This window comes from Canis lupus, chromosome 33 (assembly GCF_003254725.2).
Source record: "Canis lupus dingo isolate Sandy chromosome 33, ASM325472v2, whole genome shotgun sequence".
Taxonomy (NCBI): domain Eukaryota; kingdom Metazoa; phylum Chordata; class Mammalia; order Carnivora; family Canidae; genus Canis; species Canis lupus.
The window spans coordinates 29348844-29490729 of NC_064275.1; the positions used below are offsets into that span (position 1 = coordinate 29348844).

General features: G+C 48.8%; 3 protein-coding genes, 1 long non-coding RNA gene and 1 pseudogene across 25 annotated transcripts in view; 2 read left to right on the top strand and 3 right to left on the bottom strand.

Moving 5' to 3' along the window:
• Positions 1-5492: 5492 nt before the first annotated feature.
• Positions 5493-48037, bottom strand: TNK2 (tyrosine kinase non receptor 2). 22 transcript variants are annotated; one of them, XM_049105281.1, is made up of 16 exons: positions 47797-48037; positions 23615-23795; positions 22479-22549; positions 20320-20541; positions 19442-19594; positions 18686-18963; positions 17112-17238; positions 16578-16724; positions 16399-16493; positions 11301-11495; positions 9963-10054; positions 9222-9347; positions 7215-8569; positions 7018-7113; positions 6718-6845; positions 5493-6306 (listed from the first exon to the last, which is right to left on the bottom strand). In XM_049105281.1, the coding sequence occupies exons 2-16, from the start codon at positions 23775-23777 to the stop codon at positions 6300-6302; spliced, it is 3255 nt and encodes a 1084-aa protein (XP_048961238.1). In that variant the 5' UTR covers positions 23778-23795; positions 47797-48037; the 3' UTR covers positions 5493-6299. The 22 variants fall into 22 exon arrangements, with proteins under 22 accessions (XP_048961238.1, XP_048961240.1, XP_048961233.1 ...); XM_049105283.1 differs by lacking the exon at positions 47797-48037 and adding an exon at positions 36479-36526; XM_049105276.1 differs by lacking the exon at positions 47797-48037 and adding an exon at positions 32460-32589.
• Positions 29994-33570, top strand: LOC125754238 (uncharacterized). The gene is made up of 3 exons (XR_007407903.1): positions 29994-30275; positions 31536-31643; positions 32474-33570. It is a non-coding gene; the product is annotated as an uncharacterized LOC125754238 (long non-coding RNA).
• Positions 48038-59303: 11266 nt separating the features above from the next.
• TFRC (transferrin receptor) lies at positions 59304-90502 on the bottom strand. Its single transcript, XM_035709901.2, has 19 exons — positions 90363-90502; positions 83822-83880; positions 82655-82865; positions 81074-81287; positions 79446-79595; positions 79165-79270; positions 76944-77057; positions 76200-76298; positions 75491-75630; positions 73846-74003; positions 72960-73079; positions 71764-71849; positions 70384-70447; positions 69455-69522; positions 67515-67573; positions 67222-67303; positions 65463-65684; positions 63293-63433; positions 59304-62351 (listed from the first exon to the last, which is right to left on the bottom strand). Exons 2-19 carry the CDS (start codon positions 83855-83857, stop codon positions 62109-62111), a joined length of 2313 nt encoding a protein of 770 aa, XP_035565794.1. The 5' UTR covers positions 83858-83880; positions 90363-90502; the 3' UTR covers positions 59304-62108.
• A 35072-nt stretch (positions 90503-125574) lies between these two features.
• On the top strand, positions 125575-126308 carry LOC112641144 (S-adenosylmethionine decarboxylase proenzyme-like; annotated as a pseudogene).
• A 10962-nt stretch (positions 126309-137270) lies between these two features.
• Positions 137271-141886, bottom strand: part of LOC125754261 (proline-rich protein 2-like) — an 8297-nt gene continuing 3681 nt past the window's right edge. Inside the window, exons 4-5 of the mRNA XM_049105489.1 lie at positions 140390-140512; positions 137271-138112 (exon numbers count right to left, since the gene is read on the bottom strand). The gene's annotated coding sequence lies outside the window, so the exon portion shown is untranslated. The remainder of the gene's footprint in view (positions 138113-140389; positions 140513-141886) is intronic.

Here is a 141886-nt window from a genome sequence, read left to right on the forward strand (position 1 = left end):
AGAGAGAGAGGCAGAGACCCAGGCAGAGGGAGACACAGGCACCCTGCAGGGAGCCTGATGTGGGACTCGACCCCAGGACCCCGGGATCACGCCCTGGGCCGAAGGCAGACGCTCACCCACGGAGTCCCCCAGGGGCCCCTCTGGATAACCACACAGCAGTATTTGTTAAGATAATTTCTCATAAAATAGGAGCACCAAGGTGGCTCAGACGATTGAGTGACTGACTTGATGTCAGCTCAGGTGGTGACCTGAGGGTCATGGAATAGGCTCCACGTGGGATCCACGCTCAGAAGGGAGCCTGCTTGAGATTCTCTCCTCTGCCCATCTCCCAGCTCTTTCTCTCTCAAATAAATAAATAAAACTTAAACAATAATTTGTTACAAAATAAATATATTAACATTGTATTAAATAAAATCTCTGCATTTCATTTTCAGTGAAAACCATGCAGTGTTTTAAATTTTGACACTTAATGACATTTGAGAAAATGAATTTGGGTCACCTGGGTGGCTCAGTCGGTTAAGCATCTGTCTGGCTCAGGTCATGACCTCAGGGTCCTGGGATGAAGCCCCATGTCAGGTTCCCTGCTCAGTGCAGAGCCCGCTTCTCCCTCTCCTTCTGCCACTCCCCCTGCTTGTGCTCTCTCTGTGTCAAATAAATAAAACCTTTAAAAAAAAAAAAAAAAGAAAATGAATTTTAAGATATAAAAAACTGCCTGTGGTATAAAATATTAAGTAAAAAAGAGTGACACAGGACACTTGGGTGGCTCAGCAGTTGGGCATCTGCCTTCGCCCAGGGCGTGATCCTGGAGACCTGGGATCGAGACTCAAGTCCTGCATCGGGCTTCTGCAGGGAGCCTGCCTCTCCCTCTCTGTGTCTCTCATGAATAAATAAATAAAATCTTAAAAAAGTAAAAAAATAAAAAATATAAAGGGTTACAGAATAGTAGAAGCAGGATGACCTTAATTTTATAAAACTACAATACACACAATATATATGTGCACGGGAAAGAAAGTGGAAGAAAATATATAAAAGTTCCAGGTAGCTTTCTGGGTAATTTTTTTTCCAAGATTTTATTTATTTATTCATGAGAGATGGGGGGGGGGGGAGACACAGGCAGAGGGAGAAGCAGGCCCCACGCAGGGAGCCCGACGGACTTAATCCCGGGTCCCCAGGATCACGCCCTGGGCTGAAGGCAGCACAAAACCGCTGAGCCCACCAGGCTGCCCTTTCTGGGTAATTTTAATTTTCTCATTGTGTTTTTCTGAATGTTCAATGAATAAGCATGTATGGCAATCCTAAATGTTAAAAAACATAAAAAAAAAAAAAAAATACAGTAGTGGCTGGGGCTTCCCAAAGGGCCTGGTGTCATCCTAGGGCTTGTCACTGGTGCGTGACTGCCTGCGCTCCCTGAGCCCGCAGCATCCCAGGCGCCCAGGTACTTTCCTGGATTTGGGGGTGGCCTTCACAGCCGCTGCCCAGTCCCCTTTCCCCGCATTGGATCCTAGCTGCCTGCCATTTGGCTCCAGATGGTGGGCAAACCGGTTCCCTCCCCTCCCAGATTCCCGGGGACGAGTCCCCTGAAGCACCCATGGGCTTGGGCCAGCAGCCTTTGGATTTAAGGGATTTATTGGGCAATGGCTTTACACAATCTTCTCTCTGCACCATCGGAAACGCAGCCCGCCTGCAAGGTCCTACTTGGCCGACAGGCGGTGCTGCGGACACAGGCGCCCTCGGCCCCAAGGACCCTAGATTTCAGGGACCCTAACAGTAACTGCCTTGCACGGCTGCATGAGGGCATGGGGACAAATCGACCACCCGCCACCACCACGGCCATCACCACTCAGGAATAGCCGTTTCAATACCAAAAAGGTAGGAAGACAAAATCTCCGAATAAAGGCAGTCCTCGGACCTGATTACATTTTAAGAAAAACTCCTCTGTATTATTCTTATTCTTGTCATTTCAACTCAGACCCATGAAAACTTGTCCCCAGACCAGCACTGGCCTTTGGGAATCCCAGCTCTAGCCAGGGGTTCTAGGGGTTGGTGATCCCTCCATCCTCCAAGGTCAAATTTCCATAAAGATTAATTTGCTTCTAATTAAGAACACCTTTCGGTTCCCAGCGTGCAGCGAGACACACTTACTCCATCGCTCCTCACTCGAGGCTAAAGTGGAGCCGCTTGCCACGGTCACGCAGGGCTCTCGCTCGCTCTAAAAACACACACGGGCCGTGTCAGTCCCCTGCCCACCCTCCGCGGCCTCCCTTTGTCCACACACTCAAAAGGACTCAGGATGTCACACCTGCCACTTCATGACACAGGCCTGCCCCACTCGCCGGGATCAGGATCGCACTCGGCCCCAAAACACAGCAAAAGGATGGCTTCCAGCCTTAGCGAACTTCAGGCCTTCCACCAAGTCTGTTCCCTCCACCTGCAGTGTTTGATGCCCCTCACCTTCCTGACACACGCCTCTTCGTCCCCAACCAGTCGGCACAATGTCACCTACTCCAGGAAGCCACCTCCTTTGCCCCCAAGGCTCCTGGCACATAAGGATCTTAGAGTACTTGGCCCCACGTTCTGCTGTCAGTCCTCTGGGCAGACTGTCCCTTCAGCTTGTGTTCCCTCTTCAGGACTTGACTGAGGTCCCCAGTGAATCCTTGATTGATTTTTAAAGATTTTATTTATTTATTCATGAGAGACGCAGAGACACAGGCAGAGGGAGAAGCAGGCTCCACGCAGGGAGCCTGACGTGGGACCCCGGACCCCAGGACCAGGCCCCGGGCCGAAGGCAGGTGCTCAACCGCTGAGCCACCCAGGGATCCCTGAATCCTTGATTTATTGATTGGCCTTGTTGGCAAACAAGCCCGGACCAGCTTTTTCAAAATCCTCCCTTAAGATCTTTTCAATAAACCCCGGAGATGCTGGCAGGCTGGTTAGAGTGAAACAAATAGCAGGAAGCCCTCGGACTTAGGGAACTGAGTATCTGGCAAAACTACACTGGGTTTCCTGATACTCTGAGGAGCCCCTGCTCCTTTGCGGTCACTCTTGCAAAAGCTCCTTCTGAGATGTACTAGCTCCGCCACCGTTTACCAACAAACATTTTTAAAAAATGGACTTGAACATGTCCATGACCTATAAAAAGGAATGACTCTGTTACCAAAGAAGACATTATTTCAAAAAAAAAAAAAAGTGAAATTAAGGGGAAATGGAAAGAGAAGGCAAGTGTGCACAGAGCTGTGGTCGGTGAGTAATGCAAGCTGATTGATACAAACAGCAGGGACGTGAAAAAATGTACAATGATTACGCTTTATTGGGCACTTGTCATGGGCTGTGTACCAAGCAGGATACTTGGCCTACACAAGCTCATTTAATCCACACAACCGCCCTAAAAAGCAGGGATGACTAGCCTCCCAGTTTATAGGCTCAGAAAGGCTAAGTAACTTTTCCAAGACCCATACAGCTGAGAACAGAATCCAGGTCTAACCGCAAAGCCCCAAATTAGCTTTATTTATTTATTCATGAGAGACACAGGGAGAGAGACAGAGACAGAGAGAGGCAGAGACCCAGGCAGAGGGAGGAGCAGGCTCCATGCAGGGAGCCCGATGCAGGACTCGATCCCAGGAGCCCAGGGTCACACCCTGGGCCAAAGGCAGACGTCCAACCCGAGCCACCCAGACGTCCCTGGTGATATGTTGTGATTATACTTTCTAGGGGCGCCTGGGTGGCTCAGTCAGCCAGGCCTCCGACTTGGGGTCAGTTCCCCACCTGGGGTTCCTGGGATGGAGCCCTGAATCAGGGCTGAGCAGGGAGTCTGCTTCTTCCTCTGCACCCCCTGCCCCCCCACCCACCCCACCCGTGTTCTCAAGCACACACACGCTCTTCTAATAAGTAAAAACTTTAAAAATATTTATTTTTAATAATAGTATTTTTTTTTTTTAGATTTTATTTATTCATGAGAGGCAGAGACCCAGGCAGAGGGAGAAGCAGGCTCCATGCAGGGAGCCCGACGTGGGACTCATCCCAGGACTCCAGGGTCACACCCTGGGCCGAAGGCGGCCCTAAACCGCTGGGCCCCCGGGGCTGCCCAGTAATATTTTAACTAGAATTGAGCTCTTGACTTGGCACACAGGGTGCACAGAACAGGCCTGGATCTGAAGGCTCCAGATCTCCCAGGCCGGAGGGCCCCGGCGGGCTGGCCTGGAGCAGAGACACACGGGCCGCGCCCAGCTCCGTCCTAAATGGCCTTGGTGTTGCTTTTAGCAAACCTAAACCGTCAGCTTCGTCTCTCAGGATCTGAGGAGGAGGGCAGCCCCCTCCAGGGCAGACCCTCTGGCTCTCCAGACACCGTCCTGCTCAGACGTGGTGAAGCTCCAAGGGCTAATTCCTTTGCTCTGGTCGTTTCCCAAGAACCAGTGACAGACTAATAATTTGCCTTTTTTTTTTTTTTATGATAGTCACAGAGAGAGAGAGAGAGAGAGAGGCAGAGACACAGGCAGAGGGAGAAGCAGGCTCCATGCACCAGGAGCCCGACGTGGGATTCGATCCCGGGTCTCCAGGATCGCGCCCTGGGCCAAAGGCAGGCGCCAAACCGCTGCGCCACCCAGGGATCCCAATAATTTGCCTTTTAAACGGGCCAAGGGTATTACCAGGCAGCTCGCAGAAAAGGAAATGTAAACGGCCCGTGTCATTTTTTAGGTTTATTCACTCATTAGAGAAATGCAACTTCAAGCCAGGGAGACCTGTCTCGCGGGCGAACCCCAGAGGCTCTGTGAGCCGTGGGAGGTCCCGGTCGCTGCGGCTGCCCGAGACCGTGCTCCACGGAGGGGCCCAGCGAGCCCCGTGGTTGCTGCACGCGCTGCGACTCGGGGCTCCGCTCCCGGGAACCCGTCACCCGTCCTCCAGGCTGGCTTCGGTGGGGAAGACAGCCACCTGCCATCTGCTGCAGCAAAGGACTGGGCAAGACTCAACGCCCTCGGTCCACGGGGTGACGAGGTACGTCCACGCGGCCCCAAACGAGAACGGGACGCTCGTTCAGTGCGACTATGAACTCTGCCGAACAGTCTAAGCGAAAAACCCAAGACACCGATGGTGCAGGCGGTCCCTGGGGAGGGGAGGTGGCTTCACTGCGGCCCCAACCCCCTCTGAATTCTGACCCATACGAAATACTCAGCAAAACAAAACTAAGACACGCACTGAAGCTCTCCTTGTTCGGACGTTGCCTTAGCTCCAGCTAAGTGAGCTGCTCCACCCGCTCCGGCAGCGCGTCCTGCCCTCTGGAGCTCGGAGCAAGAACTCGGGGGGCTGGGGGTGAACCCCGAAGGGGAGAGCACCCTGAGGGTCACCCAGGCCGCACTTCCCCCCTCTGTCCACAGGGGGCGCCCCGAGGCCTGCTGCCGACTGATACTGTCCCCCCACCCCCCCCACCCCCCGCCGGGGGACCTCGGGGACCTCAGGCTGTTGCCCGAGAGGCAAAGACACAGGCAGGGACAAGGAAGTAACATAAAATAGAAACTAGCTTTATTTCTCTGGAAGAAGCAGGGATCCATAGCCGGGGCAGCAACTTTGGTGGCAGACGCTGGCAGGAAAACACGGAACAGCACAGGGGAGGAGCTGGGTCAAAGAGGAAGCACTGGTGTCCCTCCAGGGCAGCTGCCCCCTTGGTCTCCTTCCAACCCTGGGGCCTTGGGCCCTGGTCCCTGCCAAAGAACAATCTGGCACCCTTGCTCTGCTTCCTCAGCCACCTAGGGCTATTTCCAGGCACAAGATCCTAAGACCTGCCAAGTCCCATAATGTATCCATGGTGTGGCCACAAGTCACATTCTCTCCGACATCCCAATGCCCACCAGGAGATCCCTGGAGAAGGGCGCTGCCCTGAGGGCCTGCTGGGTGCTGGCCCCCTTCTGTGGGGCCAGCACATCCTCCCGGCATGGGTCAAGCCTGGCTTCCCCGGCGGCGGCAGAGCCTGGGGACACTCTCCCGCCCCAGGCCCCCACCAGGGGCTGGCGCAGAGGCAGCTCGGCTGCAGGGCCCGCGGAGGCCGCCCCCAGGCCCGCCTTCACAGGGCTCCTTCCTACCCCTTGGCCAGGGGCACCAAGAGCTGATCCAAAGTTGCAGGGACAGCACTGGGTGAGGGGGGACGGCAAGGCGGGGCTCCCAGTCTCCTGCTGCCTTGGCCTTGCTCCGCCACTAGGAGCAGCAAGTGGCAGCAGGTCCTCCGGGCTGGGGGGGGACCTCCCCACCCTTGTCAGATGGACAGACTCAAGTGATTCCTTCAGGACAGACCCTCTGGCTCTCCAGACACCTCAGCGCCTACAGGAGGGGAAACAACCAGAAAGCCCCTCTGTCAAGGGTACAGAACGGCTAGTGCGGGTGGGCACGAGCGGGCCTCCTAGTACCAGGCGAATCTAGCTGAAGAGTCAGCAATAATTTTGGAATTTACCACCCTGGGATGTGTTCTAGCTTCAAAAAAAAAAAAAAAAAAAAAAGACAGCAGTGCTGCTGCTGAGACGGCCAGAGGGCGGCGGGCACCGTAAAGCCTGAGGAAGCCCCCACGGGGCAGGGGCTCCTCGGACCCCCAAGTTCATCCAGACCAGGTGCTGAAACATCTAAGCGGGCTTAGAAGAAACTTCTTTCACCCGGAACTGCCTGCCCCGCAGCATGGGCCGCCATCCCCCCCCAAGCTGGGGGACCCCGGGGCCGAGTGGGGGGGCGCTCACTCACTTGTGGTGGGCAGGGCCGCAGGAGCCCAGCAGGTGGCAGCCAGCCTGCTCCAAGTTCCAGTCGCACATCTCCAGCACTTTGTGGCACTCGCTTCGCGGCCGCAGACCCAACCCAAAGAGCTGCTCCACCTGAGGAGCAGAGGGTGGTGCCATGGGACACGCTGGGGCTGAAGGGCACCAGCCAGGGTGGGGGCAGAGGAGAGCCAGAGGCAGGATGGCAGGGAGGGGTCAGGGGAGGTGAGAGCGGCAGAGCCAGTCTTCAGGGTCCCTGAAAGCCAGAGTGGGCGGGAGGTGGGGGTACCTTCAGATACTGTGCAGCCCTCTGCACGCTCCAGCTGTGGCTCTGCAGGGCCGCCTGGCACTCCTCTGTGGTCACCCCATGCACCATGGCCTGCAGCTGGGCACACCCACCCACCTACCCGTCAGCACCGCCTGGGCCCATTCCTCTGGGGCCCTCAGGCCCCGCCCCTCCGCCCAGCAGCCGGGCCTGGTGCTCACCATCTGGACCTTGTCTGCCGGCCGTCCAGCCTCCGGCCCGTCCCCAGGGCAGCCCCTCTGTGGCAGCCGAGCAGCGGCCCGCAGGGCTGGTGGCCGGGGCCCTGGATTACTGTTGTTGGTGGAGAAGTTGGCCTTGGGATCGGGGGCGGCCTGGGGCATCGGTCGAACGGTGGCAGTGGGGGCAGCAGGAGCCGGGGTGCTGGGCGGGGGCAGCAGCAGGGGCACGGGCAGGGGGGCCGGCTCTTCAGGGCTCTGAGCCTCACGCAGGAAGCGCTGATAGCGTTCCAGGTAGGGTGGGCGCTCGGGCAGCAGGTAGTAGTGGGTGCTGCTGACCTTCTTGCCGTCGCGGACAATGGGCAGGATGCAGGGACCAGCCCGCGGGCCGGGTGCCTGGATCACTTGGGGTGTGGCGTACTTGGGGTCTGAGGCAAAGCTCTGGGTGGTGGGCATGGTCTTCCCAGGTGAGCTGGAGAGCCGAGGTGGCAGCGGGGAGCCGCCGGGTGGAACCAGGGGGCTAGGGGTCCGTGAGCCTTGAGGGGACAGGGGCTCCCGGGGAGGCACCCGGGGAGGGGAGGCGGGTCCAGGCCACCGCCCTATCTCCTCCTCGCCTGAGGGGGCTGGAGACAGCTCGCCCCGTGGGCGGGTGGGCCTCGGGGGGATGGGCACGCGGGGGGGCACCTGGGGCTTGTCCTCACCCGCTGGGGCCGGGCCAGGAGGAGGGCTCAGGGAGCCAGCCGGGACCTGCAGCTGCCGCATGCACTCCTGCTGCAGCGCCTGGAAGATCTCTGCGGTCTGGGCCGAGTTGGGCGGCTTGCTCCCACCCTGGGGTGGGAGGAACAGATTGTCCTCCAGGGGAGGGAGCAGCTGTGCCTGCTCAGGCACAAAGGCGTAATTGGTTTCGCCCTGGCTGGGCCCAGTGCGGACCCCTGCACCCACCAGGGTGCTGTTGATGGAGCAGACCTCGAAGTCATCCTCGTCCTGGGCCACATCGTCGTAGGCAGGAGGCGGGGGCAGCGGGCGGGCGTCCCAGTCCACCACGGGCGTGGGGTGCAGGGGCCGGGGCAGGGCCCGCGTGGGGCTCTGCGGCGGGGTCTTGTCCAGTAAGGAACAGGCATCCATGGCCAGCTGCGCCAGTGAGGGCGCGCAGGGCCGGGGGGTGGGGACGACGGGCTCCTCGCCAAAGTCAATGAGCGTGACCTCGCCCCCACCGCCACGACCCGCCTTGGTGCCGGGCACCCGAGCGGAGGGCTTCGCGAGCCACAGCCCACGGGTCAGGGCTGGTTTCCGGAGGCCCAGCCTCTTGAAGTCGCTGGACAGGGGGTCCTGGTCCTCACTCACAGGGTCATAGGTTGGCTCTAGGAGAGGGAGGGAGACCCCACCGGGAAGGCAGTGTCAGGCAGGGGGACGGGGAAGAGAGACAAGTACCCTCCCCCGCCCCCCACTCCCAACGCCCCCAGAGATTAGCCCCTCGGCTGCCAAATTCCTCCACGCACACCAACCCTGTTCCAACAGGAGGACAGAACCTGCTCCGGACACTCAGTTCTCCACATGGGCTCATGGACCCCTGCCTCCATCTCAGCTAGAGCAAGCGGTACCTCACAGCCATATGATACCCCGACACACAAGGCCCCGAACGCCCCAGACTCCTGGGCCCCGGCTGGTAACCCCATATCCCCACCCCATTACGCACACCATTAGTGCAGGCGGGGGCCACGGACAATCCCCCACCATCAAGGGCAACAGGAGCTGTCCTCGGAGAGCACAGAGCTCCTGACCAAGCACCGTGAAGCCCCGACACGGCATCTGCGGGTCCCAGAGGGAGCGGGACCAGGCCGCGTGACGGTGGAGAGGCGGGCGCCGGGACCACACACTTGCTCCAGAAGCCTGGGCTTTGGGGGGTCGGGGGAGAGGCAGGCATGCTGGGCCAGGTCAGCAGCCAAAGCTCACAGCACACACGGCATGCCCCCCGCCCCCCCGCCACCCCGCCAGCCCACCAGGGCGCTGTACCTTCCAGGAGAGGAGGAATGAGAGGAGAGAGGGGGCAGGGGCAGGGGCAGGGGCCAAGGCTTCGAGAGCGGCCCCACTTACTCTGAGCGAAGATGGCAGGCTGAGGTGGGCGAGGTGGAGGCTCCCCTGCAAGAAAGGCCATGCGGAGAGCAGAAGGGACAGAGCGGGCGAGACAGGGGAGAGAAGACAGACAGACAGACAGGAGGGCAGCGTGGAGAGAGACAGAGAGAGGGTGGTGAACAGGGGCCGAGCCAACAGTACAAACCCAACAGCAATGGGAAGCAGTGGGGCGGCAGGATGGGGGGAGCCCGCGTTCCAGAACGACAGGCACAGGATCCGGGAGGTGGATGAGGCTCCTGGTCAGCGTGAAGCCTGCGGGGTGGTTTTGGCTCGGGAGAGGACAGCAGGCTTAGGGGGAGTGAGGAAAGGCAGGATCTGAGTGCGTGGGGAGGAGAGAGGGGGACGCTGCGGCGGGCAGGCCAACACGGCCAGCCGGGGATGCCCACCTCAGCGGATGCAGCGGCCTCTCGTCTTGCACCCACGGCCAGCCGGAGCCAGGGCACAGCTGTCCCCCTGCAGCCCTGACCCCACTGTCCCGGAGCCAGGGCAGCCTGCTACTGGGCAGCGGACGCACAAGGGGGCGCCGGGAGGGAGGCCGGACTCTTACTTTTCAGCCTTCCTAGATGCTGGGTGGGCCGGGGGACGCACAAGGGGGCGCCGGGAGGGAGGCCGGGCTCTTACTTTTCAGCCTTCCTAGATGCTGGGTGGGCCGGGGGGTGCTCAGTTCCACGCTCAGCAGGTCAGGAGGATCCATGGGGTTTCCCAGATACAGTCTGTGGGAGGACGACCGGGTCAGATGGTGGGGCTGGGGGAGGCACGTGGAGCGGCCCCAGGGGGAGGAGATGCCCGGGGCCAGGCCGAGACCAGAACCCTGAGTGCACGCAGAGAACCACCTGAGCCAAGCCCCGCCAAGAACCTGGGTCGGGAGCCCAGGACCCCCAACTCACGGCAGCTCCCCGAAGACTACACGGGCCGGGAGCTGTGGGGAGGGCAGAGACGGAGCTCCTGACCCCGACCCCTGCAACTGCCGCGGCGCCCCAACCCACGCCTGGCCGTCACCTGCCCACACGTGCTCTTCTGACCCACCGGGCCCAGAGGCATCGGGCCGCACCACGCCGTCGGGGGCGCAGGAGGCCCCTCTCTCCCCCACCAGGCAGAAGGGGGGCTGGGCCACCTGGCTTGCTCCCCGGTCACCCTCCCAGCCCCCGTGCGGACTGTCAGGCCCTGGCACTTAGGCCCGGGGCTGAGGAAAGCCTGGAGGACCGGGCTGGGCTGGCCGCAGCACGCCAGGAGCGGGCCAGAGGGCCTCTACACAGCTCGCCCCTTCCCTCAGGCTCGTGCTGGCTCCTGGGACGTAGGAGGCAGCGGTTGCTCTCCCAGGCTCCGCGTTGGGGGGCGAGGGCGAGGGCGAGGGGGACGGCCTGCCTCCCTGTGCCCCAGAAGCCAGAGCAGGAAGGGCTGCCGGGAGCCCCCGCTGCCAGCAAGGAGGCATGAAGCGGGCGCTCGCTCAGGAGCTGCCGGGAGGCTCGCTGGGGCAGGGTACCCGGGAAGGGACTACTTCTCTTCCTGTGTCCTCCGGATGCCCCCCCAGGGACCTCCTCCTTTCACTTAAAGGACACTGAGCCCCCCCGGGGCCCCCCAAGTGCAGAGTGAGCAGGCAAGCAGGGCAGCTGCCAAACCTTCCCTCTGGAGTCTCCCCACAGGGAGCTCTTTGTCTACGCCCCCCTCCCCAGGACACAGCGGCGTGTCTCCTGGGCCTGTGTGCACCCCCAGGGCTTGACCCAGGAGGCTGGGTCTCCAGGACCGTGCGGGGTAAGCAGGGCCACTACCGCCCCAACACCAGGGAGCGTGACACAGGCGTTCCTGCTGAAGCCCTTCCAAAGGTGGTTCCGAGACAGGTGGGGTGGCACCAACCATCCTTGGGCTCCCGACACCGCCCCCCCCTTGAGCCTGCAGGGACGGCTTCTGGGGGCTGCAGACTCTGGCGCCACAGGCCACAGCCCACCCCGGCGCACTCACTCGTCAATCTTGTCGGGGAAGCCCCAGCAGTGGCGGGGGTCGCTGTCGCCATGTCCCGTGTGGATGAAGCTGTTCTGCAGCGGCTGACTGATGTCCTGGGCCGACAGGCCAGCCACGGAGGTCACCACGTTGCGAGGGAAGGGCCCCACACACAGCGTCCGCGTGTTCTGGCCGCGCCACCAGTAGTTCTCCGCCCTGCCCAACAGAGACCACGCGGTGAGCACCAGTGCACTGGGGCGGCCCCAGGGCGTGGGACCCTCTCCAAACCCAGCTGCCTCCAGCCTCGCTGCCGCCTGGCCACCTCGGCACAAGGGGACCGGAGGGCGTACGGCCCGACACCAGGGTGGTCTGAGTGCAGGGCCCGGCTGGCCGCACACACCTTACCCTCAGATACCGAGGGGGGTCCCACAGTTTTTTCTACAGTTTACAGATCAGGAAACGGGTTCCAACAAGCGACCAGGCTTGCCCGGAGTTCCCAGACACATCGCAGCAGACCCAGGATCAAATTCTGTCGTTAGTCTGCAAGCCGGCTCCCTTCCTACCGAGCCCCTCACCTCCCTCCTCCTGGCAAGGCCTGGACCCCCAGCCTCTGGCCACCGGGCCCTGCTCCTCAGCCCAGGATCCAGGCATCCCGAGCTGGAGACGCCAAAGCAGCACGACGGCCTTGCACTAGTGGCCTCGCAGCCAAGCCCTCCGGCCACACTCGCCGTGGGCACGCAGCCCCTGGTGCATTTGGGAGCGCTCGGAGCAAGCCACGCCTTCCCATCACTTCTGTGTGTCCAGGGCCCTTCACAACCTCCGGGCAGGGGTGTGGGACACCTGCCCTTATGCCTGTCCATCTCCCGGGGAACTCTTGTCTTAAATACGGGGTCTGGAAGCGGCCTAGCTTCCCAGTACAGCCGAACCACGGGAGCTCCTGCTCCTCACTCTGATCTCAGACACGAAAGCTCTGCTAATGTAGCCTAAGCCCGGGCCTGGGGTGGGGGCCGGGGCAGGAAGGGGCCCCCCGGACACTCCGAGTGGCAGGCTGCAGCTCCTGCATCTGCACTGGGGTCGCCCACAGCTGACCACACGGGCAGGGTCTGAGCCGAGGCAGAGGCGGTGCTGGCCTCACGCCGCCGTGGTGGGCGTGCACACACCCGGCCAACCCCCGGCCGCATGCCCCGAGCGCCGAGGGGCCCCTCCAAACTGCAGCCGGGCTGCAGGGGCCGAGGGGGGATGGAGGCTGAGCTCCTGGATCCTCGTCCGTGAGGGGACGAGGCCCCCGGGAGCGGCATGACCTCCCACTGCCTGCCGTGGAGACCGCAAGTGGAAGCCCACGAGCACAGCAGCGCTCGGGAAGCCAAGGGGGTGGGGGTGAGCCGGGAGCCCGGCCTCCCCATACAGAGCCGCTGACCAGCCCCCCGGGGTGGGAAGGGCGGGAGGCGAGGGAAGAAGGCAGGACGACACCCAGGGAGGGACGGCGCCCACCGCGAACATCAGGGCCACTCCGAGGCGAGACGTCGCGGGACACTGCGGCCCAGGGCTGGCTGCGGCTGCCGTGCTCCCCTGAAGCAGGACGAAGGCGGGCGCCCGCCGCCGGGGACCCCGCCCCTGCCGCCCCGCTGCCCCCCCCCCCGTCCCCACTGGCTCCCTGGGTTCTGCGTGGCCCTCCGGGGACCCTCTCGGACACCCCCGGGCCAGACGGCGGACTCTGCCCTCCACACCCCCTCCGACGTGCTCGCCAACCTGGCTGAGCGGCAGCGGAGGCGGCCGGCGGGTCCAGAGATCGGGCCCGCATCCAAGGCCGGGGCCGCCCCGTGACCACGTCCTCCCTGTGGACCCCGAGCAAGGCCACGCTGGCAGGTCACTGCCTCCACGCCTTCCCCGAGCACAGCCGCAGCGTCATGCTGGCTCCTCCGGACATGCTTCGGAGAGGACAGAGGCCAAGCCACCTCCCTTTACTACAGGTGCGGCCGAGGCAAGAGCCCCGGGACTGCCTGCGGGAGTCCCGACGTCATTTCCCACCAACACTTTGCTACTGGGGAGGGGGAGTTGGGGGTTCAGGGCACGTGTAAGGGGGAGACACTCATAGGGCGCCCAGGGGCTCCGCAGTGGAGCAGCTGCCTTCGGCCCAGGGTGTCACCCCAGGGTCCTGGGATCGAGTCCCGCGTCGGGGTCCCTGCAGGGAGCCTGCTTCTCCCTCGGCCTGGGTCTCTGCCTCTCTCTCTGCAGCTCTCATGAATAAATAAATAAAATCTTAAAAAAAAAAAAAAAAAAAAAGAGAGGGGGGACACTCTTGGGAATCACATCCCAAGCACACTCGGAAGCAGCATCCTCCCGACCAGGCTCAAACGTATCTCCTGAGACGGCCGATGCCGCCCTGCACCACCTGCCTAGCCCCCGAGGTGGGGGTGGGGGGACCAGGTGCCAGCGGCTCAGAAAGGCCTGAGGCTACCCTTGCCACCCGGCCTGCACTGGCCACACCCGCTCCCCCTCCACAAAAAGGCCAGAGTGTCCACAGCAAAGGGAGAGTCGGGCCCACCGAGGGCAGACACCACGACGCGGACAAGTCCCTGGGGGAAGAGAAAAGGACCCGCGTCTCCAGCACGGACTTTCTATTTCCTGCGGCCCCGTCAGTGGCCTGGGACAGGCAAGAGGTGGGCGGTACCTGGGAAACTGAGGTCTGGGCTGAGAATTGCCTAAGGCTGGCCCTGCTCTATCGGGGACCGGCTTCTGGAAATTTCAGCGCCCTGTCCCCGTCCCGGCCCACGGCGGTCCAGTCCAGAAGTGGCTGGTAAATGTTGCTTAGACATTCTGCTCAAGACACTGCCCCACTCACTTCTGAGTGACCCGGGCGGCCCCTGGTTTTAAGGGACAACACGGGCCCTTGCTTCCCCCCCACCTACCACTGGAAGCAGAGGCTCCGGGGATCAGGCCAGGCCAAGGCCCCGAGGAAGGATTTCAAATCCTCAGTCTCCTTTCTCTGGTTCTCTAAGAACAGAGCATGAAAATGCTGCCGGCTGCCCCAGCTTCCAAGTCAGACCCCCTGGAAAAGACCAGTTCGTCATCCATCCCTCCATCCAGACGCCGAGTCACAAGCCCCAGGCAACATCGAGCTGTCCTCTCTGCCCGGTGCCCGGTACCCTGAGAGGCACTGAGCCTCCAGAACCAGCCAGAGCCGGGGGCCAGGGGGTCCCAGACTCGACCTGGAAACAACGCCAGCACCTCTGAAGCAAGAGGAGCACAGGGCCAGTGGAGGAGCAGAAACAGAGCGGCGAGCCAGGCTGGGGAGACGGAGAAGCAGAGACGCACACGCAGGAGCCAGACCCAAGAGACCGTGAACAGAGCCCGTCCACCGGAGGCGGGGAGACCGTGAGCCAAACACACACAGAGACGTCTGGGTGCTGAGGAAACAGGGGCCCCGCACCCAGGCCCACCCCCAGGCCTCACCGGCCGCCGCGGCCTCTGGCCCCTCAGCTCCCCCCTCCGAGCAGCTCCAGGAACGCGAGCGGGCGCCGTGGCCCACGCCGGCCCTGGCCCCCGAGGAGGAGCCCAGCGAGCCCACACTGGCAAGGCGGCCGCGGAGCCAGCAGCTGGGGCCAACGGGAGCCCGGGACGCCGGGGCGGGGCATGGTGCCTCCAGAGGAGTGGCTCCCCCGGGGCCCCACCTGCACCCAGGCCACCAGCTCCAGACACACGCCCCCGAACCAGAAGCAACTGAGTCACTCCCTGGGGAACCCTGGGGCCCCACTGACAGCAAGGGACGGGCGGAGGTAAAAATCTGGGGCCATGGGGCATGAGCGGGGAGGCGCAGAGCTCGGGCTCCTGGCCGTGGGCACGGATACAGGCCCAGCCTCGGGCTTACGGGCCCACATGCGCCCCCCTCCAGGCGGGCCTCCGCTCTCATCTTCCTCTTTCCAGAAGGCTCCCGAGAGCCATGCCTACGGTCCCGTCTGGCGCCTCAGCCCCAGACCCACAGACTATCTTCCTCCCTGACCCCTGTGCCTCTCTCCTCCTGGAAGCTGTTGGCTTCTCTCCCCCACCACTAACTCCCCAAACCGCTACCCCCACACCCGACCGAGATGTCATTCGCGCTCCCAGATCCGGGGCCCAGAGTCTAGGGGGCCCCGTGTTGGGGCCACAGCGAGGGCAGGTCACGTGTCTGCAGGACCGCCGGGGCTCCGGGCCTCCCCCATCACCCTGACTCACCCAGAAGCTCCCCAACCGACGCCCGCGAGGCAGAGGATTTCACTAAAAGCCCCAGGCTCCTCGACCTGAGGTCTAAGCACAACGGGCTGTGTGGGAAGTGACCCCCAGCCCCAGCCCCCACCCCGCCCGGCTCTGAGTCACAGGAGCAGGGGCACCGGGGATTTCCTCCGCCTTGCGCCTCTTCCTGGTCCTCTGGGCTCACCCCTACCCCAAAGGCACCTCAAGCCTGCCCTGCCCCAACCAGTTCCTCAGCCGCCCTGGGGATCAGATAACAGAGGGTGGGGTGGGGGTGGTGGGCCTCCTCGGCAGAAGGCCCTGAGCAGGGGCCCCAGGTGGGAGCCATGAGTCAGGAGATGCCGCTGGAGGCAGAGACAGACACCCAGGTGTTGGCGGGGGGGAGGAGTCAGGAACAGAGGGCCCGGCATGGGGATGGGGCGGAGGAGCCCAGGGGGCACCCCAGCGGAGGAGGTCGGAGTGGGGAGGGGGCCCCGGGATGGGGACGGGGGCTCAAAGGGAGGGCAGAGGCTGCTTTGGGGGCTACTGCCAGGCACTGGGGGGCAGTCAGGGCCCCTGTCCTGGGAGGAGGCGGGAAGGGGAGGGGAGGGGACGGGACGGGGAGAGGAGGAGAGGAACGTTCAGGAGCTCCAGAGTCCCTGGTGGTGGCCCTGGGGCCAAGCTGAGCCACTTCCTACGCGTCACCCCAACGGCAGTTTGGCTCCGACCCACACAGCCAGAGCCGAGCCGAGTGGGAAAAGGGTGAAGGAGGTGGTGCTGTGCAGGGAAACTGAGCCCGACAGTGAGGCGAGGCCGGCCCGTCCTTCCCCGCCGCCCAGCGCTGTGAGCCGTGGCCCTCCACCTGCAGCCCGCACCCCTCAAGGCCCTGCAGGCCCGGCCCCGTGCTCCCTACCTTCCCTCGATGACGGTGATGACGTCGTTCATCTGGATGTGCAGCTTGTCTGGTTCCTCAAAGTCCTGAAGGGCACGCATGTCGGTGGGCTGGGCCTGGGGGCAGAGCGGGGTCAGTGCCCACCCTGGGACTGAGCCCCCGCATGGGCACCCCAGCCCCGGGCACAGACCTGCCCTCACCTCCAGCAGGAAGTCCCGCAGAGCCACGAACGTGGGTCTGTCCTCTGGCTTGTGGGCCCAGCACTGGACCATGACGTTGTAGACATCCTGGGGGCAGTCCTCCGGCCGCGGGAGACGCTCCCCCTCCTTGTCAATCTTATGCAGAATCTGGCGGTGGGGCGGTGCAGTTGGAGCACAAGCAGGGCACCCAGCCCGTCACTCCCCACCTTCCCTCAGGCCCATGGAACAATGGGAGCTGTGGGCCGCCGTGCCTGCACCCCGAAGAAAAGCTGTGTCGGGGAGCCCAGCCCCGGGCCTCCGGTGGGGGCCTCTGGAGAGGTGGCCGCGGCAAGGGAGCAGAGCGCGAGCGAGCCTCGGGCGGCCCCGGCCGGAGCACTGCGGGCCCCTCTCTTGGCTCAGCGGCTCGAGAGGTCATGAGACGCGGGGCATGGGGGACAGGGATTCCAGCCAACGGGAGCCAGTTCCAACGGGCCGGGTGGGAGCCAGGAAGCAAGTCAATCCCCGCCCGGCACGTCAGGAGCTCCGGCCCCTCACCTGACTGCCATTGAGGCCGATCCAGGGCTCCTGGCCGTAGGTGAACATCTCCCACAACGTCACTCCAAACATCCAGGTGTCACTGGCGTGGGAGAAGGTGCGCGTCTTCAGGCTCTCAGGGGCACACCTGGCAAAGGCAGGGGTCAAACAGAAGGCCTCTCAGAGCACAGCCACCCCCATCAGCCCGACGGACAGAGCAGCCGCTCAGCACGTCGCAGCCCTGTGCGCCAGGCTCAACGGTAGGTGTTGGTGACACACGTGAACAGGGACAGGACTTACTGACTATGGGATGCACAGACTCGGAGGACATCATCTACGCTCCTGTCTTTATTCCCATGGAGCCCAGGCGGGAGGAGGGTGACGTGTGCAGGTCAGGGAAGCAGTCGGGGGAGAGGTCAGAGGCTCCAGAAATTGGTGAGGGGGAGGAGAGGGGATAACATCTCAGGCTGTTTTCTAATTGTGGTGGGAGGATGACGATTTCCGGATTTGGGGCAGGATCCTGGGATTTGGGTCATTTCAGCAGGAAGGTGTGGGTGGGAGATTTGGACAGGGTTTGGGGAAGAACTGACATGGATGGAAACCGTTTACACTGGCTTCACCCAAATACCCCACACTCCCTGTGGGACCCCCTTTTGGGTGAGCCAGAGAAATGCCCCCAGTGCAGCGGAGCCGGCAAAGGGGTGTCCCTGGGTGGGCCAAGGTGCGGAGTGACGGGGAAGCTGACCTGACCGAGAACCAGACTCTCTCCTGGGACTGGAGAGCCGGCCTGGCCACTCAGGTGGGGGGCGAGGGGGAGACGCTGCCCAGGGACAGTCACTCAAGACCCGCAAGCCCGGTGTTCCTCATCTGGGAAACCTAACAACGATCTGCTGGCTTCATGCTGCCGTAAGGGGACTCTATGGTTTACCACTCAAACCAGGATGCTTGGGTATGAAGGGGGTGCTATCAATGACCCCAGAACAACACAATCCGGAACGTGTAGTCACCCTACGTAAACGATCGACTGTGAGCGGGGCTGTGTATCCTAGGTTAGGAGGATTTTCCGGCAAGAACACGACCTACTCGTCGTACCCCAGAGCGAGGAGACCACACACCCCCTCGGGTGCCTCCAGAACCAGTGGATCATGACGGTCTCACACCAGGGCCGGGGCCAGGGCAGGGCCAGGTACCACCCTGGTGAGGTGAATGTCCCTGGTCAGCCTACAGGCCCTGACGTGGTCTGGCCCTGCCCGCAGCTAGCTCTACCTGGAACATACTTACCCACCAGTGTGCCTGCCTAACTTCTGATAAAGTCTGGTATTTGGGGAGCTGACTATGACAGAGTCCTCCTGGGCAGTCTTTCTGGGCCCCCACGGCACTCATCCCTGTGCATCTCAGTACCTGGCACCCGGGCCCAGAGAATTCCCCCGGGCGGATGAGTGAATGGACTACACACAAGAAGGCTCCCCGGGCCCAGGAAAGACAGAGGCTACTATGGGAACCGAAGCCCCGGAAACTCTGAGGCTGGGTGTGCAGGGACCGGGGGGGGGGGGGGGGGGGGCAGGCCCCGTGAGCCAGCAGCACCTGTCCCTCACCAGGCAAAGGGCACCTTGCGATGCTCTTGCATGACATAGTGGTCGTCATTCTGGGGTAGCGCACGCATCAACCCGAAGTCCCCGATCTTGACCAGGTCACGGGTGGCCAACAGCAGATTTCGGGCAGCCAGGTCACGGTGAATAAAGCGCTTGGACTCCAGGTAGCCCATGCCCTCCGCCACCTGCACAGCGTAGCGGCTCAGAGTGCCCAGGAGGAAGTGGCCCTGGTGCTTGCGCAGCCGGTCCAACAACGATCCTAGCGGCGCCAGCTCCGTCACCTGGGGCCATGGAGGAGGCAGGAGGAGTAAGTGCCACCGAGCCCTGCCCCTCCCTCAGTGCCCCATGCTGGGCTCCCAGTCCCTCTCCTGAAGGCCTGAGCCTGCCCTCTGGGGACCTCTAGGACTTCTACAGCCTTCCCCAGCCTCTCCCCATCCAGGTCGCACGGGAACCCGAGGCTCAGAGAGAAGCAACCCACAGAGGCTCAGATTAGAAATTCTAAAAACGAAACTCTAGGGCCGGCCCCTCCTATGAGTGCAACCCTCTGCCAAGGAGCACAAACAAAACCCAAAGATGGACTTGGGCTCCGGAGGACAGAGCACCAGGTTAGGCCCCGAGGAGCCGCTTTGCCACAGCAGGTGGAGGACCAGGGCCCCCTTCACCTGGACGGAGCGCGAACACAGCACCGACAGGGGGACGGGCCCCTCTGGGGGCGCAGAGACCCCACCTGAGCACCCACCCGCTGCCCGCAGGGCTCACCATCTTCATGGGCGGCGTGAGCACCACCCCATAGAGGCGAATGAGGTTGCGATGGTCAAGCGAGTGCATGGCGTTGACCTCCCGGATGAAGTCGTCCATGGCCTCTGGCTGGCTCAGCACGTCAGGCTTCAGGCACTTCACAGCCACACTCATCTGCCCGCCGCAGGGATGGGGATGGGGATGGGGATGGGGGGGAGGAGTCAGGACAGACCTCAGGCCCCAACACTCTGAGCCCACCTGCTCCCCCTCCAACTCAGTCCTAATAGCCCTGCCCCGGGGCTGCTGGTCTGGGCGGGTGAACGTGCCCCGGGGGCCTGCGGCCTGGCCTGGGCCCCCCTTCCGGGCGGGTGGGGAACGCCCAGGTTAAACAGCAGCCATCACTGTGATGACAGACGTTCAAATGTCGTCGTAAAAGTGGAATACTGAAAATGTTGTAAATATAATGCCAAAAAACGAATGTACGGCGGCAGGCGGCAGAAATCCCCGTAGTGCTTCCCTCGGAGGAAGAGGAGACTAGGGGGAAGGGGCAAGAGCTCCCTCCTGGGGATGCGGGCGGGTCCTGCCTCCCATCCCTGCTTACACTGCTCCGCGCGGGTGTAAAAATGCACGAAGCCGAAATACTAACTGTGCTTCCTCTGAGTCGTGGGATTACAAACGCTTTTTCCTTATTTTTAAAAACAATTTCCAAACCTTTGTAATAATTATTTTTATAACTGAAGAGAGTCAGACCCGTCTAGTTAACCTGAGCGTGGCGTCCAGAGCAAGCCCCCCTCGAACTGCGTCCAGCCCCGTCCACATCCCGGCAGAGGGGGGCATCTGCCAGAGTACCTGAAGAGGCCTGTCCCTCTGCCACACCCCACAGGACCCAGAAAGCTCACCGTCTTCCCCGAGGGGGCATCCCACTCGCCCCGGCGCACCACGCCAAAGGAGCCATCTCCTAGCTTCTCGAATAGATGCAGGTCCTTTTCCCCAATGAGGCAGGTGAGGCTCTGTAGGGGCCCCTCCCCTGCTGGGCCCCCCGGGGTGGGTGAGGTCTTCCGGAAGGTGCTCTGAGAGTGATGAGGGGGGAACTCAGCCTCCAGTCGCTTTCCACTGAACACCTGTTTGAAGGCAGCCAGGGGCTAGATGGAAGCCGGAGGCCCCGGGGCCGGTCCTCAGTCCTGCCCCGCAGGGTCGTCCGCTAGGCCTCCAGAGAGCTCCTGGCGTGGCCAAACTGCCAGGGTGCAGACTGGCTGGAGGCCCACCCCTCCTCCAGACCACACCCTCAAATGGCAACCCCCAGTCTCAGTGTGGCCTCAGGGTGTGGGCCAGAAATGGCCTGACAGCCGTGCAGCTTGTGACGCCTGTGACCCCACGCCCAGCTGTGGGGCCAGGGGGAGCCCAAAGCCACTCTAGACCCATCCTCTGCACCACCTGTCCCCCCGTCCCCCTGCCCAGCACAGACTCTGGCCCCCAACCCAAGCAGATGGGCAGGAGCCCGAGGGGCCCTCCGCAAACACCTCCCTTTCCATATTTAGCCCTGGCCCCTTCTCTGGGTTGCCCATTTGGCGCTGTCCGTCTCCACCCTCCCTGGGGAGCTGACTGCCCTTCATCCTGCCAGGGGGAGAGGATAATTTGAGCCTGAGGTTGGACTGTGAATGTGTGTGCTGGCGGGGCTGGCGGGGGGGTTGGGGGGGTGGTGTGTGTGCAGATGAAGCAAGGCCTTGCTGGGCCAGGGCCTGGGAAGACAGCTGGGCGGCTGGAGGGGCGCCGAGAGCTGTGAAAGGAAGACTGGAGGGGACTCTGCAGCCCAGGCTGTGGAGGGAAGGGGCCCAAGGCCAGGGGACAGGAGGCCCTCAGGAGTGGAGGTGGCCCCATGGGTCGGACTCGGCCACCCCCACTGGGGCATCCGGGCCTTGGCCTCAGACTGCAGACTCCGTCCACTTGGGCCTCTGCCCCGCACAGGTTGGCAGAGCTGATCTGCCCAGGGCAGGGGGTGTCTCCAAGCCAAGGGCCCCTTCTAGCCACCGCTCTGCCCTCCTCTCCGTAACTGAGCTCCCTTATGTCTGCGAGCAGTGCTCGGCTGACAAGGCCCTCACAGCCTTTATCTTGAGGGACCCTCTCCACTGCCTGGTGAGGTGAGCTGGCCAAGTGCCCCCGGCCTTCTACCTGAAGACAGGCCTCAGGTCTGGAGAGGTTCACTGACTGACCCCAAGGCCTCCTGGGTGGTGGATCCGCGATCCCTGAATCCCAGTGCAACCCCTGAATCCCGGGGCGCTGCACGGCTCTTCCCTCCTGCCTTCACCCCCCCAACAAACCCATCCTTCCTAAAACCTGGGCAAGGGACCAGGACAGTGTCCCCAGAAAAGGCCACAGGCTCCCAAGAGACAGCCCCTTTGCCAGATCACAGCCAGGAAATCTCGGCTGCCCAATCCCAGTCCAGCTGTTCTGCCGTAACGCACCCCCCACCCCAGCCTTGAGGCCAGGAGTGGGGAGGGAAGGCCCTGGCTGGTTCACTTCCTCTTGCATTGTCTTCCAGACAATGGGCAAAGTTCCACTGAGTCAGACCAGGGACTCACCACTCCACGGACCCAAATTAGGGCAAAGGGGGGGTGGCGGGGCAGGCTTGGGGAAGGAAGCTGTCAGCAGGCCAGAGGTCCAGAGAAACCCCCTGAGGACCAGGGATTGGACGGGGCGGGGAGGGGGGGAGCGAGGCAAAGATGTCCTGGGTCCAGACAGTCCGCACCATGCTGCCCTGGACACTGGCCCCAACAGTCAGACAGGGCACGGGCTCAAGTTACGGTGCACTTGTCAAAGAGCGCCTGCACCGCAGGAGGGGACACGAAGCCATCGTGGCACACGGGCTACTCACGTGCCATCTCTGGTGGGTACAAGAACCAGGCGGTTCTACAAGCACCCTGCCCAGGGAGACCCCCGGAGGAGGGAGGTCTGTACCAGGTACAGATGACACCCGCCTGGGAATGGAGGAGTTTCCTAGGCCTGACCTCAGAGGGAGGCCTGTGAGGCTGCCCGCCCCACTTGCTCCTCGTCCACGCACCTTGCTCATCCAAGACTTGCGTTTGCACATGGCCTTTCTCCTCTTCACAGCCTCCCACAACCGCCGCTGACCTGCGGGGAAAGAAGGGGTTCCGATGTTGTTAAGGCAGCTCACGTCCCCCAGAGAAGCCACCTGCCTGCATGCTTCCTTGGTCCCCCGGGGTGGGTCCGGCACTAAATACTGCCCAGCACAATGACACCAAGGAAACACCATTCCAACCAACCAGGGGCCACAGCTAACGGTCACGGCATTCCACTTCCAGGCAGTGGTTCTTGAACTAGATGGAGGTGTTTAACCACCAAAACTGAACAGCAGTGATCTTTTTCCAACTCAAAAAAAAAAAAAAAAAAAAAAAAATCAAGGTAATGGATAGAATTTGCTCAGCTGTTTTTTTTTTTTTCTCCCATAAAATTCTATTACGTGCCTGGCATCAGATACCAACTATCCAAGCCCAACTAGCCTATGTCGATGTCTGATTTAGCAGGTTATTACTTATTTAGCTATTGTAAACTGACTGTGTGAACAAATTTCTAACGCTCTACATGGAATACCATGGCTTCTAGATGTTACGATCAGTACTTTTAGGATAAATACGTGGAAAAGAAAGGAGTTCAACTTCTACGGCAGACCTTGGTGCATGGGAAACAGAATGAGTTCAGTCTACGGCAGATCTTTGTGAGAAAGAGACAGATGAAGGGCAAATTGGCAAACCATCCGAGGGTGTTCATACAGATCTCTGGATGCTGACCCCCTGGTGTTGAGAATGGTGAACAGAGCAAACTCACTTCCAGTTTATGGCAGAGGAGAGATGGAGGAAACCCATCCTACAAATGTCTGAACAAACCAAAAAGGGGTGTATGTTTAATCCTGAGTATCCAGAGCTCGAAGACTTCACTCTCCTTAAACTCCAGTTCACCTTTACAACTGCCAGCTGTTCTCATGCACTCACTGTGTGCAGCATGTACTGATGCCCCTCCACCCCACCTTGGGGGTTCCTGGACAGGCAGCGAGAGTTCTCAGCTGTGCCACCCCATGGAATGAGGAGGAGGGCTCTTCTATGCGGTGGGCAATCCTGAGGATAGAGGAGGTAGATGGTCAGTGGGGAAGCAACAAGCACGGCCAACGTCCCCACCTACCAGGCCGGCCCATGCCAATCTTCTCCAGGTCCTCATTCTTGACATACTCAAAGTGGGACAGGCGGGTAACATTGAGGTCATCGCGGAGCCGCAGGAAGTACTGTTGCAGCTGCACCTCGGACAGCAGCTCCAGCAGCCAGCCTGTGCCCTCCTCCGGCTGCATGCTGCTGCTGCCCAGCCTCTGTGGGGAGGAAGAAAGGCTCAGGGACTAAGGGGTGCAGGCAGGTAGTGAGGGACTCTGCCCTGAGTGCCCTGGCCTCACCCACTTCCTACTAAGCTGCTTCAACGAACCCAAATCACTTTCTTGTTTCCCCCCAAACAGCCGTAGAGGATGGCCTGTACCCCTGTGCCCCTCTTCCCACCAGGAACGACGACAGAACTCGGGCAGTTGGAAATCAGCCCGGGCTCTGGAGTCGGGGTCTAAAGTCCACACTGTGGCCGACTGACCGGAGATCAACCTCTCTGTTCTCAGACAGTCAACAAGCCATTTGAGAAGCATCAAAACTATCGGTTGTGTCTCCAGGAAAATATACACATTCTTAAAGTTTTCATTTAAAAATTGGGGAGGGGCACCTGGCTGGTTCAGTAAGTAGAACTAGTGACTCTTGATCTCAGGGTTGTGAGTTCGAGCCCCACACTGGGCCTCATGTTGGCTGTGAAGCTTACTCAAAAAAAAAAAAAAAAAAATATATATATATATATATATATATACTACTTTACATATATGTATCGTTTTAAAGGTTTTATTTATTTATTCATAAGAGACACGGAGAGAGAGAGAGGCAGAGACACAGGCAGAGGGAGAAGCAGGCTCCATGCGGGGAGCCTGATGCGAGACTTGATCCCAGGACCCCAGGATCATGACCTGAGCCAAAGTCAGACACTCAACGACTGAGACCCAGGCGTCCCTATATATGTATATAATCTTAATTGGGGGGGAGGGTGCAGGGTCCCTTGAGACCCATCCATAGGTTCCGCAGACCTGATGGGCCCCAGAGAAAGCACTGTGGACCAGATGAGCTCTAAGTCCCACCCAACACCTGACATCACCAGAGCATCGCTCCCCAAATCCAAAGACCATCCCGCAGGAGACCACTCAAGTGCCGGGCTGTCAGGACCACAGTGAGTGGAAGACAAAAGAGGGGCAGAGGCTGGGGTGGGCTTTCCGATGCCGGCTCAAAGAGGCAGCACTACTTAGCTCCATCAACGGCTGTCACCAGACTGCTGCCCAGGGTTGTCAAAGCTTTTCATTTTTTCAAGAAATATTGGAAATCTGGGAATCCCTGGGTGGCTCAGCGGTTTAGCACCTGCCTTAGGCCCAGGGCGTGATCCTGGAGACCCGGGATCGAGTCCAGCATCAGGTTTCCTGCAGGGAGCCTGCTTCTCCCTCTGCCTGTGTCTCTGTGTCTCTCATGATTAAATAAATAAAATCTTTTAGAAAAATATTGGAAATCTGAATCTATATGTGAAATCTCACCATTTTTGAAAAGGTAATATATGCACATGGTAAAATATTCAAAAAGGCGTTCTTAAACAGAGATGGATGAATGAATGAAGTCTCATTCCCTGGGCTGCTGCACAGCAAGCCACCTACCCCCCGTCCCCAAAGCCACCTGCCATAAACGACTTCTACATATCCTTCCAGACTGTTTTGCCCCCACACAAATATTCACCCATCAACCACACCATTCTGTTCCTTGTTTTCATTTCACATTACATCTTTCTCCTGACCTTTTTTTAAAGATTTTATTTATTTATTCATGAAAGGCAGAGAAAAAGGCAGAGACACAGGCAGAAGGAGAAGCAGGCTCCATGCAGGGAGCCCGATGTGGGGCTCGATCCCGGGACCCCAGGATCATGCCCTGAGCCGAAGGCAGATGCTCAACCACTGAGCCACCCCGGGATCCTATCCCTGAGTTTTTAATTATGTCAACGAATTCAAGTTTGCGGTACACATGCACGTGTGCGCACACACATGTTCCGTGCTGGCCAAGCAAAACACATGTGCAGGCCAGAATCAGCCAACGGGGCCATGGGTGAGTGAACCCTGACCTACACACTCTGCAGCCCAGAGAAAGAGGACGGGGCACCCCTTGAAACGAAGCAGCCTGACCCACTGGACCCAAACCCATTCCTGTCCAAGTCATACACCTCAAAGCTGAGGGCTTGCCCAGGGCAGCCCCTGACCCACGTTCCGTCCCCAACCGAGGATGACCAGCTGCGCCTCAGCCTCCCACCGAGTCCGAGGTGGCCGTGGGCCCCAGCTCCCATCACAGGGCACGGTAAGGGAAGCAGACACTTGCAGCTCAGGCCTAGCGTGAGCCTCCTGCCTCCACAGTTCCCAGCGGTGCTGAGAGCCCAGTGCCAGGACTTCAGACCCTCCCAGGCAGCTCAGGGCAGTACAAAGAGCGACAAACGGGATGAGAAGCCTCAGTTCAAACCATGGCTTAAAAAAAAAAAAAAAAAAACCCTGGCTCCTCCACCAAGGCAGCTGGGCGATGGGGAGGGTTTTTTTTTTTCCAAACTTCAAGCAGTGACCCTTTACCCAGATGGTGCTCATGAGGGCTGTACGGCCCCCTAGGGGACATTCTTGGTTGTCATCATGTTGGGGGCCAGTAGTGGCATTTAGTGGGTGATCAAGGGACAAGAACACAAGTTATCCTACAACATGCAGGGCAATCTCACTGTCCCAAGTCCTGTACAATGTAATTCATGCAGGTGGGAAACTGGCTTATAAGCATGCGAACCTAGAACCAAATTCCATTTTACGTGCGAACAAAATCGGATTTTGCAGTTTCAATACGCACCGAGAATGAACACGTAAACGGTGGAGGGGGGGAGGGGGACTGGCCTTTGTTTTATCCAGAACTTACCAAAAGTTGTTTGCTACTTAGAAAAACATCACTGAAGGCAACCCAACTTTATTGTTTCAAAACTCCCCTGTGGGTCAGCACTTGTAGACGCTGCCTCCCCGGTGGTTCTACTGGAGGTCCTAGCGCTGACTACCTCATCAGGTCAGAGGGCCCTGACGTATCAGGAAATGCTATCATCACCGTCCTTTCACTTCTCCTTTCTTTTTTTTTTTTTTTAAAGATTTATTTATTTATTCAGAAAGAGAGAGAGAGAGGCAGAGGGAGAAGCAGGCTCCATGCAGGGAGCCCGACGTGGGACTCGATCCCGGGCCTCCAGGATCACACCCCGGGATGCAGGCAGCGCTAAACCGCTGCGCCACCGGGGCTGCCCTCACTTCTCCTTTCAACTACAGGTGACATCCCGGTGACTGACAATATACACACACGGCAAGAAGGTTATATTTCTATTAATTTTACTTGAGAAGAAAAACAATCGCCCTAAGGCTTCGACTGTATTTACCATATGCCAGGCAGTCTAAGCAGTTAGCTGTAGTCACTCACTTATCCTCAACGACAGTAGCTGTCACACACAAAGGAGTGTGGACAGGACGTCGCTGCTTTCCAGAAGGCGGCCCCAAAGGTGCACCGTGAAAATCACCGACCCAGGCTGCGCGTCTGCCGCCGCCACTCCCACCACCACGGCACCCCCTGCGTGCCCCAGGGCGCGGCCTGCCAGCAGGGCCAGCAGCCTAGAGACCCCCTCCTCTTCCTGCCCCGTGTCCAAGTCTCAGGGCGCCAGGCTCCTCACTCCCACCCCCGGGTGCTCCCAACAAGAGCCGAGGGCCATGCCCTGGGTGCGGGGACTGCGCGGACACCAGACCCGGAGCCCTTCCCCTGACGCCGCTCAGAAAGCACAGAGTGGCCTGGTTCTTTTCGCCAAGACACCGGGAACAGCCCTGCCTGCCCAGCTGGACACTCCCCCCAGCCCCAGGGACAGGGCTGCTCTGCGTGGGGGTGTGCGGGGAACTGGGAACACTGGGACCGCAGCGAAAAGCCACCAGGCCCTCAGTCCTGCCCCCCGCCAGTCCCAGGGTGACCCTGGACAAGCCCCCGCCCCCCCACTCCCCGTCCCCTCCTCACCAGGCCTCGCTGGCCCGGAAGCACAGGGCACGCACCGCATGCCCCTCCGCTCAGTCCCCGGCTGGGGGGCCCCGGCCGCGGTCCCCACCTGTGTCTGCCGCGGCGCCGGACGGCGTCCCGTCCCAACCAGGCTGCAGCAGTCCAGGGCAGAGGCCCGGAGCCCAGCGCCCCCCTCAAGCCCTCAGCCCCTCCCAGTCCCACACTCTGCCCCCCAGTGACCCGCTGGCTCCAGGGGCCGACCCCAGCCCCAGCCAGTCCTACCCGCACCCCGGCCTCACTCACTGTGTACAGGCGGCGCCGCAGTCTGGCCAGGAGAGGGAAGGAGAGCTCTAGGCCAGGGAACCGACGAGCTGCGGGCATCTCCACGGAGCTGGACCCCCGGCCCCGGCGCTGGGGCTCTGGCCCAAGGGGGGGGAGCAGGGGCTTTAGCTCCTGAGCTCAGGGTCCTGCCCAGAATGGAAGCTGACCAGAGGTCGGCCCCAGGAGTCCCCCAAATCCCACACAGGGGTGCGGAGTGGGGCAGGAAAACAGGGTGGGCCCCTTTTCCCGGCTGCACAGCTGTTTCCCCAGCTGGCTAGTCTGGCAGGGGCAGGTTAGCTCCCCTCGGGCTGGGGGCTGGGGGCTGGGGGCTGGCTGCGGCCGGTCCTCCGTCCTGCTGCTCCGACTGCTCTTCAGCGCAGTGGTCACAGCTCAGCCCTACTCCCTGGCTCCCCCGCCTGACCGCCCGCCCGCCCTCCTCCCTCCCTCCCCAGCTGAGCAGCTCTGACACTGGCTGAAAAAGGACCTTTCTGAATCACTGCCAAGAGGGTGGCGGGAATAGGGGGACTCTTCCTCCCAGCCACCCGCGCTGGCCCCCCTGTCTCCCCATACACAAGGCCCCCTGTCTCTGGCTTCCACCCCAGCCCCCATAGCTGCAGACAACTCCTGGGATTTTAGGGTGGGGGCTATGGGAATCGAGCAGCACCGTACAAAGAGGGGTACAGACTCCCATATGGGCTTGTCTGGGGCCGTGGGGGCCAGAACACAGCCTGAGTTGGGGGCCTCGGCCCCAGTCAGTCATTCCTGGGCCCCGGAGGCAGACCCTTCAGAGACCCTCCCCCATCTCCAAGTCCCAGCCTTGGCTGGGCGTCTCCTGGCTCAGGCCCTAATGTGGCCCTGTTACCCTGGTGCCCGACGGAAATAGGAGGCCGGCAGCCTGCCAGAGTGGGACAGTCCGGCCAAGAGCGAGGGGGGTTGGGGGGGTGAGGAATCTCCACCCCCTCCCCTGGGGTTGCCTCACACTGCCCGCAACATCCAGGGTGCCTCCTCCCCCAGACCAGCTGGCTAAGATCCAAAGCCCCCTCAAAACAAACAAATATGCCCCTACTCTCTGCTGGGATGCCCCCACCCCAAAACAATAGGGTTCCAGGCTATATAGGAGGTTTCTCATATAGCACCCCCACCCACAGACAACAGCCTCAGCTAAAGGAACTAGAGACACTCCATCAAGCCCCCATAAGCCCCCCATGTTCCTGCAGCTGACAAATGATCCCTCTGCCCCTCCTCAAGAGTGCCAGCTGCTCTTACACCCCCCTCACTGCGGCCCCCAGACACACCTGACAGCTGCAGGAAGTCCTCGCAGTCTCCCTCGGCAACCCCTCCCCCCTCCGCAGCCATGCCCGGGGAGCCCGCGTCTAGTACGTACACTGCTCTCTTGTCCCTATCCAGCTGGCTACTGGCTCCGGGAACCCCAGCTGGTGGGGGGGGGGAGGTGGGGGGCAGGCAGCTGGGTGAGAGTTTGGGGAGCCAGCATCTTAGGCTCTCTTTCCAGGACCTCTGTTAGTGCTCGAACATCCTAGCAGAGAGGTGGTCACCTGAAAGGTCAGCCATTTCCTGCTCTGACCCCACGGCCCCCTGGCAGGGGGATGACACTCCCAGCCCCATGTCATCCACCGCCCAAAGCCTGTGGCGCCCGCCAGGTACTGCCTCCTGTTGGTCCAGTGAATCACGGTCTGAGGCTGGGGTCAGAGCTAATGGACAAGATGAAGTCAGGCTGAGGTCACCCTGGAAGTGACTCTTCCCCCAAACGCTGCCAGACAATGCCCATGGCTCAGGGAAACCTACTGCCTATTTCCCACCAGACCCCACCCTCTAAGGAGCCCCAGGGACCCAACTCTAGGGAACAATTTAAGGAAAAATTACTTCCTCTGCTGTAAGACGGGGGCTGCTGGATCAGAACAGCCAGATTAAAATTTCTGGCTGCCCCCAAAAGACGAGCCCCAAGTCCATCAAAACCCTATGCCGGACTCTTCCCCTAAGACGTTGCATAGGAACAAGCCTCAGCTGCTTGCTCAGCAATCCAGGAAAAGCAAAGCCCGGTCAGAGGTGGGAGCTCAGGCCAGTTCTAGGACCCCTTCTGCTCGCCCTAGAAAACAGCCTCCACCTTTTCTGCCCCCCTTTGCCCTGTCAGCTGCCGCCCTCTGCTGACCAAGAGAGAAAGTGCTCGATCTCCAAGAAGGGAAGCGGCCCCATGAATGCAGGGATTTTTCTCTAAAGCAAACAAGGACATTTAGGTTAATGTGCACATTCTCAAGTGAGCAAGAGCGCCGGGAGGCCGAGGCCGCAGCGCCCCTAAAACACCGAAGCAAATCCTGGCGCCACTCCTGGGGGCTCCCGCGGAGGGCTGCAGTGTAAGTGGGTCCCAGGGAACCCAGGGACACCGAGGCAGGTGGCCCCGCTGACTGGCCGCGCACCCTGCACACGCACACACCCGCAGCCCTCCTCCCCCCAGATCCCCCCCCCGGGTCTGGCCGGGGCCCAGGGGCGGGCACCCCTCACCCCGGGAGGCCTGGGGCTCTGCGGGCTGGGCCCTGTGCTCCCGGGCAGGTGATGGGTGTGGGGCCCGGGCGCCTGCCTGCCCCCCCCCAGCTCCTCCCGTTACCTGCGGGCCCTCCTCACCCCCAGCAGGCGCTCCTGCGCGGATCTCGCCCCGGGGCACCCACCCGGGCCTCGGCCTGGCAGGGGCAGGGCCCTCCCGCGCCCCCTCCCGCGCCCCGCGGCGTCACCGCCCTGCGTCCTGGGAGGCCCGGCCTCCAGCATCCTGGGGGGGAGGGGGAGGCTGGGGCTGCTAGACGCCCCCCCAGGGTCAGCCCGGGGGTCCCCGGGGCCTGCACCGACGATGGGGTCCCCCGGGGCCGCCCCCCCGCCCGCTGAGCCCCGGGGAGGCCCGGGCCGCCGCACCTCCACGACCGCGGGGCCAGGGCTCCCCTCGGCCCCCGGGCCACCCCCCGGACCCCACTGCCCCCAGTCAGGCCCCCGGACTCAGCAGGCCCCCCCCCCACCCCCGTCCCGGCGGAGGTCCACGGAGACCGCCTAAGACGCACCGCATCCATCCCGCCTGGACCGAGACCCCTCCCCACCCCGCGGGGCCTGGCGCCTCGGCCCCCACCCGGCCCACCCGGCCCACCTGCCCGCACCTGGCCGCCTCCGCTCCGCTCCGCAGCGAGCCCGCGCCCCCCACCGGCCGCCCACCTGCCGGGCTCCCCGCGGCTCGCCCCGCCCTCCTCGGCCCGGGAACAGGCCCCGCCCCGCGCGGAAGCCCCGCCCCCACCGCCCCAGCCACGCCCCCGCCGCGGAAGCCACGCCCCCGCCGCCCCAGCCCGACCTCGACAGCGGCCTCCCCCGCATCCCCGGGCTGCCCGGGCTAGGTGCGGGGGGCTCAGGGCGGGGCTGCCCTCCGGCTCCCGGGGGAGGTGCCCCAACACGTGCCCACGCGGGGCCCTGCGCGCAGCTCCGGCCGAGGAAGCCCCACCGCAGGGGCTCCTCGTCTCCTCCAGCCCTGAGGGCCCCACGGGCCCCCCCACCCGCTCATTCTGCTGGCATCTGAAGCATCCTCGGACTCCTTAGTACCAGGTATTTAGGGCTGAGCTCAGGGAACCCTCCCCTTCCAGGGCTGAGGCAGAGGAGGACAGAGATGCTGCGGGGACACCTGCCCCCCCACCATCCCCCCCAAAAAACTCAACCTCAAGACGGAGGAAGGAGCCCCCAGGAGGCTATAGGTGAGTTTCTCTAAGGCTCACGCTCCTCACGGGCTCCTTCTCCATCCTGAAGCATGCTGTGGGGGGCTGACCCCCGGGGAGCAGGGGGGGCAGCTGACCCTGCCAGGCAGGGCAACTATTCCTGGCAGAAGTTCCTGGGCATCTTACCCCAGCTAGAGCAGAAACTAGTTTTGTGGGAGGCTGCAAGAACCCAAAGTCAGGAGGCTATACTAACCCAAAGTTAGAGGGGAAAAAAAGCTGAAAATATCAGGCCCATCCATTCTTCCCCTGGCTGGATGAAGGGTGTGATCCAAACCATTCCTCCCTCCGCTTTCTTCTTCCCTCCCCCACCTATAACCCCCCTGCTTCCTAATGCCATCCTGCTATAAGATAGCTGCAGGATCCAGACTGCCTCTGGGATTTGGAGGGAACCTGCCCTCCATGTGTACCCCTCTGGTCTAGAACCCCCATCTCTACAGGGAGCTGGGAGTGGCCAGGAACCAGCTCCTCTCGGCTGTCCACTCCCCTCCCCCAGCCTCTCCGGCAGCATCAGTGAAGTGACAAATCCACACTGAGAAGCAGACATGACATGTAATTTCCGGCCAAGAGATTTTTCCAAAACAATCTACCGTATTCTTGGGAGTATATGCCAACCTCACCTCCAAGCCTGCCCCCTCCATGCAGCCCCCTCCCATCCCTGCCGTCCCCTCTTCTGTAAGCCCTGGAGGGAAAACAACACACTGTGGAAGGGGGGGGGGCTTAAAGTTCCTCCCCCGGCCAGAGGATTATCTTGCCTCCACATGCCAGCCCTGCCAAGCCCACACAGCCTCAACTCACCCCTCTGTACGCAGGCCCCAAGCTTCTGGACAGAAGCCAGGCTGGTTCCCCTTGGGACCTCATCGCAGAGGGAACTGCACCAGGTAACCCCACGCCTTCAGGTCAGTCCAGATCTGACATCACACTGGTCTGGGGAGGAGGCTGGCCTGAGGCCAACAGAGACAGGAGTGATTCAGACGTGCAGCATGGCTGTCCACACCCTCTCCATCTCCAGGACACAGGGGCCCAACCCCTTCCAGGAGAGTTGGGCAAGCTGCAGTTCTGAGGAGAGGCAAAGCTGAGGCGGACTGGCTCAGTGGTGCCAGGCCCACAGGCCCCAAGTCCAGCCCTGCAGCCTCTTCTCCCTTCGCCGTAGCTGCGGATATTTTCCGAAGACTTCTAACTCTCCCTTCCTTCTCTTCCCAGTGGATGCTCTGCTGAGCGTCCCTTCCTCTCCTCGCAGGGCTCCAATTATCCCGTGCCGTCGGTCTCCATCTCTGACCTCCTGAAGCTCTAGGCCCATGTTTGCAGACATTTCCAGGACAGTTCCACCAGGAGGATGCATGGGTACCACAAATTCTGTTATATCCAAACTGAGCTTGTCATCATCCCCTTAAAGCTAGCTCACACAGGCTCCTAGATCCTGACCGAAAATATCACAAGCCAACATGGGCCACCCAGGCTAGAAACCTCACCCCAGGGCCTCCCCCCAACTGTAACTTCCTACCTTCCCCACTGGGCAGGCCACAAAATCTTGTTTCTGCCTCCTCATCATTCCTCCCATCAATACCAATGGGATCAAGAATCAGACGGATGTAAAGTCTTAAAAAAAAAAGAAGAAAAGAAAAGAGAAAGAAAAGAGAAAGAAAAGAGAAAAGAAAAAAAAGAAAAGAAAAGAAAAGAAAAGAAAAGAAAAGAAAAGAAAAGAAAAGAAAAGAAAAGAAAAGGGATGCCTGGGTGGCTCAGCAGTTGAGTCTCTGCCTTTAGCTCAGGGCATGACCCTGGGGTCCCGGGATCAAGTCCCACTTCGGGCTCCCCACAGGGAGGGAGACTGCTTCTCCCTCTCTGTGTCTCTGCCTCTCTCTGTGTCTCTCATGAGTAAATAAATATAATCTTAACAAAAAAAAAAGAATCAGACAGACCTGAGTTGAAATCTTGGCTTTGACACTTCCTAGTTGGGCAACTTTTGGGCAAATGACTTAACTTCTTTTTTTTTTGTTTTTTTGTTTGTTTTTTTTATGACTTAACTTCTATGACACAATTTCCTTATCTGTAAAATGGGAATAAACAGCACCTCCTTCACAGAGTGCAGATTCAATGAGATCATGAACGGCACACTTAGCACAGCACCCGGCCCACAGCCCCCTATTGCTATTATTGTATCCGAAGTCGCTCCCCTGCTTATATCCTTCTGTAACTCCTCAATAAGCCAAATACAAGGCCCTTCAGGACCCACTCCTTGCCTATTTGTCCACCTCCACACCTTATCATTTTCTTCAAATGACTCCATGTTCCAACCAAATCAGATACTTGCCCTTCCCTAAATATACTCCCTTCTTTAGTTTTAATGTCTCTGAGCGATCCCCTTTGTGATGGTCCTTCTTTTGTTCTACATGATGAAAACTCTACACATTCCTCAAGATCCATGTCATCTCCTCTGTAAACTGCCATTTCCTACCCCTAAATGGTTATTTTTGACATGCTTCCCATATTACTGTTAAAATAATATTTGAAAAGAGGAATGGTATAAAACATAATACAGCTAACTCTTGGGTTTGAATAGTACAGGTCCACTTATACATGGATTTTTTTCAGTAAACACTGTATGGTACTGGAAATGTATTTTCTTTTCTCCAGTTTAGAGTTGTAAGACTACAGTATATAATACATATAACATATAAAATATGTGCTAAGTGATTGCACATATTTATCTTAAGTTGTTTAAGTTTTCCGGTCAATAGAGGCCATCAGTAGTTAAGTTTTCGGGGAGTCAAAAGTTATATGCAGATTTTTCAACTGTGCGAGAAGGGTCAGCACCTATAACCCCAATGTTGTTCAAGAGTCAGCTACAGGGGTGCTGGGTGGCTCAGTCAGTTAAGCATCTGCCTTCGACTCAGGTCATGATCCCAGGGTCCTGCGATCGAGCATGTTGGGCTCTCTGCTCAGTGAGGAGCCTGCTTCTCCCTCTCCCTCTGCCCTTTCCCCCTGCTTGTTCTCTCTCAGATAAATAAATAAAATATTTTTTAAAAAGAGTCCACTATAGGGGCACCTGGTGGCTCAGTCAGTTAAGCATCAGCCTTCGGCTCAGGTCGATTGTATCCCAGGGTCTGGGGATCAAGCCCTGAATCAGGCTCCCTGCTCAGTGGCGAGCCTGCTACTCCCTCTCCCTCTGCCATTCCCCCTGCTTGTGCTCACTGGCTCTCACTATCTGTCAAATAAGTAAATAAAATCTTTAAAAAAAAAAAAAGTCAACTACAGTATAGTGTATGTGGAAAATAGCCAAATGAATTTAAAAATTAATAATCCATCACGATCTGATCCATAAAGGGTCACTATTCTTATAACAATCCGTATTAATATAGAATTCTACGGAGAGAGTTCTATAAGCAAACCTCTACTGTGGTTTGTATCTTGTAACTATCTGTTTTTATCTGCCAGTTTGAAGCCAGAAGCTGGCAAGGTAGTTGGTCAAGAGAGTTTGCTAACAGGACTTCAAACCCATCAGACGGACACTGGAGAAAGGAGGGTTGCCTACTCCCAGCGGACACCAGGAATAAGCTCACTGCCTCCCTGCCTCCACCCACCCGGGCTTTGCTCCCAGTATTTCTAATCCAGAAAGCAAGCACCTTTGTGGAAAGAGGGGCTGCCAATCTCATTACAGCCACTCCTGTCCCAGAGCCACTAAGCTACTTTGTCCCCACAAAGCCGTTTCAGCACCCGGGAGGACCCGGCCAGTCCCTGAGACCGACGGAGCCCTCGAGGGCGGCTTCTGCAGAGGCTGCGTCTCACCGGACCCCGCAGGGAGAGCTGGAGGACAGACACCACAGCTTTGAAGCGAAGGAAGTCCAGTTTTGTCAGGCATCCCAGCCTCACCAAGGGGCGTGAGGGAGGGACAGGGTGGGGAAGGCCGGGCACAGAAGCAGGGGACCAGGTCAGATATGGGACCTGCTACGCCTCATCTTCTTCGACTCCAGCGGGGGAGGTGTGACTTCAGAGAAGAGAGGCAAGAATCTTAACGAAACACCACTACACAGACCCACACTGAACTCCACACCGCCCCACATGCACCAAGCTGGTCCTGAATATACTCTGTTGCCGTTTCATGATCCCGCAGCTCAAGACTGGCATGCCAACCCTGACACCCAGAGACAGGACGCCGAGAGCCCCAACACATTCCCGGGCATTCCTCCCACCAACAAAACACCACTCGTGTGTGGCAGAGGATAAATTCCAGCAGCTGTCTGGGTTTTGTGCACACGCACACCAGGCATGCCTTGGTGCCAGGCCTGGGATGCAGGGCACTGCGGAGAGCTGCCTCTTGCCAATCCTCTGGCCCAGGCATCATCACAGCACTCAGTGATGCAGAGCCTCCCGGGAAGGGAGGAAGGAGGCAGCCCAGCTCCCCCACCAGCCACTCCCAGAGCTCTTCCAGGGCTGGGCAGGGGCTGCCCGGCTGGTCTCCTGCCTGCTGGCTCAGGCCTCACCCCACCCCCACCCCTTCAGCAAGAACCTAGAGCTGAAGGGGCCTATTGTTGAGGCTGGCGGTGGGGTGGGGAGAGAAGCCAGAGCTGTGACTGGTGGAGCACGGATTCTGCAAGAGGGACTGCTCATCCCCTCTAGACCATGTCTACACCAGACCCCAGGAGCTAGCAACTTCCGCGGCAGGACAGGCTGCAGGGCCCAGGAGAGGAAGGGTCTGAAACTGGAGTGAAAGAAATGTTGGACCACTCGCCACCCACTATATCCTGCCTATCCATTTTAGCAATAAAGAAACTGAAACCCTAAAAGGGGAAGGGACTTGCCTGGCGCAACACACTTACAGAGCGCCTGTCTGGAACTGGAGGAGATCGACGGCTCGGAGGGGCGGTGATCCTCTTCCAGCCAGAGCGGGGCAGCTGTGCCAAGGTCAGGGACGAGCAAAAGGTAAGGGGCCAGAGAGCAGGCACAGCACATGGGCGACAAGCAGAGACAGGAAGGACCCGGGGCTCTCACGCCCAGCCGCAGCCCTCGGCTCCGGGGCTCCCAGAAGGCCCCGCTGCTGAAGGAAGAGACCAGGCCAAAACTCTCGCGCCAACCCCGTCCCCAGTCGCTCACCACGTACCTACGATGTGCTCCCCCTGTGCTGCGGTTCTGGGGACATAGGAAGGAGAACTTATAGTCTGGGTCCTCAAGAAGACACTATGGGCAGGTTCTTTTTTTTTTTTTTTTTTTTTTTTTTTAGTAGAAAGCAACGGGTTTTTAAAAATTCATTCATTGATTCATTTTTAGTGAGCTCTACACCCAAAATGGGGCTCAGACTCAAGACCTCAAGATCAAGCATCACATGCTCTACTGACTGAGCCAGCCGGGTTCTTTAAAAGCTTTATTAGGGCTGGGAGGAGAGGGAGATGGGGGGGGGGAGGGGAGGGGGCTGGGCAGTTCAGTGGGTTAAGCATCAGACTCTTGATCTCAGCTCAGGTCTTGATCTCAGGGTCATGGGTTCAAGCCCTGAGATGGGCTCCACGCTAGGTGTGGAGCCTACTTCAAAAAAAAAAAAAGCTTGGGACGCCTGGGTGGCTCAGCGGTTGAGTGTCTGCCTTCGGCTCAGGTCCTGGAGTCCCCAGGAGTCCTCCGGTGATCCTGGAGTCCCGGGATCGAGTCCCACATTGGGCTCCCTGCATGGAGCCTGCTTCTCCCTTTGCCTACGTCTCTGTCTCTGTCTCTGTGTGTGTCTCTCATGAATAAATTTTTTAAAAATCTTTAAAAAAAATAAATAAATATAACAGCTTTATCTTCATTGACTGATTAAAAACCTCCCCTTACTATCCCGCATTATCCCCGTTTTACAGGTGAGAAAACTGAAGTTTGGAAAGGTGACCAGGGTCCTGCAGAGAGTAAGACAGAAAGCCAGGACTCAGCCCGTATACAACTGCACATTGAATTTCTTGGCTCATATATGCAGGTCCACGGAGGGCAGAGCTGGGGTCTTATCATTAAATACAAACTGAATGACTTCAGGGATTCTGTGAGGAAGTTTAAAGAAAGGATAAAGGTTCCCGGAAAAGACAGCAGATTGCACACACACATACACAGTTCCACTCCTTCCCGAAACTCCACCAAACTACAATATTAAAAAGAAAAAAAAAATTTTTTTTTTTAAGAAAAAAAAATTTTAAGAGAAATTTTTTGTTTTGTTTTTAAAAGATTTTTTCATTCATTCATTCATTCATTCATTCATTCATTCATTCATTCGAGACAGAACAAGTGAGCTGTAGAGGCCCAGGCAGAGGGAGAAGGAGGCTCCATGCAGGGAGCCCGATGTGGGACTCTGGGATCACACCCTGAGTCAAAGGCAAATGCTCACACGCTGAGCCACCCAGGCGTTCCTAAGAGAAATTTTTTGAATGGCAGAAGTCTCTAGGATGGGAAGAACTACAACAAAACTTTGGAAGTTGGAAAGCAGATGGGCCAGTGACAAGAGGGAGCAGACTTGAGAAAAATCATTAACTCCCAAGAGGAGAAGCAGCTGACTGACCCCAGAGAATCCTCAAATGGCCTGGGAAATGGAAGCCCCAAAAATCTATACAAGAAGTGGTGGCAGAGAAGTGCTAAAAATATAGAGTATTACTTAAAAGCTATTTAAGAAGCCATAAGACCCCCTTAGACTCCTTCCCTATTGGGTGGCTATCCCTCTACCACCCTGCAAAAGCCAGGGATTTCCCTAGAAGGGATAAATGGGACCTCTCAACTGGACTGTGGGTTTGGAGAATGGGGGGCAGGGAATGCTGGGGGAGGAGGGAGGTGTGTGCTCTATCCTAAACAAAGAAAGCACACCTAGATGTTGACATCCCAATTCCCTCCTCTACTTGCTCCTGGAACATGAAGCCAAGCTTCCACCTCTTGGTAGGAGATAAGACTATCTTGTCTGATGACTCTGACCAGGCCAAGAAAGATATAAAGATACCGACACCAGGAGTTCCCAACAAATGGCCCATCCCAGGTCACCACACAAAGAAGCTCCATCGACAAGTCTATCCAGTACTGTAGTTTCTTACCCTTTGGCTGCAAACAGATAACACAAAATTACCAGACACCCAAGGCAAGCCTCTAACATGGAAGAGAGAATGCAAAATACAAAGAAAAAAGCAACCAAGGGGAAACCAACTATGAGGGAAACTTAAGACAAAAAATACTCATTAATATATATTCAGAGAGATAAGATTTTGTATCCACAAAATAAGCACAAGACATTATTAGGGAGAAAGATCACAAACACAGTAGGTGACAGACAAAATTCAACAGATCCATCCCCACCCCACCCAGCAGAGTCTGGCCCACAGCAGGTCTCATTCATAAATATGTTAATGGATAGATGAGGTAGTGATTCTCAAGCTTTAATGCAAATACAGATCACCTGGGATCTTGTTAAAATGCAGATTCAGATTCCACGGACATGGGGTAGGGCCTAAGAGTCTCCATTTCTAACAAGCTCCCAAGTGACACGTGTTGGTCCAGTAGACCTTTATAAAGCAAGGACCTTCAGGAAGTGCTCTGTGCACTGGCGATGCATTAAAATCCTCGGAGCTAGGGGAGTGTCAACGTGTAGGCCCCACTCGCTGAGGTTCTAATCAACTTGGCCGAGGTGAGACTGACGCGTCGTATCTTTAAAGCCTCTTCAGATGAATCCAGACTGGAGTTGAGAACCACTGCTCTGGAGAAAGCCTGGAATCATGCCAATCACTTGACCTGGCCAAAACAGTCCTGTTCTCACATATTCTCTCCCATTGTTGACACTGACCACTTTGCAGAAGGCCCTTCTCATCATGAACATCAGTCTCTGGGACTACTTATACTCACGATGCCTCTCAATTCTAAGTCCCACTAATGTCAGTGGATGGAGAAATCATTCCAATGAATTCCCAAGCAATTCATTCTGAGAATATTCTCCTTATTAGATGCTCACACATATCTCAACCTTCCTAATTTCTTTTTTACTCCGGACCTTAAAACTATCAGGTTAAGCCCTTTTAGGGAGGAGTTTTTTTGGGGTTTTTTCGTTTGTTTTAGTGAAATGTGGGTATTTCCCTATCAAAAGTCCTAATTCATTTTCCCAATGTTTCTATTACTAAAGCTGAATTTAGGAGTTTTGTGTCTATTTCATCCTTGCCACACATGGGGTACAAAATCACATCAATAGAGAGGTGCCTGGGTGGCTCATTCGGCTAAGCATCTGCCTTTGGCTCAGGGTCATGATCTCAGAGTCCTGAGTTTGAGCCCCACATTTGGGTTCCCTGCTCAGCCAGAAGCCTGCTTCTCCCTCTCTTTCTCTCTCTCTCCTGCTCCACTCCCCCTGCTTGTGCTCTCTTTCTGTCAAATAAAGAAACAAAATCTTTAAAAATAAAATAATATCGGGCAGCCTGGGTGGCTCAGCGGTTTAGCGCCGCCTTCAGCCCAGGGCATGATCCTGGAGTCCCAAGATGGAGTCCCACATCAGGCTCCCTGCATGGAGCCTGCTTTTCCCTTTGTCTGTGTCTCTGCCTCTCTGCCCGTCCCCTTTGTGTCTCTCATGAATAAATTAAAATAATAATAATAATAATATTAGAAATTTACTGCTATCAAAATTGCTAAAATTACAATAGAAGGGATGGAGCATAAAGTCCAGGTCTTCCAAAATAAAGAGCAAAAGACAAAAGATGGCAAACAGGAGAAAAAAAAAAAAAAAGAAATCCAGATGATCAGTGTAAGAAGGTCCAATATCTAAACAAAAGGAGCTTGGGGGAGGGGGGAATGAGGGAGGAAAAAGACCAAAATAATACAAGAAAACTTCCCAGACCTGAACTACAAGTTTCCTAACTAAAAGGGTTCACTGAGCATACAGCACAATATAAAAACAGACCCACAGTGAGCCAAATAATTAGGAAATCACTAGGAAACAGAATACTGGCGAGAAAGAGAAGATCTTACACACTCCAGAGCAAGGTAGAGGGTACCGCACAGGTCCCACACAGGATATGGAGTGACTTCAGGCTTCAGTGTTAACTCTAGAACCTAAAAGCAATAGCTTCAAGATGCCAAAGGAAAGCAATTTCCAACCTAGATCTTTATATTCAGCTGACTGAGTATCAGGCTGGCAAGGTCTCCAAATAATCTCCCATCCATACGCCCTTCACTCTCAGGAAGCTACTAAAGGACAGACTCTACCAAAACCAAAGAGTAAACCAACAAAGGGGAAGACATGCACACAGGAGATCCAACACAGAAGAGCAGTGAAGGAGATGCTCAAAATGCTGAAAGGAGGTGCCGAGAGGACAGCTAAGCATCTGTGATAGAAAGCAACCAGACCATGTTGCTGCAGGGCACAAGGCTCTGAAGGAGACTTCTTCAGAAAAGTACGTTTGATAGAACACCTAATGGAATTGACATCTTGAGAAATGTAGACAGCTACTGGAATTTGGCTAATTAAAAGATGTGCAGAAAGCTAAGCAAACAAAAGCAACTCCAGGGAGAACAAAAAATTGTGCAGGACAAGAAAATTCATTACAGTTTACTACACCATAACAATATAAACATAGAGAGTAGACAGAAAGGAAAATGAGACACTTCTAGAGTGGACAGACTGAAAAATCAGAAGGGTGGCAATGAGGGAAATAAACTCAAATTCTCATCTTGGCCACGATGGAATAACGAGGATCAGATTTACTCTCCTGACTCCAAAAACAACAACAGAAGATGGACAAAATATACAAAATGGTTTTGAAGACACAAGATATCAGGGAACAAAAGACAGTGACACCTATCACAAGAAGTCAGCCCTATGGTTGAGTTTCCAAGCTACAGCACAGAAAAGGGAACCAGTCAGACCCAGAAGACTACACAAATTGAGGAAATAGAGCCGAGAGTCTGGGGAGTCTCAAGGGGGCAGAGTTCACAGAACAGAGCATCAGAGAAAAGAGTACCACAGTCTGTAAAGGGACTCCTCAAGTTTTGTTTTTTTTTTTTTTTTTCAAGTATTTAACTAAACAGTAATCATCAAGTGAATGTGCAGAAATTACCCAAGGCTGGGGAAAATAACTATCTGGATTAGCAATAATGCCTGATGCTCACAGGCCTGAGAAAAATGCCTGTTTCCACCAAATGGGAAAAGCTAGGCATTGGGTAGAATTCAGAGATGGGTCTTGCTTCGGCAGGAGAATTAGTAGCCCTACATTGAGCATAGTTCTGGTACTACCTAACAAGTCTTAAAAACAAAGCCTAAGATAATGAAACTGTTTCCAACTCACTGCATCCTAGAATAAAGCTCAGAAATAGTTACAGAAATACAAAAAGCACCTAGCAAAGAAATCAGGTAAAATTTACACTGTCTGGCATCCACTAAAAAATTATTAAGCATGCAAAAAAGCCAGAACTGTGACCCATAATGAGGAGATAAAGCAATTAATCAAAACCAACCTAGAGGGATCCCTGGGTGGCGCAGCAGTTTACTGCCTGCCTTTGGCCCAGGGCGGGATCCTGGAGACCCAGGATCGAATCCCACGTCGGGCTCCCGGTGCATGGAGCCTGCTTCTCCCTCTGCTTATGTCTCTGCCTCTCTCTCTCTCTCTCTGTGACTATCATAAATTAAAACAAACAAACAAACAAAAAAAAAAAAACAAAAACAAAACCAACCTAAACCTGACACAAATGTCAGAATCAGCAGACAAGGACATTAAAATAATTAAACATCTAAAAATCACTAAAATTATTACTATAAAACTGTATTACTATTAAAAAATAGGTGTGTTTGTATATGTTTTTTTTTTTTCTTTTTTAAAGTTGGCTCCATGCCCAGTGGGGAGCCCAGTGCAGGGCTTAAATTCATGACCCAGAGATCAAGACCTGAGCTGAGATCAAGAGTCCAATGCTTAACTGACTAAGCCACCCAGGCGCACCTAAAAATATACTTTTAAAAAGAGTGTAATTGGGACACCAGGGTGGCTCAGCAGTGGAGCATCTGCTTTTGGTTCAGGGTGTGATCCTAGTGATCCCAGAGTTCCAGCATCGAGTCCCACATGGGGCTCCCTGCGGGAAGCCTTCTTCTCCCTCTGCCTGTGTCTCTGCCTCTCTCTCTCTCTCTATCATGAATAAATAAAAAAAAAAAAAAGAAATGAAGCACTAGAAATAACTATATGGGTAAATAGTTAAGATTTTTTTTATTATTTAGATTTTTTTTTTTTAAGATTTTATTTATTTATGCATGAGAGGCACAGAGAGAGAGGCAGAGACACAGGCAGAGGGAGAAGCAGGCTCCATGTAGGGAGCCCAATGTGGGACACGATCCCGGGTCTCCAGGATCAGGCCCTGGGCTGAAGGCGGCGCTAAACCGCTGAGTCACCAGGCTGCCCTATTTAGATTATTTCAAAAGATAAATTGACTGTGTAAACAAAAAAAAGATCAGTATAGTGTAGGTTTACAACATGTATAAGAGTAATTTTTGACCAGAATAGCAAAAACAGTGAAGAGAAATAAAAATATAGGTTTTTATACCATTATCTATTTATACTACTATTATTATTAAAGGATAGGTATTTATATTTGAAGGCAGACTATAAGTTAAAGAAGTATATTATGAATCCTATAGACAGTATAAGAAAACTGTCCTCATAAACATAGATGCACTGTTAACTATGGAAACAAACTGGGAGTTGCTGGAGAGGCGGTGGGAGAGTGGACATTAAAGAGAGCGCAAGATATAAGGAGCACTGGGTGTTTTATGCAACTGATAAATTACTGAACTCTACACCTGAAACTAATGATTCATTATATGTTAACTAATTGAATTTAAATAAAATAAAATAAAATAAGTGCAAAATTCTTAAATTCTCTAGCAAAGAGAATCCAACAATGCATTTAAAGAATAATACATCATGACAAAGTGGAATTTGTAAAAGAAAATCCTAGAATCACAGAAAAAAAAAAAATTTTACAAAAGCAAAATAGGAATAGAGGGAGCTGCTTCAACCTGATAAAGATCACATATGAAAAATCTACAGGGACGCCTGGGTGGCTCAGTGGTTGAGCATCTGCCTTCGGCTCAGGCCGTGATCCCGGAGTTCCAGGATCGAGTCCCACATCAGGCTCCTCGCGGGGAGCCTGCTTCTCCCTCTGCCATGTCTCTGCCTGTCTCTCTGTGTCTCTCATGAATAAATAAAATCCTTAAAAAATTTTAATTAAAAACCTACAGCTAACATCACGCATAATGGTGAAAGACTAAATGTTTTCCCCTGAAGATCAGGAACAAGTAATCTTATCTTCTATTCAATCTTATACCAGAGGATATAGCCAGTGCAATTAGACAAGAAAAAGAAAGAATTATCAGGCATAAGGATCAGAAAGGAAGGGGGACCTGGGTGGCTCAGTGGTTGAGTGTCTGTCTTTGGCTCAGGTCATGATCCCAGAGTCCTGGGGTCTATTCCTGCATCCGGCTTCCTCTGGGGAGCCTGCTTCTCCCTCTGCCTATGACTCTGCCTCTGTGTCTCTCATGAATAAATAAATAAAATCTTTTTAAAAAAATCAGAAAGGAAGGAAGAAGTAAAACTGTCTTTATAGCAAATGACAAGGCAGTCTATGTATAAAATCCAATGGAAACTACAAAAAAGCTACTAGAATATATTTAGAAGGTGGTAGGATTCAAAGTCAATATACAAAAGTCGGTTGTGTTGGGCAGCCCCGGTGGCGCAGCGGTTTAGCGCCGCCTGCAGCCCAGGGCGTGATCCTGGAGACCCTGGATCGATTCCCACATCGGGCTCCCTGCATGGAGCCTACTTCTCCCTCTGCTTGTGTCTCTGCCTCTCTCTCTGTCTCTATGAATGAATAAATAAAATCTTTTTAAAAAAATCAGTTGTTTTTATATATATACTAACAGCAAACAACAGGAGATTGAAATTTTAAAAAAAGACCATTTTATAGCAGCATTACTGACAATAGCTAAAAGGTAAAAGCAACCACCACCAGATGAACAGAAAACAAAATGTGGTATATTAGTCTAAAATGGGTTTTACAACGGGTTATTAGCCTAAAAAAGAAGGAAATTCTAACACATGCTACAACATGGATGAAACTTGAATATATTATGTATGGTAAATGAAAAAAGCCAGTCACCAAAGGACAAATACTGTATGATTCTATTCCTATGAGGTATTTAGAATTCATAAAGTCAAATTCATAAAGACAAAATAGAGTGTGGTTCCAAGGGCTGGGGTGGAGGGGGAATGGAGAGCTACTGTTTAATAGGTACAGAGTTGGGACGCCTGGGTGGATCAGCGGTTGAGCATTTGCCTTTGGCTCAGGGCGTGATCCCGGCGTCCTGGGAAGGGGCTCCCTGCATGGAGCCTGCTTCTCCCCCTGCCTGTGTCTCTGCCTCTCTCTGTCTCTCATGAATAAATAAATAAAATCTTTAAAAATAAATAAAATTAAAGAGACTGATCATATCAAGTGTTTACAGAGTGGATGAACTAGAACTTTTTTAAAGAGTTTATTTATTTACTTATTTATTTATTTATTTATTTATTTATTTATTTATTTATTTATTTATTTAAGAGAGCGAGACAGCACAAGCAGGGGGAGCAGCAAAAGGAGAGGGAGAAGCAGGCCATTATGGAGCAGGGAGCCCGACTCAGGGTCCCAGCCCACGACTCTGGAATCATGACCTGACCTGAAGGCAGACGGAGCTTAACCAACTGAGCCACCCAGGCGCCCCTGAACTAGAGCTTACTTTCTTTTTTTAAAAAGATTTTATTTATTTGACAGAGAGAGAGAGTGAGGGAGCACAAAGAGGAGGAGTGGCAGAAGGAGAGAAAGAAGCAGGTTCTCCTCTGAGCAGGGAGCCCAATGGGCACCCAATCCCAGGACCCCGCGATCATGACCTGAGCCAAGGGCAGATGCTTAACCAACTGAGCCACCCAGGTGCCCCCCTGAACTAGAACTTTCATACACAACTGGCAGGTATGGTAAAACAGTACAACCACCTTGGAAAACAGCCTGGCAATTTCTTTAAAAGTTAAATGTATCCCTACTGCATGACTCACAATTCCAGTCCTAAGGATTTACCTAAGAGAAGTTAAACATGTCCATAGAAAAACTTACACATAGGTTCACAGTAATAATCCTTTGTTCGCAATAATTCTTTGTAATAACCAAACACTTAAAACAACCCATCAACAGGAAAATGGACCGACTGCGGTATATACATATAATGGAATGTTACTCAGCAATAAAGAAGAATGAGCTGTTGAAATACATAACACGAATGAATCTCAAAATGACTATGCTGAGTGAAAAAAAGCAAGGCAGAAAAAGAGCCACACGCTGTCTGATTCCATTTACATAAAATTCCAGGTAATCTGAACTAATGTAGAGTGACAGAAAGCAGACCAGTCTGTTGTCTGGGGAAAAGGGACAGCAAAGGAAAGACACAAAAAACTCGGGGTGGGGGTGGGGGGATAATAGGTATATTCATTATGTTGATTGTGGTGGTGGTTTCCCAGATATGTACATCGATTAAAACTTATTAAACATTTTCTAATCACTGCATGTCGCCTCAATAAAGCTGTTATTAAAAACAGAAAGAATAAACACTTCGTTTTCCAGAATAAAGCACAAGGCAGAGGATACTCATGGACTCGGGGAGCAGAGGGCAAGGTCTGGGAGCACGGACACCTCCTCCCTGACGTGTGCGGCCACCAGATGCCCCAAGGGATCTGAGCCCTCTGCACTCAGGGCACCGCAGGAAAGACCAGGAGTCACTGCACAGAAACTGAAGCCCAGAGTCATTCTCTTGCCCCAGGAGGTTACACGCTAGCAAGTGGTTTAAACCCGGATCTTTGCTTCTCTTCCTCCACCACAAATTCAAAAAAGCTGATCTGCAATAGGATCAAGATGTACGCCGCGGGTTTAGAACAGGCCACTCTCTCGGCTGGAGCCAGAGAGCCAGAACCTGTCTGGCCGTCCCAGAGGAGCCAGGCATCGCGGACACAGCAGCTGAACTTCCGGCAGGAGTGTTTGGGGTGGCAGTGTGACAGGCAGGCGTGGGACGACGCTGACAGTCGGTCTGGGGTTTGCATGAAGGAGCGGACTAACCGGCTCCTCCAGCACAGCCCAGCAGCTGAGGGCCTAGGGCTCCCGACAGGAGGGGGCTATTTCCACGACACAGGCTCAGACAGGGGTCCGGGGGCCAGGGACTCAGGGACCACTCCTGCAGCTGAGTCAAAGACAGGACCCAGCGGAGGCTGAGGCGGGCACCCGCCCGGTGCCAGGGAAGGGCTGAGCGCCCCTAGGAGGATGGGGTGACCGGGCCAAGCAAGCCCTCCGGGCCAAGCACGAGCAGGCCTGGCGCCCAGGCCTCGGGGGAGTCAGCAAGAAGCCAGGTCGTCCCCAGCCCTGCACCCCCCACCTCTAGGCTGGGCTGGGGCTGGCCCGCACTGGCACAGAAGCCACGGCACTGCCCAGCCGTGGGCCCACCTCCTCCGGGCCACGCAGGATGCCCAGAGCTCAGCAGCACAGACACCCCATGCTCAGCCGCCACTTTCGGGGTGGGGGCCCTGAGAGCCGCAGCAGCGGGAGGCGTCACCAGTACTTCTGCCCTCTGCCCCTCCTCACCCTTGGCCCTGGACCCTGGGCTATTAAGCAGCTGGGACCAGAGGTGTGACTGGAGGTCAGGCTCAAGTGCTCAGGTCACCAGCCGCCACCCTCCTGTCACCCCGGGTCACGTGGCTAATAGGGCTGCTAGCCCCTTCCCTTTTACGGAGTGTGTTTTGAAGACCTGAGGAGACCTGTGCTGGTTGCACCCGCCCAGCCCGGGCCTGGAGGCGCCCCACCGACAGGGGCGGGGGGGGGGGGGGGGGGGCACTGCCTCCTCTGCGGCCTCCCGCCCAGGCCCGGCAGCCACCCAGCAAGTCTCAACTCCAGTCTAGACTCCAGGAAATGCCCCATCACTCCGGTGGGCACTGCCCGCTGTCGGGGGAGGGGTCCTGTCTGGCCGTTGGAAACCGCTCGCTCCCTCCGTCCCTCCCTCCCTCCCTCGCCAGGTGCAAACCGGAGCGCGGGCCGCCCTCTCCCGCAACAGCTGCAGCCCCCGCTTCCGCACACCCCGCGTCTCGCGCCGAGGGCCACGGGCTCTCCTTACCTGCTGCCCTGGGCCGCCTCCCTGCAGACGCAGCTTCGCTGGGGTCCGGGCCGCGGCGGCCGCCGACGATCCCGGGCGGCGGCTCCCGCGCTCCGACCCCCGCGCCCCTACATCGCGCGCCCGCCGCGGCCCTGGGAGCGCCTCCGCGCGGGGCAGCCGGCCTGGGCGTCACCACCTCCGCCTCCGCCGGCGCCTCCGCGGCCTGAGCCCCTCAGGGGGGCCCCCTCCGCGCCGGGCCCCCTCCTCCGCCCCCAGGTGCGTCTCCTGCACGGCGCGCACCGCCTGCCCCTCCTGCACCCCGGGCAGCCAGTTTGCTTCCTGCACCCCCAGGCGCCCCTCCCCCTCGGGCCCCCGGGGCCCCACGGGCCGGGCCCTGCCCGCGACCTCGAGCCCCACGCGGCAGCGCTCCCAGGACGGCGCCCCGCGCTCCGCGGAACTTTCGGGCCCCTCCGCGCGCGCCCACGGGCGGTCTCCGAGCTCGGCGAGCGGCCCGGGCTGCTGCGAACGCCGGCGGCCGCCCTCCCCCTGCTCCTGCACCCCGGCGCGGGCCTCCCCGCGCTCCTGCACTGCGGGGCTGCCCCCGCCCTCCTCCTGGTGCTGCCCGCGGGGCCCCAGCCCCTCCTCCTGCGCCACCGGCCAGCCCGCCGAGCCGGCCCACCGCGCCGGGCGCCCGCAGCCCGCGCCGTCCGACGGGCCCCACCCGCCCCCCGGGCTGGGCTCGCGGCCGCGGCCGCCCCGCTCCTGCACCCCCGGGCCCACCCCGCCCTCCTCCTGCACGGCCGGCCCCGCGCCCCCCTGCTCCTCCACGCCGAGCCGCAGCCCGCGGAGCTGCTGCGGGCCCCAGCTCAGGCGCCCGACCCGCTGCGGCCGCTGCTCCGGCAGCGCGGGGCTCAGCCCGCCGCGCTCCTCCTGCGCCGCCCCGCGCGCTCGCCTGCCCCCGAGAGGCCGCGCGGTCCCGCCCCTCCAGATGGTGCCGCCCCCGCCGCCCCCCGCCCAGCCCCGCCCCGCCCCTCCCCGCCCAGCCCCGCCGAGGCCGCCGAGGCCGCCGCGGGCCGGCGCCCCCGCTCCTCCGCCCCCGCCGCGCCCCGCGCCCCGCGCCCCGCGCCCCGCAGGTGCAGCGGCCCCGCGCGCCCGCCCGAGTTCCCGGAGCCCGCCTGCGCCTGCGCCTGCGCCGTCCGGGGGGCGTGGCCCGCGGCTGGCCCCGCCCCTTGGGGGGCCGGGCCTCGCTGGCTCCTCCCCTCGCCTCTCGCGGGTGGAGGGGAGGGCGGGGGGCCGCCACCCACCCCCCTGCTTCACTGGGGGGCTCCCCACCCCAGGCCCACCTTGAGAGGAGAGATGGAGCCGACGGCAGGGGGGTCACCCTGAGGCCGTGCCCTCGCCCCGGCTCCGTGAAGGAGCACTGAAACAGGAGTCTCCAACTCTCAGCAGCAGCAGCAGCAGCAGCTCCACCGCGCTGACCTCCCATGGGACACTGTAAAGAGCCCCTTCCAGCTGGTCTCAGCTGCTGTGTTTCTGAAACGGAGAGGTTGATTGGAAAGTCTCCAGGGCCACAGTCAGGGGAGTGTTTGTTTGCAGACAGGGACTCAAGTCCTCAATCTCTCTGCGAGAACCACCCCCCCCCCCCAAGGCCTGGAAACCTGGGACACCTCCATCCTTTCCCTGGGATCAAAGGAGGACATTTCAGCCCGGGACAGGTGGTTTTAGGCCGCTGACACTTCCTTCTGGGAACGCAGGTGGAAAAACGTCCCTTCCTCCCTCTTGGGTGCTCTCCTCCCTGCACCCACAAGGAAGGAGAGAATTCAGAGCTCCCAGGGACTCCACAGCCCTCAGACCAGATCCTAGCTAGTTGAAGGCAGCCTTAGCCACGGCGCCTAGAACCCTGTTACCGACTACCTCATCCATATAATGGGCACAATAATAAAACAAGTCCAGAGAGAACTGTCCCAAGGATAGGACATCAAAGAACTGTGTAAGGATGGCGCTTAGAGCACCCCTGCTGTCCAGCATTGGGCCCAAGGGCCCTGGCCAGAAGGCAGTAGGGCAGTGAAAAGAGAATGGGTTCCAGGCACCTGTGGGGGTCGGGACTGGTGGATTTGGGTCATGGTGTCTTGCCCTGTGAGGTAGGCAGGGCCACTTTCCACTAAATCGCTTTTTTTTTTTTAAGATTTATTTATTTATTTTTGAGACAGAGTAGAGCATGCGCAGAGGGAGGGGCGAAGGGAGAGGGAGAGAATCTCAAGCCCACTCCCCGCTGAGCGCACAGCCCAAGGCAAGGCTCAATCGCATGATGCCGAGATCCTGACCTGAGCTGAAATCAAGGGTTGGACAGTTAACCGACTAAGCCCCCCAAGTGCCCCTCCACTGAATTATTTGATAATAGTATGTGGAGCAGCTTTCCTTAGTCAGGAAGCGGGAGCCACCAAGCAGGGGGTGAACATGCCCTGCCTGGCCCAACAGAGGGTCCAGGGCGGCCAGGACAGACTCCACCTCTGGGTACAGCCTCCTTCCCCCTGTTGCCTGCTTTCAGGGGAGAAAGCCGGCAGGAGGGCATCCCAGAGAGTCCCCTCCCAAGCTCCTTGACACTCCCTCAGTGAGGCCCATTGCTAAGGTTTCCTGTGGGTAAGAGCCTGCTTGGCATGTATTCTCATCTAACTGCCACCACAATCGAATGAGGTACACATCACCATCCTCATTTTATTTATTTATTTTTAAATTTTTATTTATTTATGATAGTCACACAGAGAGAGAGAGAGAGAGAGGCAGAGACACAGGCAGAGGAAGAAGCAGGCTCCACGCACCGGGAGCCCGACGTGGGATTCGATCCCGGGTCTCCAGGATCACGCCCTGGGCCAAAGGCAGGCGCCAAACCGCTGCACCACCCAGGGATCCCACCATCCTCATTTTAAAGATGGACTTGACATTGTTAAGTAACTTGCTCAGGGTCATACAGCTGGTGGTATTAAAGCCAGGATTCAGATCCAGTTTTTGACTCCAACGTCTCCTCTGAACCATGAACACACAGGAAAGCAATGCCAAACCCAGGAGCCTCACCTTGGGATGCATCGGGTCTGACTAGATTTGGGGGGTCAAGAGATGCAAACAACTGATTTGGAGCAAGCTTTCTGCCTGTAAATCCAGCTCCAAATCAAACAAAGCAAGAGGTCAAAGCACTTGCATCCTGGTTGGTCCCGCCAGGTGTTTTTCTTAGGGAGGCCAACTCTGATTCCTCTGCCTCCCGTCCAGGCGCCCACAAGAGCCAGAGCCATGCCTATTACATCCCTAGTGCAAGGTTATCTGGAGCTTTAGTTTCACAGAAAAGAGGTCTGCTCCTTTCCCCCAGCCTGCCCCACCTCCTAGACCTGTCTCCACCAGCGCTCTGAGCACCGGGGGCTGTGCTGAGAGGTCTCTAAGGCCGTCTGTCTCCTCCTCTGCATTGCCCTTCGAATCCAGTACGGGTAACCTGGAGCCCCCGAGTGAGGCTGCTCTGCCCCTAGGGAGCTGCCAGCACGGGGGAGGAAATGAGACACAGGCCTGAGCATAAAGCCCAGGAGCTCCAGCAGGTGCCGTGGGGATAGGCCCCAACCCGCTAACGTGCCTGTACCAGTCTCTTCCCAGATCTGGAACTTGAGGAGAGTTGCCCACAGCAGACTGACTGCAGGGAGCAGGCCTTGCCAGGTCTAGTTCTAAGTGGAGGCGGACCAAGCTGCTTGAGGGAGGCTGGTGGGTGCCCTTAAGAATCTCCACTGTGGGTAGCCCGGGTGGCGCAGCGGTTTAGCGCCTGCCTTAGGCCCAGGGCCTGATCCTGGAGACCTGGGATCGAGTTGCATGTTAGGCTCCCTGCATGGAGCCTGCTTCTCCCTCTGCCTGTGTCTTTTCCTCTCTCTCTCTCTCTCTCTGTCTCTCATGAATAAATAAATAAAATCTTAAAAAAAAAAAAAAAGCCCCAGTCTGGTGACCTGGCCCAATGGATGCCATTAAAAAAAAGAATCTCCACGTGAGATGGCTGCACTGCGGGGTATATGGGAGGGCAAGGAAGCAACTGTGGGGTGCTGAGGGCCACCTGGCCCATACCTGCAAACAGGTGCTCAGCCAAGAGTGGTGGATAACGCTGAGTGCGCTGAAGGGTTTTTGTTCTTTAAATAGAGCAATATTATTTTAAGATTTTTATTTTTTTTATTCATGAGAGACAGAGACACAGGCAGAGGGAGAAGCAGGCTCCATGCAGGGAGCCCGATCGATGACTCAATCCCGAGACCCCAGGATCATGCCCTGGGCCGAAGGCAGATCTCAACCGCTGAGCCACCCAGGCGTCCCAACTTCTACAGTTTCTATGCTCAGCTTCCCCCTACCTGGGTCTTCTACATTTTGAATAGCAAGGCTTTGGACTCAGATTGTTCATAATGCCGCACACAGAAATCACATGAAAAGCTTTTATTTATTTTTTTTTAAAGATTTTATTTATTTATTCATGAGAGAGAGAGAGAGAGGCAGAGACACGGGCAGAGGGAGAAGCAGGCTCCCTGCGGGGAGCGAGCATCATGGGACTCCCAGGGAATGGGATCCTGCCTTGGGCCCGAGGCAGGTGCTCCACCCCTGAACCACTGGGGCGCCTGAGAAGCTTTTCAAAACACTGATGCCCAGGGGCGCCTGGCTGGCTGCAGCACTGAGCATGTGACTCTTGATCACAGGGTCAAGAATTCTAGCCCCACACTGGGTGTGGAGCCTACTTAAAATAAAAAACAAAAATAAAACTCTGATACCCAGGCTCCCCCCCACCCACCCCCGCCACCGGGAATCACTGCATTAGGATCCTGGGTGAGGCTCACACAGCTCCCCAGGTGACCCCCGCAGGCAAGCGGGGATGGCAGGGGCCAGGTCCCCTGTGCAGCCCCAGGGCCTGGAACAGCCCCAGTGAAGGGGAGCGGGGAGGGAGCTGGGGGGTCCCCGTCTGGCATCCGAGCAAACGGTCCAGTTTAACATCTGTTAGTCCAAAGGGGCCGGCTGGTACAGGGGAGGCGGCGGGGGTCATTTCCAGGGGGCCCCCGGGGCTGAGAGCACCCCACGCATATGGCCCCCGGCAGCGTGGCTCCCAGGCCTCAGGGAAGCAGGGGCGCACGGGAATCTGCGGCCGGGCTTCCCAGGGATTGGCCGCACTAACCCCGGGCTCCCCTTAGCGGCAAGGTCTTACCCCCTCCAGGTGCTCTCCTTCCCTTGGGGGCCCCTGCGGGCTCGCCCGGCCCAGGGCATGACCCCGGGGTCACGGTCAGTCCCTCATTGCTCCTCCCGCAGGAGCCTGCTCCTCCCTCTGCCTGGCTCGTCCTCTCCATGTGTCTCAGGAGCAAATAAATAAAATCTTTTAAACATAAAAATAAAACCTCTCCCCACTGGTAGTATAGACCCAGCACAGTCCTTTGTCGCCTGTTCCTTTCTGCCCCTCCCTGCGCCGACGATGGCCATCCCGGAGAAGGCCCTAGAAGCCCCTGAGACAGCCCCAGCTTGGCAAGCTCGTGTGCACTCACGCACACGCGTCACACGCGTTGGAGTGGCGAGGCCTGCGGTAGAGCCTCCTGCCTCAGTGCCTGGAGCCTCGGGAGCACCCAGGGGTGCTCTCTGGCTCCCAGACACTGGGACTCAGCCGGCCCATCTGAGGAAGTGGCAAGGAGTCCAGCTCCGTCCCTTACTCCCCGGGCTCCTCCTGCATGCCCAGAGGGCAGCCCCGGGTCTTTGGTCCCCCAGCACCCTCTGCAGACCCCAACCCCTGCAGGGGCCCACCCTCCTGCCTCCTCTCCTAGCTTCCGCTCATCGCCCCATCAGTGCCCTTACGAGGACCTGAGCCCAAGGCCACCTTCCCCACACCATTTCTTCATTTATGACCAGCAACTTTGAAATGCTGCGTATGGAACTCTGCATTCACTTCCCTGTGGGGCGGAACAAACCCTTTCATGGGGCGGGCCTCTAGCCCCCTTCCTGGGAGACTGCGAGAACTGGACGCGATGATACTGTGATAGCTGGATCCCCTTGAATGGCGTTTTACCCTAAATGTCCTTTCACGACCTTACCCACTTCAGTCTCTTTGCCTCCCTGTTAATTCTTTGTTCATTTTTCTCAAACACCTGTTAATCACGTTACTCCCTTACTCAAGAACTTTTCATTGCTCCCCAGTTCCTCCTAAGTAGTCTGCAAATCACAGCAGGTGATTTTCATGTATATAGACAGGATCTTGCTGGGTACACTGACTTTTTTTTTAAGATTTTAATTATTCATGAGACAGAGAGAGACAGAGAGAGAGAGAGAGAGAGAGAGGCAGAGACACAGGCAGAGGGAGAAGCAGGCCCCACCCAGGGAGCCCGACCTGGGACTCTATCCGGGGTCTCCAGGATCAGGCCCTGGGCTGAAGGTGGTGCTAAACTGCTGAGCCACCCTGGCTGCCCTATACACTGATTTTATTAACCCTACATTCTTGGAATAAATCTTACTTGGGTTATTTTTTTATACATTGTTGTTTTTGATTTGCTAGCATTGTTGAGGATTTTTGCATCTATATTCATTATATTGTCTTGTAACTATTGGTCTATAGTTTTTGTAATGTCTATTAGGCTTTGGTACATTGTATTAGCCTCAACAGTTTCCTTCCTGTTTTCTTTTTTTTTTTTTTTTTAAATTTTTTTTTTAAACTTTTATTTATTTATGATAGGCACACAGTGAGAGAGAGAGAGAGGCAGAGACACAGGCAGAGGGAGAAGCAGGCTCCATGCACCGGGAGCCCGACGTGGGATTCGATCCCGGGTCTCCAGGACCGCGCCCTGGGCCAAAGGCAGGCGCCAAACCGCTGCGCCACCCAGGGATCCCCCTTCCTGTTTTCTGAAAAAGTTTTAAGATCCGTGGTATTCCTTCCTTGAATGTTTGGTAGAATTTACCAGTGAAACAGAGTAATTTTGTTTTTGGAAAGTTCTGATACGTTTCTTTGGTATAGTCATTCAAACTTCCTGATTTTTGTGTTAGTTTTGGAAAGCGGAATTGTAAATAAATTTGTCAACTTTGTGTAAGTGGTCTAATTTGTGGGCATAAAGTTGTTCATGGTATACCTTTATTCTCCTTTAATGTCCATAGGACTTGCGATAATTTCTTTTTCATTCCTGATGTTGGTGATTGTTTCATACATTTTTCTTGATCAGTCTAGGGGCTTTTTGGTTGTACTTCTCATTCCAAAAAATCAGATTTTTGGCTTTGTTACCTATTGTCTGATTTCTACTTTATTGATTTTTGCTATTATATTTCCTTTTTTTCCCTTTCATTTGGGCATCCTTTTTCTTTCTCTAACTTGTTAACGTGAAAACTGAGGTCATTGATTTTAGATGCTTCTTTTCTAATATTTAACTCTACATTTCTCTCTAAGCCATGACTAATAGGACTTTCTACAGTGATGTAAATATTCTATTTTTGCTGTCCACTACAGTGGCCGCTAGCCATATGTGCCTACTGGGCACTTGAAATGTGCCCAGTCTGAAGAATTGGAACTTTTAACTCTAAATTTAATCACATGCCTAGTGGCTACTGCATTAAGCAGTGCATCTTTAAGCACTGTTTTACCCGCATCCACAAATTTTATATGATCATTAAATTCAAATTTGCCTAATTCCTCTCGTGATTTTATCTTTGACCCATAAAGTACTTACAAATACGTAACTTGATTTCATGATGTTCTGGGGTTTCCTGGATATCTTGTGACTGATTTTTCACTCCACTGTGGTCAGAGAATACAAGTGTATAATTTTAAAACCTTCATTAACACTTGCTTTACAGCCCAGACTATGTTCTATCATGCATACATGAAAAAAAAATATCTTGCAGTTGTTGGAGGTAGTGTTCCATAAATGTAGATTGAGGTGGCTGATAAAGTGGTCTAAATCTTTTGTCTTGATTTGTCTAATAATTCTGTTGACTGCTAAGTGGGTGTTAAAAGTCTACTATAGGGAATCCCAGGGTGGCTAAGCGGCTTTGTGCCTGCCTTCAGCCCAGGGCATGATCCTGGGGACCCGGGATCGAGTCCCACATCCGGCTCCCTGCATGGAGCCTGCTTCTCCCTCTGCCTGTGTCTTTGCTTCTCTGTCTCTCATGAATAAATAAAATCTTAAAAAAAAAAAAAAAAAAAAACCTACTATAGCAGGGTGCTAACTGGCTCAGTCAGTACAGCATGTGACTCGATCTTAAGGACATGAATTCAACCCCCACATTGGGTGTGGAGGCTATTTAAAAAAATTTTTTTAATCTATAGCAAAATTGTCAGTTTCTTCCTTCAATTCTTACACTTTTTATTCATGTATTTTAAGGCTGTTAGGCACATATTCATACTATCTTCCTGATGAACTGTCCGTTTTATCAATATGAAATGTTCCTAAGTTTTACCTATGGCAATAATCTTTGTATTGAAGTCTGTTTTTTAAGATTTTATTTATTCATGAGAGACAGAGGCAGAGGGAGAGGCAGGCTCCACGCAGGGAGCCCGACGTGGGACTCGATCCCGGGTCCCTAGGATCAGGCCCTGGGCTGGAGGCAGCGCTAAAACACTGAGCCACCCGGGCTGCCCCTTGAAGTTTGTTTTTTCTGGGATGTAATATAGCCACTCCAGTCTAATGCTAATTTGCATGTTCTATTTTTTTCCATCTTTGACTTTAGACTCATCTGTGTCTGTAAAGTTTCTTATAGGGGTCACCTGGGTGGCTCAGCCGTTGAGCCTCTGCCTTCAGCTCAGGTCATGATCCCACGGACCTGGGATCAAGTCCCACATCAGGCTCCCCGCCGGAGCCTGCTTCTCCCTCTAGGTTTCTACCTCTGTGTCTCTCATGAATAAAATCTTTAAAAAAAGTTTCTTATAGGCAGCATATAAATGAGTTTCTCCCCTAACCCACTGTCAGTCTTTTAATTAAATGTTAATAGGTCAATGTGTTAATTATTGATATGGTTGGACTTTGGCATACCATTATTCAGTTGGTTGGTCTCCTTTTTGTTTCTGCCTAACACTTCAGGTTTTACTCCAGTGTTTGCCTTTGTTTTTAAAGCCCTTGGGTATTTTTCCCCCTATTTTAACCAGTTTATCATTATAAGCAATGGCAGAGTTGGGTTGTAGGGCTTACATCGTGATAGTGGAACCAAACCACCCATGTGTGCTTTTATGAAGGTTTCATGGGCATTCTCACGAATGCATAGACTACTTTAAAAGTATACACAAGAAATTGGGGGTTGTGAATTCGGGGAGAAATTGTGAAAAACAAGAGGGAAAACTTACCTTTCAATACAGACCATCCCTCTGTACTTTGACCAGTAGTATGTATGTATTTTCAAAAAAGGGTATTAACTAGTCAAAGTAGTTCCATGTGGGATGGACTAAACAGTAGGTAAAGGACAGATGTAGCAAACAGCAAAGGCTCTAACCTCATCACTTAGAAAAGTAAATCTACTGGTAGTCACAAGAAAGATAACAGTATCTGAAGTGTGATATTCCAAGTGAAAGTCTATCTTGCGGATAAGCACATCTTTAAATATTTGTTTAGGTCTGCCTCCTGGCCCACCATTTTTCACATAGGCACCTTCCCCTGTAGAATCCAGCAGTTTAGCTATCGTTATGCTTCTCCGCAAGGGTATGCATGCAGCTACTCATTCTCACGGGAAAATCTGGGCAATCAAAAAGCTTCCCTATTCTAGTGGGGGCAACTCCTGCAATCCTACTGAAGAGTCCTGGCTGGCACTTGTAGTGATGAGATTAAATCATATAATGGCTTTTTTGGTAACTGTATAGTAGAAAGCCTATATTAAAAAAAAAAAAAGCCAAAAACCTTAACAATCATGCCTTTTGCTATAGCAGCAGTGTCTGTTAAGTCGCTATGGAGATCTTGAAATGTGGGTATTCCAAATTGAGCTGTAAGTACAATGGATTTTGAAGCATTACCCTGAAAAGAGGAATATAAACTATTTTGACATTAATTTTTAATGGATACATGTTGAAATGATAGTATTTTGGATATATGGAGTTATATATAGAAAAATCTCACTGTTTCTTTTTAGTTTTTTAATGTGGCTATAAGGACATTTCACAGCTCATATTTCTGGGGGGAGAATCTTAACTAGAGTATTCCTAACAAAAACTCATGACCAGTTGGACATCCACGTGTAAAAAAATCTATACAGACTATAATACCCTTTACAAAAATGAGTTCAAATGTAAAATGCAAAACTTACAAAGGCATCGTCAAGAGAATAAGAAACCAAACCACAGACCAGGTGAAAATATTTGCAAAACACATTATCTGACAAATGAGTTATCCAAAATATACAAAAAGTTCTTAAAGCAATAAAATGAATCTAATTAGAAAGAGGCAAAAGACCTGAACAGACACCTCAAAGATATACACTTGATAAACATGAAAAGATGCTTAACATAATGCCAACAGCAAAATGGAAATTAAAACAATGTATCACTACACACCTATTAGAATAGTCAAAACCCCAAACGCTTGACACCACCAAATGCTAGCAAGTATGCGAAGCAACAGGAACTCACTCACTGCTATAGGAATTCAAATGGTAAAGCAACTATGGAAGACACTTTGGCAGTTTCTCACAAAACTAAACATGCTATTACTGGATGATTCAGCAACCGCACTCCTTGGTATTTACCCAAATGAACTGAAAACACATCCACATAAAAACCTGTCCAGATATGTTTGTAGCAGCTTTATTTGTTAATTGCCAAAACTTGGGAACAACGGAGAGGTCCTCAGTAGATGAATGGATAAATAAACTAAGTTACATCCAGGCAATGGAATAAAATTCAGCACTAAAAAGAAGTGAGCTATCAAGCCATAAAAATACATGTAGAAACCTTACACACATATTACTACGAAGTGAAAGAAGCCAACTTGAGAAGGCTACACACTGTGCAATTCTCTAACTACGTGACATTCCGGAAAATTCAAAAGTATGGGGACAGTAAATAGACCAGTGGTTGTCAGGGATTAGGGGAGGGAAGATGAAGAGGCAGAGAAGAGGGTTTTCAAGGCAGTAAAACTATGATTTGTCCATACTCATAGAATGAACAACACTGAAAGTAAACCTTAATGGAGACTATGGACTTTGGGCCATAATGATGTCAATGTGTGTTCATCAATTGTAACTTGTATCCTACTCTGGTGGAGGATGTTGATAGTGGGGGAAGCTGGGCCAGGGTGTGTAGGCAGAGAGTAAATGGGAACTCCATCCTTTTTCAATTTTTCTGTGAACCCAAAACTGCCCTAAAACAAAACAAAACAAAAAAAGGACACCTGGGCAATTCAGTGTTTAAGCGCCTTTGGCTTGGGTCGTGATCCCATGATCCTGGGATCAAGCCCTGCATTACACTCACTGCAGGGAACCTGCTTCTCCCTCTGCCTATGTCTCTGCCTGTGTGTCTCTCATGAATAAATAAATAAAATCTTAAAAATAAAATAAAACCAATTTTAAAAAATGACAACTCAGTGTTTCAAGCATTTTATTAAGTCAGATAAGGAACTTCCACACTGTTGCATATACCAGCTTGGACACAATTTTAAGGGCATATCACTTGTTTACAAAGATACAGACGAGCAAAAGGTTGGCCAGTCTAATAAGCCATGGTTAGCCAACTAAAATTTCAAGAATATTCAAAGAGGAAACATAGTAAAGGTCATGCAAGTTTAGAATAGCGAGTCATGATAGAGCTCACTTATTTTATCCTTTACCCTCAAAATGCACTTGATATCTATAATCAGAAAAAATCTGAAGTTCAGCAGGTTGTCACTACTCAGATACACATTTCATTCAGGAATATTAAGTCTCTTACCACTTACTGGCTTTTTAAATTAGAAATAACTGAATCCTCACCATAGACGAGGTTTTTGAAGAGATTTACTGCTGTACATGGATGCCCATTATTCATATGATGTCTTCAAGTTCTGGAGCTTTATCATTAAAGTATGAGAAAGCATGATACCCAAACCAGGAATCCCAGCTATGACCTTTCTGCTTGGCTACACTAAATACCAGTTCAAGATAAAATGCTGTGAAGACTAAAAAGACCAAAAGCAGTGAAGCTGTAATAATCTATGTCTTCTAGGTTAGCTTAAGCAGGTGATGCTAAGTCTAAGAAACGTAAGAGACTCTACGGACTTTTTCTTAGGTGTTGATTTCTTCAGGGTGAACTGTCCTATGACAAACAGCTGATTATCAAGTTTATAATGATGGTTGACTAGAAAATAAAGTCTTTAGTCATGTAGCTTCAAACTCATTTGTTCACATCTATATTTAACTTAAAACCACCACATACTAATGGGTAGGTAGAAATGATCAAAGATCCTTTTGCAAGCTTCGCTTCCCTACACCCTTCACCCCCCACCCCCGCCCCTCCACGAGCCTTGCAGGCAAATTTCCCGATTTAAGCTAAAAGGTCAATTCTGGATTCAAAGTAATATAAACTAAGTTTACAGGAAACAACATGCAAATAAGGGGATAAAGTTAAATTCATTTGTCAACAGCAAACATTATAAATGTATACTACTATCCCGCTAAACAGAAGACCTGGAGAAACCACAAGTGAAATACTACATTAGGTTTAAAAACAAAGAATCTTGAAGGAAGTAATTTTATTTTATAGTGGTTGAATTCACTCACCAAATGTTTAATGACCATAAAATGTTTCTGCAACTAAAACTAAAAGAGAATTACAGGGAGCTGGGAATACATGTTAGATACTAACGATCTTCAAGCTTTGAAGATGTCATTGCATGAAGAAAATTATGGGAAACACTGTTCCCGATAATTACGTACACCCTTAGTGTAACATATGGAGATCACTGTCTCCGATATAGACACTGTGGTAGGCAAAAACTACCTTGTTCTTTATACATTATGGAAGACACTGCTCCCGATAATGTGAGTTAGGTTTGTGACAAAGGTACTGGAAATTTTGCAAAATTCGAATTAAAGTTACACCATGGATAAACTGAGCGGTAAAATTTCACACATAGGAGTACTATCACAGCCTTTAAGTGACATTAATTTATAACTTGGTCACAATTCCTTTCCTTTAAGAGAACTTCCACTTTTATCTGGTTGGCTAAACAGAAGTGTAACTTGATTAGCAACTCCTAATTAAATGGAATTCTTCACCGATATTTAGCTTTATAATTTTATTTGGCTTGTGGCTGTTTTCTAGAACCCTCAAATGTTGACCATAAATGCAAAACTTCCAGTATCTGTTGGGTTTTATTAGCAGATGCTGCTTTTATAAAAAAAAACGACAGTATAACTGTCATAATTATGGAAGGCACTGCTTCCGATAATTATCTTCTATAAAAAAAACACCATTTATAGTGAACTCTGTCACTGATAAATAAACAATAAATATCTCAGTGCCAAAATGATAGAAAGCTTTTCCAAAAAATTAACACTTTGGCCAAAATTTGGCAGTGTGTTCTTTAACGTCTGACAAACTGAGTTTGAAATTAAACACCTGAAGCTGGTTCTCTTTTAAAAAATACTTTGGGAAACACAAAAACCACAAAAAACTAATAAAGGCTTATGGGGCAGGGGCAGAGGAAAATAAAATATAGGTCTTTGGCTTCTGGTCTCCCCTCTCATAAATAACCTTGAGGTTAACGCATTAAGGCCTTATTCCTGTGATAACGGTTGAACCTCATCTTATCCAGCTGAAGGACCTGTTTCAGATCTCCTGGGCAAGAAAACAAGTCCCATCTCTTCTGAAAGTTAACTGTTTCATTCAGGGATATGGAAACCAGCTAAATCCTTAAAGAAGGCATATATCTCGTTTGGAGAATGAGGTCTTAACACCTGGTATCTCCTATCCAGCTTCAGGTGAAGGTAGAGGATCACACTAAGCTACCATTTTCAACCTTTAGCAGATACCACCCTCCTACTCCCCCTTAGAAGATACCAGTTCACGTCCTTAGGATTTAGAGCAATAGTTCATGTAACTGGTTCTTACTTTTTCATAACTGTAACAATAAAGAGGCAGTTACCATACAAAGCATTTAAAATTTTAGAGATAATCAGAGAAGATTCTATCTTGAATATCTTTAAGTGGTTATGCACTTTAACTTGAAGTACAAGTACCTACCCCCGTATGAAAAGCTGCTGCCTAAAGACATCTAGGAGTATCAAGGTGGTTGGGTAGAAATTTAACGATATTAGGTTCTGTAGTCCTACTAAAAATTGAGCACAACCAGCACAAGTCTAAAAGTCACACTACCCTGATGTTCTTATAGAAGTGATGGGCATCACATTTAAAGCTCATTGTCAATGTCCCATATGTCACCAGAGAGGGCATTTGCAGCTCCTTGAATAGTCCAAGTTGCTAGAGCCAACTGATTTCTCAACAGTGTTTCATTAAAAGCACTCTTATTTTTCTGACGCAGCTTCAAATGCTCCACTAAAGCTGGCAGAGTGTGAGAGCCAGAACCCCAGAAGATATGACGGAAAGGAGAATCTCTTGGAGATACATAGGGTGACAGGAAGTTATGTTCCACCTACAAAAGCAAAAACACAAGAGAATTTACACAGATTTCTTGCTGTGAGGGAAGGACCTGATATCAGTAAGACAACTGTCCTTCTCTCACTTTAAATGTTAAAATCCCCCACATTTAAGGATGTGGAGAACCAGGCTACTAATCTTCTAACGTTAAAATTATAAACTGTCAATTCCTTTGTAAAAGTGAACTAATTGCATTGTTTTTTTTTTTTTTTTAGTTGCAGCATATATATGGAAGATTTACAATTTCCCATTGTAATCAAGTCTTCTACCTCCTTCCTAGCAGATTAAGATAAAAGCTGTTAAGGGCTGAAAACAGGAATACAGATAAAATGACAGCTAAAAACCATTAGTGATCCTTTCCTAAAAATGTTTTTAAAATCTAAAAAGGTTACGTCTAGGTCAAATGCCTCTTGTATTTCTACTTTAGATATGTCAGTTCAAGGTCTTGCTAATAAGAGTTAAAAAATCTGTGCTCAGGGCGCCTGGGTGGCTCAGTGGGTAAAGCATCTGCCTTTGGCTCAGGTCATCAACCCAGGGTCCTGGGATCGAGCCCTGCGTCAGGCCCCCTGCTCAGCGGGGAGCCTGCTTCTCCCTCTGCTGCTCCTCCTACTCTCTCTCTCTCTCTCAAAAATAAATAAATAAAATTTAAAGAACATTAAAAGAAATCTGTACTCAATTTTTCCCCCCCCAAACACACAAGGGTTTATTTACAAGCTCGAGCTTGGGTCCAAGTATACCCGACACAGCAGAGCAGGGACTTGGACCCCGAGGTGGGTTTCAGCTTAGTTTTAAGGAATGGTCTAGTCTGTACTCAATTTTAAAGCAGCACAGGATTCTAGGCTCCTGGAGTTACTACTCTAGTTTTTAGAAATGCAAGATTTACCAATTAAAAATCAGCATACTTTTCTTTTCAGTTCTCTTTGGGCATTTACTTACTTTCATGATACGGTCATTGATCTCCCTCATAACAAATCTGTTTGTTCTCTCTGCGTTCTTATAATCTGTTGTTAGTCTGGAGGTGGCTCGGAAAAAGTCTCCACGAGCAGAATACAGCCACTGTAGGTTCAGACCCATCTCCTGAAGGAGAAAGACATTAAACTCTCCATTAGATGTTCTATTTCTAAGGATGTTATTCCACGTTATCTTTCTAATTTAGTGGTTACAACTGCAATGATTCTGATAAGGGGATGACTCCTGGACAAAGCTCAAGACTCCAAGAATGCTAGACTTAAACACCTTACCTAGGAGGTCCCAGACTCTACGAACTTGAATATATTTGTATCTAGGGACGCCTGGGTGGCTCAGCAGTTGAGCATCTGCCTTTGGCTCAGGGCATTATCCTGGGGTCCCAGGATCGAGTCCCACATCAGCCTCCCTGCGTGGAGCCTGCTTCTCCTTCTGCCTGTGTCTCTGCCTCTTTCTCTCTCTCTCTGGGTCTCTCATGAATAAATAAATAAAATCTTAAATATATATATATACATATTTGTATCTGAGCCTGGCAGATGGCGTATTTATCCATTCTTAGCCTCACAAGGAAGCTGTCCTCAACAAGAAATATAACAGGCAGCCGGGGTGGCTCAGCAGTTTAGCGCCACCTTCGGCCCAAGGCGTGATCATGGAGACCCGGATCGAGTCCCACATCAGGCTCCCTGCATGGAGCCTGCTTCTCTCTCTGCCTGTGTCTCTGCCCACCCCCCTCGTGAATAAATAAATAAAATATTAAAAAAAAAAAAAAAAGAAATACAACATAATTTACTCAATACATAATTCCTGTACCATATATTGTTTCCAGTCCAATTTCCCTATAGGGGAAATTTTAAACATTTTGGCTCAATGAACTTCAGAATTCAGTGATTTGTCTCCAAAGTCCCATTTTCTAATCAATTACAATTAGTTTCAAGTTTCAAGAAAGCCATAATCATTAAGATTTATCAGTGATTTACTTCATTTAAGGGATCCGTTATGGATAACGGATCCATATTAATTCCATAACGAGCTGGAAACTATATACTAATATTAACTTCATTTTGTCAAGCATTTGAATATAACACAGCAGGATCAACACTATAACTATTGTTATTTGGGGGATCCCTGGTGGCTCAGTAGTTTAGCGCCGCCTTCGGCCCACGGCGTAATCCTAGAGACCTGGGATCGAGTCCCACATCGGGCTCCCTCCCGCATCGGGAGCCGGTTTCTCCCTCTGCCTGTGTCTCTGCCTCTCTGTGTGTGTCTCTCATGAATAAATGAATTAGAAAAACAAAAACTATTGTATTTGGGTATAACTATTGGCTATGTTCTATCTCCATTTGTGAGATCCCTGGAAGGCATATATGACATACGGCCTGAACTCATAGGTTCAGTCATGGTTCAAATTTTTATATTCTCTGGGACCTCTTTATAAGTTGCTTGAAATTACAAACTTAACATATCTTGGCTAATTAGACTCCAAAATACTTACTGTGGTGTATTCTAGATTTATAACCCACCACTTCTCAGCTTTCCTTTCAAATGAGTTATGAATTCTAAAAAAAATTATACATTAGTTCACTTTGAAACATACTTCAGCTACCAATCATGTCCTTCCTCAGGAACCACTAAACATCGCTCTTCAAACTGGTATTTCAGCAATGAGAACCTGATTTTAGGGCATCTGGGTGGCTCAGTGATTGACCATCTGCCTTTGGCTCGGGTGGTGATCCTGGGTTCCTGGGATGAGTCCCGCATCAGGCTCCCTGTGAAGAGCCTGCTTCTCCTTCTTCCTATGTCTTTGCTTCTCTCTGTATGTCTTCTCATGAATAAATATTTTTTAATCCTTTTTTTAAAAGATTTTATTTATTTATTCATGAGAGAGATAGAGGCAGAGACACAGGCAGAGGGAGAAGCAGGCTCCATGCAGGGAGCCCGATGTGGGCCTCGATCCCGGGTCTCCAGGATCAGGCCCCAGGGTGAAGGTGGCACTAAACCACTGAGCCACCACCCGGGCTGCTCTTTAAAAATCTTAAAAAAAAAAAAAAAAAAAAAGAAAGAAAGAAAGGAAAGAAAGGAAAGAAAGGAAAGAAAGGAAAGAAAGAAAGAAAGAAAGAACCTGATTTTAATTAATGCTCACCTTTATGTCTGTCCTGAATTGGTTCATATCCCTCACAAATGAAAGTATTCTGTCATTATACATCTCATAGTTCAGGTTCAATTCAAGATCATAGGTAAGTTTCATTATAAGCTGACCAGCTACTTCTGCTGCTCCACGTGCCATTTTGTTCAACTGAGGAATTTTCTGATTCAGGTTCTCATAGAGATCCATGGTAGTACCCAAGTAAGGATAATCTGTGTCCTGAAAAACAAAGCTAGGTGAATGGACTCACAGGTGGGTCATCAGAGTAGGAGCCTCACATTTGTCTTACCATCAAGGTGATAGTAGTTGCGATTCTTCCTTGCCCACTATTCTGGTACCACTTTTGCTACTTCCTCTGAACCTAACCTACTTCTAGAACGAGCGCTTTCTTCTAGGTCCTATAGAATTCTTATTCTATTGCATTATATACCCTGAACAGATAGATCTCTAGCCAAATTTCTTGAGGTTATATCTTTGTTTTCTTCTCTCTGAGAAGTTTGGCTCATTAAATGACGAAAGAGGACAGCATGCATGAAGTGTGCTTTTAGACTAAACTTGACCTTTTTTTTTTTTTTAAACTTGACCTTTCTAATGATTCAGCACTCAATCCATTCATACATGTTACCTTTCTAACAAGAATGTCTTAAAAAAAAAAAAAAAGAATGTCTAATGCTCACATGAAGTTCTCTACCTTCATTAGACAAAGTATTTCTTCAACTCTATTTCCTACCATTGTCCTCGGTGACAATCTCACTGATAATCTTTTGATCTGACCTCAATTCTTTGACTATATGGTTCTATATTACCTGCTAGATTTTTGACATCTTAGAAATCAGTAAGAAAAGAAGTTTTTAAAAAACCTTCCGGAGATCAACAGAATTCACCCATAAATCTCCTCAACCCTACCTAGGACCAGACATTCAGTTCTTCCTAGTAGACTAAACAGATAACTGTGATCAGCTATTTCAATGCCATCCACACTGCTGTTCTAGCGGAAGGTCAAGAGAGTTCCAGCTATGTTCAACTCCAGATCCAGAGCTTACATCCACTCAGACCTTTCCCTCCCTAGTCCCAGGCCAAAACACCCAGTGATAAGAAGTCACATGAGGCCCTGGCCTCTGTGGAATGAATAATTTGATGCCAAAGCCAACGGCTTCCACCCTGACCTCCTATACTAATTCTAAGATCTCTTCACCCCTTAGAGCCCACTCCAGGGCTGGCTTTCCAACTCTAGCACTTTGGCACAGAAGCCTTCATCATTTGTTTACTCAGTAGCTTTCAGTGCCTCCAAACTGGCACCTAAAACAAGGTAATCTTGCTCTCCTACAACTTGGTCAGTCTCATAAAGTTGTCTTATAACAACAACTTACATCTGTTTGGCTTTTCTGCTTTTTACTTATAATCCCTGTTTAAGAGATTAACATCTCTGGACAAATGTCTAGAACCATGTTTTAACACGTATCAAGAAAAGCAATGTCCAGGTGAACCTTCCGTTTGGTGGAAATATTCTGTACTTGCAGGGTCCAGTAGGTAACCTTGTTATTAAAACTCATCATACCTAATTGAAAAGACATTCCAGCAAACAAATTCAACTGCTAATTAAGCTAATTGAGAAAAAGTCTACATTAAGACTGGTAATAAGGGAGCATACAATAACTATACATGTCTAACTTCTTAAAACATCTTAAGCATTCTAGGATACTCAAAATCAATCAAAAAAGATCTAAGATATAACTTTAGAGTTCTTTAGACTTACCTCACAAAAACAGAAAGAAACTGCTGGGATTCCAGAATACGCAAGGAAAGGGAAAGCAGCATTATCCAAAGACAATTTCTCGCTGCAAGGAAAGCAAAAATGTGTCTAGAAAGTTTTCTAAAGAGCACTGTGCTATCATGCAACCCCACCCCATCCCCAAATAAATTCTTAAATTGACTCTAAGTATAGGTAAGCTCACTGCAAGGGGAGGGTTAGATTTCTACCTACCACAGCAGGTACTACTGGATGATTCTGCTTTTCTATAAGCTGTTCATTCACTTTTCTCAACTTACACTTTGTTGATCCAGTTGCTGTCCCGATAAAGAGACTGCCCAGTAATTGGATGTTTCACCTATAAAATAAAAAATTAAAAAAAATTAGTGTCACTAAAATGAATCTTTCTAAACATAGTTATTCACAAACATATTTAAGATCTATAAACATTATAAAAAAATTTATTGTATCTTCTTGAAAAAAATTTAAGACCGTTAAAACAATCTCAACTTTCTAAAGTTATTCCTACTAAGCTCATGGTATCAATTCCTTTAGTTACAGGGAGCAAAAAATGTTCTCCTTTAACCATTTTAAAAGTGGCTTAGCCACAATTTCAAAAACCCTTTCTAGCATTCATGATATGCCTATCTTCTTTCTGGTTTTTTCCTTGTAGCACATTTTATACTACCACAACCTAACCTGCAAATACATTACAGCCTTGTTGGAGACGCTACAGCAATTCCTAATTTCCCATAGGATCAACGCCAAGTACTCTGACCCTTCTTCCCTCCGTCTTTTTTTTTTTTAATTTTTTTTTAAATTTTTATTTATTTATGATAGTCACAGAGAGAGAGAGAGGCAGAGACATAGGCAGAGGGAGAAGCAGGCTCCATGCACCGGGAGCCTGATGTGGGATTCGATCCCGGGTCTCCAGGATCGCGCCCTGGGCCAAAGGCAGGCGCCAAACCGCTGCGCCACCCAGGGATCCCCTCTCCGTCTTTTTTTTTTTTTTTTTTAATTTTACTTATTAATGATAGGCACACAGTGAGAGAGAGAGAGAGAGGCAGAGACACAGGCAGAGGGAGAAGCAGGATCCATGCACCGGGAGCCCGACGTGGGATTCGATCCCGGGTCTCCAGGATCGCACCCTGGGCCAAAGGCAAGCGCTAAACTGCTGCGCCACCCAGGGATCCCCGCTCCGTCTTTAATCGTTCCGCAGACACCTGGGTGGCTCAGCAGTTAAGCATCTGCCTTCAGCTCAGGTCATAGTCATAATCTCTGGGTCCTGAGATCAAGCCCCAAGTCAGGCTTCCTGCTCAGCAGGGAGTCTACTTCTCCCTCTTCCTCTGTGCTCTCTCTCAAGTAAATAAAATCTTTACAAAAAAAAAAAAAAAATCCAAGATATGGCCTCTAAACCTATTAGCTAAACCATATCCCTCCTTATTGCCAAACTATGGTCATTCACATGCCTGTCTTTACCCAATGAATACTGCATCTGGCCTTCTTGTTTAAGTATTAGGTATAGTTCATTTATTAAAAAAAAAAAATTTAAAGACTATTTTTAAGCAATCTCTACGCCAAACATGGGGCTTGAACTCACAACCCCGAGATCAAGAGTTGCACTGCATACTCCACTGACTGAGCCAGACAGGTACCCCTCCAGTTTAAAGCTTCCGTAACATTCTAACTCCACAGACACCCCCCACTGAATACCCATAGTACTGCTTAAGCCTCAGGAAATTCTGCAATGTTCCAAAACAGACTACATATTTTTTGACATCAGAGCCCTTCATGTACCACCTCCCTCACCTTATATTTACTGAGAATAAATATGTTGTTTACCCTCACCTCACATGGTTCAATAGAGCAAATAAGCCAAGAAATGACTTAAATAATGCTGCTAAAGAATTTATTCTAAATTCCTATACTTGAAAAAAAAATAAATTCCTCTAATTGGTTACACTTCTGATGGCTTAAATATCATTTTCCATCTTTTTGTAAATTAGATGAAAACAGGGGAATCCCTGGTGGCTCAGCAGTTTAGCTCCTGCCTTCAGCTCAGGGCGTGATCCTGGAGCCGTAGGATCGGGTGGGCTCTCTGCATGGAGCCTGCTTCTTTCTCTCCCTCTGCCTGTGTCTCTGCCTCTCTCTATGTCTCTCATGAATAAATAAAATCTTAAAAAAAAATTAGATGAAAAATTAAAAGTTACAAATTTTGGAAAATTAGGTATATACTCACATCTTTCATCGTTTTCTCAAGAAGTGAATATAACAGTGGGCTTGCAGAAACCTTGAAGTTGCTGGTACCTGCAAAGAGATTGTTTTAACATTGTCCCTTCTTAAGTAATTTTTACATGGCTACTTCTACAACTAAAAGTACTCGACAAGAAGGAAGGCAATAATCTAGATGAGTGGCCAAATACAACTATCCTCTTCAAGTAGACAAAAGTGTGATTTAAGAGTCAAGGTTTTGGCAACTGCTAACCCTAATTTGACTCAACTGAAGCTCTTACTCCTAAATTTGCAGATGTTAATGTTAATGATTTGTTTTTTGGTACCTTTCTAGTCCACCTATATTAGAGCACTCATCTGCTAGCTACTGTCAACTTCCCATACTCCATACATTCTGCTGTACAGGTAAGAGGGCAATAAAGATTTAGTTCAATTTTAGCTCCTTCCCTCTTTCTTTCCAGTGAGATATTTCACTATTCTCAGTTCATCCACTGGCTTACGTTTAGAACATTCAAACATTCGTGATGTCACCATCTAGCTAAATGTGAATGAATTAGTCTCTAGAAAGACCATTCTATATGGTATGGTTTAGTTACTTCTGGTCTAAAAATTAGTCCTGACTAGTGGTTCTCAGACTTTAGTGCATCAGAATCACTCAGTGTTTGTTAAAATACAGTTAAAACATAGAAGGTCTGAAATTTTACATTTCTAACAGTTCCCAGGTGATTCTAATGCTGCTAAATGAGGACCACACAGGGAACCTGCATTAAACAAAGCAATCTGCACCCATTCCATAATTTAGTGGATGACTTAAAGCTAAGTCAGTCTTAATCAGGGAATGGACTATGTAAATTGTAAAAAATAATCAGTATCGTTTTAGAAAGTTTTCTAAATAGTTTATCTGAATTCATAAGTAGCTGACGAAAAGATACTTACCAAGAATAGCTTTATCCAGATTAATGTAAGTGAAAGCCTTTAAATGCAAGGAAGAAAGGTATCCCTAGAAGAGAAAGAAAAATACTAAATGTACCAATGTGTTAATCTAATTGTCACATAGAGTAGCTATTACTAGGGACATCTTTTAAATTTATAGTCAATTGAGACTAAATATACAAAGGCAAAAATGATATACAGTTGACTTCCCTAACACAGGGGTTATGGGTGCTGAGCCCCCAACGCAACTGAAAATGCACAATGCACATGTAACCTGACTCCCCCAAACTGAACTACTAATAGCTTACTGTTAACTGGAAGCTTTATAAAAAAAAAAGTTGATTAATGTATATTTTGTATATGAATTATGTACTATATTCTTACAATACAGTAAGCTAGATAAAAGAAAAATGCAAGAAAATCATAAGAAAGAAAATACAGGGACTCCTGGGTGGCTCAGCGGCTGAGCATCTATCTGCCTTTGGCTCAGAGCATGATCCCGGAGTACTGGGGATCGAGTCCCACAAGGTGTTCCCTGTAGGGAGCCTGCTTCTCCCTCTGCCTATGTCTCTGCCTCTCTCTGTGTCTCTCATGAATAAATAAGTAAAAATCGAAAGAAAGAAAGAGAGAAAGAAGAAAAGAAAAGAAAAGAAAAGAAAAGAAAAGAAAAGAAAAGAAAAGAAAAGAGAAAAGAGAGAAAGAAAGAGGGGGGAGGGGAGGGGAGGGAAAGGGAAAGGGAAAGGGAAAGGGAAAGGGAAAGGGAAAGGGAAAGGGAAGGAAGGAAGGAAGGAAGGAAGGAAGGAAGGAAGGAAGGAAGGAAGGAAGAGAAAGAAAGGAAAGAGAAAGAAAGAAAGAAAGAAAGAAAGAAAGAAAGAAAGAAAGAAAGAAAGAAGAAAAGAAAGGAGAAGAGAAGAAGAGAGAAGAGAAGAGAAGAGAAGAGAAGAGAAGAGAAGAGAAGAGAAGAGAAGAGAAGAGAAGAGAAGAGAAAGAAGAGAAAAGAAAAACTACAGCTAGAGGACTATACTGTATTTTTTTTTTAATTTTTATTTATTTATGATAGTCACAGAGAGAGAGAGAGAGAGAGGCAGAGACACAGGCAGAGGGAGAAGCAGGCTCCATGCACCGGGAGCCCGACGTGGGATTCGATCCCGGGTCTCCAGGATCGCGCCCTGGGCCAAAGGCAGGCGCTAAACCGCTGCGCCACCCAGGAATCCCGAGGACTATACTGTATTAAAAAAAAAATCCACATAAGTTGACCTGCACAGTTCAAACCTGTGTTGTTCAGGATCAACTCTAATCAAATCTAAAAAAACATGGTTTCTGGAGGACAAATTAAGTCAAAACAAGTTCAGCTGCCCACTCTAGGTAGTTCAAATACACTACCTCTAGCCATTCAGTGGCACCAATTGCTCCAAAGTCTCCAGCACTCCAGCTGGCAAAGACAATGCTTCTGCTGGGTTTAAAGCCACCTAAAGGATAACAAAAAATTAGTTTTATCTTGGGAAAGGTTATAGGTAGGCAACTGACTTAAGATGAAATCAGAAATTTCTAATTCAAGACAGCAGATTCAAAAATACTTCTTTCCCTTTTGAGACCCCAGGTGAAAGAACAAAAAAAATAAAAATAAAATTTTTTAAAAGTAATCTACCAAAAGAAAATTAAAAGTAATCTACGAAGAACAGGATAAATCATTTTCAAATAAGACTTCAAACACATAGTAGGCACCAAGTTTCTACAGGAAGTCACTTTTTTTCAACTCAATTCTTTGAGCCCCGTATCTTCTGAATCAAGAGATACTTGGAAATCATGGTGTAACTACGATGTGTGCCTTCACCGAAACAATCTGCATATATGTTAATCACTTAAAATACTCGGTTACTTTACAAACAACTGTTATGAAAGTAAAAATTCACAAATTTAAGTTATAAGAGTTTTCAGAGAAAACATTAAGACAGCTTCTTTGGGGCTGTATGTGCCACTGCTCTCCATTTCTCTCCTTTCCTTGGATATATATTTTTCTGTATTATGTGCTTTTGCATAGAAGTTAAGCACTACAACTTACCCTATGACCCAGACTCAAGAATGTGATGGGGGTTTGCATGCATGGGTGTGTGTGTAGAGGAGTGGCATGTACTAAGAGAGAAAGGCTTGAAAGTTAAGTGTGAATATATTATAAATATACATGAACATATCCAGTATTCTAAGTATAATGTATAGAATTACATATTATAACTTTATAACAAAATTATAGAAAATAAGTAGAGGTATACCACTGCTTCCTTCAAAATAGATTCCTTAGAGACCATGCTAGATTTGCCCTATTATTCTGAATCTGTCAAATTAAGAATTAGAGTCCAGTACAACACTTTTTCGGTATTTCAAAGGAGTTGATTCCCAGTGCAATGAAGACACTGCATGGAAAGCTGTTTCAAAGTCAAAGGCAGAGCCAACAAAAGACAACCTACTTCGTACCTAAGAACTCAAGAGTCCGGCACAAGTGAGCCATAATAATATTGGTAAAAGTAAGAAAGCATATATATAACACATAGATCTTCAAGTTCACAAAATTTGTACTCTACCTTTTAAGACCATATCAGAGAATATCCGGGCAAGTTCCAATAGGAGAGCTGTTCCTACGCTAGACTTTGCAGCTCCAGGACCCCAGGCATCCCTCTGAGCCCCTATTACAACATAGCGATCTTAAAAAAAAAAAAGATAAATTATACAGTTAGCTCTTTTTACCTGTTTTCTAATATTGAACTCAAGAATAATCATGTTAGTAAAAAGGATAAAAATACAGTATATGTGCTAAGGATAAGGTGCTTCATCAAATCTGACTTAGAACTCTGGGAACCAAAAATTCACACGACAAAGAAAAATATTCACGTGACAATACTAATTTATTTTTCCTTATTAGTATTGCTACTCTTTTTCCAAATTACCAGTTAAGTTTACTCATCGACTACTTATTTGTGCCCTCTAATTATTCAATAAGCAACCTAAGTCCAAGGGCTTTCCTCACTAAATGGCAGGACTATTAGCTTCTGCTTAAATAGGTAGATGGTCTATTCGAGGGGGTCAGTAAATCACAGCCTACCTGCGCATTCAGTACATATCATTTATGGCTGTTTTCATGCTACAACGTCAAAGTTAAGTAATTGCAACAGAGACTGTATAGCCTGCAACATCTTTATCATCTGCCCCCTCTAAGAAGAAATGTGCTTACTGCTGATCCATTCAGTAACTTAAAAAGAGATTACCTAGTCATAATGGTCAGTTTTTGACCAGTTTATTTCCTAGAACCTATTATCTTCCAATAAAACTGACACTTAAACAGTTCGCTTCAGGACAGACAAGAGTCAGCATCCACAAAACCAAGCCAAAGCCAGCTTGCCAGCACTCCCTCTTCTGGCCACATTCTTAAGACAAAAAAAAAAAAAAAAACAAAAAACCAAGGGTCCTTACCAGGTTCTTCAAAACCTTTAATAACTCCAAAAACGTTAAAAATTCTTATCTCTTTCAGCACATTGTTCACAGTGAGATTCACATTCTTGTTTGAGGACGTTTCCAGCCTACACGAGGGGTCTATTTCCCAGGCAGAAGGACAGTCTCCTTCCATATTTCTAGAAAAATACAGACATCAGAGTTTTTTGTTTTTTTTTTTTAATTTTTATTTATGGTAGTCACACACAGAGAGAGAGAGAGAGAGAGAGAGAGAGAGAGGCAGAGACACAGGCAGAGGCAGAAGCAGGCTCCATGCACTGGGAGCCCGACGTGGGACTCGATCCCGGGTCTCCAGGATCGCGCCCTGGGCCAAAGGCAGGCGCCAAACCGCAGCGCCACCCAGGTATCCCTCAGTATACATTCTTATCCTAGTTATAAAATAATATTTTCTTGCTGCTGATGGTTAGGTCTATCTTCCCCTAATTCCTCATGTTACCCGAATAATGAGTGCTCTACTTATATGTCAAAACATAATTACTCCCCACTTTACAAGGGTAAGATAGGGAGCTGGCTTCACGAGTTAGGGAAGACTTGTAAGTGGTGATAAGAATGATCTGATTTGAAATTTAAGTAAAAGTCAATAAAAATCACCTATTAAAAAGGCCTCACAAATAGCATTTTAATAGTCACACAGTATTAGATATGTGTTCTTACATGTAGATGCTCTTCGTTTGAAACCAATCACCCTGTTAAGTAGAATATAGTTTAACTATCTATGGATCCCTGGGTGGCACAGTGGTTTGGCGCCTGCCTTTGGCCCAGGGCACGATCCTGGAGACCCGGGATCGAATCCCACATCGGGCTCCCAGTGCATGGAGCCTGCTTCTCCCTCTGCCTATGTCTCTGCCTCTCTCTCTCTCTCTGTGACTATCATAAATTAAAAAAAAAAAAAAAAAAAAAACTAAGTTAAAGAAATGTCATCAGCGAGGTTAGAGTAACTTGTTCTAGGTCACACAGCAAATAAATGCTCACGTTAAGTGTCTGAGAGTAGGTCTATATCCTATGCCAATGCCAGGTGGGAAATACGTCCAGATCAAAATAAAAACTAATGATAAGTACTCTAATCAGACTGGGTTCTGATTAGAGGGAGGATAGGATACCCAGGACTAATGAGTGTAAAGCATCTGGAAACTGTCACGAGATCGGAGGATAGTCAATCTACGAACCAGAAAACCTGAATTATTCTGTTGCTAAGAGAAAAATCTAGAACTAATGGGTCTTATAGGGAATAAGATTTCATCTCAACAATGAATCCTGTCAGATCTACTCCAATAACTGAACAGGTTGCCATAGGCAACAGAGTGCTTTACCTCAGAAGTCCTCAAGCAGAAGCTCTGCCAGGAATAGTACCCAAGGAATTCACTGGGTAAACTGAACAAGGAACCACTGAGCTTATATATCAAATGTCTAATTATTAAGATTACTTTATGGAGGAAAAAATTCATGTTTATGTACAGCAAAGTAATAGCTATGCACCCAAGATATGCCAAATAAGGAAAATTAGAGCCAACTGTTTTAAAATCTTATCAAATTAACTGAAATGATTATTATTCCTTTCTAGTCATAAAATCAGTTTTCAAATAAAAGCTTTTCAATAAGAACTTACTCAAACAACTTTTCTGCAGCAGCTCTGGAAATTGTTTGGACAGGTATGCTGGGCAATCCTGACGACTGAGACGGTGGAAACTGAGTGTGATTGAATGACGGGAATCCAGGCGTGTACGGGTCACCTGTTCCCAGGTGAGCCTGTAAAACAAAAGAATAATGTGCTCTGTCAGGCATTTGTTCAAGAAATCCCCAGAAGATTGAGATTCAGTGTAAGGATAAAGCCTAAATTTAGTTTAGCACCTCAAAGCCTGAAGGCCTGAGTGTCTCTACATGTGACTCTTGTTTTTATATGCCATATACCCAATTCTCAATTCAAGACACTGTTGAAAATTTCTGTTAGCAATTAATAAGTAGGTCCCTGAATCACATAATCCATCTTTTTTGTTAATGCTAAGGCCCTCCCAGGGAAAAAATTTTAAAAGAGTGTATTTAAGGAAGGAATGTTATACTTCCACTAATGCAGATGGAACCCAGCAATTTATAGAACTCAAAAACTCAGGACCCCTGGGTCGCTCAGCTGTTTGGTGCCTGCCTTCGGCCCAAGGTGTGATCCTGGAGTCTCAGGATCGAATCCCACATCGGGCTCCCTGCATGGAGCCTGCTTCTCCCTCTGCCTATGTCCCTGCCTCTTTCTCTGTCTCATGAATTTAAAAAGAAAAGAAAAGAAAAAACACAAAAACTCATTTACTTAAGAAATAAGAACTCACATGTCCAAAGAATGGAATCCGTGCATTAACAATTGGAAATCTAGCCTGGTCCATGTATATCAAGACACCAAGTGCATTATAACTTTGAGCGTTTGCAACCTAAAAGGAAAACAGGTAAAGATCAGAAAATCCAGATGTAATCACACAAAATTAGAATACATATTGGGCTTTATGCTATAATAAAGGGTTACAGAGGACTATACTGAATCCCCCCCAGTGTTTCAAGTGTTTCAGATACTTTATATATGTTTGAGATAAAAATTCTTGCCTTAACTCATTAAGGGGTTTCAAAGACAAGAGAAATAATAAAAACTCATCCAATACAACCACTGTCTTTTGATATTTTCTATTCTAGGCCCTTACAGAGGTTTGACTTAAGTTTCCTTTTTATAAAACAGTTATAACTAAATTCTATAAAATTCAGCTCTATGTAACATAATGAAGCACCTTAATTTAACGGTCCTATATAATAGGATATTGTTGTTTTAAACTTAAACTGCTTTCACTTAAGCATTTCTGATTACTTCATTTTCACTAAAAGACAGTGACTGCAGAATATTCCAAGTGGTTATACCATAGTTTTAGAAGTGTTCTATAGTTTAATTAGAATTTATTTGACCTGTTGAACACTTCAATAAATTGTTATTAGGTATGAGATTTTAAGACTGACAGCTTCCAGAATGTAAAAAAAAAAAATTTTAAATGAAGAATGGAATGATACAAATGTATTTAAATAATACTCACCTTTTCAGCAAAAGTGATTTTCCCTGCTCTAGCGATCACTAAAGATCCATTCACAGGAGATTTTAAATTCTCGAAGTCTTTTTTGGTGCCAAAATTAACATGGACCAGTCTACCCTAGAATAAAGACAGGGTTAGTGAGCATTAGAGTCTGAGATAGGATGGTTTTACAGATCAAACCTAAGAGAGAAAACAGGGATTAAAAAAAGAGGCCAGAGCCTAGAATGAATATAAGAGAGTTCTGGTCAAACTGGTCAGAGTATTCAGGAGTGAATCAAGACTTCTGGCCTCCTATATTCACATCTTGTATCATCACACACTGTCTTTAATTTGCATTGACCTATTGACATTTAATCTCTTTTACATTGCTTCCAGTATTTTAGGGGGAGAGAGAGCTAACAGGATAGGATAAACAGAGACATATACCAATATAAATACTGTAGGGACACCTGGGTAGCTCAGTGGTTGAGCATCTATCTGCCTTCAGCCCAGGCCATGATCCTGGAGACCCGGGATCGAGTCCCACATCGGGCTCCCTGCATGGAGCCTGCTTCTCCCTCTGCCTGTGTCTCTGCCTCCCTATGTCTCTCATGAATAAATAAGTAAGTCTTTAAAAAAAAAATACTGTAGGCTAGTCCTAGCAGCACCAACTACATAAACTTCCTAACATCTGAATGCTAGATAATTGAGGACATATGAAGGAATAGGTCTTAACTGAAAATTCTGATAATCTATGTGAAAATTGTTAAACACTGTTATAATTGACTTGCACAGCAACTTTTAGATGTTTATAAAAGCGGTCTCACCAAAAATAAAAAAAAAATAAAAAATAAATAAAAGCTGTCTCATAATGTTCCTAAATTCTATTAATAGAGCTATAGGCTAAAACTGACAATCAAATATCTAATATAGAAAGTTTGTGGGCCAACTAAAAACCTCAATGTTCAGGGTGCCTGGATGGCTCAGTGGTTATCAGTGGTCTGCCTTTGGCTCAGGTCGTGATCCTAGGGTCGTGGGATTGAGTCCTGCATCAGGCTTCCCACGGGGAGCCTGCTTACCCCACTGCTTAGGTCTCTGCTCTCTGTGTCTCTCATGAATAAATAAAAATCTTAAAAAAAAAAAAAAAAAAACCCTCAGTGTTCATTTTCTTAAAATTTAAAAGAAAGAGCAGGGTGGGGCAGAGGTAGAAAGTACCAAGCAGACTCCACACTCAGTGTGGAGCCTAACACAGGGCCTGATCTCATGACCTGAGATCATGACCTGAGCTGCAACCAAGAGTCCGGTGCCCGATTGTGCCACGGCACCTCCAAACCCTCAATGTTCTTTGCCAGAACAATCTACCCACTTTCAAACCCCTAGTTTGTAGACAGCCAGGGAAAGTGATACAGCACAGGTAAGACTTCATCTAGCTTGGAAGGCATCCACTAGGTAGACCCCTGACATACAAACATATGTTTTTTAACCTGAAAAACCTAGATAGATCTTTTTAATTTCTTTATTAGTTTGGCCATATTTGCCTACATTTTAAAAAATCAAGCATTAAAGATTCAGGCTAAGACTAGACTTCAGCCAAGATAGTTACTTATATCTGTCCTCACATGGAACCTTGATATTCACATTCATCCAGCAAACCCCACCATGAGTCACCATGCGTCAAGCACTGTCCAAAGCTCTGTGACATAGCAGTAAATGAAGCCAACCTCTAGCCCTTCAAGTAGCTTATTATTTTAATGTGGAAAGAGATAATGTCAGGTGTGTCAGTGAAGAAAAATAACACAGGATAAGGGGAAGTGATTGGAGGAAGGCTATTTTTAACAAGATAATCAAGGAAGACTTCCCTAAAGAGGTAACAGTAGAGAAGAGACTTGCACAAAATGAGGAAAAGGTCACATTGATATTTAAGGGAAGAGTTTTATAAAGGCCTTGAGGAAGAAACGTGCCTGTGTTTGAGTGTTTGTTTGAGGAACACCAGGGAAGCTGGGGTAGCCAAAGCACCATGAAAGAGGAAGAAAGTAGGATTACTTAGGGCCCTGCTGTCCTTATAGGAGAACTTGGGGATTTTACTTTCACTGTGGCATAGGAGGGTTGAAAACAAGAGTATTTCATCATTAGTCACATTTTACAAATAAATTTATACCAAAATTCCTAAGAAAGGTAATGATAAGGAGTTTCCTGGGCTATTCAACAGGGAAAAAAGTCTCATGTACGGTTTTGCCTTACTTACGGTAACTGTCGTTGCCTTACTGTATGCCACGTAACCCTCAGGACTCTCCGCCAGGTATACCAAGTCACTCTCCATATCCACTATGGTCACCGTGTTTTGAGCATTGCTAAAAAAGATTAAGTTAAATTAAGCTGAAGCTAAGGACAACCTTGGGGAAATAAATTAAATGACTAACACATTTAGCATTTTACTTACATTATTTATCTTGAAAGTCTCTGCTATATTAGCACACCTGAAAGTAACTACCTGTATAAAAATCAGTTTACCATCTTTCAACATACCTGCTTTTGACCTGGATCTTAACAAAATGTTCATCACGCCAGGATTTGCTAAGTTGAAATTCACGGAATCGATTCTCAATTAATAAAGCAAGGCTTTCATCTTTTTGAGATCCAGCCTCACGAGGCACATACGAATTTTCATTCAGCCACCTAGAGGAAAAAAGGTCACTGTTAATAAACAATGAACTCAAATAGTAAGCAAATTTTCCTTTAAGATTCTATTTATCTGACAGAAAGAGCACAAGCAGGGGCAGAGGGAGAAGCAGGCTCCCCACTGAGGAAGGAGCCCAGGACCCTGGGATCATGACCTGAAACGAAAGCAGATGCTTAACTGACTGAGCCGCCCAGGCGCCCCAAGCAAATTGTTTTAAAAGCGTAACTCAATACTATTCATCACAGTTAAGCTAAATTAACTGTGACCCAAAATTTCTGGATTGACTAGAGACAAACTTAGAAGGAAAAAACCTGCCAAATATCTGAAGAAATTTATGACCTCAGCTTGTTAAAACCTCCTTATCCAAAGTAAACTAGTCCTTCAAGAGAATCATCATAAGGGAGTACCTGCCTAGGGTAGTTTTAGGGAAAGGAGTAGATTCTAAGAGGATCCACTGTAAGCAAAATGAAAGATAGCGTTACTGTTGGTGAGTTCAGGTATGGCTTTAATTTTCACCTACTTTGAAGCAAAACTACTTCTTGTCCTGATCTCCTATGTCTCATTGTAAATACATATATATGTAAGATATAGGTTATCTGATTTTTTTGGTAAACTCCAGTCTCATTTGATCCATAATGCCTGGTATAGAGTAAACACAAGTAATTGATGAAATAAAAATGCCCAAGATTCCTAAAACTAAGACTAAGAATTATTGTACAACTGAAACCGTAGGAAGCCAGCTTATAGGTAAAAGAATAAATTCTTAAGAGTTAGGTATGTCTAAGGAAGATCTTAAAAACCAAAGGACAGAAACCTTAAGGACACTTCTTAGGGTGTGGATTAATGAAAACCAGAAGAAATCAAGGAATACTATTATGTCTCTATATCAAGCTGAGCAGTCAAGTTAGTCCTGATCTAAAGAATACATAAGGCGGGATCCCTGGGTGGCGCAGCAGTTTGGCGCCTGCCTTTGGCCCAGGGCGCGTGATCCTGGAGACCCGGGATCGAATCCCACGTCGGGCTCCCGGTGCATGGAGCCTGCTTCTCCCTCTGCCTGTGTCTCTGCCTCTCTCTCTCTCTCTGTGTGACTATCATAAATAAATAAAAATTAAAAAAAAAAAAAAGAATACATAAGGCCTTATGGATAGTAGGAAAGGATGCCCTTGTGGATAGCAGGAAAGCTCAGCGTGACCTGCAAGGGGTAAGATAAAAATATCAAAGCAGAAACAAGTCTGATAGCAAGCAACAAGCTATAAAGAGCCAGATGACAAAAGGATCAAAGACCTGCGGAATTTTTTAAAGAAAAATGAGTGTCCTCTCAGAAATTTTTTTCACAAACATAGTTTGAATTCCTTATTGTTTACCCACCCCTTAACTCTAAGAAGTCTTCCCTCCAGATTGTAATGTTTGTTTTGTAATCACTGCTCTGAATAGCCACTATGTGTTTAGATACTGTGAAGCAGCTCAAGCTTACCTCATGGTGTTGGTGAAATCTGTGTTACTCAGTCTCTCTGACAACATTGTTTTGAGGTCCGTCCAAAATAAGCGAGAAGGTGTTTCAGGGAAGTACTCTTCTGTTTCTGAGGGTTCTGTTCCCTCTGTCCCCAGAGCCTCTGTTCCTGTTGGTCTTTCACATTCAGCTTTTGGTTCTACACGTTTACAGTAGCCCAAGTAGCCAATCATAAATCCTAAGGATAAGAAGTTTCAGGGCTGAACTCATAGAATTTCATTGATAATATATTCCTATAGGAACTGTTAATATTTTCAGCTAAGCCTTGAAAATACAGGTTTATTCAAATTATAAGCAGTTTCAAAGTAAATAATGAGTCTCAATGTTGTGTTATGTTAAACCATTCAATTGGGCAGCCCCGTGGCACAGCGGTTTAGCGCCGCCTGCAGCCCAGGGCGTGATCCCGGAGACACAGGATCGAGTCCCACGTCAGGCTCTCTGTGTGGTGCCTGCTTCTCCCTCTGTCTGTGTCTCTGCCTTTTTCTCTCTCTATTAATAAATAAAATCTTAAAAAAAAAAAGAGTCTTTAAACCATTCAATCTAACAAATCACACAGTTGACTCCCAAACAGTGTGTGTGTGGTGGGGGAGGGGGGTTTAAGGGTGTAGTACAAATTCTGCATGTAACTTTTGACTCTCCAAAAACAAATAGCTTACTGTTAACCAGAAGCCTTATGATGACATAAATAACTGATTAACACATATTTTGTATACGTATGATATACTGCGTTCTTAAAATATCCTTTTCTTAGTTTTTTCAATATTTCTAGGCTACGCAGTTGGTCTTTTCAAATTGCCACAAATCTCCAAAAATTTTTCCAATATATTTATTGAAAAAAAATCTGCATAAGTGGACCCACACAGTTCAAGTCCATGTTGTTCAAGAATCAACTGTATAATAACTTTATTTTAATTACGTTACCTTTTTATTTGAAGTTTATTTAAGTAATCTCTACACCCAACATAGGACTTCACCCATGACTCCAATATCAAGAGTCACATGCTTGGGCAGCCCTGGTGGCTCAGTGGTTTAGCGCAGCCTTGGGCCCAGGGCATGATCCTGGAGACCCGGGATCGAGTCCCACGTCGGGCTCCCTGCATGGAGCCTGCTTCTCCCTCTGTCTGTGTCTCTGCCTCTCTCTCTGTCTCTCATGAATGAATAAATAAAATATTAAAAAAAAAAAAAAAAGAGTCACATGCTCTACTGACTGAGCCAGCCGGGAGTACCTAAATAGTTACCTCTTTAAGAGATAGGTAACTTTTCTTCCCAGAAGCCTTCCTTGAACCCTTAGGGCAAGCTTCTATGCTACAAATATCCTGTGTGTACTTCTAGTATAACATTTGCACATTACAATGAAATGATTCATGTCTCCCTCTCCCCACCAGGCTAAACTCAAGGCAGGCCTAGAATCTTAGTCATCATTATATTCCTAGTGCCTAGCATAATGGCACATAAAAAGGTACAAAATAAACACTGCCTTGACTAAATTAACAGACTTTCTAGAGTCGGTGACAAGGAACATTAAGTTTTGAATGGCACTCTTACCAATCAAGAAAAAGAGGACTACAGCAATAGTCCCATAGCAGATAAATCCATTACACCTTTTTGGTTTTGGGACACTGGCATGATTACCCCTCATGTTATTGTCAACATTTTCTTCTTCATCTGCAGCTAGTTTCATCTCCACATGGCTGTTATCACCATCTACTTGCCGTGCCAGACTAAACCGGGTATAGGACAATGGTTCTCCACCAAACTGAGATTTGGAGAAAAAAAAAGAAAAGAAAGAAAGCATTATGAAAGAAAAGAAAGGGATGAGGAACATTTACAAAGAGTTTGATTAGGGGATGCCTGGGTAGCCTGGGTAGCTCGGTAGCTCAGTGGTTGAGCGTCTGCCTTTGACTCAGGTCATGATCCCGGGGCCCTGAGATCTAGTCCCACATTTTTTTAAAAAAGATTTTATTCATTTATTCATGAGAATACACAGAGGAGAAAGAGAAGCAGAGATACAGGCAGAGGGAGAAGCCGACTCCATGCAGGGAGCCTGATGTGGGACTCGATCCCAGGTCTCCAGGATCACTCCCTGGGCTGCAGACAGTGCTAAACCACTGAGCCACCAGGGCTGCCCTCTAGTCCCACATTGATCCTGCTTCTCCCTCTGCCTGTGTCTCTGCCTCTCTGTGTATCTCTCATGAACGAACAAATAAAATCTTAAAAAAAAAAAGTTTGATTAGGTACTATACTTATTATTAGGCCAATACTAGGACTTGCTATATATTCTTAAGGAAAAAAGTTGCTCTTTCAAAGCAACCTTCTTCCCTATACCCAGTTCTGTCCGTGGCAGATGAGGGCTAGAGCACACATTGGCCTTCTTCATCTCATTCAGCCTTTTCATTCAGGGTGTCTGTTATGTATGTCTATTTACATAGGTATACATTTTGATCAGTGTTTTCTTTAGTTCCTCTTATCTACTTGGCTGTACTCCCATCACACCCAAAATATCCTGAAAGTTCCTCAAGATTTTCCAAGTTAACTCACTCAAGACTGAATACATCCTTCCTTTGTGGGATCCATTACATCTCAAGACCACCACTTCAACACAAACAAATACTGATAGTTTTGAATAATATTTCATGTTTACTGGGTGAGTCATACTTGTATTCTTCGTATTCTCACAAACTGGCAACCAGAAATACAACTTAAATATCTTACCAAGGTAGAGAATGCTGATCTGGCTTGATCCATCATTCTGAGCTGCCACACAGAAGAGCCTAGTGTTAAAACAGAAAATTAATATGAGATGGATACCAGTGTAGCAGATAAGTGAGGGCTTTTCATTACCACACCAGGTTATACATAACAAGTTTACTTTTTTTTTTTTAAGATTTTATTTATTTATACATGAGAGACACAGAAAGAGAGGCAGAGACACAGGCAGAGGGAGAAGCAGGCTCCCTGCAGGGATCCCGATGTGGGACTCGATCCCAAATCCCAGGATCAAGCCCTGAGCATGAAGGCAGACGCTCAACCGCTGAAGCCACCCAAGCGTCCCAGTACTGTAACTTCTGTAACTTATTTTAAACAGCTCAGTTTTTAAAAGTGCATAAGAAATAAAGCAGGGGCGCCTGGGTGGCTCAGTAGTTAAACATCTGCCTTCTGCTCAGGTCCTTATCCCAAGTCCTGGGATGGAGTCCCACATTGGGCTCCCTGCAGGGAGCTTGCTTCTCCCTTTATGTCTCTCTGCCTCTCTCCGTTGTCTCTCACGAATAAATAAATCGAAAGAAAAGAAAAGAAAAGAAAAGAGAAAAAGAAAGAAAATGTGCCAACTGTTAATTGGTGAATCAGTAAAGGATACAGAGATATATATTGTACTACTATTATCTCAATTTTCCCTATAGGCCTGAATTTTTCAAAATGTGGGCTAAACCACCCAGCCGCCTGGGTGGCTCAGTCAGTTAAGCATCTAACTCTTGGTTTTGGATCAGGTCATGATCTCAGGGTTGTGGGATGGAGCTCTGTGGCAGGCTCCACATTCAGGGAGGAGTCTGCTTGAGATTCTCTTCCTATCCCTTTGTTCCTCTCCTCCCTCCCCCTCTAAAATAAATCTTTTTTTAAAATGTGGAAAACTAATCAGAGTATCATCCACATTAATAGATTTAAGTAACTTAATAGTCAAAGAGACAAATACAAAAAAACGACAAAAAAAAAAAAAAAAAAAAAACAATAGACAAGCATCGGAAAAAAGAAATAAAGTATAACTAAGCCAAGAATGGTCATGCAACAAAGACCAGTAACAAAGCACCTCCAATAAAAGTGAAAACCCGATCCTTCTGATTAAATGAAGTTCTTACAAATGATAGATCTTTGATGCAAAAACAATAGACAAAAAGAAAAACTCAGTATGTGGTTTTAGGAGAAGGTCAACTATCTGAGATGTTAAATGTCTTGTTCCAGGCTGAAAACTGATAATCCAAAACTGAAGTTCAGTAAGTTACTGGATTATAAAAATTGTGTTTTCAAAAAAAAAAAAAAAGTTCTCATCTCCAGAAATTTAAGAAATTAATCTTAACCTCTGAATCACCGTTGTATGCCCAAAGCTAGTATAATATTGTATGTCAACTATACATCAATACATCAATTAAATAAATCTTAAAATAAATGACAACTATTTTACAAGTGTTTCTTATTTTCAAGTAATCTCTACACCCAATGTGAGGCTTGAATTTACAACCCTGAAATCAAGAATCACACACTCTACAGAATGAGCCAGCCAGGCACCCTGACAACCATTTTAAAAGTAAAAAATACCTCTGTAACCAACAGAGTCCTATATTAAGTTAAAGCATAGGTATTAGCTGAAATCTGGATTTTTCTAATGAATTTGGTTTGAGTGCATCTAGATGTTTGAAACTGATATATTGAGATATAGAGGGATCCCTGGGTGGCGCAGCGGTTTGGCGCCTGCCTTTGGCCCAGGGCGCGATCCTGGAGACCCGGGAATGAATCCCATGTCGGGCTCCCGGTGCATGGAGCCTGCTTCTCTCTCTGCCTGTGTCTCTGCCTCATTCTCTCTCTCTCTCTGTGACTATCACAAATAAATAAAAATTAAAAAAAAAAAAAAAAAGAGATATAGAGTGGTCACTTCTTTTTTTTTTTGGTCACTTATTTCTTACTATTTTAAGGCTTTTTCTGTACTAACAATTGTGTACACTTACAGCGCATTTAACATCCACATGGCATAAAGCAAACTAAGTAAACACAGACTGTAAAAGACATCATATAAACTGGCGTTAGAAAAGCCTCCTAAGGAGGGTGCATGGGTGGCTCAGGTCATGATCTCAGGGTCCTGGGACAGAACCCTGCATTGGGCTCTCTGCTCAGCAGGGAGTCAGCTTCTACCTCTCGGTGCTCAGGCTTGCACTCTCTCAAATAAATAAAATCGTTAAAAAAAAAAAAAGTCTCCTATCAAAACCACTTAACGACAAAAATTTAATCCCCAAGCTTTAAAGACTAGAGCTAAGAAGCAAGACATCATCTTAGAAGCACAGTCTCCTGCCCTATCTGGTGTCCAAGTTTATCACTATCCCTGCACCAGAACCGTACAAACCCAATCACTAAAACCAGAACTAGAAGACTCCACCCTGAACCAATTTTAATCATCCTTTTCTAGGAAAAAGCAGCTTAGAAGTTTAATATTCATCTGAACCAGCCATTCCTCAAAGTTTCCAGTTTTAATTTTTAGACTAAAGTGATGCTTTTAAATAAATGATCTAAGGATTTAAATAAATGATGAGATTTAGTGGATTGCAAGTCTGCAAAAACAAAGATATAAATAGAATGTAATTATGATTTTGTATAATTAAACTCTAAATACTAGTTTACTGAAAGAACTAGTATGTTATTTCTATTTCAATAGCCAGACACAAAATTAAGATTATAACATAAAAGAAATCAAATCAGAGGAAAAAACTGACCAGGAAATTCCCATTTTAACCTCATAATTTAACCCCACATCTAAGAACATGATTAATTCTATACCTATAAAAGTTATCCCTCAAGTTTTATATAACAAATTTGAATCATTCTTCCAAAATGACCTCACACGCAGTAAAGCTCTGTATTCAAAAGAACCCCTTAATAAATTTTCTTCCGACTGAAATCACTCTAATTTACATGCTCTAAAAGTGTGGGAGAAACTTTCCATAGTTATAACTGTCTATAAAGAGGTAGTTCTGTTAAGACAGCATCTAAAAGCCAACTTTTCTGACTTATTTCACTATGTCACTACCACCACTGCTGATAATCTGTTAACAAGAGACAAACCGAATATCACCTTCCTTGATTTTTATGCACATTAGCACCTTGTATACATTTGCTCAATCATAACTGGAAAACCTATTCAGTTTCTCACATTAATAATGAAAATAAAGGTTCACATATGTTTAAGTTCTTCTTCCTGCTTTTGAGGTTCTGTTCTGGAGAACATCACTACCTAATAACTGCTGCCCTCTACTTTCTACAAAATGGGACAGAAACTAGCTCCCGCCTCTACTAACAGTCTTTCTTTGTGAACTTCTTTCTTCCTGACTCAGCTCAGGGAACGTCTTTATGAAACCTTCTCTGGCGATTTCCCTACCCTATATTTGACATGGAATTTACAAAAAATAATTAAGAATAAAGATATTTTATTTTTTTAAGATATTTTATTTCTTAACAGTATTGAGGCATGCTTAATGTATATGAAGTTCACTTTTCATATCATTTAGAAATTACATTAAAAAATATAATTAGAGGGGCAGCCCGGGTGGCTCAGTGGTTTAGTGCTGCCTTCAGCCCAGGGTGTGATCCTGGAGACCCGGGATCAAATCCCACGTCGGGCTCCCTGCGTGGGGCCTGCTTCTCCCTCTGCCTGTGTCTCTGCCTCTTTCTCTCTGTGTCTCATGAATAAAATCTTAAATAAATATATATATAAAGCATGAAAACCTTGGACCTGGAATCTTCCCCCATCCCTGTCAGTATTCTGGTTTATCCTGGAATCACCGGGCAAGGCATGGATAGTAGGGAAATTTTAAAACGTAGAAAAATTTTAGGGGGGATCCCTGGGTGGCGCAGCGGTTTAGTGCCTGCCTTTGGCCCAGGGTGCGATCCTGGAGACCCGGGATTGAATCCCACATCAGGCTCCCAGTGCATGGAGCCTGCTTCTCCCTCTCTCTCTCTCTGTGTGTGCGACTATCATAAATAAAAATTAAAAAAAAAATTTTAGGGGCGCCTGTGTGGCACAGTTGGTTGGGCCTCCAACACTTGGTTTAGGCTAAGGTCAGGATCTCAAGGTCACGGGATCCTGACAGGCATCCAGCAGCAGAGCTCTGAGCTCCACGCAGAGTTGGCTTCAGATTCCTCCCTTTGCTTCTGCCCTTTCCCCCACTCCTGTGGGCTCTCTCAAATAAGAATCTTTAAAAAAAAAAAAGAAAAAAAAGTAGAACTTTTAAAGGCTACCTGGTAGGGCTCCAAGATCTTAAGCAACTGATTACGGATATGCTTTTTGCAAACTGTTTCCCTATTCATTTGCAGGTGAAAATGAAAAGGTTACATGAATTTGCAAAACTCCTGCAGGGCCCTCCGGACACATAATCGTGCACACCCAGGACTTATAAAGAGATGGTCAAGATCCCTCTTAGCTTTAAGGGTCTAAAATGAAAAGGCGGTGGGGTGGCTCAGTCGCTTAAGCGTCTGGCTCTTGGTTTCGGCTCAGGTCGTGATCTCCTGAGTGGAGACAACTGAGCCAAGGACAGGCTCAGGGCTCAGCAGGGAGTCAGCTTGAAAAGTCTCTCCCTCTGCCCCTCCCCCCCATAAATAAATCTTTAAAAAAATTTTTAAAAATGAAGAGGCCACGGAGGAAAACAAGGAGAATCTTCGTTCCTATTTGGCTTTCTGTAAGAAGACTGCCCGACTCCAAGAAGTCCCTGCACGGTGCTCATGTGAGAAGAGTGCACAAAGGCACACACAGGGAAGAGTCCCAGAAGGTCTCAGAGGATCATTTTTGACCAGGTTTCATTGCTGTCTGATTCAAGTTTCACTGGGAAACCTTGCTCCATGACTACAGAGAGAGAGAAGTACACTATCGGAGGCAAATAACCGCCACAACTTAGGGCAGAGGGAGGCGTCCCTACCCAACAATCTTCAGCACAGCACTTCAACAAAAGACATTCCAGCAGAGCAAAGTGAAAAGGGTGGTTGTGCTGTATGTAAATTTTTGGAAGAAATTTCTTATTGATATCAAAACTTTTAAATTCTACATCTTCTTGTGAAGTATATTGAGTTCATTACAACCCAAAACTAAGAAGAAAAAAAAAAAAAACCAGCATGGCTAACAAGTACTGTAGAGAGCCTAAACCTGACTTTTTTTTTTTTGCAATACAAAACTAACTTCTGGAAATCACCTTAAATATCAGTCAATAAGGTCAACCCCCCCCCCCCAAACACACACACACACACAGCTCAGTGGCAACTGAATCAGCATCTACACTTCCAACTCCTTTCTAAAGCCCAGAATAAAGGTGTCAGGTATCCAAACACGGGCAGAGGACAATTATTAACCACTTCAATTCTCTTACCCCACCCCCTCTGCAGGGAGGGAAGCAGAAGCAATGAAGTTCCCCGGTCTACCCAAGGTCGCTGGGAGTAGAGGGAAAACTGTTAATTGGGGGAGGGGGGGGGGGGGAATAGGGCAGCCCTGGTGGCTCAGTGGTTTGCTGCTGCCTTCAGCCCAGGGCGTGATCCGGGGGACCTGGGATCGAGTCCTGCATCAGGCTGCTCCCTGCATGGAGCCTGCTTCTCCCTCTGCCTGTGTCTCTTCCTCTATTTCTGTGTGTCTCGTGAATAAATAAATAAATACTTTTTAAAAATAAAAAATAAAGTCACAAAATAGGTTCTTCCCTACTCCCCTACGCCCTGCCATCTGCAAGAGCCATCCTGTAGGAGCAGGCGCACAATGGGGCCTGTACGGCAGCTGTCAACGCAGCACGGCCCCTTGGCCATAGTGCACATTTCCCCCAAGCAAAAGCCAGTTCCCACCCGGCTGTTACTCGGCCTCTAGACTACAGCTCCCACCAACCGAGGTCTCCCGGCTGCATCTCCCGCCCTACAGCGAGCTGTCGGAACGCGCTGCAAGCCGGCACCTGCGGCGTCCAGGCGGCGTCTGCCTGGAGGAAAACGGGGGAGCCCCCACGCGACCCTGGGGGGCCGCGATGCGCGGGGTTCACGCGCGCGGCTCGCAGCACCCGCCCCGGGTTCCCGGGACAGCAGGTCAGGGCCCGGGCAGGCTCCGCCGGCGCAGGGCTCGCGGGGCTGGCAGCTCAAGGTCACCCCGTGCACCCCGACAGCTCCCTGGGTTCACTTCCCGCACCGGCCACGTGCTCGGCTCCACGCGGCCCGGGCCGTCCCACGGGGCCCCCCCGCGCCCTGTGAGGATGAGCGGGTGGCGACGGGGTTCCGGGAGGCCTCCGGGGGCGGAAGCAGGGTGCGGGGCGCAGAGCGGCGGTGGGGGCCGCCGCCCCCGAGGAAGCAGGGGGCGCGCCGGGGTCGGCCCTCCGCACGCAGCAGCGCCCAGCCCCAGCCCCAGCCCCAGCCCCAGCCCGCTGCACCTGCAGCCCGCGGCCCGCTCCAGCCCGCCGCCCCCGCTGCAGCCGCCGCCGGGCCGTAGCGCGGGAGGCCGCCCCGAGGCCCGGGCACGCGAGCGTGGCGCGTCACTCACTCGGGCCCCCGCTCCGGCCGCCGCCGCCGTCCCCGGACGAAGCTGACGCTCTCTGGGGGCCGGCCGCCCCCGACCGCCCTTTTATAGCGCGGCCCCGCCCCCTCCGACCCCCTGCCAGGCTTGCGTCACTTCCTGCCGCACGTAGCCCCAGAGGTGCCCAGGGAATGGGCTGCCGGGGGCGACGGCGCGCACGCAGCGGACCGGCCTGCGCGGGGGGCGGGGCCTGCGCGGGGGGCGGGGCCTGCGCGGGGGCGGGGCCGAGCGGAAAAGGCGCCAAGGCTGCAGGTGCCGGGAGCTGCCGCCCGAGCCCGCAGCCCAACCTTGACCGACCTCCGGGCCCTGCAGCGCCGAGGCCGATGCCGTGGGCGCTCGGTCCTGAGTGTGGGAGGCCAGACGCGGAAATAATGCCTTGAGTGTGCATCTTTGCTGGAGGAGTAGGGGAGCCCCTAACGCCGTGCTGTGAGCCATTGCTTTGCAGCCGCGGAAGTACCTTGGGATAAGCCCCAAGGAAGAAAGAGTGAGAAGCAAAATGCAAAATTGTGTTCAGGGTGTGCAGAAGCGGGCCTGGCGCGGGGCTCGGCGCGGTGCTGGACGCAAGAAGGAACGCAAGGGGAAGCAGAAGCTAGTGGGGGAATTAGGGGGACATTGCAGACGGGCCTTGATGCTCGTCCCCAGCATCCCCAGCATCGTTATCACGGAGGTGTGCAGTGCGGAACAGATGAAACAGGGTTCTTAAGCTCCTACCAACACTTACACCTTCTCCCTGCCTCTGGGCGGCAATTTACAGCCCTTGGAGGGAGACAGGCAAGTTTACAAAGCTGCAAAGGAGAAAAGCAGTAGGGCCGTAAAAGGGTTACAGAGAAAGAAAGGGCTTCCCAGGTCAGAGCCCCGAGGGACACAGAACCGTCCTTTAAAAATGCAAATCATGGGGATTCCTGGGTGGATCAGTGGTTTAGCCCCCAGGGCATGATCCTGGAGTCCTCGGATCGAGTCCGCATCAGGCTCCTGGAGCCTGCTTCTCCCTCTGCCTGTGTCTTTGCCTCTCTTTCTCTGTCTCCCATGAATAAATAGTCTTAAAAACAAATAAAATAAAAATGCAAATCAGGGGAGGGGGGGATAAAAGATTAAAAAAAATAAAATAAAATGCAAATCCCTTTTCAGGTTTGGGGCTCCCGCTCTTTACCTAATTCTGCGATGTAGGAGAGGAAATAACACGGGGTTTGCACATCGCTCTTCACCTTGCCCCCCGATTCTTTAAAATCTTTAAAATCTCTCCCCAGGGAGAAATAAATCTTATAAGCAGAAGCATCAGCGCATCTTAGGGGATGTGCACAGGAAAAAGTGAGATGGAGGAATGGGATGGAGGGGCCGCCTTGACATTGGGACAGTGGACGGGCTGAGTCTCTTTTCCCTTTCCTTGGTTTGCTGGGATCTTAAAAAAAACAAACAATGCTAGAATCCAGGTGAAAATCTTTTTTTAACCATTTGAAGAAATGGGCTTAGGAGACCAAGGTCAGGAGGAAACCCGTGAAAATCCAAATTAAAGAATCGACATCCATTGGTGCAGCCACTGGAAAACAGTATGGGAGTTCCTCAAAAAATTAACAATGGAACTACTAGAAGGCCCTGTAATGGTATTTACCAAAAAAAAAAAAAAAAATCTAAAAATACTAATTCAAGGGAATACATGCACCCCTATAGTTATTGCAGCATTATTTACAAGAGCCAAATTATGGAAGCAGAGCAAGTATCCATTGATAGAAGAATGATGTAGTTTTGGAATATAGGTGAGGTTTGGTGGGGTGAGGTCCAGAGTCAAGGACCAAGAAAGAATTATTGAGACGTCTTTGGTGCAAAATGGTAGTTTTATTAAAGCACACAGGACCCTTGGGCAGGAAGAGCTGCTGCCCAGGGGTTGTGAGGGGTGGCTGATTATACACTTGGGAGTTGGGGGACGTAAGGAAAAGGGAGGTTTTTAAAAGGATTTTTGTATGCTCAAGAGGACCTACAGGATTTTGGAGGCCTTGCCATTGTCAAGTTAAGGTTGTTTTTCCCTCTAGTAAAGCATTAACATTAAGATAGCTGGGAGTTTCCTTCCGCAAGTTAGGTTATTGATAAGAATGCTTTTTTTCTTTTTGATCACTAAGACATTTTGTGAACTAAAACAGATTCTTAAAAAAAAAAAAAAAAAAAAAAAAACAGATTCTTGTTCTTGTCTATAGGACTATAATCTCTATAAGTTAACTATTTGTTTTTCCTTTCCCTTAGCTTTAGGGCAGCCAGGAGTGCCCAGGAAGGTCACACTTATCCCACCAGCAGTCGGGGTGGGGCTTTGCACTGTGTGAGCTTGTGCTTTGTCCTCAGCTAGTCTTCCCTTCCCCATCACTCACCAAGATGAAAACTAAAAATTTTTTTAAAAGGTATCATGAAAAAAAATGTACATTGACAAAAATGAAACAATAAAGATGAGACTACTTTAAAGAGCAAGTCAAGGGGATCCCTGGGTGGCACAGCGGTTTGGTGCCTGCCTTTGGCCCAGGGTGCGATCCTGGAGACCCGGGATCGAATCCCACGTCGGGCTCCCGGTGCATGGAGCCTGCTTCTCCCTCTGCCTGTGTCTCTGCCTCTCTCTCTCTCTCTCTCTCTGTATGACTATCATAAATAAATAAAAATAAATAAATAAAGAGCAAGTCAATTATATTTTTAATTTCATACCTCCTATTAGTAATAATGGGCACTATGTAATTAAATTTACTTTCCTAGCCCTTTCTCCCTTGAAACGTTGCAGGATTTCAAGAAGAGGGAACTCTTCTGCAATTTCAAATAGATGACTATAAATTTGTCTTGCTTTGTTGCAGAATCTGTACTATACTGAGAGGCAATTCTGCTTTGTCTGGTAGTCCATACAAATGTTCAAACATTTTATTTTTTTAATCTGATCTTCATCGTCATCACTGTCGTTGCCATTACTACATAGCATGACCTCCCACTTCTGGAGACCCAACATTGGATGCTTGCCATTCAAGAAGCTTTTGGTAACTAACCGTTATTTAAATTATCTGGCATAACTGAAATGGCAACTATCAAGTTCCAGTCTTTCTCAGACTGTTATATAAGACTTAAACTAGAATTAAAATTCTTGCAGTTTTGGGGAAAATTATTTTCCCCCTCTATCCTTCTAGGTTCTTTGGCTGGTAAGTTGATATAAAACAGATTAACAGGAGAAAAACAAAAAACAAATGTAATTACAAATATAGGGAGCTCCATCGGAATACGAGACCCAAGGACAAGTTGGACAATTGAGGCTTATATGCCATCCTGAGCTAAGGAATGGGATAGCGGCCTGGGGCTTTCAAAGAGAGGTGGGGGGCACCTGGGTGGCTCAGTGGTTAAGCATATGCCTTTGTTGTTGTTGTTCTTTAAGATTTTATTTATTTATTCATGAGAGACACACAGAGAGAGGCAGAGACTCAGGCAGAGGCAGAAGCAGGCTCCATGCAGGGAGCTGGATGTGGGACTTGATTCCGGGTCTCCAGGATCAAGCACTGAGCCAAAGGCAGGCGCTCAACTGCTGAGCCACCCAGGCATCCCTGGCATCTGCTTTTGGCTCAGGGTCCCGGGGGGGAGTCCTGCATCAGGCTCCCCATAGGGAACCTGCTTCCACGTCTGCCTCTCTCTGTTTCTCATGAACAAATAAATAAAATCTTTAAAAAGGGGTGGGGGGTGGGGAGGAGGATAATTCACAGGACTATACGAACAGCAGATGTTTAGTAGTTAAATGTTTGCCCTGCCATATAGATGAATCGTTCAGACAACATTTATCTCTGGCAGTAACTTATTCAGGGAGAGACCCCCAGTTTAGATTCTTCATGGTAATTAGGGGAGGGGCACCTTTCTCTTGAGCCTGCAGGTCTCACTTGCCTTCCCCTCAAAACAATCCACATGCCCAAATGTTATATTTTGGGGTCACATATTCTGCTTCCCTTCACGTTCTTCCAAAAGGTACGCAAAAATTTTTTTTAAGTCATATATATTGAAATGTTGCATAAAGGAAGCTGGAGGTTGGAGAGGAATCTAGTGTACTTTAAAAAGAAAACAGAGAATCTCTTCAGGTCTAGGGAAAAGAGCACACAGTCAAGGAACTGGAGTTCTCAACTTTCATGAGCCTGGGCATCAGCACTAAAATGGGATTGGGGCGCCTGGGTGGCTGAGTCCTTAAAGCAACCGACTCTTTTCTGCTGAGGTTGTGATCTCAGGGCTGTGGGACCCAGCCCCATTCCAGTCTCTGCAATCAGCGGGGAGTCTGCTTCTCTACCTCTGCCCTTCCCACCGCATGCATGCGTGCTCTCTCTCTCTTTCTCTCTCATAAATAAATAAACAAACAAATAAATAAATAAATAAATAAATCTATCTTTAAAATGGGATTTAAAATACCTGCCTTGGGGATCATTGGGTGGCTCAGTGGTTCAGCGCCTGCCTTTGGCCCAGGGTGTGATCCTGGAGTCCAGGGATGGAGTCCCACTCGGGCTCCCGGCATGGAGCCTGCTTCTCCCTCCTCCTGTGTCTCTGCCTCTCTCTCTCTCTCTCATAAATAAATAAATAAATAAATAAATAAATAAATAAATCTTTTTTTTTTAAATAAAATAAAATAAAATACTTGCCTTGCAGATTTCCTGCGGAGTTGTAAGCTCCAAAAACCACACAGTAAACTGGTACAGAGTAGACTTTCCAGGCCTTGGTCAAGTCAGCCTGGGTGGGATGGAGCAGAGTCAGGCAGGAAAGCAACATGGAAGATGTCTGCAGACCAGTGTAGGATTTATTTATTTATTCATGAGAGACACAGAGAGAGAGGCAGAGACAGAAGCAGGCTCCATTTAGGTTAATCAAGAGGAAGAAATGAGGCCTTCACCCTAGGAGAATGGCTTGCCTGGAGACTTGGAGGTGAGAACCAGCCCGTGGCATGCCATGGTTAAAAGATCCTACTCTACAGAAATACCTGATAGCTACTTCAGAGGAATTACTGGTGGAAGCATAGGTACAGGAGTCATGAGCTGTAAGGTCCCCCCTCTTTCACTTTTTTCTTCACCTGGAGATGAGGACTCAGGACTAGATGAGGGAACAGAGGACTAGCTGAGGACCAAGCACATTGACAAGTCCTTGAACCAGGCAGAGGGACCTTCCTCTACAGACTCAACTGCCTCAGTGTTCATGCCTTGCTAAGGGGCAGCAGGCAATCTCAGCCCAACCCCCAGGAGCCTATAAGGCTACTTTAACATTTAAAAATCCCTTTGGAAATGTCCTTTATCTCTAAACCCTCAAGATCCATGTTGGCAATCATCCCCAAGCACATGGCCCACCGATACACACCTGAAGGGGCTCATGACTCAGGTTTGATTAGACGGTAAAAAGTGACCTTTTCCCAAAAATAACCAGCTCCCTCCGGGTCCTGGAGACCTTGCTTCCAAAATCCCTTAGAGAGGACTATCGGCAAACCCCTCCCAACTGCCAGGTATAGAATCAGGCACCCCTCACAGGCGGGGGGCTGCAGCCCTTCCTGCCCACGGGTCCTGTCCCTGGGCTTTAATAAAACCACCATTCTGCACCAAAGACGTCTCAAGGTTTCTTTCTTGGTTTGGCTCCGGACCTCAGCAATATTCTACAACTTCATCATTTGGGGCCCAATGCGGGGCTTTGAGCCTTTACACCTGGACTCTGAGCTTCGAGCTTCGGTGCAGAGTGGGCGAGCACTTTCTCTTCTTCCTTTTACTCTCATTCCAGGGGCCCTTCCAGGAGCCGGGCCTTGGGGGGCCCTTCCAGGAGCCCAGGGTTGGGGGGACCCTTCCAGGAGCCCGGACTTGGGGGGCCCTTCCAGGAGCCGGCTTTGGGAGGCCCTTCCAGGAGCCGGCCTTGGGGGGCCCTTCCAGGAGCCCGGCCTTGGGGGGCCCTTCCAGGAGCCGGCTTTGGGGGGCCCTCCCAGGAGCCGGCCTTGGGGGGCCCTTCCAGGAGCCGGCTTTGGGGGACCCTTCCAGGAGCCCGGACTTGGGGGGCCCTTCCAGGAGCCGGCTTTGGGGGGCCCTTCCAGGAGCCGGCCTTGGGGGACCCTTCCAGGAGCCCAGACTTGGGGGGCCCTTCCAGGAGCCGGCTTTGGGGGGGCCCTTCCAGGAGCCGGCCTTAGGGGGCCCTCCATGCCATGGCTCAGGCTGCAGTCGTCTGGGCACGGCCACTGCGGGGAGCAGAAGCCTGCCTGCCGTAGGGAGGTGCCCACCGGGCCGGGCTGGTAGCAATACCCCGAGCCTCGATGGCCTCTCTCTGTTCCCGTCCTTGGACAGTGCTGTCGCCCGCATAGCCGCCGGCGCCACCAGAACGGCCGCCAGCTGAGTCCCGCGTGAGGCTCCCTCCCGAGGGGTCAAGGGGACGCCCCATCCCTGGGCCTCCACTGGGGGCTGGGCCGGACCCCACCACTGAGCGCGTGGCCCGTGTCCTGGGGGAGCCCGGCACCCCGTCGGGCTCCGGCGTTTGCTGCCTCTGTCACTGTGCCCCACCGACCACTGCTACAGAGCTGGGTGACCTCCCTTTGGGGACTTCCTGGTGCTCCCAGAGGGTTCCACAGGGCTGCTCTGCCTCTAGGCCAGAGCTTCACCACCCGGCCTTCAAGGCCTGGGATTTGGGTGCATACACTGGCACCCACCGTATGCTGGCACCCACCATATGCTGGCACCCACTCATACATGGCACCCACCATATGCTGGCACCCACTGTACACTAGCACCCACCCGTATGTGGCACCCACCGTATGCTGGCACCCACTGTACACTGACACCCACCATACGTGACACTCACCCGTACGTGGCACCCACTGTATGCTGGCACCCACTGTACACTGGCACCAACCCATACATGGCACCCACCATATGCTGGCACCCACTGTACACTAGCACCCACCCGTATGTGGCACCCACCGTATGCTGGCACCCACTGTACACTGACACCCACCCATACGTGACACTCATCCGTACGTGGCACCCACTGTATGCTGGCACCCACCCGTACGTGACACTCACCCGTACGTGGCACCCACCGTATGCTGGCACCCACTGTACACTGGCACCAACCCATACATGGCACCCACCATATGCTGGCACCCACTGTACACTAGCAACCACCCATACATGGCACCCACCCGTATGTGGCACCCACCGTATGCTGGCACCCGCCCGTACGTGGCACCCACCCATACGTGGCACCCACCCATAGCCTAGGAAGCGATGTATCCGCGGGGGGGACGCAGGCCTCCCTCCCACAAAGGCCTTTACAGCCCTCTTTATGGCCGCGGTGACCTCTGCGGCTCTGAGCAGGGGACACCTCGGGTCGCCCTGACACTAGGAACCTCTGGCCGATCCTGCATGTGGGATGCCACCCGGCGGGGGGTCCTCAGAATGGACCTCTTACTCTTCTCTGGGAGCATGGGAGCTCCTCTCTTCGGTCCCCAAGGACTCTCCCCTGGGGCCCCTTTCACCCACTGGAGACCATCTGGATGGCAACATTCCGGAAAGGCCTGAGCGCTGATGCTGCCCTGGGGATCCCCCGTTAGCTCCACTCTGCAGAGGCCAGCTGGCCCCGACGTGGGCTCCTAACCTCCCTCCTGACGCTGGATAACAATGATCCAGACAGGCCTCCTCCAGGTAAACCAGGGTGTGGGAGGAAGCACAGGCCTTCCCAGACGAAGGGGACCCTGACTCGTACTCTCGCTGTGCCTCTTAACAGATGTGGGGGTTTCTCCCTTACTCATTCTGGGGGTTAATGCCAACAATCAGGGCCACCTGTGGTTAGTCTCCCTCAGGACGGGGACTTCAAGGAACATTCCCAAGCAGCTGCTGAAAGTCTCTGTTTCGGGGAGATTCCCGGTCTTCTCTGGCCTGACACGGACCGCCTCGTTCCACTTGGTGGTGGAAGGACATGGTGTTTACTCATCTGTGCAAGAGGCCGAGCTCTAGAACCAGGAACCCCTTCTCTGCCTCCTGGCTGCACTTTGCCCCTTCTGTCCGTCCCCCCCCCCCACCGGGCTTCTGCACCACCTCGGGTGCAGCACACGTAACTGGCTTCTATACCATCCTTGATGCCTCTGGCACCATTGGCTCCTACCCTCTCCAACAGGGAGCAAGAGGAGCGCCCCCGGACTTAACACTGCTCACTCCAGATTTCCCCACCACAGTCACAGGTAAAAATTGACAATGGGGAACAAAGTGACTTTAAAGAGTGGGCCCAGCTGAAACATATTCAATATCTAAACTAACTTAAGTTCATTGGTTTAAGGTAGACCTGTCTTTAAATATGAAATTTTTGGGATCCCTGGGTGGCGCAGCAGTTTGGCGCCTGCCTTTGGCCCAGGGCGCGATCCTGGAGACCCGGGATCGAATCCCACATCGGGCTCCCAGTGCATGGACCCTGCTTCTCCCTCTGCCTGTGTCTCTGCCTCTCTCTCTCTCTCTGACTATCATAAATAAATAAAAATTAAAAAAAAAATAAAAATGAAATTTTTATTTTATCAAGGTTATCTCTTGCAATTTGTTAGGAAAAAAAGATAACTTGAAATGATGGTTAGTTGTCCGTCTCAAAGTTTTTACAAGTAATTAAGACAGCTTTCAAAGTCTTTGGTGTGCTCGCTTCGGCAGCACATATACTAAAAAAGTCTTTGGTAACTTGAAACTTCTTAAAGTTTTGCTTGGATAATCACCCAGGTCTTTTCCAAATAGGATAGAGTGCTAAAGCATTGATTACTGGACCTTTGACTTCTTATTGAAGAAAAACTAAAGATATTTGTCTGTTGGTAAACATGCTCTGTGCTTAACAAATCCATAAATTTGCCATCTAAAGAGTTTGGTGTAACACTTCACAATTGGTTACTATTTAGTTTTCACTGGAGACTAAGACTTCAAAGATGGAAAAATCTGCTAAATGTAATTAAGACTGATGGAGAATAAGGGAAACAACTCTGTATGTAGAAAGGTTGGAGATATGTAAGAAAGATATAGGAATGGGAATATTATTTTTGTGAAAGGTAAAAGAAGGTAATTTTGTCCTAAATGAGACTGGTTGTTTGAGAAGAAATGGCTTGGGACAAAATCTGCATGCAAAAGGAAGAGGTCTGTGAAGGGAAATCTTTGGATAGGAATTTTAGATGTGGTCAGGATGGACTAAGGTTGAAATGAATGGATTTTAAAAGTACACAGGTATAAGATAAAAAGTCTACTTTCTCTCTGTTCAAAAAAAACAAGTTCTCTTGAATTGTTGATCTGTCCTTGATAAGAAAATGTAAACAGTTGTTTTCTCTTTGCCTGCCCAGACAAACCAGTTTCTATGTTTTGCCTTTATCAGGTCTTTAACATCCCTAATCCTATTTAGGCATTCGCTTTAAAAGTTTCTAAGGTTTTGGGACCCCTGGGTGACTCAGCGGTTCAGCGATTGCTTCTGGCTCAGGTTGTGATCCTGGAGACCTGGGATCGAGTCCTACATGGGGCACCCTGCATGGAGCCTGCTTCTCCCTCTGCCTAGGTCTCTGTCCCCCACCCCCACCCTCGTGTCTCTCATGAATAAATAAATAAAATCTTGAAATAAATAAATAACACTTTCTAAGGTTTTAACAAACTTCCCAAGATTTGAGTTGTAAATGGAGTCTTGACTCATTAGGCCTCTTATTTGGTATGTTAAGTTATTCTGAAAATACTGTTAAGCAAATGATAAGACTTAGGTTACATTTAGGTAAATTCTATAACTATTCTAGAGATGATATGCAATTCCTAAAGTTTTAACATGTTTTCATATAACGTCATCACTTGATATTTTGATCATTGAAATGTTATAAGTCACAAATAACTTGAATTTTTCAATTGCATCATGATTATTAACCATAGCCATTTCTAAGTTTTTGTCATTTGTAATTGTTCTTATTATCTTGCAAAATGAGTTTCATCTTCAAGGAGATTCATAAAAGATCTTTAGGTATTCCATGTCTTTAAAAATCCTAAAACTGGGCAGCCTGGGTGGTTCAGCAGTTTAGCACCACCTTTAGCCCAGGGCGTGATCCTGGAGACCCAGGATTGAGTCCCGCATCGGGCTCCCTGCGTGGAGCCTGCTTCTCCCTCTGCCTGTGTCTCTGCCTCTCTCTCTGTGTGTGTGTCTCTCATGAATAAATAAATAAAATCTTTAAAAAAATAATAAAAATAAATAAAATTCTAAAACTGAAATAGATAAGAATTTCCAGAACTAACTAAAGTTGCATTTAAATTAAACAATAGTAACTAAAAAAAAATAAAAAATAAAAATAAAATAAACAATAGTAACTGGATAGTTTTGTGTCTCTTTGTTTGAACCACTACTGGTTCTGTTTGCTCTCCCAAGTTAAAACTTTCTCTTAAGATATCTGACTTACAGAAATGTGATAGAGTATTCATTTGTAAACAAATTAAAGCATTAACTTTTCTCTCTACTTGAACCCTCTGAAATTTAAGTTATCTCAGTGAGTGCTCTTTCTTCCATGGCAATCATAGTCATTCGCATAAGTTCAAATAAGAGTCTGTTTTTGTAACAGGACACCATTGAAAATATTAGTTATTTTACCAAGGCTTTGACTGGAATGTCATGTTTGGGAGACATGCATAGACTCAGATATGACCAAGCAGCTTTAAGGAACTAAGGTTGACTTTATAAAACCTGGAGCAATAAAGCCACATGGAAATGTTGGCCTGATACCTTGCTTACAGACTGCTCAGCAGCCTCACCACGTGAGTAAAGAATGTCACTTCCTGGCAGGTGCAGGAGCCTCAGAATACTTTGGGGTCCTCATGAAGAGGAATCCGCCCAAATCTACAGGTATTGCAGGCACGTCTGAGGGCAAGTACTTGAATTGGCTTGGCTTCTGCCCTGGAGAAACTATAAAAGGTCAACCTAGAGATTCCTTATAAAAAGTTCCAGCAAAGCAGATTCTAAAAGATAAATATGATCAATCAGTATTCTTGCTGAATTTATGTAAATAATTAGGCCAAGTTGTTAAAACTGGACTTGTTTTGCAGACAGGTCAGTCCTGATGTGGCTACCTCTGATTAAAAATGAGGGTTATTGTAGAGAGAACCTATGTCACAATAACACATCTTTGCGGATGTTTAATTATAGCTCTGATCATTTTAAATGAATGATGTTTGCTTACACTAGACTACTTGAGGTAAACTTCAGAAAAATAGCTTTTCTATTTTTACACAATAGCTCAGGCATAGACAATATTCTTGTTATTTTGTGGGGATAACAGGACCCCATGGGCATATGAATATTTAAACAGTTAACAAGAAAAAAAGAGACTGATTCCCCAACAATTGTATAACCCAGCTAGCACTCTAGCCAATTCTCTGTGGCTGGGATGACAATCAGTTCCCTAAAAGCCAGAACATACCCCACTATAGGGTTAACTATGGACTTATGGAGGTAATGGATGACCCTGCTTTATGATTGGATTGGATGACACATTTAGGGATGTCGGAAATCATAGGACTGTCTTCTTTTTTTTTTTTTTTAATTTTTATTTATTTATGATAGTTACAGAGAGAGAGAGAGAGGGAGGCAGAGACACAGGCAGAGGGAGAAGCAGGCTCCATGCACCAGGAGCCTGATGTGGGATTCGATCCCGGGTCTCCAGGATCGCGCCCTAGGCCAAAGGCAGGCGCCAAACCGCTGCGCCACCCAGGGATCCCCATAGGACTGTCTTCTAATGTGACCCAATGACTATGCCACTCCAATTCGTGGCCTTGGCTTCAATAGGCCACACTGGATAGGCCACTGTACTCTGGGCTTTTTATTTTTGTTTATTTTTTTTTAATTTTATTTATTTATTCATGAGAGACAAAGAGAGAGAAGCAGAGACACAGGCAGAGGGAGAAGCAGGCTCCATGGAGGGAGCCTGACGTGGGACTCAATCCCGGGACCCCGGGGTTATGCCCTGGGCCGAAGGCAGGCGCTAAACCACTGAGCCACCCAGGGATCCCATTCTGGGCTTTTTAAAACAGTGGATGTGTTTTTATGTTTCATTGTTATGACCAACTAGCATCTATCTTTGTTCCCTCTTTGAGACCAGAGGATGTTGTTTGGAACATGGAACCTCTTAAGTACATGGTCAAAACCCTAAATGACACTCAATGTAAAACTTCTCTATTAAATACTAAAGTAGCACAAATGCATGAAGCAGTTTTACAAAATAGAATGACATTAGGTGTTTTAATGGTTGCATGAGGTAAAACTTGTGCTATCATAAAAACAATGCTATGTATACATTCCAGATGACAACAAAAATATTTCTGGGTTTCAGGGATCCCTGGGTGGCTCAGCGGTTTAGCTCCTGCCTTCGGCCCAGGGCGTGATCCCAGAGTCCTGGGATGGAGTCCCACATTGGGCTCCCTGCATGGAGCCTGCTTCTCCCTCTGCCTGTGTCTCTGACTCTCTCTCCCTCTCTCTCTCTCTCTCTCTCTCATGAATAAATAAAAATCTTTTAAAAAATATATTTCTGGGTTTTTATCTAACATAAATACTCAAATTGGTGCTTTCAATGATCTCTCTTTAGTGATTGTTTTAAACTCCTGGAGTAGAGGAAAATTATCAAAGATCAACTGTCAAAGGTCTTCACTTTCTCATTATAATATTAACCTTAATTTTGTTATTTCTGGTGTCTCCATGCCTACTGTGAAGACTCCTTCACTGCCATAACTTCAGCTGACGGATGATCCTTTCTACTCAAGGAGGTTCATGTGTTGTCCTCTTTGAATTCAGCTGCCTTCTCCTTTTTGTAACTCCCCGATATGTTCCTCAACTGACCAATATTGACTCATAGGTAGGAACATCTTTATGCCCCTACTCAGCAGGAAGAAGCTACAGAAGATAAGACCTTCCACCTTCAACAACCTTAAAGACTTAAGGGTCAAAATTGTTCAGAGGAGAAATGATGAGGGAACAGAGGACTAGCTGAGGATCAAGCACATTGACAAGTCCTTGAACCAGGCAGAGGGATCTTCCTCTACAGACTCAACTGCCTCAGTGTTCATGCCTTGCTAAGGGGCAGCAGGCAATCTCAGCCCAACCCCCAGGAGCCTATAAGGCTACTTTAACATTTAAAAATCCCTTTGGAAATGTCCTTTATCTCTAAACCCTCAAGATCCATGTTGGCAATCATCCCCAAGCACATGGCCCACCGATACACACCTGAAGGGGCTCATGACTCAGGTTTGATTAGACGGTAAAAAGTGACCTTTTCCCAACAATAACCAGCTCCCTCTGGGTCCTGGAGACCTTGCTTCCAAAATCCCTTAGAGAGGACTATCCGCAAACCCCTTCCAACTGCCAGGTATAGAATCAGGCACCCCTCACAGGCCGGGGGCTGCAGCCCTTCCTGCCCACGGGTCCTGTCCCTGGGCTTTAATAAAACCACCATTCTGCACCAAAGACGTCTCAAGATTTCTTTCTTGGTCGTTGGCTCCAGACCTTACCAATATTCCAAAACTTCATCAAAAGCAGAAGTTTTGCTATTCGGTGAAGGAGAAGTTGCAGGAAAAAACAAACCAGAAAAGCCACTGACTTAGTGAAAAAGCATCCCAGCCTAGAAGTCAGCAACTGGCCTCAGAGCAGTTACCAGTTGTGATGCAGAAACATGGGCTTAATGGCTCCATGCCTCTTTTTCCCCATTGGCCAAATGGAAATAACACTCCCTTTATTTCCTTCACCAGTGAATGAAAAAGTAGGAAAGTTCTTTAAACCACACAGTTATACAAATATAAGGTGCTGCTAGTTCAGAGCCCAAGCCAAGTGAGTAAATGTGGCCAGAGCAGGAGAAGAAGCCTGGAAACGGTAAAGTTCTAAATTAACTATTGCTTAAGAAAAGGAAACAGTCTTCAACGGCTTTCAATACCCTGATTCCAGGGGAGGGGGGGAATGACTCATTACTGATAATGGCTGAGAATAAAAGGTAATTAATTGCTGTCATTATTAACATTTACTGTAGTGTGGTGTTCAGGCAAGGACAGGTAGACAGATCTGAAACAAATCTGTATCCCTGAAAAGACAACATAGCTGGGGAAACAGAATTTATACTTAAATAAATTAATTTAACAGATAACAAGGATGCAAATGTTGAATACAAGCAAATATAAAAAGCAAACCGGGGTCTGTGATAGCTGAATGTCCAGAACTGAAAAGATCTGTAAGGCTTAGGCGTGTCCACCAGGGCACACCTGTGGTTCTCTAAATCCTGTTCCAAATTATAGGCCTATTTAGATTCTAGTTAATCTTTTGCTTAACTGTTTTCTAATAATCTGTTTTTAATGTAAGAGGACAATTGCTTGAAAACACATTCTCCTCTCTAACTCAGTCACAGATGCAAGAGAGAACTCAGGCTGCTCGGCCCATAAGATGAAAGTCAAAATTTATCACCCCTCTTACCTTAGTTACAGACCAGGATCCTAGGAAGGAAAATAAAAGGGGGCAAGTAGGGGAAGGGCAGGGAGACATTGTAAACCCAAACATGCAAGATGATGCAAACCGGAGGTGGGAGGTTTTTAGTTTTAGTATTTTGTTCCTCACATTCAGAAACATTGATCTGCTTATGTCATGTGTATTTTGTCACAATTAAAAAAAAAAAAAAACATCAATATGCCAACTCAGTAATAGAGGATCCAAAATCATATGCTCTTTCTGGGGTCCTATCTATGTTCCAAATGCTAAGTGGAGCCTCTTAGGGCCAAATATTTTTGATGGCACTTGATGGTAAAACATCCATTTTACGTCACGACTCAGTATATGTGTGTGTGTGTATGTGGATATGTGTGTGTTCACATGAAACAAGTTGCATAAAATAATATTTTTGCTATGTGCGAAACACTGGAATTTTCCATTTAATTTTTAAAATGCTGATTTCAGCCTATTAAATTGATTTCTCAATGGTCTGTGACCTCTGTTTGAAAACCGCAGTCGGAGGCCATCTCCCGTCTCAGAGCACAAGTCTTGTTAGTGAACAGGACAAATGACTTGCTCAAAGTTAAATTTCAACTCCCAAGGTTTCTCCCTGTTACTTTGCCCAATGTTTCAACTTTCTACCACTCTATACTTCAGCAAATATTGATTGAGGTTTTATGAGTTGGGAGGCAGAGTTAGAAAACACAGATAAAGTGTTTTCAAATGCTTTCAAATTCAGGCACACATTCTGGTCAATCACGGCGGAGCTCTGCTGCCGCATAGTAGGTCTTCATGGCAACCCCTGCAGAAGCCAGTCTAGCCGATGTTGAACACTGACCACCCTTCCTATTTGACAAACCGTATCCTTTTCCGTTACCTTGGACTCCTAAGCCTAGGGCGATCACTTTAGGACCAGAATCATAAAATTAAAATGTGGGCCTCTGCACATTGAAACAGGATGCATTCCAGAGAATGGAGGTGGACTGTCAGTTCACATATTTGAGGTTGGTACTATTTTCCATTTTCTTTTGCATTCCTTTTTTTTTTTTCCTTTAAAAATGTACTTGGGAACCTTCAGTTTCCTGTCCTAATACTGCTGACTAAATTATTCCTTGTTTTCCCCCTTTCTTGTACTAAAGGGAAGCTTACACAGGAGAACATAGAACAAGAGCAATATCCAGATTAATATGGAAGAGTTTGCTCCTATTTTCTAGCAAGTGACAAAAGTTACTTGGGGCAAGGAAAGAAGCATAATTAATTTTTAAATTGATTATAAGGATGCTTATGCCAATGAGTAGAGTTTATGCCAATGAGTTGGAGTTTTGAGCAGGATATGAGATTCTATTTAGTTTCATTTGGACGAAGTAGGACTGAGTTTGGAAGGAACTTGAAGTCCTATGCCATCCCTGGCCTATGATAGATGTTCAGTAAATTTGTGTTGAAATCACTGAGTAAAATCCCTATACTTCATCTTCTCAAGTGCTTATCTAGCTTCTCCTTAACCTTTCCAATGAAAGCAAATCTATTGCTTTCCAAAGCAAAGAGCTTTGAATAGTTCAGATGGTTAGAAAGCTTTTCCTTAAAAAATAAATAAACAAATAAATAAATAATAAAAAGAAAGCTTTTCCTTGTATTAAACTGAATTCTCTCTCTCTCTCTCCTTTAGAAATTCGTTATTGCTTGAAGACTGCACCCATGTCCACACCTATCTTCTCTTCTGTGGCTAAATATTCTATTGCCATCTAAGGACTCTCACAAGACACAATTCCACATCTCCCCACCCACTGGCCACTTTTGGAAGCATGGTTTGACCAATCTAGGTGGAACAGGGTCATATTTCTCTGTTCTAGAGGCTACAGCCTTTACTTTTTTTTTTTTTTTTGGCTACAGCCTTTACAAATGTCATCTGTTCCACCAACCCATTCACTACCCTAATGGTAACTGCACATTGGCAGCTCACATGGAGGTTTCGACAGGGTTCAACAGGAACGGATTGGCCCTTGGAGCACAGAGACCTGAGTTCAAGATCTAGTTTTGCCATGTACTAGCTAATTGTACTAGTAGGTCATATTTCCCTCATTTCCATGGATAATGTGATATCCAGATATTTTTGCAGTCTGATACATGGTACATAGACTGTATGTCCCAGTTTATCACCAGTCCAGCCAGCTCATGGTGGAAAAGAGTCTGGCCTACTTGGCTGGGAACACCCTTGCTATTAGCACTGGATGATAACAACGGTAAGGAGCAGGATTTCTTGAGCGTCTACTGGGTGCTGGGAACGATTCTAATCCTTTTACAGTGTTAGTTCCTGTGATCCTCATAACAATCCTTAAAGATAAGAATTCATGTTATCCCCATTTCTCAGGTATGAAAATTGGCATTGTACAGAAGTTAAAGGATCTGCCCCAGATCATATGGCTAATGAGTGGTGATAACCAGAATTCAAACCTAGGCAATCTAGCTTCCAAATTCAGCCCTAAACAACTCCACTCTGCTATCTCTTTACAAATCTACTCATGGCACAGACTGACTTACCCATGGCATTCTCTCTAAGATAGAATCTTTATTAAAGAGCTTCAGAGGGGCAGCTCGAGTGGCTCAGTGGTTGGGCACCTACCTTCGGCCCAGGGCATTATCCTGGATCCCGTCGGGCTCCCTGCATGGAGCCTGCTTCTCCCTCTGTCTGTGTCTCTGCCTGTCTCTCTCTCTCTTTCTCTCTCTCTCTCTCTGTCTCTCATGAATAAATAAATAAAATCTCAAAAAAAAAAAAAAAGAGCTTCAGAGACTATCCAAATAGGACAACTTGAGAAGATTCAGTTTGGGAGAGGATCAATTTATTTTTCATTTCAGCTTTGATTGCATTTCAGAATTTGGATTCCTATTCATGTTGAGGAAGAAATCTCAGATAATCCTAAATACAAGATTTCGTAGTATAACTGATGCTCCAGACATCTACGTACATGTTTAACAGAATTGCAGTGTGCTCAGATTGTCCTTCTAAGATCCTGGTTTCTTTAAATTCTCCCAATATACACTACCTTTGATAAGGAGAGTTATTGAATTAAAAGAGTTCTGTTAACTTTGTTTCCAAAATATCAGTGAGTCAGTTTAGTTTTTCTTATTTACATCTTCCTCCTTTCAACATCTGTAGTTTGCAATTCTTTCACTTGTGTCTGAGTTTCTCTTCCTCTATGGAGTACATCTGGCATCTTAAACAGTAATACTTGGGATAAACTGTATGCCATGTGGCCAAACATTGCCTAAATCGAGGACTTTTTTTTTTAAAGGCTAAAAAGAGATTTTTGAAATAACATCATGGCATGCTGAGTGGCTGCTGACATAAACAGGGAAAATGAACTTATATGTAAAGAAAGCACTGGTAAACAATTAAATCTAAATCCCAAGTCAGCAAATCCCATGTTCAGGAAAAATGCCATATCATCAGAAACTTCTTGATTTCTGCTTAATATACACAAGTAGACAAACATTCCCTCGGTTTGGAAAATGATTCTGCCAAAATTTTTATTTCTCACATATGTGGAAATGTGGTCAAGGAGGCAACCTTTTGGTGGTTACAATGAAGGATAGTCGGGTGGGGACAAGAGGCACACACCCGCCCCCTCCCTGTCCTAGGAGGAAATTACCCTCAGAAGGAAAAAGACCCCATCCTGTTATTCTAGGCTTTACTCAGTGCCCCAGCTTTTAGTCTTCCTACAGTGAGGACTTACAACTTGATCACAGAAAGGAAGGGAATGGCCTTGGGTGTCCTAACCCAGGCCCAGGGCCCAGCTCAACAGCCGGTGGAATATTTAAACAAAGAGTTTGGGATGCCTGGGTAGCTCAGTGGTTGAGCATCTGCCTTCAGCTCAGGTAGTGATCCCAGGAACCTGGGATGGAGTTCCGCATCAGGCTCCCCACAGGCAGCCTGCTTCTCCCTCTGCCTGTGTCTCTGCCTCTCTCTGTGTCTCTCATGAATAAATAAATAAAAACTTAAAAAATAAATAAACAAAGTGCTTGATCTGGTGACCTGCTGGCATGAGGCTACAAAACACACCACCCTGGAAGGAGCCCCCCTCCCTCCCACTCCGTGATTAGTAAATGACAAAAACCTGATTGAATGACAGGCACATGGAGGGTTAATCAGATTAAAACAGCCCACACCAAAGATCCCATAAAAACCCCTAGATTTAAACGCCAAACTGACTACACTCTCGGGTCCCCTCCCTCGTCGGGATATTTGTACTGTATCCCCCAATAAATTTTGCCTTGCTGCCCGCCACTCTTCATCAGGTCGTCTCTTCATTCTTCGAAGAGGAGTGACCAAGAACCGTGGGCACTAAAGGAAAAGACATCCTACAATGGTTACACCTATGAGGGCTGGTCTACCTTCCCCCAATTCATCTCACAGTCTCCTAAATGCTAGGGAAGCTGTGTCCCAGAGCCACGGTTCCAGAGCTAGAGTTCCTGTATGTCTCTCAGTCTACTGACGTTCACTGAGCCCAGACCCTGTCCAGGTGCTGGGCCGTGTCACCGAGTCTTAGCCTCCCAATGATCCTGTGAAATAGACACCATATCCGTTTTATAGGTGGGCTGGTGGAAGTGCAAAGAATACAAGGCAATTGGTTTCAAGGGCCACAAATTTTATTATTATTTTTTAAGATTTTATTTTTAAGTAATCTCTACATACAACGCGGGGCTCAAGCTCACAACCCCTAGATCAAGGGTCACATGCTCTATAAAAAAATAAAAAATAAATTTAAAAAACGGTCACATGCTCTACTGACTGAACCAGCCAGGTGCCCCAAAGCACCACAATGTTTAAATGGCATAGCCTAGCTAGAGATCTTTGAGGTCTTCTATCTTAAAACCACCGGGCAGCCCGGGTGGCTCAGCGGTTTAGCACCTGCCTTCGGCCCAGGGCCTGATCCTGGAGACCTGGGATCAAGTCCCATATCATTGGGCTCCCTGCAAGGAGCCTGCTTCTCTCCTGTGTCTCTGCCCCTCTCTCTCTCTGCCTCTCATGAATAAATAAATAAAATCTTAAAAAAAAGAAAACAACAAACCTATCATTACATCTCAGGTTGTCCAGCAGGCAGACAGTTGAAGTTTATGCCCAGAGCAGAATAATTTACTGCCGGGCTCCAGCCTGGGCCTTATACCCATACCCATTTTCGGAAAGTTTGAGTCCAGTTTATAATTGAATTTGATGTTACTGGCACAACATAAAAGACCCCAAACACAAAGACAAGCTCACTAGGTGCAGCGTGCCTGGGGTAACTATCTCTCAGGAGGCTTTCTAGAAGTAATCTATGCTAGAGTGAGATTTTGAATTTTCTTAAATCATGACATGAAGGTCCACAGCCCACAAAGCAGCCAAGCTAAAATGTAGTTATGATAAACCACCTCTAAACTTTATAAGACTGCTGCCTCTGAAACTGGATTCAAAGAAGCATTTGAAGGGACCCACCGGCTTGTGTAATAATAAGGTCTAACACGGGACTGGAAGGTAAGCAGGGCCGCTGGAGAGTTCCAGAGGGAAAGAGAAGCCACGGAATGAGAGGCATTCCTGCTGAGCCCAGGGCTGTCTGCATTTCTGGTGGGAATCCAAGGTCCTGCCTTGATTTTATTAAGGGAAAGGCGGGTTCCCTGCAGGTGCTGAAATGAATCAAACTGGAGTGAATTTTGAGATCCATGCGGAGCCTACACTCTAGCCTTGAGTGCTTTCGAGTCTCCTGAGCATCTATTAAAATGCAGACTCTGGCTCAGAAGGTCCCCATGGGGCCCTGCGACTTGACGGTGCATTTCTAACAAGCTCCCTGGGGATGCCCAGGCTGCTGGGCTTTAGAGCACGTTTGAGTAGGTTGGAGAGGAAAGAGAGGTTTTTGTTAACAGCTCCTCCAGCACACCCCGCAGGCAGGCAGGTTGCGCTGTGTGGCCAACTGGCTTGAAAGTGGTTTCTGCTTGGCAGCTATTTTTCTGTGACTGTAGTGGCCTATATTTTACAGAGCTTGTCAGTGGCCAAAGGCAATTCTGGGGCTCTCACAGCCTAAATAAAATAGCCCTTAAGACCATTCCGCTCCTTTGCTGGGACTCCACGGATTGCCAGACAACCCACTCATCCTAATTATTGAGCAGACACTAGGCTCCAGTATGAAGAGTCAACCCTGACAGCAGTTCGCTGGCTCTACACAAATTAATCGATAGGCCCCGTGAATCAGTGTTTTGTGCCCTTGGGTAGCAGATTTCCTCATGACCATAGGTGAACTGATAACATGGAGTTTCTGAAACTGAATTAGGGGAATGACCTCCTGTGAGCTTCACTGAGTACTCCAGGGAAGAGCAGCTGGAGAGCCAGTCCCCGCAGACTGCCCAGGGAGCCTCCCCGCCCGCAGACCCAGCCAGGGCTGGAGCAAGGGTAGGGTTTTTTTTTTTTTTAAATGATCCAACACCACCATCAATCCCTCTCCTTCAAACAAAACAAACAAAAACTCTTACTGAGAAACCAAAAGGAAGCAAATATTAAATCACTTCTCCCTGCCCCACTCCGACCCATTCACACACTCACAAGAAATGGAGCAGACCACAAAGTATGCATTTGGCAACCTAATTTTGGAGTCTAGTTAAAGGTTGGCCGAGTAGGGCACCAGCCTTGACCTGCCTCCTTTTCTTCACCTCTCTGAGTAGGAAAGAGGAAGGTGGCTTCTGACCAGGGCACTCATACTTGGAACTGCAGATGGCTGGGCCTGGCACGGCGCAGGGGCATTGTTGGTCCTTGCCTGGGAACTTGCTCTCAAGACTAGCCTTTCTGCCCGGGGTAGCCTAGACCTAAGGCGGCGCAGGCCCACCAGGCCCCTCAGATGCCGAGCCCGCAGACACCGCTTCAGCCTGTCTGGAATCTCAGTGCAGCCAGCTCCTGGGAGGCCGCCCTTGCCCTGACCCACTTCTCTCTGGCGTCACAGCCCCAACCCAGCATTCCTCCTGGGTGCCGGGAGGCACTGATCTGGGCTCCTCTGCATGGTATCAGCTCCGTCTGCAAGAGACTGTGTTGTCTCGTCCTGTGTCTAAGCCTGAGCCTGCTCTGGGGCCATCTGTCTGGTCCTTATTCCCTGTCTGGAGGATGCTTCTGGTTTCCACGTGGTCACAGAATAGAACCAGTCTGTGAAGGAGTGAGCCTTTATGGTTCCTGTTCCCGTTCATCTCCTCCTATTGATGACGTATTTAATGAATGTTTATGGAGGATGTGCTGTGGGCCAGGCCCTGTGCAGAGCCCCGGGGACAAACAGATGCCTCAGAATGCCTCCCTGGAGCTCCCGCTGGTCACTTACCCGTCTCCCAGAGCCTATTATTGCATTTCTACAGCATTAAAGCCTTTGAAACATTACAAGAAGCATCCTTGTTTCCTGTTTGGTTATCACTTAAAACAGACCAATGGCCATTACAATGGATCTATAGCAGTGCTTCATCGTTATCTAATTTCTTCTTCTGTTTTTTTAAAGATTTTATTTATTTATTCATGAGAGACACAGAGAGAGGCCGTGACACAGGCAGAGGGAGAAGTAGGCTCCCTGTGGCGAGCCCAATGCGGGGGGGGGGGGGGGGGGGGGGGGGGGGGGGGGGGGGGGGGACTGGATCCCAGGAGCCTAAGGCTTGTGCTCAACCACTGAGCCACCCAGGTGCCCCTCATTATCTAATTTCTAAGAGGTCTTATAAAAACAAGCTGGTCAATAGATATGCAAATGTTGTGAATTGCCTGAGAGAAGGTGTGTGATGAGTTGAAAGTCGGGTACCCACACTCTCCCACCTGGGTCTCTGCAATGAGGGTCCTTCTGCCCACTGTGCAAATACCAGTTTGTGTCCCCTCTAAGTTCCAGATCTTTATTCCCACGTGCCCAAGGACACCTCTGCCTGGATAACCCCCTCAAATTCAACCTGTCCCATAGAGAACCCGGCATCCTCCACCCCAAAGCTGGTGCCCCTGCCTCCTGTCTTCCCTGCTCTGGGACACTCACTGGGTTTTACAGATTTGGGAGACGTCCTGACAGTTGTGGGGATTCTCCCCCGAGCCACCTGATGGGTGCTCCATAAATGTTTATGGGTGGAGCTTTGGCATCTGTCTGTTCCTGAGCTCAAACAAAGCCAGCTTGTTCATCAGATAACTTTTCCAAACCAGTTGGCCTGAAGAAGAGATGATCACCAAGTGGGTGCTGCAGGTGACTCGCACAGAATGGATTCTCGAATCTCGTCTTTGTTTTTGTTCTTCCTCAGAGCTCACTCTTGAGAGAGTTTCAAGTTTCCCCAAGAAAGGAAAGGAGATACTGACACATCCCGCTTCGAGATCTCAGCCTGTCATCCCAAATCCCTGTCCCCGAGGGAGAGAGCAAGGGTCTCACCGTGGCCAGGGGCCACGATACGTGGCCTGTGTTCAGAGAGGGTTTCTCTCAGCCGAGCACCAGGGTAAGCTGTATGTGGAGGCCGAGACACACTAAACAGAACTGTGTCTCTGGAAGTATGTTGATGTGTACCTTAGTGTGTAGAAAACAGTCAAGAGGGAGACACACCACACTACCACCACACTACCAGACACACACTTCTACCAATAATAGGGGAAACTGAGAGTGGAAGCTATTCAGGAACACTGTACTGTACTGTCTTTACCATGTTTCTATGAATCTAAAACTGTCCTAAAAAATAAAGTCTAGGGGGATCCCTGCGTGGCACAGCGGTTTGGCGCCTGCCTTTGGCCCAGGGCGCGATCCTGGAGACCTGGGATCAAATCCCACGTCCGGCTCCCAGTGTGCATGGAGCCTGCTTCTCCCTCTGCCTGTGTCTCTGCCTCTCTCTTTCTCTCTCTCTCTCTCTCTCTCTCTGTGGTGGTGTGACTATCATAAATAAATAAAAATTAAAAAAAAAAAAGTCTAGGGTTGCCTGGGTGGCTCAGTTGGTGAAGCGTTGACTCTGGGCCTCAGCTTGGGTCTTTTTTTTTTTTTTTTTTAAAGATTTTATTTATTTATCTGAGAGAGCAAGAGAACAAGGTGGGGGGGGGAGGACAGAGGAAGAAGCAGACTCCCCACTGAGCAGGGAGCCTGATGTGGGGCTCCATCCCAAGACCCTTGAGATCATGGCCTGAGCTAAAGGCAGACACTTAACCCATTGAGCCACCCAGGTGCCCTGGGGTCTCAGTTTGGGTCCTGACAGGGTTATGAATTCAAGCTCTGCATTGTGCTCTATGCTGGGCATGAAGCATAGTATGAATGAATGAATGAATGAATAAATAAATAAATAAAGTCTATTTGAAAAGGAACAAGATTAGGGAAAAAAAAAAAATAAATGAAAAAGCAGACTGTGGGCAGCCCGGGTGGCTCAGCGGTTTAGCACCTGCCTTTGGCCCAGGTTGTGATCCTGGAGTCCCGGGATCGAGTCCCATATCAGGCTCCCTGCATGGAGCCTGCTTTTCCCTCTGCCTGTATCTCTCTGTCTCTCAAGAATAAATTAAGTCTTAAAAAAAAAAAAAGAAGAAAAGAAAAAGCAGACTGTTAGAAGTTCAGAAGTTGCATAATAAATGCAAAAGCTGCAACTCAAGGCAAAATGTGCTTGCCAGGGAGCTATTGACAAAGACTAGTGGGGGTCAGGGAGATTGGCTACACACATCCAGGAGAGCTCCTGGAAGAAATGAGGCCTGGGGAATCCAGAAGGTTCCATCTGGGCAGACTGAGCACTTTGATATCCCCCTGCCTAAGCATAGAACGTGTTCAAGAGCCCACAGAAAAAAAGAAGGTACCTTGGAACCAAACAAACCCGGAGTGGAATCTCAACTTAAGCTAAATGTCTTAGAGATATTTATCTCTAAAGTATCTTTAAATTCTCTAAACCTCTAAATCATCTTTTATCTGTAAAATGTGAGTAACGGTGCTCACCGTACAGGTTTGCATGAAATAATGAAGTGCAGTGTTTAGGACAGGTGTGGGCACCTATTAGTGTGTTAGCTGTTGCGGATGCTGCTGTCAAAACTTCAGGTCTCAATGATTCCTAGACTAACTGAAGCCCCGGGTTCTTCTCTCCAAGCTTCTCACTCTCAGCTTCCACTCAGGTCAGACCCCAGTTGTTCTCCCCTCCTGACTTTCTAGACTGACTTCCTGTCTCTTTCTTCTTCTCTACCCCCTCTGGTTCAAGCACAGGGGCCTCTCCACCAGGCGGATCACCCACCCCTGCCATGGGCTCCTTCCTTGTTCCCCAGATAAGTTCTTATTCTTTTCATCTCTCCCATCACTGGTCATCCTGACCCCCTTTCCTCAAACTTGTCCTAGTACCTGTCAGTCCCACTGAGTGCCACTAAAGCTAGGACTCCCCATGCCATATTTATTTGCCCCTGTATTTAAGATACATCTCTAATTGGAATTCAAATATAATAAAAAAGGGACCAATTTACCCTAAGACATTCAACCCAAATGTATACTTTTTCTCCTATAAGCAGCCAAATCAAAAGGGATAGCTAAGGCATTTTTTTAAATAGACATATATTATCTGTAGTTCCCTATAGCATTGAACTATCAGGATTATTGGGAAAGGGTGCAAAATATACATGGCCTGGGGGAAATCTCACACAAGAGATTGAGATTATCAGTTCAGTGAGGAAGGAACTTTTCTCCTCTCTGACTATAGCCCTTTACTGTTAACAGAATGAGATGTCCTTGGACATCTGGTGTTTATAAGGTTAGCCATTGGCTGAGAGATTGATAAAATGAATTAAAGGGTCCATACCTCCCAAGCACAGTTTTTGATCCATCAAAGCAGCAAAGAGCAAGATTAATAGAGGGCCATAAATTTAAATTTGGAGACTTTTTAGCTGAAAAGTCCTCTGTCATAATGTGTAAGAATTTTCATTTGTTGCTGGTGGGAATACAAAATGGTAGAGCCGCTCTGGAAGACAGATTGGCAGTTTCTTATAAAGTTAAAAATAGTCTTTCTTGCTATTCAATCCAGCAGTCACACTCATAGGCATTTATTAAACAGCTTTGAAAACTTATGTACACAAAAATCTACACATGAATGTTTAGAGCAGATTTATTCATGATCTGCAATAACTGGAACAACCAAGATAGTCCTCAAAAGGTGAAAGTATGGGAAAAAAAAAAAAACTATGGTACATCCATACAATAGAATACCACTCAGCAATAAAAAGGAATGAGCTATTGATTCCTGCAACAACATAGAAAATATTGCTAAATGAAATGCATATTCCTAAGTGAACAGAGCCAATCTTCAAAGGCGATTCCATTTCTAAAACTTTCTGAAAAATGTAAAAGTATAGAACTATAAAATATAACAGTAGTTGCTAAGGGTTTGGGGGGTGTAGAAGGTTGAAGAGGTGAACTGTGTTTTAGGACAACAAAACTATTCTGTATGTTACATAAGACTAGGCATTTTTCAAATAAATATATTTATTCATCAGAGACACAGAGAAAGAGGCAGAGACACAGGCAGAGGGAGAAGCAGGCTCCATGCAGGGAGCCCGATGTGGGACTCGATCCCAGGACTCCAGATCACACCCTGAGCCAAAGGCGGATGCTCAACTGCTGAGCCACCCAGACATCCCAAATAAAATAAAATAAAATAAAAAATTCCCATAAATAAAAGCTCAGGCCTAGATAGCTTCACAGGTAAATTATAACAAATATTTAAAGAATGAATAGCAATTCTTTACAAACTCTTCCAAAAAATAAAAGTGGAGGAACACCTTCCAACTCACTCTATGAGGTTAGTCTTACCCTGATACCAGAATCAAAGACTTTACAAGAAAAAAACAGAGCAATGTCTCTTATGAATATAGATGTACAAATTCTCAACAAAATACTTGAAAACTGAAACCAGCAACATGTGAAAAGGACTCTACACTATGACCAAGCAGGATTTTTCCCAGGAGTGCAAGCTTGGTTTAACATCTAAAAATCGGTGAATATTATATACCATAATGATAGCATAAAGGACCAAACTCACATGATCATCTCAATAGACATAGAAAAAGCATTTGGCAAAATCCAGCCCTTTCATTGTAAAAACACTCAAAAAAACAAAAAGAAACTACCTCAACCTGATAAAGAACATTTACAAAAAACCCACAGCTAACATCATACGTAGTGGAAAGATGCTGAATGCTTTCCCCTAAGATCAGAAACAAGACAAAGATGCCCATTCTCACTACTTCTATTCAACATAATGCAACGAGGCAAGAAAAAAGTAATAAATAAAAAATACCCAGATTGGAAAGGAAGAAGTGAAACTATGTCTATTTGCAGATAACATTTTGTCTGTAGAAAATCCTAATGAATTCACTAAAAAACTATTAGTATTTACACGTATATTTCTTAGTTCTGTCCACTGAGAGGGCCCAGAAGCAAGAACACGCAGGTACAATGAGCATCCCCAGTGCCCAGATCTTGGTTTCTAATACCATTCCTCAATAGAAAGAAAGTAGGCTTCTTGTGGAAATGTCTGGGGAGGGAATATACGACATAAATAGAGAGCGTTTTCTAGTGCGGAAAGTAAGGTAGTGCTCAAAGAAAACCTATAAGGATATGTCCATGGCACAGGAGCCAACTGAAGGAGCTTCCAAGAGCCAAAATTGGAACAATGTTAGCAACAAAACAAATAGCATAATACTGGATTATGACTCAAAGTATAAAATACATATCCATGAGATGCCTGGGTGCCTCAGCAGTGGAGAGTTTGCCTTTGGTTCAGGCGTGATCCTGGGGTCCCAGGATCGAGTCCCATATCGGGCTCCCCACATGGAGCCTGCTTCTCCCTCTGCCTGTGTCTCTGCCTCTCTCTGTGTCTCTCATGAATAAATGAATAAAATCTTTTAAAAAAATAAATATCCATGAGATCCTATTACTGAAATCAATAAATTATTGACTAAATAAATAAGTAGAAAAAAGTCAAATCTCCTATACAGAAGAATTCCAAACAATATGTAGATGGTATTTCATTAAGGAATTGGAGATTGACTTCCTACCCTTAAAGTATTGGCTGTGCATAGTGACCTTTTTCAAAAGAATATGGTATGGGGTTGGGGGAGGAAACTTTACAAATAGTACCTCAACTAGGTGATCAAGGTCAATACCCACAGTGATAAGTCATGTTGATACTACCATTGATATGTGTGATAAGATGGCTCTTTACTTCTGTGGTTATCCTTCCCCAAACCCATTACCCCAGTCTAATGATGAGGAAAATATCAGATGAATCCCAATTGAAAGAAAGACATTCTACAAGATACTTAACCAGGACTTCTCAATACTATTAAGTCCACCAAAACCAAGAAAAGTCTCAGAAACTCTTATATTCTAGAGGAGTCTAACAAGACATGATCTTCGCATGTAATGTGGTCTCCTGGATGACATCCTAAAACAGAAACGAAACATAAGTAAAAACAAAGAAATCCAAAATCAGTATGGACTTCAAGTAAGAGCAATGTGTTGGGGTGTCTGGCTGGTTCAGTTGGTAGAACAGCAGACTCTTGATCTTGGGGTTGTGAATTCAAGAGTCATGTAGGGCATAAAGCTTATTTATAAAAAATAATTTATCTATGTTCAATAGTTTGATAAATGGTTTCTTTATGTACCACAATGTACCACAGCAATGTAAGATAACAGTAGGAAAGACTGGGTGTGAGGCATATGGCAAGTCCCTGTATTATCCTTGTAACTTTCCTGTAAACCAAAAAACATTTTAAAGTAAAAAGTTTATTAAAAAAATATATATGGGGGCGCCTGGGTGGCTCAGTTGGTTAAGCAGCTGCCTTTGGCTCAGGTCATGATTCTGGGGTCCTGGGATCGAGCCCTTCATTGTGCTCCCTGCTCAGTGCAGAGCCTGCTTCTCCCTCTTCCTCTGCAGCTCCCTCTGCTTGTGGTCTCTCTCTGTCTCTCTGACAGATAAATAAATAAAGTCTCTCTCTCTCTCTCTCTCTATATATATATATGTATGTATGTATATATACATATATATATGGATGAAGGGGGCAAAAGGTATAAACTTCTAGTTATAAAATAAGTAAGTTCTGGGGACATAATGTGCAGCATGATGACTATAGTTAATAATAATAATTGAGGGATCCCTGGGTGGCGCAGCGGTTTGGCGCCTGCCTTTGGCCCAGGGCGCGGTCCTGGAGACCCGGGATCGAATCCCACGTCGGGCTCCCGGTGCATGGAGCCTGCTTCTCCCTCTGCCTGTGTCTCTGCCTCTCTCTCTCTCTCACTGTGTGCCTATCATAAATAAATAAAAATTAAAAAAAAAAAATAATAATAATTGAAAGTTGCTAAAAGATACACACATATACACATAGTTGTTGGTAAGGAATAGAAGAAAAAACTACCAAAAAGTTAATAGATAATTTTTGAAACTTTTCTTTTTCATTAAATGTTCCTTAATGAATATGTATTACTTTGACCATTAAAAAAAAAAACCTGTCATTTTCTCCCCAGCTTTGAGATATAGCTAGCTGACAATTCAAAATTGTATATATTTAAGGAGTACAGTTTGAAATACATGTGCAGTGAAATCATTACCATGATTAAGCTACTTAATGTATCTCTCTCCTCCCATAGTTAGCAATTTCTTCTTCTTCTTTTTTTTTTTTTTAGATTTTATTTATTTATTCATGAGAGACACAGAGAGAGAGGCAGAGACACAGGCAGAGGGAGACACAGGCTCCCTGCGGGGAGCCCGATGAGGGACTCCGGGTCACGACCTGAGCCGAAGGCAGGTGCCCACCCACTGAGCCCCCCAGGCGTCCCCCCCCCCCCCCTCCATTTTCTTCTTGTGGTGAGAATGGTCAAGATCTACCCTCTCAGCAAATCTCAAGCATATAAAACATTCTTATTACTCATAGTCATATTGTTGTACATAAGCTCTCCAGGGGTTATTCATCTTGCAGAACTGAAATTCTGTATCCCTTGACCAACGTCTTCCTGTTTCCCTCCTCCATCACATTTTTTTAACCATGAAAAAAGAAAATGATTATTTACTTAAAAATAAACCCTGGCTTTCTCACGTCTATATTATGTCCACTTTTATTACATAATAAGAAGAACACCTCTCTCTCATGCCGATCACAGTGCAGATAATAGATTCCTGCAAATAGCTGATTCATGCTGAGCACATACAATGTGTGCTGCGCTGCGCGTACATTGTGTCAGTCAATTCTCAAAACAAGCCGATGAGGTGGGCCCTTATGTAATCTTCATGCCCATTGTACAGCTGGGAAAACTTAGAGTGGTTAGGAATTTGCCCAATTAGTCAGATGTACAGCTAGAATTTGAATCCAGGTTGACTGACTCCAAAGCCCACACTGGCCTGGCCTAGGATGTAGCACATGTGCTGAGGGCTGCCTGGTTGGCTAATACTCAATATTTGGGGGGCTTTCTGGTCCCCCCACCCCCGCCCCACAGCCCAACCACTGCCGAGCCTTGGGGCTGGAGTGGAGCCTTGCCTTCCCTCCTCAGCAGAAGGCCCCCTTCTTCCAAAGAGAGAGTGGGGAAGACAGGGTCTCTGAACAATAGTCACGTCTGGGGGTGGCGCTCCCTGGACTTGTGCAACTTGTAGGTTTGGTGGTTGGTAGCACCGTCTGTGAGAAGGGACTGCGGCCTCCAGCGAGCTGGGATGGGGCAGGGCAGGTGGACACAGGCCCCCCAACCACGAAGTCACCCCATGCCCTCGGCATGTGTATGCAGTAGCAGCTTCCCTATGGCAAGGGGTCTAAGCCCAAGAGCAATCCCATTTGGGAACCCTCAGGAGCACTGCAAATGACAACTTTTTTTTTTTTTTTTTTTAGATTTTATTTATTTATTTGAGAGAGAGAGCGCGCATGCACCAGGATGAGAGTGGGGAGAGGCGGAGGAAAAGGGGGAAGCAGACCCCCAGGATCCAGACCTGAGCCCAAGGCAGGCGCTGAACCCACTGAGCCCCCAGGCGCCCCCATGAGTGTCAGTTTAACAATGAGAAAGGGAACCCAGAGCTCTGCCTTGGGACCACACTGGAGCCCTCTCAAGGCTTCACCAAATCCTTCTCTAGCCTCAGGCTGCGGCCCTCACTGAGGGACAATGAAAAGTCACGTGAAACTCCATACGGATCAAGCTCCTTGTAGTTGCTGTGAGGGAAGACCTTTCAACACGTCACACACAGGATCTGTCCTCTACGGCTCCGGGAATTTTTCTAGGGCTTCAGTACCAGAAAAGGCTTAACTTCTGATCAACTGGGTTGTTGTATTTTTGGCAAAAATTTTGATGATTTTTTTATTCTTAAGTATAACATGCATATACTAAAGTGCACAGCCCTTAAGTGTATGATTTTTAAAAAATGTTTGTACATACTAATATCTGTATAAGCAGCTCCTAATTCACAACGCAGGGCATAGCCGGCACCCAGGAGCCTTCCACCTGCCGCCTCTCAGGAGGTCACCCACAAAGGTAACCGCTGTTCTGACTTCTTCCATCACAGGTTTGCTTTTACTGCAGAGGTGCTGCTGGGAACCTTGTTCCTAATTGTGTTTCTGTCTCTACTGCTGCCCCAGGAACTTAGAATCAATCCTGGAGCACTAGCCCAGGGACTGTGCAGGACTTCAGGGCATGCTTTTTTTTTTTTTAATAGATCGGGACCCTACCCATCTGGTTGCATCTTATTTCCCCTTCATCCTCAATAGGACAAATGGTTAAAGCAACAGCCTTGGAGGCAGTCCAACCTTCTGCATTTTGGTTCACCAACCGTGGGGCCTTAGGCCCCCTAACCTCTTTCCGAGCCGCCTCTGAGCTAGCCTCTCTCCTACCGCCCTCCTCCTCTGCAGGTATTCATCCCGAGGGCATCTTCGATAAACTTCCTGTGTACAAATCTCCCTCTTGATCTGCCTCCCAGACGCCCTACCTGCGACAATGGTCCTCATCTATAAGATAATATTATACCTACTTCACAGGGTTGTTCTGAGGATTAATAAAATATTACATTCGAGCCCCGCATCCGACTCCCCGCATGGAGCCTGCTTCTCCCTCTACTTGTGTCTCTACCTCTCTCTGTGTGTCTCTCATGGATAAACAGCCCAGTACACAGCCTAGGGGAAGACTAAATAAATGGTAGCTAATAGAAGAATGTAAAAGTTGTATTGACCTCCATTGCTACCTCAAATCCTCTTTTGAAATGATAAAAGGGTAAAACAAGTATAAAGAAAAACTCTAAGGTAGTCCAGACTTGTCCCATGCAGCTCTGTGGGATATTCTTTTCCTATTGAAAAAAAAAAAAAAAAAAACAGAGGTCATGGAAATGTAATTGGAAAAGTGCGTGATAGAATGGATTTAAGCCAAGAGAAGTCTCTCTCTGGAGATACCCAAGACTGAAGAGACCTGCCTCATGTCCTCCCCATGGAAAGCGTCACCCAGCTCCAGAGCTTCTCGTTCTAGGATTGGCTGAGGCCTTAGCGTCACCTGCAGCCCAGGCCAACCGCTCCTGACCCCGCTACCCTCCCTCCTCTGCAGGTGTCCTTAATGCCTGCCTGTGTGCCAACCTTCCTCTTGGTCTTCTTCTCAGACACCTTATCTGTGACAATTGTACGGTTTGATTATGAAACAGCCCCGACTCTGACAGTCTACTCTATTTGTCTCTGCAATTGGCATGTACCTTTCTGCAGCCCCTGACAGGACACCATCTCCTCCAGACTTGGTAATCTGTAGAAAATGATCAAAGCTAGAGACTGGTAGAAAATATAAAAGTCCTAATGTTTCATCCACTCCTAAGCAAGTGAAAACAATGTTTTTTTTAAACAATCCCACAAACCACCGAAGAGGAACAATCCAAATCATACTTCTCAGAAGTATTTGTCATTAAACTTGCTTCACTCTGTAAGGCTCCTTAGTAAAAACCGCGCTTTTGTTTTTGCCCTGAAGTCTCAAGTTAAGCAAAAAGGAAAAACCCACTGTTTGTGCTGAGTAAGAAAAGGGGCAAAAAATCTTCAAGACTAATCAAAATTTTAAGATTTTTTAAAAGATTCTTAAAAATTATTTTTAAGCAATCTGTACACCCAACATGGGGCTTGAACTCACAACCCCGAGACCAAGAGTCATGCTCTCCTCCTACTGAGGCAGCCAGGTGGCCCAACAGTTTAAATTTTTTAATAATGAGTTCCTTAATGGAGTCCTAACAGGAGGGATTTACGGAAAGAGGGAAACAGAGGTGTCAAATTCCAGCTTGCAAAATGAAGCATGCCCCCTGAAAACACCAGGAGAAGTAATGCTGGTACTCCTGGGTACCTGGCAGCTCACTGATTCAGCTGCACAGATTAGAAAGAATGCATGAAAGTCTATGGGACTCAGGGATGACTCTCCTACGTTTCTCTTTTTTCTTTTTTCTTTAGATTCAATTTGCCGGGATGCCCTGGTGGCTCAGCGGTGGAGCGGCCGTCTTCAGCCCAGGGCGTGACCCCAGGGTCCCGGGATCGAGTCCGAGTCGGGCTCCCTGCAAGGAGCCTGCTCCTCCCTCTGCCTGTGTCTCTGCCTCTCTCTGTGTGTCTCTCATGAATAAATAAATAAAATCTTTTTAAAAAATAGATTCAATTTGCCAATATATAGTATAACACCCCAGTGCTCATCCCGTCAAGTGCCCTCCTCAGTGCCCATCACCCAGTCACCCCATCCCCCCAGCCACCTCTTCTTCCACAACCCTTGGTTTGTTTCCAGAGTTAGGAGTCTCTCGTGGTTTGTCTCCCTCTCTTAATTTTTCCCATTCAGTTCCCTTCCTTTCCTTTATGGTCCCTTTCACTATTTCTTATATACCCTGTATGAGTGAAACCATATGACTGTCCTTCTCCGATTGACTTATTTCACTCAGCATCATACCCTCCAGGTCCATCCACCTCGAAGTAAAAGGCAGGTATTTGTCCTTTCTGATCCTGAGGAATATTCCATTGTATCCATAGACCACATCTTCTTTATCCATCATCTGTCGATGGACACCGAGGCTCCTTCCAGTTTGGCTATTGTGGACATTGCTGGTGTGAACATTGGGGTGCAGGTGTCCCAGAGTTTCACTATATCAATATCTTTGGGGTAAATACCCAGTAGTGCAATTGCTGGGTCATAGGATAGCTCTATTTTTAACTTCTTGAGGAACCTCCACACTGTTTTCCAGGGTGGCTGCACCAGCTTGCATGCCCATCAACAGTGCAAGATGGTTCCCCTTTCTCCACATCCTCTCCAACATTTGTTTTTACCTTCCTGCATTTCTAAGGAGAGTCATCAGAAGTCCATGACACCGTTTATAAATGTGTACACATAAAGAGCCGACATGTCTTTAAATATGTATTTTACCACTTTTGGGGGGCCATAGTCATAATAATAGTAATTTAATCGGGAAAAATTTCCCAGTATGTATTATTGGGGTGCAGAGCAGTTGCTAAAGTGTGGAGCAGGTGAGAGAAGCTCTCTTCTCACTGGAAATGGCTATGTTTCCTCTGGCCCTGTCATCTGGATGGCCAGTTTTAGCTTTCTTTATTTTTAGAGACATATGGTGTTGGATCTGTTGACCAAGCTCGTCATGATAATCTATTGTCAGATAAGAAACGTTCTGGATTTCCAACTGACGTTATATGTGATAGACACCAATTTCGTGCATAAAACTACTCTAGTTATCAAGATCACATTGGTTTTATTTTGATATAACTTAATTTTATTATTTGCTTTGACTTCTACCAGAAGCAAATATTCGTTTACTCTTCCTGTATATGCTCCCCAGGGTGCTTACTCTTTAAGTTGGATGGCATATCAGCCATTCCTGTAAACTACATACTTTATTAAATATCAAAATAGGCTTACCTTTTCAAGAATTTATTGCTAACAGTGCCTCTACTTCAGTCTGTTTTTGTTGGTTATTTTTTTTAAAAACCTTCAGATTTATGCCCATAATTATATTTATTTGCCCACATAGGAAGATCCTTAGCACTCATCTTATCCCTCCCCTTATCCAGATGCGTGGAACTGAGGTCCAGTGAGTTCCTTTGAAGACGGGGTAGTTGCTGGTGCAAGATTTTAGAAATATTGTAGTTGTTGGTAGGATTAATAGTGCCTACATTTTTCTCCTGATGATGATTTTTAAATAATAGAATCACCTTACATAGATAAAGCAGGACTTGGAATTTCACCAGGTGAAGCAAAGTTTGCAAACTCGATACAAAGAAAGGGCCCCTGTTGAGACAGAGGACCCTGGGGCTTCATGCTGAGAGACTGCCTTGCTGTCACTTGGAATTTAGTGCACTGCATTGATAATTGTTTGTACTTTTTAAATTAGCATTCCTAATATTTGTCTATAGGGCAGTCTGATGCATCCGTACATGCATACTCTACAACTATTTAAGAACAAGGTGGGCTTTCACAGTAGGGCCAACGACATTAGCTAGCACTTGCTCTACTCTCTCTAGAGGGGAAATAGAAGACTTACAAGATGGACTGTATCTGCTTCTATTTCTAACAGACTCACGTTCAACTCTCACTCACAAAAAAAAAAAAAAAAAAAAAGTCCAGGAAAATCTTATTAATCCTTTAAAAAACAGTTAATGTAAAATTATAGCAAAAAAAAAAAAAATAGGAACCTGAACTTTAGTAACACAGTTGGAACAATCTGCAGCGGTGGGAGAAGAAATTTAATTTAGTTGATTTTCTGTGGTTGGCGGTTGTTCGCTAGTCTCACGGTGATGGAAGCTGCACATTTTTTTGAAGGGACCGAGAAGCTGCTAGAGATTTGGTTTTCCAGGCAGCAGCCCGCCGCCGACCAAGGAGCAGGAGATCTTCGCACCGTCCCGGGATCCGAGGGGGACATACTTCTGTAAGGTGTGCATTGTCCAATCCTGAGTGTGACAAAAACTGACAAGCAGGAAGCTTATGCACTCAGCGAAAGTAGCATGTTTGTCTCCAAGAGACATTTCATTTTGAAGACATGTGGTACCAGCCTCTTGCTGAAAGCACTGGTTCCCCTGTTGAAACTTGCCAGGGATTACAGTGGGTTTGACTCAATTCAAAGCTTCTCGTATTCTCGCAAGAATTTTCTGGAAGTTTCTCACCAAGGGTATTCACACCTGAATTTCCAGGAAGAAATAGAATTTCTTAATGCAATTTCCCCCAAATGGAGCAGCATATTGGGACGTATGAATTCTGAGTGTTGGTACTTGTCTGGTTTGGATTTCCCAGAGACTCGGGTAACCAGTCAGCCAGATCTAACCCCGGAAATTCCGCCCCAGCAGTGTGGGCCCAGTTCTACATAAAATATGGTGTTACCATGAAGGCTGTCACTTGTAAGAGTGGAATTCATGACCTGAGCCCAGGTTCTGTCATTGTTGCCACATTGTTCAATCCCCGGGGGTATTGGATGAATGGAATGAAATCGGATGGAACTTATTGGACTATTCACATCACTCCACAACCAGAATTTTCTTTTTTTTTAAGATTTTATTTTATTTATTTATTCATGAGAGACACACAGAGAGAGGCAGAGACCTAGGCAGAGGGAGAAGCAGGCTCCATGCAGGGAGCCCGATGCGGGACTCGATCCTGGGACTCCAGGACCATGCCCTGAGCCAAAGGCAGACGCTCAACCACTGAGCCACCCAGGTGCTCCTTAAAAATAATTTCTGAAATGACACTTGTTTCTGATAATGATTAGCTCTAGGTAGGAAAGAGGGAAAGAGAAATTTGTTTTCTTTCTTTCTTTTTTTCTTGAGAGAGAGAGAACAGAGCAGAATGAGCAAGAGAACATGAGTGAGGGGAGGGACAAAGGGAGAGGGAGAGGCAGCTCCCCGCTGAGCGGGGCTCAGTCCCAGGACCTCAGGATCATGACCTGAGTGGGAGGACTCAGGTCCCTTTAATGGACTGAGCCACCCAGTGCCCCAAGAAATTTATTTTTCATTTTAAAGCTTTCTGTAGTATTGAGATACTTTCTTCCCTTTGTAAGTGCCATTTTTTTGTGTGTGAGGAGTTTGGCTGCAAAGGCCTTCCAGGCGGCTTTGCTTAAACCCTCACTACAGTGACTTTATAATAAAAGGAATTTTTCATATTGGATGACAAAGAACTCCTCTAACTACCTCCGTTCTACAAATTCAAGCATAGTGGACTACCAGCTTTGAGTGGTTTCTCTAGAAACCAATGGTGGGTTTAATAGTAAGCCAATTGTTTGGGCTGGATGACTGAAACGTGGCCCAATTGATCTTAACCATACTAGCTTTTGAAGCACACAGCCACATGAAGCATTTAGTTGTTCATAAACACCTCTCTCTCTCTCCTTATGGAAAAGTAGAGGATCACTGTAGGATCTCAAGAAGAATTTCTGGACCATAGCATATCCCTGTGGAGAAATATAAGTAACAGAATGTGAACAAAAACCCAAGGATTACCACACCACACCAGTGCTTACCAGACTCACTTCACACTTGATCTTAGCCAAATGGCCAAGAAGCCATCACCAGACTCATTTCAAAGGAAGTGGGTTTGGGAATCCCCAGTGACCCACAGACCCATAAACTATATATACCCATGTGAAAGCAATCAATCAGGAAGCTAAAAAATATGTGGTGTTCTCAATAAATTCCTAATTAATGATTCAAAACATTAGTAATCTGGGCAGCCCGGGTGGCTCAGTGGTTTAGCGCCGCCTTTGGCCCAGGGCATGATCCTGGAGACCTGGGATGGAGTCCCGCATCGGGCTCCCTGCATGGAGCCTGCTTCTCCCTCTGCCTGTGTCTCTGCCTCTCTCTCTCTCTGTCTCTCATGAATAAATAAATAAATAAAATCTTTAAAAAACAACACAAAACTTTAGTAATCTGTAATTTCCTTTTATCCCTATTCAGGACCTGCTTCTAGATAGGCCCACAGTAGGTACTAAATAAAATCTTGTAAAATTTAACCAAAAGAAGGAAGCCTGGTTTGTGTAGTTCCTGTGTGAGTTTTTTTTTTTTTCCTGTGTGAGTTTAGAGACCACACACACATACACACACAATGTCTGTAACTTAGCACATCTTACCTAATGCTTCAAAAAACCCTCCCAAAGACCCCCCAAAAATAAATAAATAAAACCACCCCATACAAAAGATCTCTAGCTTGTTTAAAGATACAAAGATGAAAGGCCAAACTAGAAAACAATATAGAAAACAATCTTTACAAATTTGGAAAAGAAAATGAGTTTTTAAGTATGCTATGGAAGGCGCAAATCATAAAAAAAAATATTGATAAATTCTATACCATTTGGGGGCACCTGGGTGGCTCAGTGGTTGAGCGTCTGCCTTTGGCTCAGGTTGTGATCCTGAGATCCTGGGATCCAGTCCCTCATTGCGCTTCCCGCAGGGATCCTGCTACTCCCTCTGCCCATGTCTCTGCCTCTCTCTCTATGTCTCTAATGAAAAATAAATAAAATATTTTTAAAAAATTCTATTTCATTTAAGCTATGAATTTGCTTTTATTAAAAGAATTCATAAAGCCAAAAAAAGCTACAAACATATCACTAAACTGTGTAACCAATGTATTATTTGTATATAAAACATATGTTGAAAAAAAAACTTATGTTGTAATGCATTACATCATTTATATGTGTATATATACTATTTTTAAAAAAGATTTTATTTATTTGTTCGTGAGAAACACAGAGAGAGGCAGAGACACAGGCAGAGGGAGAAGTAGGCTCCCTGGGGGAGCCCGATGTGGGACTCCATCCTGGGACCCCAGGGTCACACCCTGGGCCTAAGGCAGACGCTCAACCACTGAGCTACCCAGGCGCCCCAGTATATATACTATTTTGAGAACATATTTTACAGTTAAAAAAAAAAAATCAAGAACAACAAAATGCAGACTTGGAGCTGGAGGGAACTAAGTCCCTGAATATCCTCAACTTCAGTTATGTCATGTTCTCTGTGACCTTAAGAGCTCTGCCCTTGCAGGGCTCCCAGACCATTATTTATTTATTCTCCTAGAGCTTTAAGTGACAGTAAGTGTAGAACACCTGACACATGGCAAGAGTGCAACAAATGGTTAATGATTACAACTATAAATAAATAATAGTGTCAGAGCAAGACTGGAATCAAATTCAGCTTCTGATCTAAAACCGGACTGTTCCCAGAATGCTGGCTGGAGTCAGGTGGCCCTAGCTGTGGAGGGCAGGGGGAAGCAGGGCCTGCCCCAAGGAGCTGGGCCGCTAGGGACCTTCCCACTGCTGGCTCTGAAGCCTGAGCTGTGCGCCCTAGACACGGCTGCCTCTTGCAGTGAGTCTCTGCCTAAAGCTGCCAGCTGGGCTGGGCCCAGTTGGGGGAGGAGAGGTGGGGTGGGGTGGGGTGGGGTGGGGTGGGGTGGGGTGGGTGGGACACCGGCAAACATACTCGGGGTGGGTAGTCACCTTACATTTTTAAATTGAAGAAACCAAATGTAAAGCTCATGAGGCCCTGGCTCAGCCACACTGAAACCAGGAGCCCTTAACTCTAAACAGGCCTCTGAGACAAATTCTCCCAGACTCTTGGCCCATTAAATTATCTATTTTGTTTACACACTTCGAACTGTCAAGTAAGATCATGCAAGAGTGAAAAACAAGGGACTGGCCAAAAAAAGAAAGAAAGAGAAGAAAGAAAGAAAGGAAAGAAGAAAGAAAGAAGAAAGAAAGAAAGAAAGAAAGAAAGAAAGAAAGAAAGAAAGAAAGAAAGAAAGAAAGAAAGAAAGAAAGAAAGAAAGAAAGAAAGAAAGAAAGAAAGAAAGAAAGAAAGAAAGAAAGAAAGAAAGAAAGGCCTGAGTGATGCTTGTTTTGATGCTGATGCCTGAGACGATTGGGGCCAGGCCAGCAGAGACAGCCCAGAGCTCCAGGGCCACTTGGTTCTGGAAGATCCAGAATCAGGACTGCTCCCTCCCTGCGGGGTCCTTGGAGTCAGGAGTCCCCTCCTCCAGACCTTTGCAATAGGAAGCTGGGTGTTCGGTGGCTGGGGTGGATGGAGCAAGTGACTTCCATGGAACGAGCAGACCGCTCCGTTCACACCACAAATAAGCCACAAATAAGTTCTTATCTGATCCTCTATCTGTACGTTTTATTCCAAAAGTATATTCACCATGAACCTTTCATTCTAGGGCTTTTTGAGGAATCATTTGTTTGTACAATGAGAGCTTAGGTCAAGGGAGTTTGGTTCTTCTCCAAAACACTGAGAGAAAAATGGGCTTATTGTGAATGGCCCAAGAACTGTCCCAAAGGGCACAGACCATGCAGTCCCAGTGCCCCACTGGCCATGGTTGGGGGGCAAAGGGTACAGTGGTCCCATTCACATTGTCCCATGCTTAATAGCCAAGGGTTCAGAGAACTGGGGTAGAGTCAGCAGAACCCAGGAGTGGGAGCCACTCTGGATCTGCCGGGCTATAGCTTGGCAGGAGGCTTCAGCTGGGACCAAGTGAGGCCCAGAGCTGACACTCAAGCAAGTCCTCGTCCTCCCCTGTGCCCTGACCCTCCTTCTAACTGCCACTTTGGCCCCCAGCCTAGGCAACCCCTGCACAGAGCAAGGGCAGACGCGCTAGAAAGAAGAGGCATCCGGACCAGGCCTCCCAGAATGGCAGCTGGTCCAGGAGGTCAGGAGGCCCCAAGGTGAGGAGAGGAAAGATTCACCTGGCAGAAGACTGATAGGGCTGCTTTGGGGAATTTCATGAGAGGAAGTTGATCCACATAGGCATGGTCTGGTAACTTCCTTCCTGTAAGCTGCTGCTAACGTTTTGCTGCTCTTTCAGTCTTTTTTTCTTCAGAGACCTGTCCCTGGTTCACAACCAGATGAGTTCTAGGTCAAGCTCCAAACATAGAACAAGTGATACACGCAAATGGACATTTTAGGGAGGTACAAGTAAAATCTAGAACTAGACTAGAATATCTGTAGAACTATCCCTCATATTCCTCCCAATGGATAATTTCTATGATGGTTAAATTGGAGTGATTCCAAGAGTGCACTATTCAAGGATAAAGCCATCTTTGGTTTCAACCCTCTTTGCTTGGAGAAGTTAAGTAGCTCTGGGGCAGTGCTGTTCAATAGATATATAATGTATTTTAATATGTAATTTTAAACCTTCTAGAGGCCACATTAAAATAAAATAAAATAAAATAAAATAAAATAAAATAAAATAAAATAAATAAAAGAAACAAAAAGAAACAGGTAAAATTAATGGTAATAACATATGCTGTTTGGCCCAACATATCCAAAATATTGCAATTTGAACATGTATCTACATAATCCTTTTTTTTTTTTTTAATTTTTTATTTATTTATGATAGTCACACACACAGAGAGAGAGAGAGGCAGAGACACAGGCAGAGGGAGAAGCAGGCTCTATGCACCGGAAGCCCGACGTGGGATTCGATCCCGGGTCTCCAGGATCGCGCCCTGGGCCAAAGGCAGGCGCTAAACCGCTGCGCCACCCAGGGATCCCTGTATCTACATAATCCTAATGAGATATCCTACATTCTTTTTGTCATACAAAGTCTCAAGATACAAATACAAATACAAAAAGATGTATTTTGCAGTCGCAGCATATCTCAGTTCGGAGTAGCCAGGTCTCAAGCGTTCATAGCCACAGGTGGCTGGTGGAAACCATATTAGACATGCAGGTTTAGAGCGTCAAGTCTGAATTTTACGGCGTGGCCTTCCAGGTCCTTTGTAACCGGACCCCCATTCAGTGAATCAGGTGCATTTATTTTACTTCGGAACAGAGGGAGGGCATCTTAGAGAACTTCCCTCATCTTACAACTAGTCCCTTGTGAGCCCAGACATGGAAAATGAGCTGCTTGAGGTCACACAAATATTTAGTGGCAACACCAAGGACTTCCTGACTCCTAGAGCAAGTGGAACTATTGGAGCCAGTTAGCAGAGCACAGTCATCCATTTAAAAAAAAAAAAAAATGTTCCTGGAGAGAATGAATGAGTGAACCACACCTGCTCTGCGTTGGTGAGGGCTTTAGTTGACTTCAGTTTCTCAGAATTACTCACCCGCCCCAGCCAGTCCCATGACTGTCTCAGTGGCACAGTGGACTGCCCTTCGGATGGCCTGGGGTGGGGGGGCTTGAGCTCTACGTGAAAAAGGAATTTGTGGAAGGTCCCCCGGGGGTTAAGCGAGAGGTTCTACGGAAGGTGTGCACCAATTCCCTCTTCCAGGCAAATGCAACGCATGGCCAAGGTCTCCCATGTGCCCCCACCCCCAACCCTGTCCCGTTGGACTCAAGCCAGAGGACGGGAAAAGGGAGTCAGGTCCACACAGACTTGCAGAAAGCCGGGGGCAGGCTGGACAGGCCTCCCTAGCAGGCAGGAGGGAGACAGCCCAGCAGTTCCAGAAGCCCCGGCCTGGAGACCCGAGGGCCAGAAGATCCCTGCCGCAGACGGGCCGAAGCCCTCCACTTAGAGATGCCTTCGGTAGTCCTTTCAGGGGCCTGTCTCAGTGCTCCTCAAACTTGAATGCTCACCTGAGTCCTCTTGAGGATCTTGTTAAAATGAAGATTCTGGCTCAGTAGGCTAAGGGTCGGGCCTCGGATTCAGCCTCCGTAAGCAGCTCCCAGGTGACAGTCACTGTTGGTCCAAGGACCACACGGAATAGCAGGTGAGGGGCCGGTGAGTGGGGAGGCCCAGTCAAGCTAGATACAGCTGGGTTCTTTCTCCCCTCCGAGATTTCTGGAACGGGCGCTAATGAACACCAACAAAGCGCAACCGTTGCTCTGGGACTTACCCCCAGCTCCCTCCCTCCGTCTTCACAGCAGCTTTAGGAGCTGGGGACCACTACCGTCCTCATTTATGGAGGAGGAAGCCAAAGCACCGAGAGAGTAGGTGACTTGCCTCCAGCTGGTAGGTGACGACATTGGGACCAAAGCCAGCTGGCCTGCGCCGCCCCGCACACGAGGGCCTTGCACCATGAGCCAGTCTTGACAGACCGAGGCCCCTGCATGTTCTCTGGGCTGGGTGCTGCCCAACGTGCCTGTGGTCTCACGCAGAAGCCTTTCAAAGTGTGATGAGCTCTCCGAAGTTTGTTTCAAAATACGTGGAAGCCATCCCCTCACCAGCCTTGGCCCACAAAATACTTTTAATCTTCAGATGACTTCAAAGCTTGTTTGTTGTTGTTGTTGTTTTTACAATAAAAGTTTCTTAGGAATTCTGAGAGGCTCTTAAAGGCAATCGGTGTGGCTGAAGGAATTTTATCTTTAACTTCCTCACTCTGGGGGACAGGCCCTATTAATATGCTTCAAACGTTGGTCCATCTTCTTTTTGTTTGAGGGAAGGCAGGGCTGTGTCATCCTGTTGGACCCGGTTTTCTCGTCTGTTCTCTGTTGGATCCGTGGCCACTTATAGTTACGACTGGAGTTGAGGATGGTGGGGCTGAGCACTAGTCCTAGGGCCAGGCTAACCAGGTTCCAATCCTGCTGTGCGTCCAGGTGGCCGTGTGGCCTGTCGGCTCCGTTTCTCCATGTGTTCCACAAAGGGTCTAGCCAGATGCGCCAAGTGCTAGTGCCTGGTATGTTCTTTCCCAATTAGCAATAATCATGCCTCAGATAAACCTCATCAGCTGTTACCACCAGTGTGCAAAGCTGGGACGTTTGAGAGTTCCTGACCTTTATAAGGTTTTTCCCAGGAGTTGCTGGTGTGACTGACTGTTCTCACCAATGGGGTGACGGTTCCTACCAAACAAGCAGTCCCCAGAGAAGGCCCAAAACAAAGGTGAATAATTCTTTGGTAAAAAATTCTTGGTACTGCATCTGGCTCCCTCTCTCCCTCTCCATAGTCTGGGTCCCTTTGACTCCTCAGCGCTCACCCTTCCTTGTGGATATTTGGCTAGGCCTGGTTCAGGTGCCCACACTGGCTCCCTATTGCCTGCTCCACAAGTCCGCACTTACCCTGGCTCACAGTCCTCCAGATGCCTTCTCACATCCCAGCCCTCTCAGTGACCCCTCTGGCCTGCACCTTCCTTCCTGCCTCCATGCCTTTTACACGTGCTACCCTCTGCCTGCCATGCCCTGCCTTCCCCTGCCTGCCTAGTAAGCTCCTACTCATCCTTTAAGACCCTCCTCAATGGTGTTTTCTAAGAAGCTGGTTGTGATCCATTTGGGTAAAACAAGCCATCTGCCCTTTGTGCTTCACTGTATCTTCCGCAGCCCACCACGAGGTGCTTTCATTTAATCCGTGTGTAGGCACCCGGCTGCAAGTAGCAGACACAATGGCTTAGGGCAGCCGGGGCGGCTCAGTGGGTCTGCGCTGCTTTCAAGGCTAGGGGGTGATCCTGGGGTCCTGGGATCGAGTCCCACGTCGGGCTCCCTGCATGGAGCCTGCTTCTCCCTCTGCCTGTGTCTCTGCCTCTCTCTCTCTCTCTATGTCTCTCATGAATAAATAAAATATTTTTTCTAAAAAAAGAACATGATGGCTTAAACAAGAGAAACATTTCATCGGCTCTCCAGCAACTGATGGCGGAGATGGTGACTCTCCAGGGTTGGTTCAGGGACTCCGCTCTGTCCTCAAGGACCTAGGCTCCTTCCCTCCTGCCGTCCTCAGCATGTTGGGCGTGACTTGCCTCATGGTCAAAAGATAGTGGCTGTAGCTCCAAGCATCGCGTCAGCACGCCTCGCATCCGAGAGCATAAAATGTCCCCTTGACTCCTCCACTGATGATGGCTGTTGTCTCCTACCCCCTGCTCCCTGCACTCCATCAGATGCTCCAGGTTTAACTACTCAACCCGACCAGGCGCACCTAAATATCTACCCTCAAGGCCTGACCTTTCAAGTACCTCAGCTCACAGACCTCTTTTGTCCTTAAAAAAAAAAAAAAAACAAAAACACTCCCACAGTCTGAAAATCTTGAAAGGTTTTGACAGGCCATTTATTCCCTCGTGAATAGCTCTGTTGTACGTGTGGCCTTTGCTGTGAGCCACCTCACCTAGGTTTTGGAAGTAGGTGTGGTATAAATAATAAATAAATCAATGAATATCTGGAAGTGTGGTTGTTTTTATTTTGTCTTGGGAGAGCGTGGTTAGCTCTGTGATAAGTCCCTCTGGCCCAGAGTAAACAGGATGGCATGGCCCCTGTCTAGAACCTAAAAGCTGCCCGCTGGTGTAGGGGGTAGGGCCAGTGGTGGGTGGAGGTGCGGGCGGCTGTTTGGCACTTGAGCTTACTTTTTTGTGTAGCTAGTTGGACGCTAGTTTAACTAATTTATTTATTCATGGGAGACACAGAGAGAAAGAGAAGCAGAGAGACAGGCAGAGGGAGAGGCAGGCTCCAGGTGGGGAGCCGACGCGGGACTCGATCCGGGACCCCGGGGTCACGACCTGGCCTGAAGGCAGCCGCTCAGCGGCTCAGCCCCGGGGCGTCCCTCTGTTCCTACACCTAGCCAGGTCTGGTCCCCGCCGAGAAGCTGGCGCGCTCCCCGCTCCCCGCGTCTCTCCAGGCTGAGGGCGGCCGGGATTCCTATGGGGTAGAGTAGTGCTGCGGGAGCCGGCAGCCCTGTCCGGGGTACCCTCCAGGCCACCCGGCACCTCCCGAGCGGGTCGGCCACATGCACAGTATAATCCCGGTCCCCGGTCCATGGCTGAGAAAATCAAGGCTCGCCGCGACCACTCGCTTCCTGTTGTTTCCGTCCCGGGGCAGCACAAGGTTAACAGCTCAGGCGTTATCTCCCGCCCGGTCAGACGGCAGGACAGGCCGCAGCCTGCACCAGCTGATCCCCTGCTCGGCTTCGCAACACCAAAGTCAGCTGTGGCAGGGCTGGGCTCCTTTCTGGAGATTTCGAAGCTGAATCTGCGTCCAAGGTCAGCTAGGCGGCAGGAGGCCTGGCCCCGAGGGCTGCCCCCCACCCCCACCCCCGCCTTTGCAGCTCCCCTCCTCCAGCCGCCTGCAGCCTTGGTGGCCGAGCTCCCTCTAGGTTTCAAAGCTCCCCGCCCTCCCCTCGGGCCTCATCTCCTTCTTCATTTGGCCACAGGACGTCCTCTGCCCCTGGGGCCGTGTGATTAGATCAGGGCCACCCTGATGACCCAGGACAATTTCCCCATCTCGCCTGTAAACCCGAATCCCCCCAGGGAAGTCACCTTGCCAGACAGTGTAGCGCACCCACGGTTCTGGGGGGGAACCGGGGGGATCCTTCCGGTGCAGTAAAGTTTCCAAAGCTAGGGCTCAGCGAGGAATCGGCAGAGGCGGGACCCGAACCCACATCCTCGGTCCACAAAACATTTGCTCTCCCCGCCACGTGCCAGCTGTCTCGGGAACTTTCACGGCATCATTGAATTCCCCCCATTTCTTGCAGGTTAAGACGCGGCCGCCCAGCCGGGCTCAGGAAGAGAAGGATGAGCAAGAGAGAACGGCGCGGCAGGCCCCGCGCGGGGGGCTGGGTGGCGGCCCGGGAAGTCCCCCGAGATCCGGCCTAACAGGCTGCAGACGGGGCTAGGGCGGGGCGGGCACACCACCTGGTCCCCTCCGACACCTCCAGACACTCGTCCCTGCACAGCAGGCAGGGGACGAGCTCCAGATCCCGAAACTGGAAGCTCAGGCCGTGTGCAGCTCTGGCCCCACGTAAAGGTGCACCTGCTCTTCCCCGCAGGAACTTCCTCTCAGGAATCTAAGCACCCCCTGTTCAGGCCGGTCCGTACCTTATCCTGCTCCGAGCCGTAGACACTCAGACCTATCAGTGAACAAAAGGGACGAGGTCCCTGCCCGTCCGGGGCCTACGTGCCGGGCCGGGGCAGGGGTGGGGGGGATCTGGACAGTAAAAACCAAATGTAATAAACGAGCTCGTTATTAGATTGTTGGAAGGCGAGAGAGCTATTGAAGGAGGCGCACAGGGCAGCGTGGGGTGCTGGAGGGAAGCAGCTGCACTGCCACACGTGGGCACAAAGTGGGCCTCGCTGAGAAGCGGACGTTTGAGCAAAGGCTTGACGTATCGGGCAGCTGAGGGGAGAGCCTCCCAGCTGGAGGAGGCCGCCGGGCCAAGGCCCCGAGGCAGAAGCCTGCCGGATGCTTTTATTGGAGGAACCTGCGGAGCCAGAGCCGGGGGAGCAGAAGATGCCCTTGTAAGGAAAAGACTTAACTTTGAGTGAAGTAGGAAACCACCCTGAGGTTTTTGATCAGAAGAACAACTTGTGAAAGAATTTGCACCTCCATGGAGTGTGTTGCCGGCAGCCAGTTAGAAAGGAGTTTGCGGATTGTGATGATAAACCAGAGGCAAGGGACGTCTGGGGGCTCAGCTGATGAGTGTGTGCCTTTGGCTCAGGGCGTGATCCTGGGGTCCGGGTCTGGGATGGAGTCCCACTGTCCGGCTCCCTGCAGCGAGCCTGCTCCTCCCTCTGCCTGTGTCTCTGCCTCTCCCTCTCTCTGTGTCTCTCATGAATAAATAAATAACTTCTTTTAAAACAAAACAAAACCAGAGGCAAATGGCTGAATTGGAGTAAACATTTTATGTTTTGCATAGTGTAGCCTTGGGGGAAGTAAGGGAAGCTGAGGAAGGTGGGCCCTGGCCTCAGGCTAGCTTAGTGGGCTTAGGGGGTAGGTCGCCAGGCCTGTGTAGACCTCCCTGGTGGGGCCCATCTAGGGCTCTGTGTCAGCCTGCATGCTCTGGCATCCTGGACGGGGAGGACAGACACGGAGACTCTCCAGGGTCTCAAATGTGAGCAAGGCCCACAAATGGCCCAGTGCTCAAGCCGGTGGCCCTGTTCCCAAGTCAGAGAATGAGCGGCAGGCTGAGCTGTGTGAGAGGGACGCCTCTGACCTTCCTTCGGGTCACCAGCAGCAAAGCCACGCAGAATCACGATGGTCTCTCGGCAGCTGCGAGGAGGAGCCCGCAGGACCTGCTGTGTGAGTGAAGGATGCAGCCCCACGAAGGTGGTCACGGCGTCCCTTCGTGGAGGGTGCTGCCTCGATTATTAATAATATCAATTATTATATATAATGATAATTAATTAATCATTAACAAACAAGAAAACATGATTATAGGGAATTTTATGGTCTTAATCTCAACTCTGTGCCTTTCCTCTCCACACGTTGTTCCCTGAGCATTCAGTCCACGGTTGAGAGTCTTGTTCCTTGAGGGTTTTCAGGATCTACACTGCAGGCCGCAGTCCTCAGGGCGGGTCCAAGCCCTGTCTGGGGAGCCGGGCCCAAGGAGTGGGGCCAGGAGGCCTTTCCCTGGAAACTGAGGAGTCTGTGCTCTTGATGGTAAATGAAGAGATCAGGATCCCATGGGCAGGCCACGGGGGATGCCAATATGCCCATGTATATGAACTGCGGTATAGAAGGAAAATTAACTAAAAAAAAATATCTTAGGGGTTCAGGTTTATCAATCACGTTTTTCTTCCGCGGTATACATTTTTAGTTATATATATATTTTTAAGACAGAAAAATTTTACTTTTTTACATTTCTTTCTTTAAATTTATTTAAAGATTTATTTATTAATAAAGATTTATTTGAGAAAGAGGGGGGGAGAGCACAGAGGGAGAATGAGAGGGAGAAGCAGCCTCCCTGCTGAGCAGGGAACCCAAAGTGGAATTCCATCCCAGGACCCCGAAATCATGACCTGAGCTGAAGGCAGACATCCAACCACCTGAGCCACCCAGGCACCCATACACTTATTTATTTCTTAGTAATCTCTACACCCAACGTGGTGCTTGCACTCACGACCCTGAGATCGAGTCGCAGGAACCAGCCAGGCCCTCAGTACAAGGGTCAGATACCCCAGCACCTGGAAGGGCTGGCACTTGCCTGGAGGCCTGGCGTGGAGCTGGTGCCTGCGGACACCCCCTGTGGCCCTAGAACCAATCTTGCTTTTCTAATCCCATTATCCCCACACCTGGCACGCTATGCCTTGAGCTGAGGGTAATGGAGCTGATTAGCGCTAGTTGACTGGGTTTCAACACCTGCTCTGTTTGAGGAGGGTTCCCTGTTCCCCCTGAGGATCCCTGGGGCCCGAGGTTTCTCCCCTGGGAATATTGCTCCCTGGGAATCCCAAGTGCTTTTCCCTTTAGTCAGTTTACACCTGTCAGATCACACTACTAACCTCCATCCCTAGAGGATAGTGTAGATCTTATTTATTCTGATTTTCTTTTCATGTTTATTATCCGCACCAGCTATATTTATAGCAGGAAATTTTTCAAAAATAAGCAAAAAAAAAAAAAAAAAGGAGAGAGTGACAAATCATCTGTAGGCCCACCAACCAGAGCTAACCAATGTATTTTTTGTCTCATACTTAGATATAAAATAGTCAAAATGAAATGTCATCAAACACACTGCTTGGAAATGTGGCTTTTCGTGCAATATATATCTCGAGCACCTTTTCAAATCTGTAAGTACGCAGGTCTCCACATGCCGTTTAAGGACTACATACCATTTCATCATGTGACTCAGGCCTTAGGAACCATCCCCCTGCGGTTGGGCAGGCTTTTTGCGGCTTCTGGCCTTATCAACAATGCTGTAATGAAAATCCTTGGACTCACCTTTGCTCTCACTTGTCATTATTTGCTTAGGCCAAATTATAGGAGATAAACTGCTGGTCTGAAGCATACACAATCTCTTTGGCATGCCTCTTTAAAACAGGGTGTTTGCCTCTATGGGCTCAGAGGCTCCCTGTCAGGCCCTCTGGGCCTGGTTTCTCTTCAGAGTCAGGGCTAAGGCCAGGATCTCTGCCTCTAAACCCTCTGGTTATTGGTCCGTTGTCCTAGTCCCATCTCTTCTGGGTTTGAAGGATGTTGACAGTGTGATCTTTGGCCAAAGAAGCACATCCCCCTCCCTTTCTCAAACTGTCCCACATGCGACTTCTTGACTTCTCTGCTCTCTTCTCCTCCTCCTGAAATGATCCCCTTGGTTCCCTGCTCTGCTCAGCTCTGCAAGTGTCTATCATGAGGCCTACAACGCTTTCATTCATTCAGATGATTCAGTGAACAGTAAACATTCATGGAGCATTTACTCTGTGCTAAATCCTGGGAAATACAGAGGAAAGTGAGGAAAATAGAGTATTAAAGTGAATGTCTTCACTTAGAATTAACCTTTGTTATCCTGTTTCAAAACCAAATGTAGAATATATTTCTGAGTCAGTTGGGGAATAAGAGTATGGGCTGGTTGTTAGATGATGTGAAGGCACTGTTGTTAACTGGGGGGGAGGGGGGCACGTAACAGCAAGTAAATGTGTAATTTTAAAAATAAGCTTAACAATTAAGACGCTTACTGGAGCATTTACAGGAAAATGCATGTGAAATCTCAGATTTGCTTTTAAAAACCCCAGGACCAAACAAACAAAAGATGGAGAAAATTGGATAAACTAAATTGGCGCAATGTCAATATTGTTGAAACCAGGTGATGTATAGGAACTCATTTCATTGTTCTCTCTGCCTTTGCATATCTTTGAAATCTTGTGGGATGAAAAGTCTAAAAACATCGTCTGGGGGGTTCTTGCAGGCTCCCCTACCTAAAATTCCCACTCCATTTAAGTGACTCTCATTTCGTCCTTTTCATCCCCAATTTTTGTTTTCCCTCCATGGCATTTTACTACTATCTCCCATACTCACCATGGTCTTATGCCATCTGGTGAATTGGGCTTGTGACCCGTCTCCAGCTGGAGTGTAGACTCCATCAGAACTTCTGTTTCATTCACTGCTCTTCCAGTCAATAGTGACTGACTACTCAAATAACTGGAACACAAAAAAATCACTGGTAACATTTCAAAATTACAGATATTCATTTCAACTTAAATTTAACAGAAAGAAAAAAGATACTGTGGTAGAATGAGGGCATTGCTGAACATCAGGTCATCATTCCTAAAGGACTCTTCTAAAGAAAATTTGGACAAAAACTATCGAGGTTGGAGATGTTAGGTTTTTGTCTTTTTTTTTTCCTGTTCATTTTATTTTTTAAGTGCCTAGCATGGGGCTCGAACTCATGACTCAGAGATCAAGAGTCAGATGCTCTACCGACCCAGCCAGCCAAGGATCTCTCTGCTCATTTCTTTTCTTTTTTTTTTTTTTTTTAAAGATTATTTATTTATTTGAGTGAGACAGAGAGAGAGGGAGAGAGAGAGAGAGAGAGAGAGCAGAGGGAGGAGGAGAAGAAGCAGACTCTCGGCTGAGCAGGAAGCCTCATGCAGGGCTTGATCCCAGGACCCTGAGATCACGCCCTGAGCCAAAGGCAGGCCCTGAACCGAATGAGCCACCCAGGTGCTCCTCTGCTCATTTCTTAATGGGCATAAATTTCCAGGCAGTAAGACTTAATAACTGCTTCATCAACATCAGCATAAATATTACTGATATTTAAAGAAACAAACACACCTTACTGTTTTTACTTACACATACACCAAGAGCAAAGTGGAAAACATATGCCTCCTTTTAGAAGGACTCTCGGGGTGCCTGGCTGGCTCAGCTGGAGGAGCACATGACTTGATCTTGGGGCTGTAAGTTTGGGCCCCATATTGGGTATAGAGATCACTTAAAAATAAGATCTTGGGGCGCCTGGGTGGCTCAGTTGGTTAAGCCTCTGACTCTTGGTTTTGGCTCAGTTCATGATCTCATGGGTTGTGGGTGCTCAGCAGGGAGTCTGTTTGAGATTCTCTCTCTCCCTCTTCCCCCCACGCCCATCTCTCTCAAAATAAATACATAAATCTTGAAAAAAAATAAGATCTTAAAAAAAAAAAAAAGAAGAATGGACTCGCTAGACAAAACAAATAGGGAAAGGCTGATCCGTGAGCGAAAGCCCCTATGAAATATCCCAGCTGAGGGGAGAAAGCCACCTGTTATGAAGAAATGATTAGAGCTACCGTGTTTCCTTTGTGGTTCTTTTCCTTATTTTTTGAAAGACTCTGTCCCAGGTTATCAGTCGCTAGGCAGCCTGGAGACAGGTACGTGGGCAGACCTAGTCAAGAGGCAGGTGAAAGGGCCCTCTTGTTTCCCCCTTGAGCCAACTTCCTTTGGCTTCTTCCCCACCTTGGGGAGCGGAGTCTTCCTTCCCAAAGTGCTCTCCGTCCTCGGCTCTCTCTGCTTCTTCCCTCGCTGACACACTGGTTTCCAGGCCCA

Excerpts from the sequence above, each read along its gene's own strand:
- TFRC (XM_035709901.2), bottom strand. The coding sequence starts at position 83,857 with ATGATGGATCAAGCCAGATCAGCATTCTCTACCTTG. Across the intron at positions 74,004-75,490 it reads GCTGCAGAAAAGTTGTTTGA|AAATATGGAAGGAGACTGTC; the intron begins GTAAGTTCTTAT and ends GTATTTTTCTAG. Across the intron at positions 65,685-67,221 it reads TTTCTTTCTGTTTTTGTGAG|GACACAGATTATCCTTACTT; the intron begins GTAAGTCTAAAG and ends TTTGTTTTTCAG.
- TNK2 (XM_049105275.1), bottom strand. The coding sequence starts at position 27,966 with ATGCCCGCAGCTCGTCGGTTCCCTGGCCTAGAGCTCTCCTTCCCTCTC. Across the intron at positions 20,542-22,478 it reads GCAAGTCTTGGATGAGCAAG|GTGTTCAGTGGAAAGCGACT; the intron begins GTGCGTGGACGA and ends GCCTTCAAACAG. Across the intron at positions 8,570-9,221 it reads CATTCCTCCTCTCCTGGAAG|AGCCAACCTATGACCCTGTG; the intron begins GTACAGCGCCCT and ends TCCCTCTCCTAG.